We start from the raw sequence: 139808 nt of genomic DNA, 5'->3' as shown, positions 1-139808 counted from the left end.
TGGTAGCATAAGCTCCTTGCCACCCAGGGACGCTTGGGGACTCCCAAGTTTGGAGAAGGTTTCCAGCGGGAGATGGTCCGGTGGTGATGGGGTCGACCTCCTGGTCGGCCCCCCGGGCTCGCGACGACCCTGTCTCCAGCTGGGTGGGAGCTGAGATTTAACAAGAGCGCGGGTGGCCGGTGTCTCACTGGACAGGTAGATCGGTCAGAACGCCCGAGGCGCCCGAGCAGGCGTCGTGTGAACGGAGGCTCTTGGAGGGGAGGCCGCGCCAGTTCTGTCCAGCGGGAGGGCACCGACAAGTCAGGGGACCCCTGGCCTCCCTCCCCCTTCCCACTCGCCGCGGCCTGAAGGTCTCTTAAACAGATAAGGACGTGGAGATCTCTGAGACTACCTGCAGCCCACCCGTCTTGGAGGGGTGGCCGCACCGAGTGGCAAGGACCATGGCACTCAGACAGACCCGGCTCTGCCGCCTGACGGCCAGGAAGCCGGAGGGAAGCCTCCTTGGTAAAGTGGGCCCGGCAGAGGCGCCCCCATGGGGTGACCGCAGATGGCACTAAGTGGCTTGCAGAGTCCCCTGGCGGAGCTGGCCACGTGGGGAGGTTCAGTGGGCCCGGCCCGTGCTGTGAGCAGAGCCCGGCCTGGCCCCCCCTTGCCACCCCTTGTCACCTGCCCTTGTCTCTGTGAGCCCGCTGCGACCCCCAGGACCACGGAGTGCCACAGTCCAGGACACGTTCATCTCCAGCTTGGCAGAGGCTGCAGGAGGCAAGGCCACTGGAGCCCTGAGTGGCGAGGACCGGTGGCCTCCCGGAGCCGCTGTGGCGTCCGTGCCGCCCGGCCTCAAAGCCGTGCAGAGCACAGCTCTGGCCTTCAGGGAAGGAGAGCAAGAGCAGAGGAAGGACACGGTGTCCCCGTCAGGCGGCTCTCGTGAACCGTCATGCAAGTGAGAGATGAATCAGGGACACAGCCGAGCCGCTGATGTCAGTGCCGGCGACCGGGAGCCCAGGGCACAGCCTGGCACCGGGACAGCAGGGACCAGGGGCACGGGGAGCCGTGGCTCACTCAGACTGGGGCCCCACATCTTCCTGGGGGTGGAGGGCATGTCCCCAAGGTCCTTCCCACAGCAAAAGGCCCGGGCTGAGCTCTCTGCATCCGGTCCCCCTTCCCCGGCTTCGGTCGGCCCAGCAGCCGCAATCCTGGGCACTGGCGGAGGCCTCTGGCTGGAAGGGATGAGAGAGTCCCCGGAAGACACAGAGGGACCCCCATGTATCCACCGCAGCCAGACAGCAGCAGCCGTAGGAAGTGTGTCCCCAGGGATCCTAACTTCCCCCTCCGGGGCGCAGACAGAGAGCTGAGGGGCAGCCGCCCAGCAGGCGCGTCCAGGCCCCGCGTTACCCTCCTCCGTGGTGGCATCAGCTCCAGCCTGGGGGCACCACTCGAAGCCCGTGTGGTTCACAAGTTAGCGGCCTGGCCTCGAACCGGTGGGGACGAAACCACAGCCTCTTACTCAGCTCCCGGGCTGTTTCCTCCCACTTGGTGATTGCGCGTCTGCGTTCCCGGGGTCGCAAATCTCTCTGAGAAAAAGATACTCTAAGCGCACACATCAAGGTCCATCTGCGGGAGCGTGAGAAGCGCTTGGCATCCCTCCCCGGGGGTGGTCGGTGCGCGGTCACGTCGTGGGCCACTGGCCACAGACCTCAGAAAAACCAATGTGCGATTGAGAGCGTGGTTTATTTGCCCTGACCGCACCCTCCCCCGTCCGCCCGCCCCCCACTGCCCGCACCACGGCCCCACGTCTGCTCCCCAAACCCCAGGCTGATCGCCTGGGGGAGCATTTGCCTGAGCGGAAACAGCACCCCTAAAAACACGGTCCAGGAGATTAAATCAGAGCCAGAACAGTGCTGCGACTTTGCTGCAGGAGTCCTGCGTGACTTTTTTTTTTAATTATAGCAAAAATACGTATAAAATTTGAGGTACCTGGGCAGCTCATTCGGTTAAGCATCTGACTCTTGATCTCGGCTCAGGCCATGATCTCAGGATTTGTGGGATCGAGCCCCACGTCAGTTCTGCACTGACAGCATAGAGCCTGCTTGGGATTCTCTCTCTCTCTATCTCTCGCTCTCGCTGTTGCTCTCACTCTCTCCAAATAAATAAATAAACAAACGAGAAAATCCATATACAGTTTACGATCTTAACCATTTCTGGATGCGGAGTTCTGTGGCATAAAGCAGATTCACTGTCTGGTCACCACCATCCCCGCCTTCTCCATCCTCTCGAACTGAAACTCTGGCCCCACTAACCGCTGATTCCCCGGCCACTGCCCGGCCCCTGGCGCCCACCGTCTGCTCTCGGTCTCCGCAGAGCTGACTGCCGCGGGCCCCTCGGATGAGCGGAATCAATACTTGTCCTTCTGTGCCCGGCGTATTCCTTGGGGTCTGTCCGCGTGGTGACAAGGGTCAGTTTTCTGACTTGTTAAGGCTGAATACCGTTCCATCGTGCGTGCATTGCCCACATTCTGCTTATCTGTTCTTCCGTCAGGGAGCCTGCCTGACGGTCTGGGAGCCTCATCGTTTCCGTTCTTACTTCCTCAGTCCGCTTGCAGAGCGCATCGTGTTGCGGTGAGCCCATCACCGTGTTTTCTGAAAAGCGCTGCTCTCTCCAAAGCCCTTTGCCGTTTCCTGGCCGTGGTTGTGTTCATCCAAGACGTGGTTGTGTTCATCCAAGACGTGTGTGTGCGGGCTGTGAGGTGTGAGGTGTTGCAGGTGGGCTCAGTAACCTGGTCAGGGAGGGCGGGCGCTTTTCAGATGCAGCGACACGCTGTCCGTTTACCGACAACAGGATGTCACAGCCGAGAGCACGGATTCCGGGACAAGGGTATCTGCCTTTGGATCTGGGAGGACGCAGGCAAGTTCCTTACGTGCCTCAGTGCCTCCCTCCGAGAAGTGGGATGAAAGGAGCATGAACCTCACTGGGCTGTTCTGATGAGATGCAGGGGTGTGTCCGGTGCTGAAGCGAGGCCGACCCTGGTGCGTGCTGCATAAAGTCCTCGCTATTTGGTATTTATTTATTTATATGTATTCACGCTGTGGACGTAGGGCGGTCCAATCCCCGCATCTTGTTAGGAGAGCCTCGCCGAGACCCCCGGCCGCGTGCTGTTTGCGGCCAGCGGGTGGCCCCTGGGCAGCAGGCCGTCAAGCCCAGCGCCCGGCCAAGTCCAGGCGCACTCTGTGAAATGCAGGCCGGCCCAGCTCAGGGGCACCATGCTTCCTGGGGCCGCCCCAGAGCCACCCTCCTGCCTCCCCAGTCTTCTCTCCCAAGAGAGGACCACACTTGCCTTTTATTTCCCTTCCCTCATTTCAGAGGTGGGGCCACGGGGACCGTGCCGGGGTGGGCGGGGTGGCCGCTGGCCGCTCCACACAGGCAGGCGGGGAGATTCAGGCTCCAGCTTCATTTATTTTGCCGGAAGGGTGTGGGCAGTGCCCCTAAGCGCCTCACAGTAATTGTGCTGCTGTAGCGAGGGGGCGCGCAGCGTGTGACCCGCGCTGCCCACGGTGGCCCAGGTGCCCTGTGCCGCCACCGCCGCTTGGCTGCTGGCCCCACCTCCCCCACGGCCCTTGGCCCCCCGTGTGCGGCCTGGGGGAGCTACTCAGCCCCGGGAGAGATGGGGGCTGCTTTGGGGAAACAAAGTCGGAGCCCACCCATGCAATGGCGGGAGTGAGTGGGATCTGGCACACATTCCACTCAGTTTAGCCCGGAACACGGCCTTGAGGAAAAGCTGCCACCCGGTCCTGCAATCAGCACCCCCAAGGGGACGTTTAGGGGGATGGGGATGGTGTCCGGATGGAATCTGGTCATCCAGGGGACCAGTCGCACGCTGGGCTGATTTATGTTGTGAGCAGAAGAGTTAACGGAGTTAACGGAGCCGAGCTGAGCAGAGCCGGGTGATTCAGGCTCTTTATCCTCACAGCTTCTGCCTTCCGGGTATTTAAAAAAAAAAACTTTGATAGTCTTACAAATAACAGAGGGAGCGGCAGTGCGGTTGACATTATCATCTGGAGATCTTCAATAATGTTGAATTTGCATTTGCAAGAGCAGGAACCCTGGAGCTCTGAGCTCCGGAAAGGCTGCCTGTCCAGAGAAGCCTCTGGGCGCTGGGCGTGGCTGGTGAGCGAGCCAGTTCCAAAGAGCTGGGGAGACGGCCCCCAAAATGGTGTCTTCACCCAGGGTTGCCTTATATAAACTCTACACGGAGCAGAGTTGAGGTGGGAGCAGTGCTGAGAGCTTCCTGCAGCCTCTCAGGGCTCTAGAAGCTTCTGAAGGCCAAGACAGACGTCTTACCTCTGCAGGGGGTAACGGAGAGGCCAGGGCTCAGAGCACACCCCAGAAGGGCCAGGAAACAGGACCCCAGGGGCGGCCAAGGGTGTGTGGCCGAGTCCTTGCGACTTTAGACTCCGCCCTCCAGCCGCCAGCACGCGGAGCTGTGGTCCCAGCGGGTATTTGATCCCATTTTGTGTGTGTTGTTTGGAAGGCTGAGCCCTAAGCAGCAGAGGTGGGAGATAGCCTCGGTGCCCCCAGCCCCGCCTCTGGCAAAGCCAGCCCGGAAAATTCCAAGGAGCCGGGGTCCAGAGAGGAGCTTTCCCACAGCTGAGGAGTGACTGGGGGAGGGTGGGACGGCGACTATTTCTGGAAGCAGTGCTGGGTGGTCCGGGGCTGAGCAGGTGAAGGAGGTGGGCGTGAGCCTCGGCGCTGCCTAGACACCTGGGCGGGGAGTATGGAGTCTGCAGAAGGTGTGGGGAGGCGCTGAGAAGTGACAGGTGGGCGGAGAGAGGAGTCAGAACCACACGTGCCACCAGGGTTAGAGCCCTGCTCGGTGTCACCAGTGCTGACGGGTGGCCCTGAATGAGCCTGGAGGGCTGAGTCTGGGCGCCGGCTGCCGCGGGCTCCCGTTCTGAAGCACAGACGTGTCACGGGCCCCCCACACCACTGCGCCCCACCTGTGGCCCGGAGCACCCCGTTTTTTTCAGCTGGCCTGCAGCTCCCTCCCAGGGCTTTCCCTGAAGCCCAGGGCCTCCCCAGGGATGGGGCACCCCGGGTCTCCTGGGTGTTGGTGTGGGAGCAGCCGAGGCTGGAACACGCCTCAGAGCCCCCCCACCCCCGGTCTGGGTTTCTGATTCAGCCTCGGCCCCTGTAGTGAGCCCTCCGTCCGTCCTGAGGGCTCCAGGAGCAGCCAGCCTCAGAAGGCACCCCGGAGCGAGGGCACCCAAGGGGCCCCTCCTAAGTGCCAGACTCTGCTTCTGGAAGAAGGCGTCGGGGGGCTGGCTGCTTTCCCGCAGCTGCTGTGAGCCCCAGGCATCAAACTACGTGGCGAGCCGCGTGCGGGCCTTTGGCTCAGCGGGGCCGTGGAGCCACAGCCCCGGCCGAGGTGCCATCCCGGTGACACGCCAGCCCCAGAGTCCAGCGGCATTGAGCAGAAACCCTGACCTTTGCAGGGACGTGTGGCCGCTACACAGGAGGCGCGGAGGTTTCAGCCTGGCGGGTGGAGGCCGGCCTCTGAAGGACGAGAAGCAGGGCAGGGAGGCCCCTGCCACCCACACTCAGACACGCCTGTTTTCAGGCAGGAAAACCATACTCAATTTTTCTAATGAAATTTCAAGGTAATAAAAAGAGAAGGGAAATGAAGAGGCCCAGGAGGCAGGAAGGAAGGGCCCCTCCCCCGTGCCGATGGGGCTCCTGGGATCCCCCACGCCCTCGACGGCTCACCAGGGTGGCTGTGTCCCCGCTGTCCCCTCCCTCTGCCGCGGCCCAGACGTCCTCAGCTCATGGCTGACGCGGGGTGAGCCGTCCCCACCTTAACCTCCAGTACTTCGGGGAGTATCACAGTTATTTCAAAGGGGATTTAATGTTCTGTTTGGAGGAGTGTCATGAAAAAGAACTTTGAATAAAACACCCACCCCCCCCCCCCCGTTTGTCTGCCTCGTGCGCTGGAAACACAGTGGCCTTGTGAAGTGATCGGCGCAGTGGAGGACGGTCCCCGTGGCGTCACCAACGGGAGGGAGCGGGGTTGGCTGCGGCCGGCCCGGGAAGGTGGGCGGAGGGACGGGAAGACCTGACCCGCTTCTCCAGCCGTCCGTCCCAGGCCGTCTCTGTTCACGGAAGGCTGGATTCCGGGCTCCATGCAAGTTCAGACCATCACGTATCTCGAGGTCGGACGTGGTGGGTGAGCTCCAGGGTCACGTGAAAATACTCGGACAAGGACATCGTGCTGGTGCGTGGATTTCCCTCGAGAGAAGTCACGGTCCCCTGTGTGATTCCCAGGAAGGAGGCTGGAGCAGGAAGACGCATGAGCCTCCTCCCTGAGGGGCTCCCCGCTGCGGGACCCAGGGTTTGCTCCCCGCTCCTGACCGCAGATCCAACACCTGCCATTCGGCCGAGACCGCTGCAGCCACCCGTTGGCCTGCCCCAAGGACACCTTGCAGGACCCACGACCCCAAGACCAGCCTCTCCGCCCACCCGCTTCTGGCATCCTCTTCCCCCCCCCCCCCCCGATTTCGTTCCTGCTGGGAAAGAGGCTGGAAGCGATGATGCTCGCCTTCCAAGGTGCCGGAGCTCGGCGTCTACCCTCGGGAAGGTCCCAGCCTAGGTCTAGTGGCCACAAGGTTTGCCCACGTCTTTTCACGCTGCTCCACCACCCCTCATCCGTCCCCAATGCAGCTGAGGGCTGCAGGCTGGGGCGCCCTCCCCCAGGCATGAAGGAGCCCGGGCCGCAGGGTGGGTCTCGCTGGCCGCCCTCGGCGTCCTGATACAGCAGAGCCTGACGAAGCCCCGGGGCACAAGGTGCAGGTTGGGCAGGAGAGTGGGGGGGGGGGGCAGCGAGGGGACACGTGAGGGTCGGGCACACAAGAGCCACCTCTTATTTGAATGGGGACCCCAGAGGTAAAGCAGATATAAACCAGAGGGACAACCTTCACATATGTCCCCACACAAAACCATCCTTGGAAGGGGGCTGCGTCTCAGCACATCCCCTGCCCGTTCGACTGTCTGCTTTTTGCATTTTCAATCCCCTGTGATCCCTTATTTATCACGGTGGAGCTTGGCCTCAGACACCAGAAGAAGGAAGACAAACCAGAGCAAGACAGAGACCGGAGGGGTGAGTGAATCAGCACTGACAGACGGGCTCAGTGCAGAGGGTCCTCGCACACACAGGCGCGGGGAGGGGGGCCCTGCCATCCGGCCGAGCCCGGGTGGCCCGGATCCCCAGCTGGGAGAGGGTTTAGACGGTCAGGGCGGCTGTGTCCTGCTAATGAATATCGTGAAGCAGGGCAGGAATCCCCCACGGACCCCCCAGGCCCACATCAGCCCCTCTGGGGGACAAGGTGATAGACCTGCTCTCTAGAACCCGCCCCCCCCCGGCCCCTCCTGGAGTCACCCCCAATCAGATACGCAGCCCGTGCCACACGGCCTCCTGGATTCCTCGTCTCTGCAGAGTCCGGCGTAGAGTGGAGGCCAAGGGCACGTCAGCTCCCGGGACTACAGTGGCGCACCCCCACCGTCAGCATGACTGAGACCAGCACGAATTTACTCTCTTGCGGTTCTGGAGGCCAGAGTCCAGCGTCAGCAGCCCTAGAGCACGATCGGGGTGCTGGCAGAGCCTCACACACCCCCGTCCGGAGGCTCTAGGGGGAAGCCATTCTTTGCTGCTTCCCGCTCTGGGGGCCGTCCGCACCCTTCGGCTCGTGGCCACGTCGCACCAGCGTGTTCAGAACTCTTCACATCACTCCTCTGCATAGGTCACCCCTCCCTCTCTCTGCGGCCTTGCGATCTGGGGACTTCATGCATGGCCCAGCCAGATAACCCGGGCCCGTCTCATCCCATGAGCCTCAGTTAACCATGTCTGCCAAGACTCTGCCACTGAAGGTGAAGAAGGATGCACCCAGGGGGACGCGTTTCTGGCCTCGGATTAAGCCACAAGGCTCCCCACATAACGGCTGTTCCCCAGAGCCAGCGGGACCAGCGGTCTGGAGTGTGGACGGGGCACGGGGCTGGGGACGGGGGGGGCGGTCGCCCCTTCCCTGCACGTGCAGCCCGGCTCATCTTGCTCCCTGCTGCCTCCTGTCCCTCAAGGCCAGCCCTCCTTCACAGATGGGTCACATCTGCCTTTATCTGTGCATGCGGTGACGTTGCTGCCTCCCCCTGCCCGCCGACTGACTGCACAGTCCAAGCAGGGTCTTACATCTCTCTCTACTCCCACACCAAATGTTGTTGTTCATTTTGATGGAGTTAACTCATGCCGTGCTGAGCAGATGTGCCTGCAACGCCCGTCACTTAGCAGACGCTTCCTGAGATCCTCCCGTGTGCTGGGGCGGGGAGAAGGCGCATGGGCAGAGATGGGCCTTGGGAGACCCCGGTGGGCCACTAGCCGGGCCTGCCCCCACCCCACCCCCGCCGGCTCCCTCCACCTCTGTCACCTCGCATGCTCATCACCTGGCAGCCCTGGGGTCAGCAGACCGTGGTTTGCACGTGCACAGACACATGTGTAGTTGTGAGATCCTGACCCTCTGATTCCACACCTGTAACACTGGGATGGTACTTGCAGCACCTACAACATACCAGATACCTTCGTACGTATTTTATAGAGGCGACCAGCGTCCGCTCCTCCCCATGTTGCAGCCGGGGACAGTGTGCAATGGAGGGGGTAGAGTTTGCCACGAGCCCCAGGGTGTGTGAGAGGCAGAGCCTGGGGTTGAACCAGAAGGCTGGCTTCACAGCACAGACCTCACGGAAAGGTCTACCCATGGGGTACAACCGTCACACCAGCTCTCGGGCTCAATGCAGCGACTGCCCCCTGGGGGCCTCCTGGCACCTCGAGGCAGGTAGAGCTGGATTATGAGAGGGCCCTGCAGGGGCAGGGAGGGAGGTATTTGGGGACTTCCCCTTGCGTTTGCTCCCAACTAGCTCCCCACAATTCCAGAAGGCTTCGTCGTCAGCAGTGCCCGGCGTCCCTCGTCACCCTGCGGCATCAATTCCTCACCCCTCCCTCGCCGACCGTCGCCCCTCCGCTGGGCACGCCCTTCCTTTCTGTCGCAGCTACCTCGCTGTGTGACTCTGGAAAAGTTCCTGAAATTCTCTGAGCCTTACAATCTACAAAATGGCAAGAATGATACCCTCCTTCAAGGCATGCTTTAAGGGTCAAAGATTATGCGTGTCCTTCGCCAAATAATGCAGGGAAAGAAAAGGAGACCATATCTCTCACACACACACACACACACACACACACTTGTTTTCAATTCGGGATCCAAACCTGGCCCACACATTGTGTTTGTTTGCTGCCTCTCTAAGACTCTTCCCATCCATGTGTTTCCTCCCCTTTACGTTCCGTGCCATTTGGTAATGAACACCTGCTACTCCTGATCCTTAAAGATGCAGACCCAGATCCAGACCCAGATATAGATGTGATCATGTACCTGCAGCTATGACGCCCTGAGGAATGATAAGGGAGACGGCTTATTTCCTTTCCACGTGGAAATCGCACTGTGCTATCTTGAACCGTAAGAAAGGATCCTGTATGTTAGGGATCTGCACTGACACGCGTACAGGTGAAGCCAAGTGAGGTCGATAGTGAGTTTTCGGTCACCCCTCGGCGGGGGCAGAAGTCACACTGCGGACGACTGGGCTGGGCCTGTGCTGGTGGCCGTGGGGGCGGGGGGCCGCAGGGGGGGCTCCGGCCGTGCCCGCACGACCATTTCCATCGCATAGAACTTCTCTTCAGTAGAGGAATGTATGTAAGGAGTCTGGTGCATACTTACAAATGGTCGCTTCTGCGTTATTTTATATTCCCTTCAAACGCAGTGGCCAGAAAAATACCTCCTAACTTAGAAGGGAGATGAGGCCTGATAGAGGGTTTATTTTAGCCATTGCCTGCCTGCCGGCTAACTGTCATCCATTCTGTGACATTATCCTCAAAACACGTTTGTCCCTCAAAAACAAGGGGCAAAACAGAGCGAATAACGTGGTCACATTGATAGGACCATAAAATGTATAATGAGAGGTGGATTGCAGACGGATCGCAGGCATAGACGGAGAGAGAGGGAGAGAGCCACCCTCTCCTCAGCGACACGTGCTTATGTCTTGAGTATTTAAAAACACAAAATGTGGGATTTTGGTCTTGGTCTCTTTTTAGCCTGTTCTCTATATTAAACGCTTGTAGCTCTTGGGCACTAAGAAGCCAGTGGAAATTCACCTTGTAACTCCCCCCGAGATAGAAACGTTGGGAGTGCGGGCATGGTCGTAACCAGCTGTTGCATGGGCCGTGCTGGTCAGTTCTGACTCCTGGGGCTGGCGCATGAGACCCAGGAGTCTGACGGAAATACCCTGGTTTGCTCTGAAGGCAGACAAAGCCTTATAAAAGCTTCTAGAAGCGTATGTAAAGCTTAATAGATTATAGGAACTACAGAAAATGAATCACGGTCTGATGGACAGAAGATCAGGAATTTGAATTGGGTTGTTTTCCTCTGAAAGAGGAACCTAAATCAATATTCGCTCCAAGCACGCCATCCGAAGTACCGGCGGTCGAAAGCAAGGCAAACCGAGCGTACTCGCCATCAGGGGCAAGTGACAGTGGTGGAGAGGTTCAGGCCGTCCCGGGAGCTCTCAGCTCAGGCACAGCACGCGGCCTGGCCGCAGAGCCGGGGTGCGGAGAGGGGGAGGCAAGATTCCATTTGGGACCACACCGGCCGGGTCAGCTGCTTCTCTCTCCGTGGCTTAGAGCCCTCAGCTGTGACGGGGCAGCAAGCTTACAAGGTTCTGATGAGGACACGGGGTCACTTGGCTGATTCTGGCTCAAGAATAGTCTCAGTCCTGTCAGGTCGTGGTGACAGCAGTGGTGGGGACGGTGTGGTGGTGCCGGTGACGACAGAGGTCAAGGTGGAGCTGGTGGTGATGGAGGTGACAGAGGTGATGGCCGAGGTGGAGGTGGAGGTGACGGCCGGGTGATGACGGTGGCTCCGGCATCATCAGTGGTGTAACACAAGCCAGCAGATGCGAATTCCGGCCCCAGCTCGTTAGTTAGCACAGGCGGACGCTTGGGCGCAGCACTGCCCGGTCTAACGGACAGATTCTGTGCTCAGTGCGACGTGAAGGGACGGCCCCCACTTCTGCCCACGGGTCCTCATCTCCCGGAGACTTTCTAACATGTTTAAGAAAGAGCAAAGGAGCCCCAACCAAAGTGAGGGCACATGGATCACTGAGCCCAGCAAAGCTTTCTTATCTCCTACACGGGGATTCTGTTACCTAGTGACTACATATGTGCATCGATACGACCCCACTGTCCATTGCACCTGGGATATAGTTGAATGTGGTTCATGATCAGGACAAGGATGTCAGAGCGATGGAGCCTGCGCGGTGACAGCATTCCCAAGATAACACATCCTTCATGCTGCGCTCTGCTGAACACCCAGGAACGCCGACATGTCGAGGTCAAAGCTCCGTGCCCTTGATGCCTCTTGCTTGTGAAAATGGCCTTTGAGGGGTCAAGGAGGGGCCTCCCCATGCCCATCCCCATCACCAGGGAAGGGTTCCAAAGGGCCCCTCCTGTAATCACAGGGGCCACATATTTAGCACTTCGTGCGTACCAGGCCCTCTATATGTCATGAGGAACCCTCCTGACATTCCATAGACCAGGTATAGTTTTTCCTCATTTTGCAGGAGAGTCAGAGCCTCAGAGCGGTTAAAAGATCTGCCCTGGGTTGAGCTGCTAAGAGGAGAGGCTGGAAGTGGACTCATCCCTCTGCCCTGCATGTGCCCAGAGCAGTGCACAACACCAGCAGCCAGCCAGGGGTAATCCTAGGGGTGTGCGACAGCTGAAATGGCCCACGCTCCAGGCAAACCGGGACCTGCCCGTTCAGACCGAGCCCGCTGAGAGCAGCCACTCACCCAGTGACTGTCCTCGTTGCCAGCCCCACTTACTCTGCCCCGACGGCCCCGAGTGCTGTGCTTTGCACAGTGTTAGCAGCTGAACTAGGTCCCCCCACACACAGAATTTTACATGCAACCCTAGTATGTGACGCTTATATAAACATGAAGTGACATGTGTCAGTACCCGTTTGTTCTACAAGTTCAAGTCTATAGGACCCACTAAAGAATTGACGGGAACAGAGGGGGTCCCTGCCTGAGCACCGCAATTGGAATTGGGAGCTCGGGGTGGCATCTGCCGGCTAACAGCCCAGCGTCGGTCTTCGTCACTTAGGTTTCCTGGCCTCCCAGACGCTCCCTGAGGAGCACGCTGGCCCACACTGCCCTGCAGACGTGAGCAGGGCCCTGTGGCCCCACGACTCGGGGATCAGGACTCCGCCTTAGGACGGCGGTCACGGGTCGCCTCGTGGGTGCCAACCCAGCAGACCTGACCCCAAAGATCATGTGTCACTTCTAAGATCATTGATACTTAGCTTATTACCACTGAGGCTTTGCTTTGTAATGACACGTAAGGGAGTTTAAGGCGATCTACTTAAAGGAAGGAAATCTGAATCGGGGGCTGCCAAGACCCCGTCCTGCACCCCCCGTGCCCAGGGAGGCTCTGGTCAACCGGAACGCGCCCTCCAGAAGTCAGCGGTAGCTTCCCCGCTGAGCCGGTCTCAGCCCACCGCTGGTGTGGACCCTGCAGGGCCCCGGAGCCGGCTCACTGTAGCCTCAGCAAGAGGCCGGGGCCTCTACACCCTTCCCGGGCACCCTGGTCAGCAGGGCCCTGAAGACACATGGGTCTGAGGGGCATTCCGGTGTCTGGAGCTTAGAAATTCTTTAACGGGGAGTCCAGGCCCATCGGGAGCACCGCACCCGGCTGTACCTCCCACACTCGGAGCACCTCCCGGAGCACCTGCGGGGAGCAGGAGCACCTCTCTGCCTCCCCCTTCCGTCCCCGACGTGGGTTTCCTCTGGGTCCTGGTGCCCCATGGGGTCCCTCTGGGCCCCAGTTTTCTTTCTGTTGCTTGGCCCGCGGACCCGTGGCCAGCTCAGAAGCACGGACCCCCACCTCATTCTGTCCCAGGAGGCACCTGGCCTCATTCTCTGCCCTGGATTCCTGCTCTGCTCTCCCCCCAATGCCTTCTCTGTGTGTCCCCCCCCATGTTCCCCGGGTGCCTCTCTCTCACGCTGGTTCCCACACTCTCACTGAGTGCTGTTTAAATTCTGGGTTTTGTCCTCCGGTTAATTTCCTCATCTGCTTGGCGTAACGCCAAAGAATATTCTCTCCAAATAAAAAACAGTAAAGGCTGGGTTTTGTCTCCTAAGAATTCTATGTAAATGCAGTGCCGCACGTGCTCCCGGGAGGGAGTGTTCATAAGCTACTTCTGATATCAACGACCAGCCTCGGCTTCCAGATCTAGATAACTTTTGCTTAGAAGAGCCCTGCATATTCATTGTAAGAATATTTGAGAAACGCAGAGCATATAGAAAGAAAAGAACCATTGTGCCACCAGACATTTCAGGGCCTCTCCGGAGGCTGCGTTCCTGTGTGTGTAGCTCTCTGTTACCTGATTTCTTACCCTGATCATTTCACTCAGCATTACACCAGCTGTACTTTCCAGTGTAGCATTAAGTGGTCTTCAAAAACATGATCTTAATGCCAAAATAATGTTGCATCATGGAGACTTACTAAAATGGAGTCCTCTCATCATTTGTGTGATATTTGTCCTAATTCCATTTCTCTGCAGTAAATAACAGAAGAGGAGCCTCCCTGGCTGAGGCTCTTCCCTTGCAAAGTGGCCGCGGGCAGGTCAGGGGTTTGGCTCGCTGTGAACGCGAGCTCACTGGTGAGAGATGCCCGAATGGTGGCCGGCACTTCATAAATGCTCGTATTATTATGTCTGCCGTTATTATTTCCTTAAGAGCGGTTCCTGGAAACGGCGTTCTGGGGCAGAGGGCACACGTCTGCAGAACCACTTTGCACCAGGGCTGTGTGGGTACATGTTCCGTACGGCGCCTCCTCGCCGCCCCCAGCCACAGTTATCGCACGAAAACGCTTGGTAGAAACGCATGCAATTGTAAGCCACACAGAGAGGGGCGCCCGGGGGGCTCAGTCATTTGAGCGTCTGACTCTTGCTTTCGGCTCAGGTCATGATCTTGCGGTTCGTGGGTTTGAGCCCCACAGTCAGGCTCTGTGCTGACAGTGCTGAATCTGTTTGGGATTCTCTCTCTCCCTCTCTCTCTCTGCCCCTCGCCTGCTCTGTCTCTCTCTCTCTCTCTCTCTCTCTTTCTCAAAATAAATAAATAAACTTAAAAAACCAGAGAGATCTATATAGCCTTTATTTAGCTTCCTTCACGGCAACTTCTTGCAAAATTGTAGTACATTATCACAACCATGTCGTGGATGCTGAGTCCATCCACCACCTTACCCAGATTCCACCTGCTTTACTGTGCTTGTTCGAGTGTGTGTGGGGTTGTATACATTTTTACTACATGCAGACATTCGTACAGCCACCCCCCAGTCACCCCTTTTAAAACCGCACCCCTCACGCCCTCCCCTCCCCTGCCCCCACCCACCCCATCCCCAGCTCCCGGCCAACACTAACCTGTTCTCTGTTTCTAAAATTTTCCTCAGGAATGTCATATAAATGGAATTGCACAGTATGGAACCTTCGGGGATTGGCTTTTATTCACACAGCACAAATCCCTTGAGATTTATCCAGTTGTTGTGTGGATCAGTAATTTAGTTCTCGTTCTTGCTAAGCGGTGCTCCATGGTGTGGACAGACCCCAGCGTGTCTGGCATCCACCCGTCGAAGGGCACGCAGGTTGCTTCCAGTTTTTGGCTGTTCATCACTTTCTCACTACTGTCAATTGTATTATTTCCTTCCATTTTCTTAGAGGCCGATGTGGCTATTTTTAGAAGTCAGTACCCTTATTTTGCTTGAGTAGAGATTTCTGGTATCAGGGTGACATTTATAATTGATGAACATCATCACCAATTACAAGAGTAAATACAAGTATGACGAAGCATTAACACTGAGATTTAAAACGCCCAGGGGGCTGAGATCGACAGCCGAGCGAACAGAGCGAGGAGGGGGCCAGACATGAGTGTCCGGAAGCATCCGATTCTGATTCACCAGAGGAAGGAGCACGGAGCCCATCCCCTGTGTGGAGAAGCAGAGCTCGCCCTTTGCTCGGCGGGAAGGGGGACTTGATGGAAGACGAAAGTGTCTTCTTGTGCTCGGACCCCAGCAACGTGGGGTCTTGGCTCCATACCTCTGGCGGAAGCCTGTAAAATGCCTTGGGGGGCAACACTGTAGGAGAATTATAATGAGGAAAATTTTGAGACTCGCTGCTCCCAAGTTCTAGGCAGCTCTGTGGAAATTGTTGCTAAGGCAATGGAGTAAAAAATTTCACAGGCGACGCAGGCGACGGACACAGTAACAGCAAGACAATGAACGTGATCGCATGTTTTACAACAGCCCACCCCAGACGCACCACATATCTGATAGTTTTTTAATGATTTTGAGAGGCTCCAAAAACGATTTCCGTGACTTTGAAAGGTAACCAACCCCCTCCTGGGTTGCCGGCTTTGCGAAACTGTGCTCCGTGGTGAGGATGGATCTCCTCCGTGGGGACACTGGCCCCCTCGGGAGGGCACCTCTGCCGCCCCCCACCCCGCCCGGTCCCTAGTCCCCCCCCCCCCCCGCCCCGACATCCGCAGATGAGCTTTTCCTCTGTAATCGGGGCAGTTTTCGTCCTTCCCAGGCTCCAAAACTCGACCCAAACCCCAAGTTGCCACTTGGTTATCTTACTTGTCTGGGACCAGGAACATTTCACCACGCAAAGCCACAAGTATCTGCGCGGAACCCCGGTTTCTAGTGGTCGCTGGCTTCGTGCGAGTCCGCACGAGAAGGTGACGAGAACAGCGAAAACCATTCTCGGCAGCTGCAGGGATGCGCCTCCCCAGGCGGGCGCGGGAGACCCGGAAGGGCAGGGCGGGGGACCCGGCAGGTGCTGGGGTGCAGGAGACCCAGAAGGGCCCGGAAGGACCCGGAAGGGCCCGGCGCAGGGCCTGGCGGGCGCTCCCAGGCCCGGAGCACTCGGGCTCTGTTGCTCCTGCCCTTCCTGCCCGAGCGCCTGATGGCCCGAAGAGGGAGTCATTTCCTCGGCAGACGGTGCCAGCCACGGCAGGGCCGAAGCGATGCCCACAAACGGGGCGGGAGCCACGGCAGGTCGTTTCTGTTCGTGACGCGCGTACCGTGAAGACCGCCGTCCGCCTGCTTCTGTGCGTCCTGCCTGCTCCGGAGCCCGCGCGCCCACCCTCCCTCCCTCCCCGGGCAGCGGGCTGGTCCCGTGCGCCGGGACGCGGGGCCCGGCTCGGGGCGGTGCACCCCCCAGCGCCTTGTCCCCCCCTTACCCAAGGGGAAGGCGGAGAACAAACGGAGAGCAGATGGTGGGCATCAGGACCAGCTCCTCAGACACGGCTTTGTCTGTGAATCGCACGTGAGTTTAACTCATGAGGCCTGACACGTCCTTCCGCACTCCCCGGAAGTCAGAACTGGTACCTGGCAAGCGGGGAGTACAGCACCCCCTCCCCCGGGCGTCTAGCACTTCCTGAGCGTCCACGGCCGCCGGACCTGCCCCAGGCTCTGGGCACAGCACGGCAAGCCCCGGACGGTGTGGCGGCCACGGCCACCCCTGGTCAGGGCCCGGGCGGACGCGGAAGCAGGTGCCGGGCCTGCCTTCGCGCGCTCAGATGCGTAACAGGGCCAGGAGCGCCGTGGGGCCCGGACGGGCGCACACCAGCGCCCTCCTTCCCTCGCTGAGCAGGAGCTTCTAAACCCTGCAAGTCACAGCCCAGGCTGCCGCCTCCGCCGCGCACGCCGCTGCTGAACTGAAGACCTGGTCGCCGAGGCCTCTCGCCGGGCCAGTCCCTCCGTACGGCCGAGCTTGATCCCACAGCCCTCAGGTTCACAGCACAGGGTGTGGTGAGGCAGGAGTGGTCGCGGTGAGAGGTCACAGCCCGAAGCGAGACGGGGACACAAAGGAGCCCTGGCAGCTTGCCACTGGCTGAGGATGAGGAAGTCCAAATGCCCAGGCCCTCTGAGTAAGGGGAGGAAACTTCTGGAAAAGGTCCGGGCTGCCCCCGTCTGTGGGCGGACGCCTCCTCGCCTCTGCTGGTCTCGCCGGTGCCTGAGTCCCCCCACCGCCCCCGCCCCCGTGCCTCTGCTGGCGCATGTCCAGTTCCCCAGTCAGCGCACCCGTCAAAATCCTGTTTGTGCTCCAGAGCTCCCAGGGCGGCTCATCACTCCCCGTCGCGATGCCCTTCCACCACCCTCGCCACGCACTTCGCGCTGGATGTGCAGCTTCATCTCTCCGCCGAAAGTCCTGATCGAAAGCTCCTGGGAGCCTGGAGACGACGTTGTCCTGAGCCCGGGTTTGCAGGAGGACCCCACACAGGGCCCTTCAGGAGCCGCGGTTTCAGCGACGCTCAGATCTGCCCCCGCCTCGTGCTGTGGCGGGAAAGTCGACTGCCCGGGGCTGGCGGTGTGGCCGGAGACCCCACCCCCGCCCTGCCCTCCACGGGCGAGCAGCACAGTGTGAGCCTGGAAACCGGGACCTCCGGGCTCCTTCCCGCACGCCGCCTCCACCAGCCTCTGAAAGGGGAGCCCAGGGACAGCGGGGAAAACACAGACCAGGGCCCTCTGTGAACAGAATCCTATTCCGGGAAGAAGCCTCTGGGCCCAGGATCAGACGGGAGTCACACCCTGGCCTTTAGAAACCGCCCATCCTGTGTCTTTAACCCACAGGCCACCTGGACCTGGGCTCGGCGGCCGCAGCCCCACCTTCACTTCTCTAAAGGTGTAGGTCCAGGTGCGTTTCATACCTGGAGACAGAAACAGTTATGTCCGCCCGAGAGGGTCTGGGCTTGCGTGAGGTCGGACGTGAGCAGGTGCGTGAGGGTGGCCGGGGTCTGGGCTGCAGGAAGCCAGGTGGGCCCGGCTCTCCGCCCTGTGTCCCATCACAGCCTCCCTCCGCCCTCCGTGCCCGGGGACCTTCCCCTCGCCCAGCTTCCGGCGGGGGGGGTGGGGGGGGGCTGCGCTTCCTCATTCATCCTGCGGGCGACAGGGCGGGGTCAGCCCGGGGTGGATTGCCCCGGCCCTGTGCTCGCCCCAACTGTCGCCAGCTCCGAATCGCTTAGTGAAAGCCCTCGTGAGGAAAGGTGATTGGGCGCCGGACGGACGGTCACAGGTCGGGCCGTGGGGACTGCGAACGGCCCCCAGGAGCCAGGGCTGCCCGTCTGGGGCCGCGGGAAGTGTGCTGGCGGGCTGGCGGGTGGTGCCCCGTGCTGTGACGGGTGTGGTCCCGGCTGCCTGACAGGAGTGGGTCAAGGCCGGTCCCAGCCTGTCCCTAAGTGCCACCTGGCCCTCCTCCTTGTCCTGACCGACTGTCGCAGGGCCTCAGAGCAGCGGACCGTCCTGCTGTGAGCTTGGGAGTCCCCGTCCTAACCCCCTCGCCTCCGTTTTTGCCTTCCTGGGGTCAAGCGTAGCCCCCTCCCCAAGAGACCGGGAAGCAGAGAACTGGGTTAGACGTGCCCTGGAAATCCCACAGGCTGCAAATTTGAAGTCCTACAAAAGTCAAACTGGGTGCCGAGCAAAATGGAGCGGAAGGCCATCTGGTGCGCTTGGTCACCCGGAGCCCCCGGGGGGCCTGCACCCAGCAGTGCAGGATTCCAGGGACCCCGGGGAGCGTGAGGCCCATGGGCAGCGGAGGCGGCTGGCGTGGGAGCTGGCGTGGGAGCGCAGGCGCGCCTGGTACTGTCAGCACCATCTGCAGAACGGAACCCGAGGCTCCGAGGGGTTATGGTCTTCCCGGTGAGGGGCAGGGGTGCCGAGAGGAGCCGGCGGACAGAAGGAGTCGCTGGTGGGGACAAGCCCTGGAGCCCCCAGTCCTGCCGCTGAAGGAGGCTGGTTCGAACACAGACATGGAAGCACGGGCAGGATCTGAGAGTCTGGTGCCGCCGCCAGCTGTGTGCACAGGCTGCCCGGACACGGTCCCACCGCCGCTGGCCGGCGGGGCCTCGGGGGGCCTCTTCGGCCAGGACCCTGGCATGGGGCTGGGCTCATGGCCCCTGTGCCCGTCCTCGGTTATGCGGCAGCAGGAAGGTTCCAGACACTGAAGCCCCACCGCCGCCCACGGGCCCAGCTGAACAAGATTAGCGTCCAGCAGGCGAGAGGGGTTCCTCGTGTGGTTCTCGCGCCCCGTCCCCATAGCCAGTGCTGCCAGTCGAGCCGCCACAGGCCCTGGGGAGGCCCAGCTGGCTTTCTTACGAGCGAGCCGTGAGAGATGCCTCGAGCCCGATGGAATATGAAATCTGTGTTCTGCCACCTTGCTGCCTCCACATGTCCACCTTTCGTGTTTCCAGCACTTGTTTGGGGCACTGTTTTCTGCTGAATGAAAGAGAAATGATTTGCAGAGTGATTTGGCGCATGAATCAAAAGCCGTGGGGCCTCCCGGCAAGGCTGCCCCAGCGGGGAGGGGTGTCTCCCGGGCCGAACAAGCATCTGCCACAGCCGCGAACACCCGACCTCAGCTGGCGGGCCTCTCTGCCGCCCACGAGGACCTCGTCCCAGCTCCGCCGCCGTCGGGCCCACCCGCCGCCGCTGTGCCCAGCCTCTCACCCGCTCACGGCGTATTCGGGCCACAGCGTGGCTCTCACACACGTGGCCCCGCGTCAAAGACGTCCTGAGCCGAAGGAGGGAACTAGTGAGATGTTACCGTCTGCGCAAAAGAGATCCGAGAACCATACCAGGCTTCCTTCCGGCCCCCTGGCCTGTCGTCAGAAGGCGCCGCAGCGGAGGGTCATTCTGGATCTCGAGCGAAGCTGGCCGCACTCGGCGTGGGGGGAGCTTGCGCGAGGCCGCAGGAGCGTCGCCTCCCCAGGAGGGCCCGCACTTGTGCTTTTTCAAGCTTGTTATTAGCCGTCCCGGGGCTGGGGAGGTGAGCACGACCCTGTCCCGTCCCAGGCCGCAGGCGGGACTCACAGATGCGGTGAAGCCTGTGCGGACGGGCACCGCACGTGCGCCCTGCCCGCAGCCACGTGTTCCCGTCCGCCCACTGTGGGCTGAGCGAGCCCACGAAGGTGTCCGTGTTTCAGCCACAGTCTGAACACTGAGCGAGGCCGTCAGGAGCCCGTTCACGGGTCTGTGTGGAGGCGTGGGGGGCGGGGGGAGTTTCGTCCATTCTCCGGGGCTCCCGGGCGGCCCTTCCCAGCGGAATCCCAGCCTGGCCTCTCGTGGATGCAGAGACCTCGACAGACGTGACAGCTGCCCGTGTTTGCCCATTCCCACAGAAGAGAAACTTGAGGCACAGAGAAGCTTGCTCAGGGTCGTAGAGCTTAGAGGCAGCGCGTCAGCGTCCCCCAGGCACCCCGGTTCCCACGCTGTCCCCCCAACTGCCGCAACAGGAAGGCCCCGCCGCGTGCCGGCTGAGTCAGAGAAGCTGTCCCATCGTAACAGGCCGCGTCGTCCACCTCCTGAGCCGCTGCTGTCCAGCCCCTCCTCAGTGAGGCCTCCGGGCGCCCACGGCGGAAGCTGGCTTTCCCGAAGCTGGAGGGACATTATCTCGGAGATGGCCCTGCCCGTGAACGCCGCAGGCTAGGGCCCCGACTAGCCTTACGGCACATCCCGCAGGGGAGGCCACCTCTATGGAGGTGTCACGTCTGCCCTGACAAACTACACGGGTGCCCCTCCTCCCGGTCTGAGGCAGCCCACCCAGGCCACCCAGGCACCGAGAGGGACCTCGCTGCGGTCGGGGAGGGAGGTGGGGGGGGGCAGGGCTCACAGCAGCCAGGAGACCCCAGCTCCTAACCCCAGGTTCCCAGGGCCCGGCCCAGCCCCTCTGCCCCGGCATTGTCGCACTGGGGCCCGGACACCGGCGTTCTTCTGCTGAGCACACACTTGGAGGAGCAGCTCATCAGCAGGCCCGGGGGAGAAGTGACTCCGTTCCCCTCTGCCCACCCCTGCCCTTCCCTGGGGCCTGGGGGGAGCCACACCCTCGACCTGCACCACGTGGAAGGGAGCCGCACAGAGGCTCAGAAAGAGAACGTCGGAAGCAGTGCCAGGCCGGTGGGTGAATGGCCAGGACGCCCTCACAGCACAGCCAGGAGAGCCGAGGCGTGGACTGTGGCACTCAGGCCTGCGCTGGGGTCCCTGGGGACGCACCGTCGTGACAGTGCCAGCCAGGTGCACATCAGATACAGGCGAGCCTCCTCCCCAGGGGGTGGGGACTCTCGTGCTGCAGCCAGCAGGGGAGAGGGGCATCCAGAAAGCGGGGTGGCACTGATCGGAGGGCCCGGGGAGGGGTGCCACGCCTGGGGTGAAGCAGGAGGGGCCCCCGGCGAGGCCCCAGGTGGGAACCTCCCGCGGCCGGCTGGGACATGGGCACGGGGCAGCCAGAGTCCGCCGCTCAGGAGAGTGACACGCCGTGTCTGAGTCCCAAGGCTGGCAGCTGGGGCGGGGCCAGGAACAGGGACGGCGCGGGGGCCACTGCGGGGCCCCCGGCTGAGCCAGGACGGAGGCCACCGGGTGCAGGGCGGGTCACCAGCGCCGTCACTGTGGGTGCAGCTAGGACGGCGGGGAGGGGGTGCGCTGGCCGGGTCTCGGCGCTCCCGGGCCGGCAGCGCACAGGAAGTGGCCTTGGTCACAGAAAGGCGAGGTGTACGGGGGAGAACGTTCACTGTGTCCCGTAGACAGAGATCCAGGACCCGCGCGCGGATGAGACAGTGGTGCTCTGGGCACCGAAGACGCCCACCGTCCCAGGCCTGCTTCCCGCCCCGCAGGGAGAGGGGAGGGGGCAGCCAGCCAGGGAGAACGTGGAAGGAAAGCGTCCCCTGGGGGGGACATAGGGGCTTCGCTGTGGACTGTCCACGGCCCGTGAGCCACAGAGATCGGCCCCTCCCAGGGAGGCTTCAGAGCAGGTCGGGACCCCTTGGACAGAAGACGCTGATGCAAACCTGTCTGTCTCGGTCCCCGGGGACTGGCCCCCCGGGCGCCATGCCCCTGCTGCTGCTGCGTGGTTTACCGTGGAGATGCCCGTTCGCCGCTTCACTTTGGGCTTTTCCCGTGGCGACGCCCCCTTGGGTTTAGTCCTACAGCCTCAGCCCCCAGAGTCCGGAAGGGCAACCTTTTTATGCAAATGACCCTTAAAATACTGTTTTCCTTAATGGTCTCCAGGAGTCATTGAGACTCGCGTAGACGCTGCGTCCCGAAGCCAGGGGTGTCAGCCTGTGCGTCAGACGTCACCGGTGGTGACCGTGCGGCTGCACCATCACCTGCAGGGGTGCACGGGGGTGGGTGCTTTCCCTGGCGCCTTGCGAGACACAAAAGACTGACGTTTTTGCAACCTGCGCGCACGGGCTGAATGGACACACGCACGTGTAGCCTTCTCGTGCCCACAGTTACGTTTTCTCTTCCTCCAGCAAACCTGCAGGCGGGCAGGGGCAGCGCTGGAGGCAACGGCCGTCGCCGCGGGAACGGGGCCCCGCGCCCGCCGGCCTCACCGCCTTGCTGCTTGTGTCTTGCAGGTGGTCTTCAGCACGTACTGCAGCCCCAGTGACATCATGGACCTGTTCTGCATTGCCACCGGCCTGCCCCGGTGAGTGGCCCCGACGCCCGCGCCACCGGGGCCCCCGAGGGGGAGGGGCCTGGGAAGGGAGGGCGAGGCGGGGGCGCCAGGGCCCGGCGGGCTCCGCTCACACGTGGGAGCCCTGTCAGACCCGTGAGTGGGACCCCGCGGGCCTGGGCCTCGGCCTGTGCACACGGAGGAGACCGCTGGGCCGACTTGGGCAGAAACTGCCGCCTTAAGAGGGTTTTTTTCTTCCTTTTATTTATTTACTTTTGAAGAAAGGACACAGGGGGGCCGTTGTGTTTTGGCTCTGGTCCCCCAGCCCCGAACGCAGGCGAGATTTTCCATCTCGGGGTGGGGTCGGGTGGCCTCAGGGCACCGTGCGGGAAGACAGGGTTCAGAGGGTAGTCGAAAAGGCCCGCGAGCCCCTTCTAGAATCATCAGAATTCCAGAAAAGCTATTTCCCCAGGTCAGCAGGCTGTTCGAGTGCAGTCTCTCTCCTAACTTTTTTTTTTTAATATTTGTGTATATTTTGGGAGAGCCCAAGCAGGGGAAGGGCAGAGAGAGGGGGACAGAGGATCTGAGGAGGCTCCGCTCTGACAGGCTGTCAGCACAGAGCCCAGTGCAGGGCTCGAACTCATGAACCGTGAGGTCACGAGCTGAGCCAAAGTCTGATGCGCAACCGGCTGAGCCCCCCGGGCGCCCTCTGTCCTAACTCTCTGATTGTAAAGAGTGGTCAGGAGTGGCCGTGGCATGGCGTCCCCCTCCAGAGCTGTGGCCCGGGCCGAGGCCCAGGACGGGACGACCGAGCATCTCGCAGGCAGGGGAGGAAGTTACGTGCCTGGACAGCGAATGGCGGTTTGTAGCTGCAAAACTGGCCCGCGGTCCGGGCCTCTTCCACGGAGCGTTGTGCTGAGTGCTGCATACGTGTAGTTGTTGACAACCCTGGATTTGGGAATCACTCCCCCAACCCCGTGCATGCCGTGGAAGGGCAGAGAAGCTTAAATGACATGGTCAAAGGGGGCGCCTGGGTGGCTGAGTCGGTTGAGCGTCGGACTTCGGCTCAGGTCACAATCTCGAGGTTTGTGAGTTCAGGCTCCACATCGGGCTCTGTGCTGACAGCTTGGAGCCTGGAGCTGCTTCGGATTCTGCGTCTCCCTCTCCCTCCGCCCCTTCCCCACTCATGCTCTGTTACTCTCTCAAAAATAAAGATTAAAAAAATTTTTTTACAAACAACATGGTCAAGGCCACAAGGCTTAGAAGAGGCCCTGGGGCAAGAGGTTGGGGGAGGATTCAGCCTACCCACTCGAAACCCCTTCATAGAGAGCGTGCCCCTGCTTAACACTGTTCCCACAGGGAGTGTGGTCCGGGGGCAAACCCAGCTCGCCGTTGGCCGACATAAACGCCCCTCACTGGCTCACTGCCGTCCCCTTCGTCTCCCAACTCCGTAACTTAGACTTCGTCTGATTCCCATTTTAAGTTACTTAAAAATGGGGGCGCCTGGGTGGCTCAGTCGGTTCAGCAGCTGACTCTTGATTTTGGCTCAGGTCACGATCCCACAGTTTGTGCGTTCAAGCCCCGCGTCGGGCTCTGTGCTGACAGTTCGGAGCCTGCTTGGGGTTCTCTCTGTCCCCTCTCTGTCTCTCTCTCTCTCTCAAAATAAATAAAAATACACTTTAACAAAAATTATTTGCAATTACTTAAAAATGGACAAGGTAAACCCCACTTGGAATCCCGGGTGGCTGCGTGTGTGTCTGGGAGCCGGGCCGGCACCGGCACCCTGTTGTTGTCCTTTGGGCTTGGGGACTCTGACGCGATGTGTCTTCCAGGAACACGACCATCTCCCTGCTGACCGCGGACGACGCCATGGTGTCCATCGACCCCACCATGCCTGCCAATTCAGAACGGTAAGTGTAGCCGGCCGGCCTCAGCTGCTCGGGGTTCTTGGGGCCTCTCTCCACACACGGGAGGGGCTGCACGCCTGTCCTTGCAATTTGCTGCTGTAGGAAAATCCGAATTTAAGCCAAAGGCGGGGTAGGGATGAGAGGGGCCGAGGGAGGCTTGTTCCTTTGCAGCCCAGTCCCTTCCCAAGATAATTACGTTCAGCAGTGCTCAGGAGGACTCGCTGTCTACAAGAGTCCTCTGAGGAGCCGTGGATGGGGAAACTGAGGCACGGAAGGCCAGTGAGGAGCAGTGAAGCCAGGCCCTGGGGCCTCCGCTGCGTGTCTGCAGCTGGGCAAGGCCGGCGAGCAGGCCCACTGGGAACGCCCCTCAAGCCCCACCGTCTGCTGCTCCTGCTCCTCACTGAACGTCTGCTCTGAGGGACATTTGTCACTTGGCCATTGGGGCGTCCCCCCGATGACTGAGCCCTGTCGGCCATTCCACACCTGGAGGAGAGAGCCTGCCCCAGGCAGACCCCGCGCATGCCCCAGCAGCTGGAGGGCCCACTGGTGCTTAGTGATGGGGTGCTCCAAGACCCCCACTGGAGGCCCCCAGAGGGACCCCCGCCCCAGGTGTGTGCACACCGGAGCACCCAGAGGTGGGTGCCTGCTCTCATCCTGGGCCAGAAGCCAGCCCATCAGCCATCCACCCCTGGCAGGGTGTCAGGTCCCCCGGGCCAGGCACGGACCCTCCCCGGCCCAGCTAAGCCTGCAGCCAAGAAGCCGCACCAACCCCGTGGGAGGCACAAAGCCCTCGACGGTCTGGCAGCCGCACTGTCTCCCAGGCTCGGCGAGCCGCGCGGGCACAGTCCTCTGCCGCGCACCCAGATGCCTCCGCCAGGCCTCCCCTCCAGCCGTGCCCGTCGGTCTCCCCAAATTCCGTCCGTCGGGAGCTTCTGCCCCCCACCCTTGGGCTCCGAGCGCCAGCCGGGGGCTTCTCGGAAGGAGCAGCACTAACCGGCTCCCCGAAGACTCCAGTGCGAGTCGTTGAAATCACGGCACACACTCGGCCTGACCAGATGGCGCTTTGGGAGCGGAGTCTCGAGCAGCCGGTCACCACTGACATCCGCGAGACAAAACTGGCCTTGTGGGGGGGGACGTCGTCCTCAAGCCGGTGCTCCGTCAGCACCCAGCACAAGCTGGTCTCTGAGCGAAACGGCCTTTCTCCTCAACAGCAATTTGTCCACAGTTTGTTCATATTCTGTGGCTTCCTAGTGTCTGCTTCGTGCTTTATTCTGCGCCAGCAGCTCTCACTGGGGGAGGCTTTGTTCCCCTGGGGACACCGGGTGGTTTCTGGAGACACTGGCTGTCACAGCTGGGACAGTGGGCGGAGAGCATCCCACTGTGCGAAGGGTGGCCCTACTATGTGCAAGATGGTCCTACTATGCACAGGACAGCCCTCACGCAGAGACTCCCTGCCCAAAGTGCCAGAGGAGCTGAGCTTGAGAAGCCCAGGTTTCTGTGCTCTCTGGCTCTTTCCAGAGCTACCTGTTGTCTGCTCACAGGTCACCAGCCTTCCACCCAGCTGCATGGGAGGCCTCCTGTCTTCCCTCCCCTCCCTGCCCACCCCTCAGGTCCTCACTCTCTGTGTCTGGGCTGGAGAACCCAGAATTTGCTGTTCTCTCGGCCCCCCAGTGGTGGTGGCAAATCTGGGCGGGTGCCCCTTTCCAGGTCACGTCCCACCGGCCCCCAGCAAGCTGTCAGGTGATTCCAAAACGCAGCCCTGGGGGAGAACCACGAATACGAAGTGTGCAAATTGTAAGAAACTGTCCTTGACCCCAGGTTGGTGCTCACCAGAAGCCGTGTCCACCAGACACAGGGCTTTTCTCTCTTGGAAAGTGCTGGAATCTTCTTTCTTCCTGGCAAACGGTGGCCAAGTAGGCCGTGCCTGTGGTCAGGCTGTCTCCCGAGCGTCTTCCACTACTGAAGACATTTGCAGCACTCGCCGGCCCTGTCCCCTCATGTCTCCCCGGCCGCAGACTCAGAAGCCATTTCGTGGGCAGGGGCTGCCGCTGGCGGCGCCCATCCCGCTTGGGTCTCCCCGTCCCCATTCCCGCTCCTGTGATTGTCGGCTTTCCAGAGTCTCCCCTCCAGATCCCGAGGGCTTGAGACTGGCCAGCTGGCTACTCACCAGACGTGGGGCCCCAGCAGCCTTCAGGCCTGTGCTTCTGGGCTCGTTCCAAACCAAATAGCATAACCTTCTGATTCTTCCTTCAAAATACGCCTCCCCTTACCGCCTTCTTAGATGGTCTCGCCAGCCTTTGCTGTGGGCTGTCCTGCCTCTCACCTGCGCTTCGCGGTGCACAGGTGCCTGGTCTGTGTCCCCAGGTGCCCCTCAGCCGAGCCCCATGCACCTGCCCGGAGGCTCGGCCTCAAACGCATCTTCGTCCCAGCGCTCCTGGGCACGGCCTGCTAGTTGGCCACAGGACATTGTCCAGACCCCTCCATCGGGAGCATCGGGCCCCAATCCAGCTGGAACACGTCCCCAAGCCCGCCGACCTGCAGTCCCCACGCCAGCCCCTTCCATAACAGCTGGGCTCCCCACCTCCGTGCACCGTCTGAATCCCGGTCCTTGTCGGCCACCCTGTGGCCCGGAGTCCGTGGGGGACTCCCTGACCCTTCCCAGGCCCCGTGGCTATTCTGTCGCATCAGGGAGTGTTCAGACCGGACTTTAGTAACCCAGAACGCACTGACAACAGGCCGAATTGCTTTCCGCTCTTTGGGAGCCGGTAGGAAACAGAACCGATCGCTGAGCAAGCCTGAGTCCTAATGACCAACACGTGGGAACAGACACAGCCCGCTTTGTGCAGCTGCCGCTGGCAGGACCCTGAGCCGTCTGGGCCGAGGGCTCCTTCTTGGACGGAGGAGCATTCTGGATCCCGTGGCGTCCAAACGACAAGGTGTTGCTTCCTGAAGGTTCTACCCCTTCCATTTCTGCCCCCCACTGCTTCAGACCCCCCTCCGAAGAGAGAGACAGACGCTTCAACCGCGCGAGGAAACGTCAGTGGGGCTCAGCAAGGTGCTGAGGCTGATGCCTCCCTGGAGAGCCCAGGGGGGTGACAGACCACCCTGCTCATTGCACTGAGGCCGTGAGGACTGATGCTCGCTGAGCGCCCTCCCGCCCCAGGCCCCGCCCCGGCCCCCTCAGGCCCACCCTCCACACGTAGGGCCACGCTTCAAACCCACGTGGATTCTCACTAACGTGTTACCTGAACGGCCTGAACCCAGACACCATCGTGACAAAGTCTTTGTAGCGAAATGAACCCCAGGTTCCGAAAAACCAACTTCCAGAAGACCTGCTGAAGCAGGGGCTGTTCCTAAGCGAAGCAGGGCACTCCCCTGGGGGCCTGAGGACGTTGACTCACTTTTCTGCGCTCCGTGCCGGGAGGCGGAATCTGTCACGGAGTTGTCTGTCCGTCACCCAGGATAACCACGCCACACAGTTTTTGCTTTTAAACGTCATTAGTGTTTTCGGTTGTTAAGAGTTTTCCGTGCGGCCGCACCTGCTAGGCCACATGTACGTATCCCATGCGATACCGTTACCTGTGTGAATCCCTCCAGGTTTTCTGCATTTTCCAGAACTGAGCTCACCGCCTGTTGCTGCACAGCTTGCTCTCTTTGCCTAGCAGGGTGTGTCGGGCCCTCCTTCGGGTCCACACTTGCACACTCACCTTCCTCACTGGCAACCGAATGACCCTCTGCGGTGCGGCTGATACATCCTCAGTCCCCTGTGGCCATGGCTGGAGAATTTCTAGAGCTTAGCCGTTCCAACGGCGCGGGAATGCCTGTCCCTCCCGTGCGTGTCTGAACGTGGAACGTCAGCTCCGTGAGGACAGGAGCATTTTTGTCTAGTTCACTGCCCTGTCACCTGTACCTGATGTGTGAGCGCTCCGGGAACAATTTGTTGAATGAACGACCTGAACACAGGACATGGGACGATGTCCCAACGGGCTAGTAAGGTTTCACCTGACATGTTCCCAGATTCTTGTGCCGAGTCCAACGATTGCGTGTTGGCGCGTTAGCCGGTCCCGCCAGGACCCCTTCCCCAAGGCCATGACCGTCCCTACTCGCCCAGCGATGCTTCCTTGTGCCCTTGCAGCCTGCCTGCTACAAGGTATTTCAGTTTTGCTGAACCACTGGGTAAAAAACCAAACCAAATCAAAACAAAAACAGCATCTCTCTTGAGGTTCCTCTTTAAAAACCTATTACGAGCTATCGCCTATTCCTGTCCTTTTGAGCTATTTTCTGTTGGCTCAGTCGCCTTTCCCTTCCGCCCTTGCTGTAAGTCCTTGTGGGTCAGGAGCTGATCTTCTGTGTCCACCCCCTTGGGGCCTCGTGATTCCTGGGGGTGCCGCCAGCAAGAGGCCGGTGCGTGTTCACCCAGGCGACTGGCGGCTGTCAGGAGCCGGGACCAGGCCAGGGACAGAGCGAGTTCCCCGCGTGAGTCAGGTGCTGGCGTGGCCTTGTGCGGTCCATGGTACCGATCCTAAAATCTGTTTCATTCACCACATAGGAACATTATAGAGGAAGCTCACCATTTAAATGATATATTAACAAGGAAGCTCAGAACAAGGAAGCTCAGAACAAGGAAGCTCAGAACAGCCAAAGAAACTAATTTCAGGAAAAAAAAAAACCAAAAAACAAAAACCCTAATCCACTGAATTCTGATTTCTCCCAAGTGCTTATCTCCCGTAGCAGGCATGCCGGGAACACTCTGACAGCGTGTCACAGCGAAGTGTCTTCTGTCTTGCAGCACCCCGTACAAAGTGAGACCCGTGGCCATCAAGCAGCTGTCTGGTAAGGCTCTGCTATCATTTTTAAAATTAAGAGAAAAAAAAGAAGGCTCCAGGCTGCCCCTGTGATTGAATATGTATTAGGTAAGCATTTGAATGGAAAACCCTATGCTACTGTAGAATGCGAAGCCCTATCTTGTATTCCCCCTCTGACGACCCCTCGGGGGCCTCCCTCCCAGGCTGTCCCCACGGACTTAGCAGACCCTGGGTGACACTCCACCTTCGTCTTCCTGGGCACAGAGCCTCTCCTGCACGCTCAGACCAAAGTCTGCACGTCAGACTGCGGGGCATCCGCAGTCCCCAGCCCCCGGGATACCCGGTGCGGTCAGTGATGTTATGGTGGTAAAATCCCATTTCTTTTTGGATCTTTTCTCTCTCATATGCATGATTCATGCATCATAAAACGTTCCCGTTTAAGTGTGTATTGTGATGAGCTTTGAAAAATTCATACCCCCTTGTAACTGTTCCCCAAATCAAGACACAGAACCTTTACATCACCCGACAAGGTTCTCTGATGTCCCTTCCCAGTTAACCGCCCCCCACCACGACCCCTGGCCTGTTAGCAGCTGACCTGCTTTTGACACCGTAGATTTACTTTTTCGAGAGCTTTGTATAAAAGGGATTATATAGGACACGTACTCCTTTTTGACTCAGCCTAACGTCTTTGAGACGTGTGTGTGCGGTGGGTGGGCCAGTAGTTCATTCGTTTTTGTTCCTGGGTAATGATTCATGGTAACGGCTGGACGCCAGTGAGATCACCCATCCACACGTCGAAGGACAACGGGTTATTCCCAGTCTGGGGGCTTTTATGATGAGGCTGCCATGAGCATTCAAGCGGATGGCTTTGTGGGGACATATATTGTCATTCCTCTCGGATCGAACGGGACCGCCAGGTCATAGGGTTAAGTACGTATTTGAAGAACTGCCCATCAGGTTTTCCAAAGTAGGGGCACCATCTTGCCTCCCCACCCACCCTGGGTGAGCATTCCCCGGCCTCCGTGCTCGGAATTGCTGGTCCTTTTTACGTTAATCATTCTAATGGGTGTGGAGTGATATTGCATGTGTTGGAGTTCTGTTTCCCTGGTGACTAATGATGGTGAATGTATTTACTAACCGGTCATAAATCTTGTCTCATGAGCTGTTGTTGTCGACTGCTTTCCCTGTTATTGAACAGTGAGTGGTTCTGATTTACTGGAGATGCACACCCTTAGTCAGACGTGCATCATAAATATTTTCTCCCGGCCTAGAACTTGCTCCTTCATTTTCTCATCCATGCCTTTCAATGAGTAGAAGTGTTCAATTCTGATTAAGCCCAGATTATTGATGTTGCTCTTTTACGGTTTGCGCTTTTGGGACTGTATCTGAGAAACCCTAGTCCATCCCCTCTCTGCGAGGTTTTCTCTTTGCGTTCTTTCTTCTGAAGGTTTTATATTTTTAGCTTGTACCTGTAGGTCTGTCTGTGCTCCTTGCAAGGTGACTTGTGTGTATGGCCTGAGACCTACATCGAGATTTATTTTCCTTTTTAAGTATGAAGTTAATTTAATGTTGATTTCTATAAAGTTGATGGCCACAGAATCGAATTTTGAAGACACGCATCCCGTGCTGGCCGGGATGAGGTGATGACGCACTGCTGTGTCTGCGCCTTGTCTCGTCTTTAAAGTGACAGTGTTGGGGCGCCCGGGTGCTGGGGGGTTCAGTCGGTTACGCGTCTGACTTTGGCTCCAATCATGATTTCACGGTTCGTGGGTTCGAGCCCCCAGGTCTGACTCTGTGCCGACAGCTCAGAGCCTGGAGCTGCTTTGGATTCTGTGTCTCCCTCTCTTTGCCCCCACCCTGCTCGCACTCTGTCTCTGTCTCTCTCTCAAAAATAAACATTAAAAATTTTCAAGACTTAAAAATAAAAAAGAAATAATAAATTGCATTATGCTGCTTCGCAAGGGTGTGGGTCTCAGAGCCATGTGCTCACGTCTCCCGGACCCTGTGCTGGTGTCTTGCATTTTACTGCGTCCTTCATGCATTGTAAGCCCCCAAATCCACTGGGACTCATTTTCGGCTTTCAGCAGTTATAGTTCTTCATATGAATCCACATTTTCATTTTTTTGCTGTACTGTTGGTCATCTGGATTTTGTTTTCTCCCACTAAAGAGTGTGAGCTCTGTCCCGGCAGGCAGTTAAGTGACTCACAACCCAGTTTGATGCCTGTGAGAGCGGTCTTCCGGCTTCGCTAGCACGGCTGAGTGGACCGGGATCCGGGGGTGGCTGGGCCCTGCTGCTAAGGTGTGACGCCTCCGGGGTGTCCCTCGAACTCCTGGAGGTGAGGTTGGGGGGTGTCAGGGGCTCAGCACGCGGGGCCTTAAAGGCTCACCAGGAAGCTGTAATTCCCGCAGGCGGAGCAGAGCATGGAGGCAGTGGGGGTGGTGAGGAGTGGTCGGTGTCCTCGGGCCTCCTGGGTGTCAGTACTCCCCTCCCGTTCACGGCAGAGCCACCTCCCCGCGAGGCGATGAGCCACGGTTTAAGTATTTCATCAGCTGACGGCCTCGGGGTGGTTTCCACCGAAGCCTTTTGGCCGTGATGCTGCAGGGACGTGGGTGTGCACACTCTCATGTGATGCACGTTGAGATGAAGTATTCTCACATATATTGGGTCAAACGCCGTCAGCATCCTGCCACCCCAGCCCCCGGCCTCCCCACAGACCTCCCGTGTGCAGGGCTGATGGGAAGCGGGGAGGGCTCGCCGCCCCAGGGGCCGTCCCCCCACTGGGAGAGGGGGCCAAGGGTCAGAAGTGCCTCGGCGCCCTTGCTGGTGCCGGACCATCCTCTGAGACCGCCGTCACAGTTGCCCAGGGGTTCCCGGCAATAGCCAGGCGCTCACTCACCCTCCTCGGGCTCTCCTCCCCCCCCCCCCGCCGCCTCAGTCCTGCACGCTTCCTGGGGGTCCCTGCTGCACCCAGCCCCCCCCACCCCTGTCTGTGGGTCGGCTTCCAGGCACCGACCTGAGCACTGTCCTCCGTCCCTTGTCAGTCGGGTGAAATGGCCTCGGACGGCTTCCGACCACACTGCGCCTCAGTCTCCCTGCAGAACAGGAATTGGAAAACACACCCCAGTGGGGTTCTTGCGAGGACCGATGGCGGAATTCATGCATGGTGCTTAGCCCGGCGCCTGGCACTCGGCCGGTTTTGTCGGTAATGACCGAGGGCTGCGGTCACGCCTCCCTGGCACTGCTGACATTTCCTAGGACAGGAACCGCCCGAAGGTCGAAAAACGCGCACGCCGCTGGCTGCTGTCACTTGCGAGTCTCGTGCGTGCTTGAGGCCTGGGCACAAGTGCGTTGCTCGTGGGACAGTGATGTTCTCCATAGTGTTTCCGTTCTTAGCACAGCTTCCCTCTGAAGAGCGTCCGGTCTCAGCCTCGGTCACCCTGCCGTGCGCCCCTCCCGAGACGGAAAGGACGCCGCGTGGCAGTGAAGACCAGCCCTGCTCCACTCCCACTGTCTTATCCTAAGGGAATTGCGCCACCCGGTCCCAGCGACAAAGGCAGTGGCACCTAGCACGTTGCTGCCAGACATGTGGGCGTCACACAGTCATTCGGGGCCTTGGGGATCTGAGTCCCGCCCCCAGAATTTGGTGACATGGAAATGGCAGTGTCCGAGCATTAGCTCAAGGACCTCGGGGAGGGCGCCTCTAGGACGGCTGTCTGCCTCTGGGCACGTGTGAGGACCTGGCAGAGCCACGTACGCCCGCGTCCCACGAGGCTGAGATGCGCACACCCAAAGGGCACAGTTTGATGAGCTCGATGACAGCACACACGTGTGTCACCACCGCCCCACTGAGATGAAGGACGGTCTGTCACCCTGAAAAGTCCCCCGCGCCTCCTTTCGAGTCAGTGCCCGCTTACCCTAAGAAACCACTGCTCCGACTTCCGTCAGCACAGACCACTGGGTCCTGTTCCAGTGTTTCGCGGGAGCGCAGTCATTCCGTAGATGCCATTCCGTGTCGGGACTCTGTGAGCATCATGTTTCTAAGACGCATGCGTGTCACTCAGTAACCTGCGTGTTGTAGAGTAGTGTTCCTCCGTGAGTTCCCCGCCGCTGGATCACTGCTTCTGCTGCTGAGGGATGTTGGGTAATTCATTGTAAAAATCGTACAAATTGTGGGCATCTCTGTCCGTTGTCTTGGGCAATAACCCATGAGCGATGTCACTGGAATGTACGGTAAACAGATGCTTGACGGTATGAGAAACGGTTTTCCCCAGTGGCTGTGCCTTGTTACACCCCACCAGCCGTGTGTGAGCCGGGTGCCGCACGTACGACCCAACACGACATCTCAGCTTTTAACTTTTTAGACGTCAAAGAGGTATAAAATCATATGTCATCACGGTCTTTTATAAAATTTTTTAATGTTTATTTATTTTTGAAAGAGAGAGAGAGCCAGGAAAGGGCAGAGAGAAAAGGACACAGAATCCAAAACGGGCTCCAGGCTCTGAGCTGTCAGCACAGAGCCCAACATGGGCCTCAAACCACGAACCTCGAGATCATGGCCTGAGCCGGAATCAGATGCTTAACCGACTGAGCCACCCAGGTGCCCCTCATCATGGTCTTAGTTCACATTTCTCAGATGACTTAATGATTATTGAGCGTGTTATTACATGCCTATTGGCTGTTTGAATAGCTTACTTTGTGAAGTGTCTGTTCTCTGTGTTTTGCTCATATTGTAAACAGGCTTGTGTTTTGTTGTTTGTTTTTTTATTACTGTTTTGTAGGAAACTCTATATTCTGGATCTAATTCATCTGTCAGATATGTGTATGGCAAGTATTTTTTCCCACTTCATGACTTGCCTTTTTCATTTTCTTAATGAGGACTTTTGATGAGCAGAAATTTTTAACCTGATACAGTCTAATTGTTAAATTACTTGTAAAAACTTGTTAAAGTTTTTCTTTTATGTATTGTATTTTCCATGTCTTCCCTAAGAAACTTTCTCCTACCCCCAGGTAGAAAAGACAAGATAAATTTTTAGAAGATTTGAGAATGATAACTGTTATATTTTAGTCTATGATTCAATTTAAATTAATTTTGTGTGTGGTGTGAGGTAGGGGTCAACCCATTTTTTTTTCCTATATGTAGAGTAAGTCATCATAGCGGTACTTGTTAAAAAGACTTCCCTTTTGCCATTGAGTCACTTAGACACCTTCCTAGAGAATTATTTGTCTCTGTGTATGGGCCAGTTTGTAGTCTTTCCATTCTGTTTCATCCATCTGTTATCTATCTTGACACCAATAACACACCGTAGGCTCCATTGCTAGGACTTAGAACCAGGAAGTCGTCCACATTTGTGTTTCTTTTACAGTTATTTTGGTTACATGGGTCTTTTTCTTTTCCCTACAGATTTCAGAATTAGGAATCAACATGTCAGTTTCTTTTTTTTGAATGTTTATTTATTTTTGAGACAGAGAGAGAGAGACACAGAGTGCAAGCGAGAGAGGGTCAGAAAGAGAGGGAGACACAGAATCCAAAACAGGCTCCTGGCCTTAAGCGATCAGCATAGAGCCTGATGTGGGGCTCGAACTCATGAACAGTGAGATCAGACCTGAGCCGAAGTCGGACACCCAACTGACTGAGCCGCCCCAGCGCCCCCATGCCAGTTTTTTTTTTTAAGCCATCTGTGATTTTGATTTGGATTGCATCCGATATAGAGATTAATTTGGGAAAACTAACATCTTAACAATACTCAGTCTTCTAACCCATGAACATGCTTCGCCCCTCCACTTAGGCCTTCCTTAACTTGTCTCAACAGAGTGTTTTAGCTTTCGAGATAAAAGTCCTGCGTATCTTTTGTTAAACTTATTCCATGACATTTTCTGTTTTCTAGTGTCATTGTCAAGGGGATCTGAATTTCATTACCCATTTGTTTTCTGCTTGTTTATAAAAATACAGCACGTTTTCATAAGTTGACACATATCTTCTGTCATTGCTTAATTCATTTCTTAGTTCGGGTAGTTATTCTCTGCATTCCTAGGATTTTCCATAAAAACAATCATATCTTCTGATACTAAAGACACTTTTACCTCTCTTTATTTTTTTAATGTTTATTTATTTTTGAGAGAGAGAGAGGAGGACTCTAAGCAGGGGAGGGGCAGAGAGAGAAGGAGAGACTCCAGGCTCTGAACTGTCAGCACAAAGCCTGACGCAGGGCTTGAACCCACGAACCCTGAGATCATGACCTGATTCGAAGTCGGGTGCTTAACTGACTGAGCCCCCAGGCGCCCTTCTGTTTTTTTATCTCTTTCACTTGTCTTGCCCTGCTTGAGACTCTGATACAATTCAGTAAAAACGATAGCAGGCACCCTTACTTTATCCCAGCCTTAGCAGAAATGCATTCGCTCTCACCACCGAGTGTGACATGAGCCACAGGTGTGTTGTAGATGTCCCTTGCGGGGTGGAATGAGTCTTCTTCCCCTCGTTTTCTGTCAAATGTTCTCTGACAAAAATCTTGATAAATTGCATCAGGCATTGTATTTGCATCTGCTGAGATGGGTTGAGGCAATCTTTTTATTCCTGGGCTTCTAATGCTTTTTATCATAAACAGGTATTGGATTGTGTCACATGCTTTTTCTTCATCTACTGGGTGATCATATAGTTTTTCTCCTTTATTCTGTTCAGATAGTGAATTTCGTTGACTGATTTTCAAACACTAAAACAACTTTGCATTTCCATGATAATTGCCTTTGTATTCCTAGAAAAATACTTAGGAATGAGTGTTTTAAAAGGTATGCAGGATCTCTACCCTGATGTAAGATGTGTTATCTTTTATATAATGTTAAATTTGATTTCCTAATAATATTAAGAATCTTTAAGGATTTTTGTGTTAGTGTTCAATTGGGATATTGGTTTGTAACTTTTTTCTTGTAATGGCTTTGTTATGTTTATATATGGTTATCATGCCCTTATAAAACATGTTGAGAGTGGCGCCTGGGTGACTCAGTCAGTTAAGCGTCCAATTTTGGCTCAGATCATGATCTCATGGTTTATGAGTTCCAGCCTCACGTCGGGCTCTGTGCTGACAGCTTGGAGCCTGGATCCTGTGTCTCCCTCTCTCTCTGCCCCTGCCCCGCTTGCACTCTGTCTCTCTTTTTTTTCTCTCTCTCTCTCTCAAAAATAAATAAACATTTTAAAAAATTGCAGAGGGGAGCACCTGGGGGGCTCACTCAGTTAGGCGTCCGACTTCAGCTCAGGTCATGCTCTCACGGTTCATGGGTTCAGGCCCCGTGTCTGGCTCTGTGCTGACAGCTCAGAGCCTGGAGCTGCTTCAGATTCTGTGTCTCCTTCTCTCTCTGTCCCTCCCCAGCTCGTAGTCTGTCTCTATGTCTCTGTCTCTCTCTCTCAAAATAATAAACATTAAAAAAATTTTTTTTAATTTTTTACATAAAAAAACATGTTGAGAGGTTTGCTTTCATCTCTCTGTTTTCTATAAGATTGTATGTAATTTTAGTATTAGTTCTTCTGTTCATTTAAATGTAATGCATTTATTGATACGACTGAGGTTAGGTTCACCATGTTGCTATTTGTCTTTTATTGATCTTGGGCTGCATTTCCTGTTCCTCCCCTTCTGCCTTCACTAGGGTTAATTGGAGTAATTTTGGATTGTATTTTATTCCTTGTATTTCCTCTATAGCTATAGTTTTCAGCATTAGTTTTTGTTGAATTGCTGTAGGTATTACAGGACACATCCTTGGGTTTGTTGTTTTTTGTTTTTGTTTTTTGTAATTATAGACTTTATTGTTTACAGCATTTTTCGATTCGTAGCAAAATTGAGTGAAAGGTACAGAGAGTTCCCACATAGTCCCCCCCCACCCACTCCCGCAGCCCCTCCCACCGCCGACACCCTGCATTAGAGCTAGTACATTACAGTCAAGGAGCCAGTGCTGGCCTGTCATTGTCGGCCAAAGTCCATAGTTTACGTTAGGGTTCGCTCTTGTCATCGTGCGTGCCCCGGTTCTAATGGATGCAGAATGCCGTGTGTCACCATCACAGTGGCCGTCAGAGCAGTGTCTCTGCCTGAAGAATCCTCGTGTTATTACACTTTTTCATTCGTCCCTCCCCCCAGACTCCCAGCAGCCACCAGTCTTCTTGCTGTCTCCGTGGTTCTGCCTTTTCTAGATTGCTCACCGTTGGAATCCTATAGCATGCAGCCTTTCCAGACTGGCTTCTCTCCCTTAGTAATATGCATATAAGGTACGTCTACATCTTTTCGTGGTGCGACGGCTCATTTCCATTTAGTGCTGAATAATCTTTCACCGCATGGATGCTCTCTAGTTTATTTATCCACTTGCCGTCATGGTTGCCTCAGAGTCTTGGCGATTATGAACAGGGTGGCCCTAAATATCTGCGTGAAGGTTTTGTGTGGAAGTAAGTGTGCGACTCCTTTGGGCAAATACCCAGGAGCACGATGGCTGGATCGTTTGCTAAGAGGGCATCTCACCCGGTGAGAAGCCGCCAGTTGCCCTCCGAACTGCCCGCCCTGCGTCCCGCCAGCCGTGAACGAGGGCTCCTGTTGCCACACGTCCTCACCAGCACTTGGTGTCGTCGGCGGTCCAGACGTTCACCGCTCTCATGGGTGTGCGGCGCTCTCGCATTGCTGTGTGAGTTCGCACTTCCCGAACATAGGATGTGGAGCATCTCTTCCTGTGTTTATTTGCCACCCACATGTCTTCTTTTCGTGAAGTGTCTTTTCAGATCTTTTGCCCATTTTTAAATTCTCCTTAACTTTTTAGTCTATTTAGAGTTAATGTCTTACTGCTTCCCATAAAAAGTAAGAACTGTGTGGGGATCCTGGGGGGCTCAGTCAGTTATGTGTCCAACTTCGGCTCAGATCATGATCTTGTGGTCGGTGGGCTCGAGCCCCGTGCTGACAGCTCAGAACCTGGAGCTGCTTCGGATTCTGTGTCTCCCTCTCTCTCTTCCCCCCCGCTCATGCTTTCTCTCTCTCTCTCTCTCTCTCTCTCAAGAATAAAATAACATTAAGAATTGCATACTCCTCCAACTGAGCCTGCCAGTCACCCCTAAAGATAATTTTTTTTTAATATTTTTATTTATTTCTAGGAGAGAGAGAGAGAGACAGTTGAGCAGGGGAGGGTCAGAGAGAGAGGGAGACACAGACTCTGAAACAGGCTCCAGGCTCTGAGCTGGCAGTCAGCACAGAGCCCGACACGGGGCTCGAACCCACGAACCGCGAGATCATGACCTAAGCGAAAGTCGGACGCTTAACCGACTAAGCCACCCAGGCGCCCCAAAGATAATTTATGGTCACCTACATATGTGTTATGTCTGGTGCTTTTATTGATCCCCGTAGATTCCAGCTTCTCACTGGTGCCATAGGCCTTCAGCCTGAAGAATTTCTGTTTTCTTTTAGCATCTCTGGCAGTGAAGAACTGCTAGTGACTGATTCTCTTGGCTTTTGTTTATCCAGACATTTTTATTTTGCCTTCATGTTGAAAGATGGTTTCTCAGGGTATAAATTCTGCATTCGTGGTTTGGTTTTGGTTTTGTATTTTGAAAGAAGTTTAAGGAAGTTGGTTCCTTTTTTTTCTGCTTTCATCGTTTCTGATGAGAAATCAGCTTTTACATGATCATTATTCCCCTGCAAAGAATGTGTCCCTTTTTTCCCCCGTGGCTGCTTTTCAGGTGTTTTACCTTTATCTTTGGATTCCAGCAGTTTGATTAGAATGTACCTGCCTTGGTGTTTTGTTTGTTTATTTGTTTGTCCTACTTGGTATTTATTCAGTATCCATGGTCTGTAAACTCGTGTTGTCTCCAAATTCGTGAAATTTTCACTTTTATTTCTTTAAACGTATTTTACACAGCATCCAATCTCACCTTTCCTTCTGCGATTCTAATTTCACATATGTTAGAAGTCTGCTATTATCCTGCAGGTGGTTGGCTCTGTTATTTTTTAAAGTCTTTTCTTTCTGCTCTTCGGGTCGCATAATTTCTGTTCATCTGTCCTCAGTTTTCCTGACTCTTCTGTTTACTCAAACTGCTATATTCTTGGGATATGCTTTTAAATTCTACAATCTTAATAGGATTCCTAGTTGTAGATAACTGTCTTGAGATCCTCCATCTGTTTATTATTTACTAGTGTCGTTTTCTTACAGTCCTCTAACATACCTATAATTGCTTCATTAAGTGTTCGGTCTGCTAATGTCAGCACCTGAATCATCTAGGGTTTCTATGGGGTAAATTTTTTTCTTGACTCCATAATACATTTTCCTGTTTCCTCACATGTCTCTTTTTTAGTGTAGATTTACATTATGAATAGTACATTGCAGAGACTCTGGATTTTGTTATCTTCCTCTGAAGAGTGTTCATTTTTGTTCTAACTGGCAGCTAAATTATTGAGTGATCACTTTGGCTTTTTGGTTTTTTAAGTTGATTTATCTATTTTGAGAGAGAGGGAGAGGGAGAAGCCTGAGGTGTTTGTCAGAGCCCTCTAAGTTAACTGGACTCAGACTCCAAGCTTTGTCTGCCATGTGGTTGGCAGCACTGATATGTCTGCTAAGCTCTATCGCCCAACTAGGCACATAAATGTGCAATTCAGAGATAGATTAGGGAAGGAACAGGAGAGTTCTTACAGAACTGGCCACGCCAACCACAAACTTCCTTCTTTGAGCTTTATCCCTTTCATTTCCACTTTCTCTCTGATGAACCCGGGCTCTGCCCTCTGAACCCTCAACCCCGTGAGCCTGCAGCTTTCCGCATTCTACCACCCCGCACGGTAAGCTAACTCCACAGAAGAACTTAGGAGCCTTCTTCCTTTCTTCTCTAGCAGCACAGCTGCGGGGATGCACCATAGTTTATCCAACTAGTCCCCCATCGGTGGACATTGATGTTGCTTCCCACCTTTGGTTATTACAAGTAGTAAGTTAGCCATTTTCCATTCCTTTCGCTACAGCCTCTGCAACTGTGTGCGACGCATCCAAGTCCACAGATGGAGCAAAACCTTTAGTTGCCAGTCTTTATAATCTTTAATAGATTTTTGCAAAGTCTTGTCCTTTGTACTATAATCAATGAGTTTATTGGCTCAGAGTCTCTCCTGCAGAATTCTTCCAGAAACTGGGGCGCCAGGGTGGCTTAGTCGGTTAAGCGTCCAACTTTCGCTTAGGTCATGATCTCGCGGTTCGTGGGTTCGAGCCCCGCGTCGGGCTCTGTGCTGACTGCCAGCTCAGAGCCTGGAGCCTGTTTCAGTCTGTGACTCCCTCTCTCTCTGACCCTCCCCTGCTCACGCTGTCTCTCTCTCTCTCCTAGAAATAAATAAAAAAAAAAAGAAAAAAAAAAAGAATTCTTCCAGAAACTAATCCCATTGTGTTGTTTTGATGTGCTCAGGGTATCATCTAGCGAACAGAGTCCCACCAACGTGTACACCCCACTGCTAGTTGCCAAATTCAAATTCCTCCGGAGCCTCCTCACTAGAATGTCGTGCTCACACCCTTCTTCTTCAAAAGCACAGGGAGAGGGTGTTTCTGGGAGAGGAGGAATGTGTGCAGAGTACCTTTTCCCCGTGGGTAGGTGCCCTCCCGCCCCATCTCTGCAGCCCTAAACGGAAGTATGACTGGGGGAAGGGGGGCCACGATGAGTTTGGCCATGTAGAGCCAGGCTTCTCGCTGCATCGCCCGGCCACCTAAGGCACTCAGAGGATTAAATGACCGATGTGTGCAAGCCACTTAGAACAGGGCCCGGACGGTAGTAAGAACTCAGTACGGATCGTTGCGGTTGCTGCAATCTATAAAACAATGAAGTAAAGCTGCACTGCTCCCTGCCCCAGGGGCAGCTCCCCTCACAGGTGAAGCATCTTGCAAAAAAGGAGGAAAGAAGGGGAGAGAGAGAGAAATCGAATCCAGACATCTGGGATCAAATGAAACTCTGCAGAATATGAAGCCCCCTCTCGGAAACCGGAAGGGGAAAAGCTGCACCCTATTCCTGCCCCCAAGGTGCCATGGGTCCTTAACGACCCTGCAGGCGAGATACGTTCCGGAGTCTCACGCGGGGCCATCCGGGTCCTTCTGCCCACCTGCTTTCCGTTACACCTGAAGGCTAATAGGAGGCAAAAGCATGACTCAAGGTCACCACGAGTCGTGGGGAAGCGCCCCTCTGGCCGCTGATAAACGTGAGTGATTACTCTGTAGGACAGACGCTGGCAAGGGCACCTGTCCCTTTAAGAAGCAAGGTGAGCTCACTGTTAATCATGTATCTTGACCGTGCTCCTGGCTTATAAGGGAAGCAGTCGCGTTCTGCATGGCTCGTTTATGACATCCATAAACACTGAATTGCCGACGGCTGTGCCCTGGGCCAGAACGTCCTCTACCGGCTAGAAGGGCTGGGGGTGGGAAACTGGAGCAGAGGTGAGTTCACCCCTCTGCTTCCCTGCACAAGGGTGGTGGCACCCCGAGAAGGAGGGACGGGGCAGAGGGTGCGCAGGGGCGGACAGGGACTCCCCTCTCTGTCACCCAAAGCAGAGCCCTGGAAAAGAGGCACAGAAATGTGCACCAATACCTTCAGGGCCTCAGGGGCGTCTGTGGCGCCCGGTAATGTGCATAATTTTCCCCGGTGCGAAGTGAGATCCCCGTTTGTGAAGGGGTAGCAAGCAGTGTTTGTTTCGTAAGTGCTCCGGAGAATGTGTCCGGTCCGTGTTTCTGGAAGGGTGCTCCGTATCTCACTCTGTTGCTTCCGGGTGAGACTGACAAGGGGAAGTACCGCTCGAGTCACAGCGACGGCTGGAGCTGCTCCGCAGTGTCGTGTGCGACAGCGGCCCCTCACCCGAGAGGGGTTCTAGCGTGAACACCCAAGCAGCCCACACATGCCTGGGGTGGGGGTGGCAGGGGCCGGGGCCGCCGTCCCCACGCCTCCTGCCCTCGACATGTGGGTTTGGGGCGCTGTTTGCGGTCACTGGCGCCGGGGGGCGGGGGTGGGGGTGGGGGAAGGCACGGGTGCAGACAGGCTCGGGTGTGGGGGGTACGAAAGCCCAGCTGTCCCCGTTATTCTGCTCAGGACAAGATGGAGGGACACGCCTGGCTGCTGACGGCATTAGCGCACCACGTAAACCCCCCTTAGAGCAGGAATTCTAGCTGCGCTGTCCTGTCGCTCAGTGAAACCAGATTTCCACGTCGCTCCGTGTGGGGGAGACTTGGGATTTCTCTGAAACAAGCAAACAATTCCCGGAAGGGCTGGGAGGGGCGGAGGCGGGCTCCACGCCGTCCGTCTGCAGCGGCCGAGGCGTCGGCGGGCAGCAGCGGACTCTGCCCTGGCCACTGGCGGGAGCCGCTGGGTAAACACCGTGGGGGCGGGTGCCCGTCCTGCCACCCGGCCCCCGGGCGTCTGCTTGGCTCTGTCCCAGGGGCCGGGTCCTGGGGCCACTCGAGTGCAGATCGGGGCTGACAGCCGGACCCAGCCTCCGCCAACCTCCGAGATCGCCGTGGAACCAAAATAGACTCTGCAGTGGGAGAGAGTCCACCAGCCGCAGCATGTGCCCCCGGCGCCGGTCACCTGGGGAGCCCGCGGACATGCGCCCACAATGCGCTAAGACAGGCAGCCCAGACCTGAAGAGGCGACGGCGAGCCTGCTGAAGCCTGCGTCCTTAGGACTGGTCGATGGGGCAGCCAGATCTTTGGTGTCTACAGGAGCCACGGGTGCGGAGGAGTGAGTCACGGTGAGCCGGGAGCAGCGCCCTTGATGTCCACCAGCGCCCGGGTGCGGGGACCCAGATGCGCTGCCAACACGCTGTCCCTACACCGCGACTCTCAGCCGCCTCTCCCTCGCGGCCATCGCTTGGGGCAGCGGTGGTCCCTCCTGGCCTCCATCCTGGCCTCCGTCCCCTAGGAGCCTCCTTTCCACCCTCCCCATTTTCCAGCCACGCTGCGCCGGCCGCATCCAGCGCTGACCCGCCCAGCCACCCTCCTCACTGCTGGGTGCTCCTAAAGCAATTCAGAAATTCTCAAAGCTGGGGCTCCTGGGGGGCTCAGTCAGTTGAGCATCCAGCTTTTGACTTCGGCTCAGGTCGTGATCTCATGGTTCGTGGGATCGAGCCCTGCATTGGGCTCTGTGCTGTCAACACAGAACCTGCTTGGAAATCTCTCTCTCTCCCTCTCTCTCTGCCCCTCCCCAACTCATATGCACGCTCTCTCTCTCTCAGAATAAGCTTCAAAAGAAAAAGAATTTCTCAAAGCAAAATACCTGAATACACTTTAATTTTTGAAAGTCAGTGTACACCACGCGGCACGTGGGCAAAAAGAGGTGAGTTTGCTGCGTGGTGTCAGATTCTTCTGATTTCTGACCGGGAAGGTTGGAAACAACTGACATTTGCAATTAAAAACTGCTTGTTGCTCACCCGAATCCAGGGGGTTAGGGCTATCGGAGGGGTCAGGGTTGCCAGCTGAGCACAGGCAGGACGCGCCTCCCCCCGGAGCTCAGCCCGTCCCCCAGGGGCTCACAGGGACCGGCACCCAAAGGAGAGAAGCGTGCCCAGGAGAGCTCGAGGCTGGCAGGGGCCCGCAGCGATTGAGGGGCCGCAGCAGCCAAGGCTCAGGCTCACGCAGCAGCGCCTGCCGCCGGCCGTGCGTCCACACCCGAGATCACGATTCATTTTCAGCTCTGAAGTCCACCGGGAGGAAGCAGCGGCCCGCTGCAGGAATTCCAGACAGCCGGGGGCGGGGAGATCCACTTCCTGATCAGGGCTCTGTTTATGGACGTGTGGGTGTAGCTGGCCTTTGTGCATACAGGCATTTTTGCCTCTTTGCCCCTGCGAAGAATGCAGGCCATGCACGTACCTGGAGCACCCAGGAGTGCGGGGACCGGACGCTGTCCTCCCTGGGAGCCCGGCCCTCCCTGAACAGCGGGGGGGGGGTGGGGGCCGAGTTGGCCCCATGTCCACCCCTGGGACTGAACCGGGGACGGGAAGGTACACGATGAGGGGACAAACAGCTTTACCTACGAGCGCTTGGGCTGGAAATTCTTTTTTTTTTTTTTTATGTTTTATTTATTTCTGAGAGAGAGAGAGACAGCGTGAGCAGGGGAGGGTCAGAGAGAGAGGGAGACACAGAATCCGAAGCAAGATCCAGGCTCCGAACTGTCAGCACAGAGCCCGACGCGGGGCTCGAACCCACGAACCGTGAGATCATGATCTGAGCTGAAGTCGGCCGCCCAACCGACTGAGCCCCCCAGGCGCCCCTAAGCTTTTTGCTTGCAAATAATTATAGGATAGTAGACAGTTGTAAGGAAAAGGACAGAGAGAGCCCGCATACCTCTTTCGCATTTTCCCGCGCGGTGACAACTTTGAAGCCATAATAAGATGTCACAGCCGCGCCGTGGATGTCGAGACAGTCCAGATGCACATTTCATCCCCACCGAGGTTCTTCGTCCTCAACCCCTGACAGCCTCTGTGCTCCCCATTTCCGTCATGTTGCCATTTCAAGAGTGTTCTACAGAGCGGTCGTTCACGTGTACAGTCAGCCACCCGTCCCGGTACGTCGCGGTTGTTACACACAGAGCTGCTGGGAACATCGTGAGCATAAACTTTCACTTCTCTGCCCGGGGAGCAATCGCTAAGTTGTATGGTGCGTGCGAGGTTAGCTCCTGCCAGAACCCGCCCAGCCATTTTCCAGAAAGGTCGCACCGTTTTTCCATTCCCTTCGGCAAAGTAGGAGTAATCCGGTTTCTCTACATCGTTACGGGCACTTGGGGTTGTCATTTTTTTTTTTTTTTTTAGCCTTTTTGACAAGTACGCTGTGACATTTCACTGTGGTTTTAATCTGTTTCCAAAGGGATTTATGCCCTTCTGTGCATTCACTTCCATAAAATGCCTGCTAGCATCTCCTGCCCCTTTCAGATTGGGCTGTTCTGCTTTTTACCGCTGAGGGGTTTTGGGGGGAAAGGGCAATCTGCCAGGTTTATTTCACAGAACTTACTGTGGAGTTCTGGCTGCTCTTTTCATGTTGTGTATTCAAGTCTCTGTCAGGTGGGCTGTACGGTGTTTCCTCCCAGACTGTAGCTGGTCTTTGCATTGTTTTATCAGCCCTTCTCACGGCGAGAGTTTTACTTCTTTTTTTTTTTAATTTCTTTTTTAGTGTTTATTTTTGAGACAGAGACAGAGCATGAGCACGAGAGGGTCAGAGAGAGAGGGAGACACAGAATCCAAAGCAGCTCCAGGCCCCGAGCTGTCAGCACAGAGCCCGATGCGGGGCTCGAACTCACAAACTGCGAGATCATGACCTGAGCCGGAGTCAGATGCTTAACCTACTGAGCCCTCCAGGTGCCCCCAAAGAGCTTTACTTCTGACGAAGATCACCTTATCTGTTTTTCCTTTTATGGATCCTGTTTGAAGTGTCAAGTCCAAGAACTCTGCCTCCCTCGAGAACCTGGAGGTTTTCTACATTCTTTCCTAACAGCTTCATGGTTTTGTATTTTACATCCATGGTCCATTTCATGTTACTTTTTATATAAACTGTGAGGTTTAGATCGAGTCTCGTTTTCCTGCCTGTGAATGTTCAACCGCTCCAGCACCATTTGTTAAAAAGACTGCCTTTCCTGCACTGAATTGCTTTGACGTGCTGGTCAGAATCAGCTGGGCATATTTGTGGGCATATTTTCTTTCTTTTTCTTTTTTTTTAATAAATTGAAGGTTTGTATCAAGCAAGTCTGTCAGCACTTTCCAACAGCCTTTGCTAACTGCGTGGATCTGTCACATTTTGGTAATTCTTGGAGTAACTCAAGCTCTTTTGTTATTATATTTGAATGGCTGCAATCTCATGATAAAATTTTAATGGATGAGGAGTTGCTTCTTAGGGACGAGCAAAGAAAGTGGTTTCTTGAGATGATATCTACTCTCGGTGAAGATGTTGTGAACATTGTTGAAATGACAACAAAGGATTTAGAATATGACCAAAAAAGAAATAGTTGAAAAAGTAGCAGCAAGGCTTAAGAGGGTTAAGTACAGTTTTGAAAGAAATTCTGGGGTCCCTGGGTGCCTCAGTCGGTTAAGCATCTGACTTCAGCTCAGATCATGATCTCGCGGTCTATGAGTTCAAGCCCCATGTCGGGCTCTGTGCTGACAGCTCAGAGCCTGGAGCTGCTTCGGATTCTGTGTCTCCCTCTCTCTCTGACCCTCCCCTGCTCATGCTGTCTGTCTGTCTGTCTGTCTGTCTCTCTCTCTCTCTCTCAAGAAATAAATAAACATGAAAAGAAAGAAAGAAAGAAAGAAGTTCTCCTGTGGTCAAAATGCTTTCAAACTGCATTGTGTGCCAAGAGGAACCTTTCATGAAAGGAAGACCCAATGGATACAGCAAACTTGGTTGTTGTCTTCCTTTAAGAAATTGCCATGGGGCGCCTGGGTGGCTCAGTCGGTTAAGCGTCTGACTTCGGCTCAGGTCATGATCTCAGTTCGTGGGTTCAAGCCCTACATTGGGCTCTGTGCTCACAGCTCAGAGCCTGGAGCTGCTTCAGATTCTGTGTCTCCCTCTCTCTCTGACCCTCCCCTGCTCACGCTGTCTCTCTCTCTCTCTCTCTCTCTCTCTCTCAAAAATAAATAAAACATTAAAAAAATTTTTTTTAATCAGTATACTTTATCTTTTTTTTACAATAGTTTTAACTATTCTAATTCCTTTGCATTTTCATATAAAAGTCAGAATAGGGGCGCCTATTCTGGGTGGTTCATTCGGTTAAGCGTTTGCCCCTTGATTTTGGGTCAGGTCATGATCTCACGGTTCCTGGGATCGAGCACATCGGGTTCTGTGCTGACAGAAGGAAACCTGCTTGGGATTCTCTCTCCCTCTCTCTCTGCCCCTCCCCTGCCACATGCACCTTCTCTCCTTCTTTCTCTCTCTCTGTCTTTCTCTCTCCAAATAAATAAACTTTAAAAAAGAATAATCGTGTCTATTTCTACAAAAATCTTGCTGGAGTTTTGATAAGAATTGTGTTAAACCCGTTTATTGGTTTGGGGAAAATTGACATCTTTACTATGTGGAGCCTTCCAAACCATGAACATGGTATGTCTCTTCATTTAGTTAGGTCTTTTTTTTTCTTTATTTTTTCCATCAGTGTTTTGTGGTTTTCACCATACAACTTCTGCATATGTTCTGTTATATGTAGACCTAAATTTTGGAGGGTTTTTTTAGTGTTTATACAATGGCATTGTGATTTTAATTTTGGTATCTACATGGTCATTGCTAGTGTATGTAAATACAATTTTGTACGTTTATCTTGTACCCTGTGACCTTGCTGAACTCATTTATTAGTTCTAAGAGGTTTTTGTAAATGCCCTGGAATTTCTTGTGTACACAATCACAATCACAAATTGTCGTGGGCAAACGGGCACAGTTTTGTTTCTTCCTTTCTGGTCTGCTTTTCTTTTTCCTGCCTTGTTGCACTGGCTAGAACTTCTACCACTACATTTAATGAGAATACTGAGAGGAGACGTCCCTGCTGTGTCCCAGTTTAAGCAAGAAGCAGTCGGGGCGCCTGGGTGGCTTAGTCGGTTGGGCGTCCGACTTTCGCTTAGGTCATGATCTCGCTGTTCGTGGGTTCGAGCCCCGCGTCGGGCTCTGTGCTGACTGCCAGCTCAGAGCCTGGAGCCTGTTTCAGTCTGTGACTCCCTCTCTCTCTGACCCTCCCCTGCTCACGCTGTCTCTCTCTCTCTCCTAGAAATAAATAAAATATATATATATAAAAAAAAAAGAAGCAGTCAGTCTTTCACCATCAAGTGTAATGTGAGCTGTAGGGTTTGGGTAGATGTTCTTTATCAGCTTGAAGATGTTCTCCTCTGTCCCTGCTTTTCTGAGAGTTTTTTTTAATGTTTATTTATTTTTGAGAGACAGAGGGCAAGTGGGAGACGGGCAGAGAGAGAGGGAGACGCAGAATCCAAAGCAGGCTCCAGGCTCTGAGCTGTCAGCACAGAGCCCAGTGAGGGGCTCAAACTTGGGAGCCCTGAGATCATGACCTGAGCCAAAGTCGGATGCTTAACCGACTGAGCCACCCAGGCGCCCCATCTGAGAGTTTATCAAAGGAACCGATGTTAAATATTTTTCCAAATGTTTTTTATGAATTGATAGATCATGTGTTTTTTTTCTTTAGCTGTTAATAAAGTAGATTGCCCTCACTGATTTTCAAATCTCAAATCAGCCTTGCATCCCTGGAATTAATCCCATTTGTTCTTAACGTACAATCCTTTCTATATGTAGTTGAATTCTAATTGCTAATATCGTGTTAAGGATTTTGCATCTATAGTCATGAGGAATATCGGTCTGTCGTTTCCTTTTTGTGGTTGTCTTTTTCTGGATTTGGTAATCAGGTTCATACTGGCTTCATCAATTGAATTGGGAAATGTTCCCTCCTCTTCTATTTTCTGGAAGAAATTGTTTAGATATGTGTTGATTCTTCTTTAAATGTTTGGTAGAATTCTCCAGTGAAACCATCTGCACCTGGAAATTGCTTTGGGGGAGAGTTTTAAAGTTAGAAATTCAATTTCCTTAATAGTTTTAGGCTGTTCCAATTACCTATGTTATACTCGGTGAACACGGTCGTTCATGCTTTTCTGGGAATCGCTCCATTTTCCTCTAAGGTTTCGCATTTGTGTGTGTCGAGTTCTCTGTCGTGTTCCCTTCAGGGTTTGTCGTCGGATCCCCCCTTCTTCCTGATACTGTAAATCTGTGTTTTCTCAGTGTGTTATTTCTGTCGATCTTGACAGAGATTTTGCCACTTGTTGATATTTTTAAATAACCAGCACTCGGCTTCATTGATTTTCTGCCTTGTTTTCCTAGCGTTTTTTTTTTTCATTGAGTTCTGTCCTTTATTAATTCCTTCCTTTTTCTGCTACTGTGGTGGGTTCATTTTGCCCTTCTTTTTCTCGGCTCTTAGATTAGAGTCTTTCCGCTCTTCTGTTGTAAGCATTAGTGCTATAAGTGTCCTTCTCGGCACTGCTATTAGCTATGTCTCACAGCTAAATTTGGATATATGTTGCATTTGCATTTACATTTGCATTCAGTTCAAGGTCTATTTTATTTCCTTCGAGACTTCCTCTTTGACCCTGAATTACATAGGAGTGCAGGGTTAAATTCCAAGTGTTTGAAGATTCTCCTATGATTTCAGTTATTGATTTCTAGCTGGATTCTCTCATGGTCAGAGACCGTGCTCTACATGGTTTCAATTATTTTACGTTTTTGGGGGTTTCTATGTGGCCCAGGATGTGGTCTCTCTTAGTATAAGCTTCCCAGGCATCTGAAAAGAATGTGCGTTCTGCTGTTGTTAAGGGATGTGGTCTATAAATATTGATTCTCTGCTGTACTTCTAAACTTATGTCAAGACCTCAAGATCACTAACTCTTGAAGGTTATAGGATATGCCTTTCTTGCCGAAGATTTCAGAATACGTGATCTAAAAGCCTGCTGAGTTCACCAAGGAGGCCCGTGATGCTCTCTCCCTGGTGGCTCTTGCTGATGGAGGCACCATTCGTCTCCCCCGGTGTAGGAATAGGGCCTCAGACCCACCAGCAGCTCTACAAAGGGACTCTTTCAAAGTGTCCTGGATGATGTTTGCACTCTGACAGTTTCAAGAGATTTAACAAGACTTCCTTTTTGTTCTCCTCATCAAGTCCTAGAATGCTAACGCCACCCAGAAGCTTGATTCATCGCCTTTTCGTTTGGCCAGTAAAGGAATGAGAGGTCTCAAGGGGCTAATTTATATTGGTTGTTTTTTAAATACTTTTCATGAAATTAGCATATGTTCATTATAGAAATATGTTAGATCTAGAGAAACAAGAAGAAAAAAGTTTGTACGTAATCTTACAACCCAAGTACATCTTCCCAAGGTCTTCAAAAACGCAATCACACTGTGTTCCTGGTTTACAACCTCTCTCTCTTTTTTTCCTGTCACCATCGACGTGAACATTTTCCAAAATATTATTTCTGGTAGCAGACCTTAGTTCCACAGGACAGATGTGCCGTCATCTATTTGATGTCCGTTTGATGGGCACTTGGGCTGTTCTGGTTCTCACCAGGTTTGGTAACACCGTGATGAGCATCTTCTGCGTCCGTGCATATGTCCTTTCCTAGAAATGGAGACCCTGGATCGGAACAGGGGATGGGAACGTTTTGTTTTGCTTTTGCTTTTACTTTTGCGCCAAACTCGATAATTGAGATTTTTTTTGTTGTTGTTTGTCTGGACAGGTTTGGTTTGGTTTTTCGTTAGCTTGGGTTTTAGGCATAGAGCCAGCAGAGATTACACGGCCCAGGAGTAAGTCCTGTGTGGTTTCTCGGTGTTTAGGGTGTGGACGAATGGCCGCCTGAGGCCAAGGCGTGCGGTCCCCCTTCCCGGGAGACGGAGTGCTGGAAAGAACGGGCCGTGAGCGGCTGGGCCTTCCTATGAGGCGTCTGGCTCCGCGCCCAGCCAGGAAACAGGAACACTGGCCGGTTATATTGTAAAGCCATCACCCAGCCCTGGTTTACGTGCAGGAACAAACTCGCTCACCCTGCCCGGCTTCCTCTGGCCAGGCCCCGCCATGAGAACGCCGTGCTTTACCTTTGAAATCTGCCTTGAACTTGCTTTGTCCTAGTAATTGCCCCCCATAAAACAGAGCCGGGCACTAAGTGAAAACTTCCCGTATTTAGAGACCGGTCTGGCCTGCGTTTTATGGCCGGTGCTGAGTCTGACAGGGCCAGAGCTCGGTCCCTCTGCCCAGAGGCCACTCACGCGGGTGGGTGGGAGCAGGCCAGGAGGGCAGGGGCCCTCTGAAGGCGGACGGGAAAACCCCAGGCCCCGGGGGCCCCCGCGCGCCCACCATGGGCCAGGGCGTCCCTGCAGTGACCCCGGCAGCTCCCCGCCACGGCGGTGGTGCCACCCGCCCGCGACGTCCCGTTTCAGGCCCCGGTGATCCGCGGACGCCTCCCGTTCTCCATCTGTCTTTCTCTTTCTCTCTGCAGAGAAAGAAGAACTAATCCAGAGCATGCTGACCCAGGTTGTAGAACAGTTCTCAAGGTACAGAAACTTCTAGACACATAGTCTCTGCAGAGGTATGCTTTTCTGCTCGCGGCAACGGTGGGCCCTTGCTCGAGGCCGTGTCGGCCGGCAAGGCGCCGGCCCATCGCTCACCCAGAGGGGCGGCCTTCGGGGGGGAGCCCTTGCGGGACCCCTGTAACTAAGGCAGCGCGGGTGGGGCCCACGAAGCGCTGGCCTTACACCAAACAGCAGGGGAGGTGGGCGCTTTGAGCCTGAGAGCGGACGTTGCTGAGAGTTTTCTCCACTGGCTCTCCTGGGATTCAGCGCTCAATCTACGAGAACTGACACCATTTTTACTTATTTATTTTTACTTTTTTTAAATGTTTATTTTTGAGAGACAGAGACAGTGTGTGAGCGGGTGAGGAGCAGAGAGAGAGGGAGACACAGAATCGGAAGCAGCTCCAGGCTCTGAGCTGTCAACACAGAGCCTGACGTGGGGCTCGAACTCACGAACTGTGAGATCATGACCTGAGCTGAAATCCAGAGTCTGGCGCTTGACCTACTGAGCCCCCCAGGCATCCCAAAATGACACCACTTTTAAAATGGGCTTCAAAATAAGCATTGCCACAGAGATCCTGTGTAGACATGGGGCTTCTTACCCTTCCGAAACATCCTGCCAGTCCCGAAGGACTGCATTCTGTCCCTTGGTTATTTCACGGTGGCTTCCTGCTGCCCCAGGGCCTATGGGTGGTGGTGCGCCCTCAAAGCCTAACTGCCGCTGCGCTGAACGGGCTGGAGCCTGGAGAGGACAGGGCGGGTCCCCTCAATGGCTCTGTGCCCGGCCGGGCAGGGAGCGGGGTGTGGGCTGTCCTGTGAGCAGACGACCCGGTGCTCCATGGACAGCAGGTGCTCACCGCCCTGAGGTCGGCTGAGGGTGGGCCTTCCCGCCCCCAACCCCCTCCCCCAGACACCGTGAGCTCCTTGAAAGCAGCCCCTCGCCCCTGCGCCCCCTACACGTGTCTGCCAGGCCCATCGTGATTTTGAGGATGTTAAGAGTCATGTTCTGGCTTGTTTTCCTTCCTAGAGCATTTAAAGTCAACGAACTGAAAGCCGAAGTCGCGAATCACTTGGCGGTGCTCGAGAAGCGCGTCGAATGTGAGTGAGCTCCCTGCCCCTTTCTCCTTGTCCTTTAACCTCTGCTTCGCTGAACCGCTAGGCCGCCGGTGGTGAGCGGCGAGGGGAAGTGAGGCGGGGCCGGAGGTGAGCGCTGGCGTCCTTGATGGCGGGGCGAGAACAGCATTTTGTGTCGTAACACAGGACGCGGCTCGAGTGCGCGGCTGGGGCCCCCGTACGTGTTCAGCAGCGGCGGGAGGCAGAAAGGGGCAGAATGAAATCTCGAAGCCGCCCCCCCCCCCAGGCCAGCCCCCTTGGGGGAGGAACTTCTGCTGAACAGAGGCATGAACCAGACACGCCGACGCCCCTGACCCCATGACTGGTTCTGGAACATGTGTGTGAGATCATCACCGCCTGCCTCCCGTCACCACCAGGGCAGCAGAAAGCACAGGAGAGTCGGTTCGGGGCTTGACTCAGGGACCAAGCGCCCTGCCCCCATGCCCAGGCCCCGACCAGACCCTACACGCCGGGAGGGCTGGCCCCGTGGCACAAAGTTTAATGCCAGGCCATGCAAACAATCCGGAAGGCTCGAAGCTGGAACGCAGGCTTCCCTCTGTGCTGCTCGGGACGTGTGCTTTATGCACATTCTTCACCCAGACCTTTGGAGCGAACATTGAAATACAGATCTCGTCACCCGTGTCTTTAACGCGCTTTCGTCGGCTCTGCCGCTGAAGCAGGGCCCTGCTGGCCCAGGCCGCCTAGTCCCGCGGCCCGTGAAGGGCACGGAGCAGAGCTGCCTCCCCGGCCTGTGCTCTTACCTCTGCCCAGCGAGGCCCCTGCCCCCACGCCGGTGCCCCTTCCAGAAAGCCGTTCCCAAAGGCTCTCTGTCAGGACGGCCTGTGGCTCGCAGAGGCCCCCCGGGCCTCCCCAGGTCCTGGAGGGGGCGGCCAGGCTTGCAGGGGGCGCCAGCCACGGGTCAGGCAGTTGTGATTAGTCGGGGGCAAACGCGGCTCCCCGTGGGTGGGCACCGACACCCCTCCGGGCTCTAGCTTGGGCTCCCGCGCTGTGCCCCCCTGTTGAAAGTTTGAGGGTGGACAGGTGAGGCGGCAGCGTGGGGGCCCGACGTCCAGCCTCACTCGAGAGCAAAGCCGGGTCTGTGCAGCTCTTTGAAGGGGTCCTGCACCAAACCCCTCCCTCCTGTGGAACAGGGGCAAAGTGGGGCCAGGTGAGCTGTGGAATGTTCCAGAGGCAGCCTGGAAAGGACAGGGGCGGCGGCCGCGGGCGTGCGGGTGCTCTCATGGCCCCCGCCCCCTCCTCGCGTGTTCTGCCTTTAATCCCACGACCTTCCCGTCTCTCCCGTTGATGAATGTACAGCTTCGCGGCCTTGTTACTCACTCTCCATGCCCTTGGCAACCGGGCTCCTCATAACCATACTCGCCATAAATTCTGAATCTCTGGGACTCAAATTAGTGATATTGTACTGTCTCGTCCACAAGACTTAATTTGAACATCACTCCCAGTAAATGGCCCGGAAATCTGATCTACGTGAACCAATGTAATAATAATATAATATACAATATATATATTATGTATTATGTGTAATATAATAATAATCAAACATGACGTACCCACTGAGCACTAACGTGGGGTGTGCCCTTAACTTACTAATAACGGTAAATCAGCGAGTGAGAAAACGGAACAAGCAGTATGATCCCAATTTTGTCTTTTTAAAACTCTGGTTGGACAGATAGATGTTTCGATGCACGGGGCTGGGAGAGAAACACCTGGAAAGATACACATCAGTAGGATATTAAATGAATTGTTCTGGGGGCAGTAGGAACAGATAAATTTTACAACATTCCTTGAGGGGCCCTGTATCCCCCCCCGTTTTCTACAACAACCAGAGGTAACCTTGTGTTAAGAGACATGATGTTTAGAACACGGTGAGTGGCAGGACAGGCACGGCCACCCCGTTTGGACCCCCCACTGCCTGGCTCTTCACTCTGGGGCTCAAAAGTCTGTGCCACGTACAGGGACTCTTCTCCAGAGCTGTTCACTTTCTGGAATTTTCTGCCCTTCACATGTCAACGAGACTGAGCTCCTTCCCACCCACGTGGAATCTGCCCTTTGCTGAGCTCAGCGTCCCAGAGGACCCCAGAGGGCAGAGGCCCGGATGTCGCTGGGCCGTGGCTCCCCTGCGGGTGAGCCTCCTGCGGTGTGGCCCAGGGCCCGGACACAGCGCTCTGGGAGGTCCAGGTGCAAACCAGAAGGGGTGCGCGCTGGTGTGCTTTGCTCAGAGGAGGACCCGCAGCTTCCATCCACTTCTCAGTGGGGTCCTCGGTGCAAGAAAGTGCTAAGAACGCCCCACTCCCAAAGGAGGCTGTGGGCTCTTGGCAAGAGAGTGGACCGTCCCCGAGGTCAGATTCTCTGGGTCTCCCCACCTGGCTGCTCCCACCCACCCAACCCGCTGCACTGACGTCCCCGGGCTTCGGTCCTGTGTCCCTGGGCTTCTGTCCCATGTCCCTGGGCTTCGGTCCTGTGTCCCTGGGCTTCTGTCCTGTGTCCCTGGGCTTCTGTCCCGTGTCCCTGGGCTTCCATCCCGTGTCCCCGGGCTTCTGTCCCTGTCCCCGGGTTTCGGTCCTGTGTCCTCATGGAGAGGCTTCTATGCAACACCCCCTGAGGAACACAAGTCGCCAGAACCAGACTCGAGCATCAGACCCTCTGGCCCCCACCACTCCAGGCAGAAAGAGGCAGTATCTGCAGGTAGCCTTGCGCCTGCGTGGGTCCTGGCCCTGGAAACATCTAGAAAACTGCCCGGGGTGCTCAGGGTTGTGCAGGCTCCCTCCCCACACTTGCTCTAGAGCAGCCCCGAGGCCGTGGGAGGGAATTGTGTGCAGGTTTAGGTGCCCAGACCACGTTTGAGGAAAGGGGGAACAGAGGAGCATATTGCGTCCTGTCTTTTTTGCATAAAAACCGAGGTGTGATTCCAGAGTAACAAAGCTAATCTTTCTGTTGGCTTAAGAACTGATCTCATAGAAACGCCTTTTGGAAGGGAAGCCGCTTGCTTGGTGGCAGCTTTTCGGGGCTACAGGTGCTCCTGCCGGAGCGACCACCTCGGAGGTGAACGCTCGCCCGGAGGCACGAGCTCCAGTTCTTTCCAGTCCCTTCCCTGGTTCCCGGCAGTGTCCCGACCAGTCCCCGACCAGTCCCCCGCGGCGGGGCTGGGGGAACGTGACCCAGCCCGGCTCTGCTAGCCCCAGCCCTGTTTGCGTCCCCGCCCCCGTGTCCACACCCCTTCCCGGTTAACTGCTCCAGCGGGACCTGAGAATTCGGAGGTTTTCTATTACTGTGATTGCATGCTTGCCGGGAAGCCTGCGGTTTTGCCTGCTGAGAGCCTCTGGTTGTTTTAACGCGCTGTGGCCGCATTTCCTCCTTTTCTTCTTAGGATAAGATTTCTTTGTCCCGGGTCCCCAGCCGGTGCTTCGGGGGCTGGGGAGAGAAAGTGGGTGCAGGATTTGGGGGAGGGGCGCCGCGGTCGCCATGGCTGCGCTGCCGCCGAGGGGGGCGGAGGGGACCGCCGCGGGGGTCGGCTTCCTCGAGGTGCAGGGCCAGCCCCGGTCATCAGCCTTGGAAGGTTCTCCACGCGTATCCATGGTAACCCCCGTTTCTCCTCGCCCCAGTGGAAGGCCTGAAGGTGGTGGAGATTGAGAAATGCAAGAGTGACATCAAAAAGATGAGGGAGGAGCTGGCGGCCAGAAGCAGCAGGTAAGCTCAGGCCTGGGAAGGGCTGCCCGGCCTGCGGGGGCTCCCGGCTCCCTTCTGGGCCGGGCCGGGGCGCTGCGGAGGCGGCCGGGCTCCGGCTGGGAAGTGCTGGTCGGTGAGAAGCCTGCTTCCCGCAGAAGAGAGTCTGGCAGATGGAGGCGAGGACGATGACTTCATGTAAAGGAAGAATAATCCGCCCGCAGATCAAAGCCTTAGATTAACTTACCCGCTTGAGAGAAGCTCGAGAAGTTGGCAAGGGCCCAGGGAGAGGAAGAGGCTTCGAGGTTACGGGGGAGGGCGCCCTGGTGCCCGGAGGCCGTGCTCCCGTGTGGGCGTCCCCACGGCACAGAGCAACAGGTCACGGGAGAAGGGGCCACGGGGCCTCTGGCCGTCCTGGACACAGAAGTCACTCTCCCGTGGGGGGCCAAGTGGCGTGGGGAAGAGCACCCCGGGCTTCATGACGCCCCTGAAAGCAGGCTGGTGTACGTACAGCAGGACCCTTGGGAACTATGATCTCAGCAAGTGTTTGGGGGGACGGAAGAGACGATGAGGAGGGAGGGCGGGCGCATGGAGCACTTACTGCGGGATGCTCCCTCAGCCCCGCCTCCCCACCTGCCCACGGCCACCTCCTGGGAGGGTCCTCCCGGGATGGGGCACAGCCGGACCTCGGCGGGGCTCAGTGGGGACAGGGAACCCACGAATAGCCCTGCACGCGCACCAGCTGGTCTTAGGAAGACTCATCCGCCTGAAGATCATTCCCTGATTTTAAAACATCGAGGGCGACCCGCTTAGTGAGGGAGGCTGGCTATGCAGGAGCGTCCTTGAGGGCAGGAGGTGACGGGGAAGCAGATGGTCCCAGGGAGGCCCCGTGAGATGCTCAGGGGCCGGCCGGCCTCAGGGTGGGCTCGGGGAACAGCCCGGTGGGCTCAAAGCCACGTTGGTGCGGTCCTCCAGGGACCGGGCCGTGTCTGCATCACAGCCACGCGACACCTGATTTGGATTTGGGGACGTCCCATCCCATTTGATTTGGGGACGTCAGGGCGAAGACATTGGTGAAACTTCACAGGAAGTTGTGAGTCAGTAATTCATCTTCGACATCCCGTTAGTGAGAGGCTAGAACCCCCCTTGTGACCGGGTCGGGGCCCTGCACTTGGCCTGGCACAGGGAGCTGGGAGGGAGGCTCAGATCCACCTCGGATGCGGCCACGGAGTCGCCCTCAGGCTCAGGATCCACACGGCTCAGCTCAGCCCCGGGGCCGAGTTCATGTCCACCGTGGAGCGAGCCCGGTGGCCCTGTGCCCAGTGGGGCCGGGTGTGCGCAGGCTGCTCCACGGGGGGTGGCGGCCCTGGCACCCCTACCGCTACCAACATCATCTGGCAACTTCCAGGAAAGGGAATTAAAACTGGAGTTTGTGTCCAGTCTGAAAGAAAGGTCTGAGCCAGCTCCTGGCTTCAGCCCCTCATCTGGACTGCGGGTGAGGAACCTCACCGCCCCGAGGGGGTGTCTCTGGGGTGGGAATGGTGCCCTTGAGGCCCCCTCCCGCCTCCGTGGGCATCACCTCACTCACTAGGCCCACTCACGGAGCCCACAGAACACCTGCGGGGCACGGTTCTCGACGCAGCCTCTGGTCCCTTCTCAAATGACTGAATCCTGCCGCCTGCCTTTGCTGCTCCCGTCCCTGCGCGTCCCAGGCGGCCCCCAGCCTCCACCTTCCCCCCACCCTGTGGAAGGGGGCGTGTGCCAGCCTGGAGGGACGCGGTCCTGGCCCTGAAGGTCAGGCTGCAAGGGGAAACTAACTGGGTCCAAGTCCTGCCAGATTCCTGAGGCGGCCATGACAGCACCTCAATCCGGGGGCTTCACCCACTAGAAATGTGTTCTCTCAAATTTTTATGGCAGATGGCAGAGGTGTCAATGAGGCCATGCCCTGCCGAAGGCTCCAAGGAGGATCTATTCCAGGCCCCTGTCGGAAGCTTCTGGAAGTTATGAGTAGTGCTTGGAGCTTCCCGGCTTGTAGACGCACCGTGCAGTCTCTGCCTGGTCTTCACTCGGCCTTCTCCCTGTGTGGCTCCGGGTCCTGATGTCCCTCTTCACGAGGACACCAGTCTTACTAGATTGGGGCCCATCCTACCCCTGAACAGCCGCGTCTTAACCAGTTACACCTGCAGTGACCCTATTTCCCAAGGGAGTCCCGCTCTCAGGTGCTGGGGCGTTGGGACTTCAAATTATTACCTGGGGGGCACGATCCAACCACAGCACAGCACGTGGGGACGAGATACCCGATTTCAGAGCCCCTGGGGAGACCCCACCCAGGAGCCGAGAGGCAAAACGTCACCCACAGGCGCCCATCTGGCCACGTGGGCTGGGCTGAGGCGTGGTGGGTGCCTGGTCCCTTCCTTGCCACCCAGAAGGTCCATTTTTAGAGCTCACAATGCCATGATGCAAAGAGAAGCCTGCCCGGTGCCCTAACTGCTTCTCGAGGTGATATTCTCAGCAGACGCTTTCACAGCATCCCACGTAGGTGAGAGACGGGTAAATGTGACTCTTCAGTCGCCCACGGAGGGGGGGGTCTCCAACATCACTGACACATCCAGAGAAAAAAGAACCCCGGGGGCTTGGGCTCGGGCCCGACCCGCAGCCACGCCGCCCACCCCGGCCCCCGGCCAGGAGCCCGGCAGCCCCTCCGCGCCGCCCGCTGCCGGCCCTTCTTCCCCTTGCTTCACGGAGACGCGAACTCAGCTGGGAAATAAAAGCCGCTCGCCCTCCCCGTCTGTCTCTGTGGTGTCAGAGCTCCCTTGTCATCATCCTGCAGGGCTGTCACAGCATTTTCGCGTCCCCAGGACGAGGCTCCCTGACACACAGCTCCTCCTGGCCTGCAGGGAGAGAAGGGCACCCCGGACTGCTCTTTCCGGTGATAACCACTCGCGGGGTGGTGACCGAGCCCCTCTAGAAGGCAGAGGGGACGCAGGCGGCAGGCAGGGCTGAGCCCAGCCCTGTACCCGCAGGGGTGGCTAATGACCCCCATTCCCTGGCCCGTGGGCACATCCCAGCGGGGCCTCGGCGCCAGGGGCCTCCGTGGACCAGACCGCCTTCCCGCCCTGGGAGTGGCCAGAGCTCCCGGGCCAGCTTCCTGTCTCGGGCAGGGCCGAGCTGAGCAGAGAGGGGAGCGTGCTGCCTCGTCCCCGGGAGGTGGGGGCGCTGCCAGGGCATGGGGCGGCATCCGACGGCTCAAGTGCGCGATCTCCACTTTCATCACAAACAAATGGCCTCGTCCAGATGAGCCACAGGGGAGGGGAGGCCGGGAGCCCCAGGAACTGCAAGCAAAAATAAGCCCCAAATAGAATGAAAAGAAGAGGCAGCTGCTCTGTGGCTGGAGGATGCTGGTTCCCATGGCAACGGGGCAGAGGGAGTGGGCGGGGCCGCCTGGCCCCGTGGGGAGGCCCTGGACACCACACTGGGAGGCTCAAGGACGCTTCTGCCTTGTGGAGGCTGCCCCACCGTCCGGGGCCACACACACGGCCTGCCTACCATGGCGCATGTGCGGATGTTTGTACAGAAGGGGCTGAAAGCAGGGAAGAATGGCAATAATAATAATGCAGTCTCTCTCTTTTTTTTTTAAGTGTATTTAATTTGAGAGAGAGAATGAGCAGGGGAGGGGCAGGGAGGGAGGGAGGGAGGGAGGGAGAGGGAGTCCAAAGCGGGCTCCGCGCTGTCGATGCAGAGCCCGACGCGGGACTCGAACTCACGAGCTGTGAGACCATGACCCGAGCCAAAATCAAGAGTTAGACGCTTAACCGACTGAGCCGCCCGGGCGCCCCGATGCTGTCTCCTTTCTTAAGTGCACAGATCACGCTTGTTGCTGGTCAGAAACGTGTAGGGTGCGGTTGCTTGTTTACGGGCGACAGTGGAAATCACCTGTCAGTTCGTTGCTGACTCTTGCTCAATCTGTGTGAAACCCCCTCCCCACACGGAGTCTGCAGAGCTTTGTAAGCGTCTGGGGAAGGGAGAGAATAGCAGGGCACCTGTTCATCCTGTGGGTGCCTTTTTCAGCAAGAAAACGGATTCATTACTCGGTGTTGGCAAGTAGCACGCCCCCAGGTAAAGGCTCCAGACTGAACGGATGAGGGGCCAACCCCCAGGGAAGATCGCAGCCTGTGAGGCCCCACCTAAAATCTAGATGCTGGGCTGCCCGGATCCTCTGTCTATACGTACCACCTTTTGAAAAGAAGTACTGTGTTGTATTCTTTTTTCACGTACAACACTGTGCGCAATACACAGATCAAATTTTAACCAAGGGGCATCCAGGTGGCTTAGTCGGTTGAGCATCCGACTTCAACTCAGGTCATGATCTCGCGGTTCGTGAGTTCAAGCCCTGCGTTGGGCTCTGTGCTGACAGCTCAGAGCCTGGAGCTGCTTCGGATTCTGTGTCTCCCTCTCTCTCTGACCCTTCCCAGCTCACGCTCTGTCTCTCTCTCTCTCAAAAATAAATAAACGTTAGAAAAAAATTTTTTTAATTTTAACCAACATCACCCAGCTCATCCATTCATCCAGGAGGCCACAGGCGAGCACTCACTGCCATCCCCCAAGTGGGCTCTTTTACCCCCATACCTCGGTGGATTCTTTTCACATTACCTTTCAGTACGTATCGTATACAATGTTTCTCCTTCATTCTCCCCTAAAATCTCCTTCCTTCACATCCTACTCATGATTATCTCAAAGAACACATCATCGTCCGTCTTATTGCTGTGCCATGATGGTTTAATCATTTCCCGTGTTTGTACATTTCGGTGGCTTCTTGTTTGGTGTCATGTTTTTGTAACAACAGATAACGTTGCGATGAATACCTTTGTGCAAAGGGTTGTCTGCTTGCATCTAAGTCTTTTCTGAAAATAAATTCCCCAGTGTAGACACACAGGCTTATCGGACACGAATTTCTCTGCAGCTCTTACTCTATGGTAATAAATTGGTCTCCCAGAAGGTGGGACTTTATTTACAAATACAGTTTGCAGAGTCTGAGGATAGAGAGCGTGTTTGTTCCCAAGAAGGTGGGGAGGGGGCCGCAGGCAGCCCCCGGGGACGGCCAGGTCCGTGCTCGCTCCCCCGACGGGGGCAGGAGGCCTCTCCCTGCAGAGCAGACAGCGCGTGGTGGGTTCTGTCCGTGTGCAGAACGTACCTCAATACTGAGGAACGAAGGAAAACAGGGTCCGAGAGCAAATGCATCTCTTAAAGGGAGGCACGGGGGTGGGGAAACCGGAAGCGTCCTGCAGGTCTGTGCTGGGAGACCGGCTTGGTGACACGGCCCCGTCCGGGAACACTGGGCGAGGATTTGCCTTGTCCCGAAGCCCAGCTCTGTGGGCTTCTCTGTGCCGTGAGCGTGTGCTATGTGAGGTGGGAAAAAAACACAAGTTGCAAAAGAGTAAGTTTGGTACAATTCCATTTGTGTTTAAAAAAAAAAAATACAAGGCCTTATCCCTGTGTGTCCGCGTGTAGGAAACTTCCGGAAGGATACTCCAAAGGTAACTGAAGGCATTTCCAGGGTGGGAGGTTTAGAGGAAAGAAATAGGTAAAGTGAGGGGCAAGGGGCGATGGCTTTTTTTTTTTTTTTTTACACCTTACCTACTTCCTTGTTTGAATCTTTTAGAATAAAAGCATTTTACGTGCGTCATTAAGAGGAAGTGGGAACCTGCCTAAAATGAAGCTGACGTGTTTACTGAGGCCCCAGTGGTGTCAGGAGGTCCAGGCAGGGTCCCCAGGGGGTTAGCATGAGATGTCGCCGTATTTAGGGCCTACTGCCCGGCACAAGGCCACGGGGCCTGTGGGGGTGGGGGTGCTCTGAGGAGGTGCCCCGTGGACGCCCCACCTGAGCTAACCCCGACTTTCCTCCCTCAGGACCAGCTGTCCCTGTAAGTACAGTTCTGTGGACAACAGGAAGCTGGCGCCCCGGCGGGATGTCCCCACTTATCCCAAGGTAAGCGGAGTCCCCGGCTCTGAGGCCGGGCCACCGGGTCCCACGCCCTCAGCCACCCGGCCGTGCCGGCCAGGCCCCCACTCCCTGCACCTGTGCAGACCCGGCTCCCGCCGGCGCTGGGCGGCGGGACACCACAGCTGTCCTTGGTACCGGGCTCTTGTGTTCGCTGTGTGTCTGTGAGGCGGGGCCCGGCCTCCCGTGGCACCCGGGTGCGCCCACCCCCCCACCGCTGTCCGCCCATCGCCACCGAGGCGAATGCGTCTGCACTCACCTGTTACTGCAAGGAGCTTTAAGTTTTTTTAACTTTTTTTTTTTTTTTTTTAATGTGTCCATCACGGACTCACTCATTTTTTTTTAAATGTTTATTTATTTCTAGGAGACAGAGAGAGAGACAGCGTGAGCAGGGGAGGGTCAGAGAGAGAGGGAGTCACAGACTGAAACAGGCTCCAGGCTCTGAGCTGGCAGTCAGCACAGAGCCCGACGCGGGGCTCGAACCCACGAACCGCGAGATCATGACCTGAGCTGAACTCGGACGCTCAACCGACTGAGCCGCCCAGGCGCCCCTGGAGCTTTAATTTTTAACTAAATTACCTCAGATCCGCCTCATGGGGTCTCCCATCCCCGAACAATACGTAGTTACTATGAGAAGTCTCACACTGTCACCTCCAAAGATCTCTCGGTCACGGGAACCCAGCCGTGGTGACGCAGCAGTGCCCTGGGAGTGGAGGGTCCTCACACAGCCGCAGAGAAGGGTCCTGTGGTGTCTCTCACCGTCTCCTCAGGACCTTCAGCTGAGGTGGCAGAATCCTGGCCCGCTGACCGTCCACACGCTCTTGCGCTAAGATTCAGGCCTCGGCGTGCTGGTGCTGACACAGGTGACGGGCCCCGGCATCAGGCAGCTCCCTCCCCCGTCCCTGCCGGGACAGAGCCTTCCGGAGCCACCTCTCGGGTTTCCCCAAACGACATGTGACCTTTTGTCCAAGGTTTTCAGATGGAAGCTAGTGCCTCTTCCCACAGGAAGACGTGACCCCAACCTCTCCGGGTCCTGCCCCAGGAAGTCACGAGGCCCAGCCGATGCCCACACTGAAAGGTGTCTTTCCTCCCTAGCAACTCCCTTCAAAAACCCAAACAAACCAGGGGCGCCCACGGGGCCCAGTCGGTTAAGCCTCCAACTTGGGCTCGGGTCATGATCTCATGGTTTGTGAGTTCAAGCCCCGCGTCGGGCTCTGTGCTGACAGAGCTCAGAGCCTGGAGCTGCTTCAGATTCCGTGTCTCCCTCTCTCTCTGCCCCTCCCCCACTTGTTCTGTGTCTCTCTTCTCCCAAAAACGAATAAACATTTAAAAAAAAAAAAAAGACGTAGGACAGAGTTACATGTAGTCCCGGAGCGCCGTGATGGTCTTGCTCTAAAATCACAGCCTCCATCTCCTACGACAGTGTGACATAAGCTCTGGCGTCCCCTGTCCACGCCCCTCAGCGAGCCGTACCGCTAGCAGGACAGGTTCCCTCAGAAGAGAAACTCCTAATAGCTTCTTAGCCAGTATTTGAAGGTACGCCATTTTCCCTCGACCTCACGTTAGTGTATTTTTCAAGTCGGGTTTATTGAGAGGTAATCTACACGCAGTGAAGTTTCCCTCGCGTGGGTGCAGGGGCCGTGAATTCGGCAAACCCTGGGTAACCTCCGGCGTAACCGAGGGGCGGAACAGCCCTGTCCCCCGACGACTTCCTCGCGGTCCCCCCCTCCTGACCTTCCTGGCGCCCTCGCCCAGCCCCCGGCAGCCGCTGATGGGGTCTCCGCCCTGGAGGTTGGCCCTCCCCGGAATTCTGGTAGAATATGGCCTTGGAGTCCGGACACAGGAGGAGGCGGAGCAGACCCCCCAGCCCGCGGGCGGCCGGCAGCCTTTGTCCCGCCCCGAGGCTGACCGGCCTCCCGTCCTTTCCAGTACCTGCTCTCTCCAGAGACCATCGAAGCCCTGCGGAAGCCCACCTTTGACGTCTGGCTCTGGGAGCCCAACGAGGTGAGTGAGGGGCCCCCGCGCCGGCGTCACGGGCACAAGCTGGCATCTCTTCCTCCTCTGCGCCGCCTCCTCTCTGGTCTTTGCTTTTTAACTGGATTCTCCAGGTTTTATTCCAGATGGACTGTGGGCCGGCCCAGGAGGGCCCCAGAGACAGGACTCAGGAAGGGGGTGTCGGAGCAGAGGCGCGGGCGGGCGGGCGGGCGGGCCGAGGCGCCACCACCTCCCCACCCCCTGGGGCGCTGCCCTCCAGAGGACTGGGACGCAGGACTCGGACTGAGGTCATCTGTGCCGCGAGATAGATCCTTACGTTTTCCCTCTTGCTGAGAAAACCTAAAATGGAGACTTTGTGTTTGGTCTAGTCTCATGGTATCAGTTAGGCCCCTCCCTCGGTGAACCCCGGGGGACACCAGGCCCCCAGGTCTGCGGGCCGACTTCTCCAGCCCTCCGCTGACACAGACGAGCAGACAGGCTGCCCCCAGCAGCTCGCGCGGGCGGCGGGTCCGCTGCTGCAGGAACGGTGGGCTTCGCGCCCCGAGCAGGCCCCTCTGTGTCGCCAGGGCCCGGGCTCTCGTGCCGTCGTCCTTGCCGAGCCCCGGCACAGGAGAGGCCTCCGCCCGCCGCGTGCTGCCCGGGTCCCCCGTAGCCGACACAGAACCAGACGACCCGCGTGCCCCAGATCACCCCGCCCCCGAGGAGCGGGCAGGACCGGAGCGTGGGTTGCGAGGGGCAGAGGCTGGCCTCACCCGCGAGGTCGGTGCGTGACGGGCAGTGCCCGGGCTGGTGGCAGGCGGCGTGGCCAGGAAACAGGAGGGAGGCCTTGGAAGCGTTAGGACCAAAGTGTGACCAGGGCCCCGGGTGGCCAGGGCCCCACCGCCGGCGAGCGGACTCGGCAGGGTGGCTGTGCGTGCAGGCCCCTGCTTCCCGCGCCTGGGCGGGAGCACCGCCAGAGAGCTTCCGGAAAGGCCAGCACTCCCGGAAGTCACTCTGGCTCCGGCCCACCGGGAGCGAGCGCAAATCCGGAGCCCCTGATAGCCAAGCGCCTCCGCGGAGATGGGCGCTCGCTGCCAGTTCTGGCCCGGCCCCCACAGCGCCTCGCCGAGCAGAGGCCACACCGCCCCGTGCGGGGCTTGCAGGATTCCGGCACCCACGACGGGAAGGCCACCGCGTGCCCGGCTGTGTCAGGGCCGGGGGAGAGGGCACGCACCTCCTCCCAGGAGGCCTTCCCCCGGGACCCCTCTGCCCTGGGGTAGGGGCTCCAGGCTTTCACCCAGCAGCCAGGGAGGCCCACAGACAGGCGCCCAGACGCTGATAAACCTGGGGATGCCACGAATGTTGGACTGTGGGTAGTGAAGGCCCCCCAAAACTGCATCTGGGTGCCCCTGAAGCACTTTGTGCCCTGGAATATCAGGCCCTTAGTAGGGGTTCTCCTCTCTCCCTCCCAGTGGGGGTATCGCTGTGCCCAGCACCCCCGGGGCCCAGCCAGGGTCCTCTGATCACAGAGTAGCCGGAGGAAATGGCTTCACCACCTCTGCCCCGCAGCACACCTGCTGGGGACCTTCCCATCGCCACAGAAGAGTGAACACAGCCCCCGCCCCGGCGCGCAGGCATGCAGGCTGTGGGCCCCCTCCCCCCCGCGCGCCCCCACCACCCGCAGCTCCCCGGCCAGGATCCGCCCAGCGTCCGCAGATGCAGACACATCCCTCCTGCTCCTGAGCTGCTGCAGCGTCACAGAAGTGGCACCAGATGGTCTCTCGTGCCGATCACCTCCAACTACTGAATGTGATGTCACCACAATGGCTGTGGCTTGGTGGGATTGCTGGAGCCGCGTGTGGGTGAGGGTGTCAGCCCTGCGGCCCCTGGCCCTGAGCGCTGGCATCAGGACCGAAGTAGCTGGCAGCCTGGGCGCGAGCCCACCCCGCCGCGCGCCGGGGTCCCGGACCCCTACCCCTTCTCTAGTTCCCAAAACCTGGCGCCCTGCACATGATCCCGTCTACATCCGTGCTGTCCCCTCCAGGAAGACGGTGAAGGTCAGCTTCAAGGACATCCCGTCTGTGACATTCCAGGCTCCCACACGTGCCTTCGTGTGGGTGGTTTCCATCCTCTAACTGAATTCTTTGCGATGCCGCAAGTCTATGCCCCACGGTGGTCCTTCCACACCCGTGGTGGGGACACTTTAGTGACAGGGTTGGACGCGCAGTGCACCTGGCCCCCCGGGTTCCGGGCTGTCCGAGGACCGTGTAACCGGGAAGGTGGGTTTGTGTGGCTGGCCCCGGGTTCGCCCCGGCCGCCGTAACGCAAACCACAGGGCAAGAATGTAGTCGCTCACACCCTGGGGACGGCAGTCTGAGGTCCAGGCGAGGGCGGGGCTGGTGTCTCCCACGCCCCCACGCGGTCGCCCCCTGTGCGTGTCTGTGTGCGGGTCTCCTCTCCTCGCAGGGACCCAGGTCCTGGTGGATGAGAGCCACCCCAGTGACCTCGCTTAACCTTGATCACGTCTCTAAAGGCTTGCTTTCCGCACAGTCACGTGGGGCTCAGAGCTTCCATACGTTGACCTGGGGGCCACAGCTCCATCCGTAACGCCTATTCGGGAGAGGGTGGTCATACTATGACCAGAGACCGCGGGGAGCAGGCCGTGCAGGCCTCAGGCGGCAGGTGGGTGGAGGCGGGGCACGGGCGTCACGCCCCGGCCGCCAGGCAGTGCCTGGAGATCCCGTCCCCCGGGGGGGCCCGCGTCCCGGACAGCAGGGCTCACTTCACCAGACTCCCGCTTTGTAAGAGTCGGTCTTTGCTCCCGGCTTCGTGAGCTCCTGAGCCCTGAGCTGTATTTAAATAGATCGCAGGGATGACAGTAAATCCTCCCCGGGACTGGGAACAGATTTTTTCCAACCTGAGATTTCTGTAGAAGATAGCTCAGTGAGGTGGCGTCGGGCCGGGGGGCTCACTCTCCAGACCCTATGATTAACACGTTAAAATGTGCGTGCGGTCCCAGGGCCCCCCACAAGGGGCGAAACGGAGCATGCGTGGCACTCAGGCCATCAAGGCTCAGGCCCCCGTGTCTGCACCCGCACCCGCTCTGGGGTCTGTGTCCAGTGGGTCTGTCTCCAGCTTGGTATGAGACAGTTTCTGTGTGCCGAGGTCCACAGCATCACTGCTGAATGGCTGTCTGGGGGTGCTCCCTCCCACCCGATCGCTGCTGACATGGGCGCCTGGGGGTGCTTCTCTCACCTGATCCCTGTCCCTTCTCGCCTGGAACTCCCTGGACTTCCCACCCGACTGCTCCTTGAAGCCCCCACATGCCTCCTAGGGGTCCTGAGACCCAGTCAACACGGCTTGTCCCTCGGGGCCTCCCGGGAAGGGAGAGTTCATCCTCTGAGCACAGGCCTGGAGGACTCCCGGCTGGCCCTGCACACATCTCCCAGGGCGCCGGAGGGGCAGTGCCGGGCTGGCTCACCTGTGCCTCTGACCACCTTGTGCCCCTGTCCCCCCAGATGCTGAGCTGCTTGGAGCACATGTACCACGACCTGGGCCTGGTCCGGGATTTCTCCATCCACCCCGTCACGCTCCGGAGATGGTTGGTAAGTGCGAGCCCCTCGCGGCCCCTTCCGGCTACTCGGGGACAGACCAGTGAGCACCTTCATGGATGGACGGAGGCGACGCTTCCTGGAGGGTTTTGTGAGAACAGGCGGCCGCTGTCCGTCTGTCTCCTGCCAGAGTACGAGGCGCCCCTAAGCCCCTGCTCTGGGGAGCAAGGACAGAGTAAGAACCAGGGAGAGGCCGGTGAAGCAGTCTGTGCGGGTGTGTGTGCAGGTGTGTGTGTGTGTTATGGGGGGAGGTGCAGGTACGTACACACGTGTGTGCACGTATGTTAGCATGTGGGTGCGCATGTGTGTGCACGTGTGTGAATGCATGTGTGGAGGAGGTACGTGTGCGAGTGTGTGTTTAGCAATAAATTCTTTTTAACAAAATGATGCTCAGAACCAAATAGGAAAAGCTTAAATGTTAAATAGGAAAATATGAAAAGGTGTGATGGTATCTGGGACCCAGAGCCCCTCCCATAACCCCAGCCCTTCCCCCGGCTTCATGTCCCCACGTGGCCCCTCAGAGCCCCTCTGGGGACACCTCAGTCCGCGAGCCCAGGCGGAAGCCTGTTCCCAGCTGCCCTCCGAGGCCGCGGGGTGGCCCATGGACGTCCTCGGGGCCCCCGGGCCACCTCGCCCTTGCCTCCAGCAAGCGCAGGAACACAGCTGGCCTTGGGGTCGGCCGAGGATCGCACAGAGCGCGTCCGAAACACTAGCCTCCCGCTGGCCAAGGAGGAGCAAAGGCGTGGGGGGCAGCCCGGGGCGGACGCTGGCAGCGGTGCGAGCAGCCAGGACCCCTGTCTCCGCAGCTCTGCGTGCGCGACAACTACAGACACAACCCTTTCCACAACTTCCGGCACTGCTTCTGCGTGACCCAGATGATGTACAGCATGATCTGGCTCTGCGGGCTGCAGGTGTGTCTCGGGGCCCCCCTGGGGGGCAGCACCCCGCCCCTTGTCCTCGGGCTAGCCTGCTGCCCCCTGCACCCAGCAGGCGCGCCACCCTCCCCGCGGGCCAGCCGCTGGGGGCGTCACCCCCCCCAGCCCAGTCCAGCCCCCTCCTCACCCCCTTCCGCCCTCTCTCTCCTCCAGGAGAAATTTTCCCAAATGGATATCCTGATCCTAATGACGGCCGCCATCTGCCACGATTTGGATCACCCGGGCTACAACAACACGTGCGTAGGCGATTTCCCCCCGTCCTTCCCTTCTCAGGGGCGCTCTGGTGTCAGAGGTGACCTTTCCCGCCTCCCCCGCAGACCAGTTCTGAGTCGGAGCTGCGGCCAAGGCCTCACCATCCGCCCCCCGCCCCCCCTGCTGCGTAGGACACAGCTCCCGCTTTGGGGCTCTGTCCAGGGCCTCAGGCCGCCCGGGGCGGACCCTTCCAGGCCGCCAACCACCCCCTCCACCCGAGGCAGGAGCAGTGCCCGCACATGACGCCCTGTTCTCTGGAACCCCCCGGCCTGCTTCCAGCAGCACCGAGGCAGAGGCTAGGACTGAGGGACAGGAGTGCAGGCGAGCAGGGGTTGGGGGGCGTCCGGCGCAGGCCGTGGGGGCCAGGAGGACAGGCCGAGCTTGGCGGGGGCAGAGACACAGAGTCCGCCCCACGTAACTGCCGGGTCCGGGCCGCGTGGCCCTAGTTTGCATCCAGGGTGATGCACCTGTTCTTTCTAGCGGATGCGGATGCGCAGCGACATCACATGTGGCCGAGAACTCGCCAGTGGTTTTGGTGGCAGGCCTTCATCAGGACAGGGGTGGGGTCCACGGTGTGGACATCCGTGTCCCTCACAGGAGGCCGGCGCCGCGGGCACCCATTCCCTCATGTCACACTCAGGATGGCATGCAGAGCGCAGGCCAGCAAAGGGGCCCTACCCGCGGCCTCTGACCTCAGAACCCACCTTGGTCCTTCTCCCAAATGTCTGCCTTTTGTACATCCCGACAATGTTCACAAGGTGCCAGAACGGAAGGCCCGGTCCCCTTCAGGGCAGCGCGACTGGGAGGAATTGAGGCGTCCGCCCACTGGGGTTATAAGACCTTGAGGGTGTCTAGTTGAAGGGGCAGCAGAGAGGAGAGTCCAGAGGAGCAAGGCCTGGCGCCCCCAGCTCGCCCGGCTGGCCTGCCAGCCTCTGCGCCACCGCCGTGTCCCAGCGCACATCCCCGAGGCCCCATTTGCCGTCTCCCCCTACGCCAGGTACCAAATCAACGCCCGCACGGAGCTGGCCGTCCGTTACAACGACATCTCGCCCCTGGAGAACCACCACTGCGCCGTGGCCTTTCAGATCCTCGCCCAGCCCGAGTGCAACATCTTCGCCAATGTGCAGCCGGAGGGCTTCAAGCAGATCAGACAGGTGTGCGGGGGCCAGGGCCCTCGGACTGCGGGGGTGGGGGGCGGTGAGAGTAGAACCCCTCCCTCCAGTGGCCAAGGCCCCAGAAGCCCCTGGTCCCACCAGGGGTCCCGGGGAACCCCCCTCACCAAGGCCAGTAGCATTCCAAGCAGAGGAGTGCCCCCAGCATATATACCCGGGACCCCCCCACTGACCTGCATTTCACACCCGCTGTTTCACTGAAGCCGTTAAGATCCATTCTTTCTGCAGCTTGCAGCCCAGGAGAGTGGGGGTTACAGAGGTGAGGTGCGCCACGAGTACGTGCAGCCCCTGGACAGATGCACCTGCTGCACCCAACCTAGCAGACTGTTTCCCTGCCCCCCAGCTGCCTCCCCCTGCGCCACCCCGACCCGGTCAGCCCCACCACCCACTTCACATAAGAGACCCCGGGGAGGCCCCGTCACCCTCCTGTCCTGAGACAGACTCTGCTTCGCTGGAGGCGACGCCCCTCCCACGCGGAGGCCCCCATTGAGCACAGCTCCGTGCACACCCTCTGATGTTGTTGGGGGGGGTGGCGGGGAGATACCAGAATGATCTCTTCCAGGAGTGTATGGGTTGAATGGTAGTCCCGTTCTGCAAAAAAAGAAAAAAAATTACACATTCACTTCCTAATCCCCAGAACCTTTTGTACGTGACTTTATTTGGAAAAGAGCCTTTGCACAGGTGGTTAAGTCAGGATCTCTGCAGGAGACTAGCGGGCATCATCCAGGCAGGCCTCATCCAGTGACAGACGTCCTTGGAAGAAACAGAGGAGACAGATGCACGGAGGAAAGTCGCGTAAAGATGGAGGCAGAGGCTGGAATGACGTGGACCCAAGTCAAGAGGCTACTGGGGCCACAGAAGCAGGAAAAGTTGGGAAGGACGTTTCCCCAGAGCCTTCAGACTTCTGGCCTCTGGACGTGAGACAATGTCCCCTGAGCTTCCCTGTCACCGGGCGGGTGACGCTGTGCGGCGGCCTCAGGACACACGTGCAGGGAGCCACCTTCGCGGCGCCGCCCCACGGATGACAGTCTCCCCCCCCCCCCCCCCCCCCCGGTGCCGGGGCCTCGCTTCAAGGCGCAGCATAAAGACGCGGGACCCGGGCTCTCCCTCCCGCAGACCCGACGGGCTGGCCTGCGTCAGAGCCCGCTATTCTCTGCCAGAGCCGAGGCCGGTGCTGCAGGATGGTCCCCGTCGAGTCATGGATTCGGTACAACTATGTCCCCTGTGTGTGTGCCCTGCCCCCGGGGAGCAGTCACAGCAGCGTCCCCAGGGAGGGCATCGCCCCCCCACGCCGCCCGCCACGGGGACGCACGAGACTCGTCCCCCCTCCAACCCTTGACTAACGTCAGACAGACTTTTCCTGACCGTGAAGTCGTTCAGCCTGATTTTTTATAATACTTCGTCGTCGAGTACTTGTAGGGGTAACTCGTCACGGGAGCGGACCCTTCACGACCCAGAGAAATCTTTACGGAGAAATCGCGTAGTTCAGTCCGCCGGCGGTGCCCTCTCCGCAGACGCCCCGGGCGGACTGGCGCCGGCGCGGTGCTGAGGGGAAGACGGCTCCGGGCGGCACACGGCGTGTCTCGTTAGCATCTCAGGGACGGCCGGACGGTCACCGTTTCGAATCCTGCTGCTTCTCCTAAACCAGGATTTGCTTGACGAGGAAATAAGATATTTATAGTTAGGAAGTCATTGCCTCCTCGTTTACAAATGTGTCAGTAGGCGACACCGTCGGATACAACCTGACTTTGACCCCCCGCCCCCCGCAACGTGCGCACAGAGTCACGTGCAGATGACAGGGGACAAAGGCTCCTGGGAAATCGGTTATTGACCGATTTGTGAAGGAAACAGCGTGGGTCTGGATGCCCGCACGGACAGGAAGCGCCGCCCTCTCGCGGATGAGGGCGGTGATGCTCAGAGCACACGTGGCGCGGGCCCGGGACCCAGGGAAGGCTGCGTGCCGAGCGCCGGGGACTCGCCGGGTCCTCGCTGGCATCACGGCCGGGGCTGACGCTTTGCTCTCGCTTTCCAGGGGATGATCACTCTAATTCTAGCCACCGACATGGCAAGACACGCAGAAATTATGGATTCCTTCAAAGAAAAAATGGAGAATTTTGACTACAGCAACGAGGAGCACATGACCCTCGTGAGTAGCCTGCTGCCCGCGCGCTCCGGGGACTGGTGCGCGCACCCTACGCTCCTGCCCATACTCGACACCGAGGCACCCAAACCCTGACCTCGCCTTGGAGCGAGGGGTCAGGAAAGCGGGCGCGGGAGGCGGGGGCGTTCAGGGCCCGCGGCCCGAGCTGCTGTGCCGGGGGCACGTCCTGCTGAGCCAGTTCACACGCTGAGCGCCGGCCCGGGACGTTGGTGACTCCGGGTGACGCCCGAGGACGGTCACGCGCTGGCTCTGAAGGCGGTCGCCCTCAGGCTCAGGAGCAAACGCTCCGGCCGGGTCCTAACGTGTCCCCTGGGTGCCCAAACCTCACCGGGCTCGGAGGGCCAGGCTCCCGGGAGGACAAAGCCCAGACCCAAATGGCGGCAGGGGACGCACCCCGGGCCCCGCCACCTGATCCCTCCTCTTTCTTCAGCTGAAGATGATTTTGATAAAATGCTGTGACATCTCCAACGAGGTGCGTCCGATGGAGGTGGCAGAGCCCTGGGTGGACTGCCTGTTAGAGGAGTATTTCATGCAGGTGAGAGCGTCCCAAGCCACCAGACCCCCTGAGGGGCCCGTGTTGGAAATGGGGTGGGCGAGCCCGGGGACTGGGGGACGGGAGCGGACCGTCTCTCCAGCCTCCGGAAAGCCTCACGGCAGGTGCACATCCAAGATAAGCGGGTGACACGTGAAAGGCAGGGATAGCCTGGAAAAGTGACGTGACAGATGCCACCCAGGACCGTGAAGGAGCAGCGAGGGGGCGGCCGCATCGGGCAAATGTCCTGAAAGGGAAGAAGCAGAGGCTGGAGGGGCGGCTCCCCGGGGCCCCTGCACTTCAAGGCCTGGGGGGGCCCTCAGACAGGAAACCAGGCCACCCACGCGGGAGATGCCGGGAGGGCCAGTAAGGCACTCGTGACGGCAGCGTGGTGCCCCAGAAGGCGGGGGACTCGCCGGCCGGCGCCTGTCCCTCTGCCCTGGGGTCACGGCGCAGCCCTGCACGCCCAGTGAACGCTCTAGGGGGCATGTAAGCTCCTGCCATCCATCATGGTCACTATCCACGTCCCCACGACAGTGCGGTCTGGTCAGCGACACATGAACCTGCCTTCTGCCCTCTGAGACCAGTGACCCTCGGGGCCCCCCAGATTCCGCGGCTTCTCTAGCATCTCGGTCTCTTGCATCCCCGCAGAGCGATCGTGAGAAGTCGGAAGGCCTCCCCGTGGCCCCTTTCATGGACCGCGACAAAGTGACCAAAGCCACAGCCCAAATTGGGTTCATCAAGTTCGTCCTGATCCCGATGTTCGAAACGGTGACCAAGGTGAGTGGCTGTCACCACGTGCTGGATGGCGCCGCATTGAGGAACACACACGTGTGCACACATTCACACATGCGTGCACACGTTCACACACACACACCAGTGTGCTGTGGCTGCCGCCTCCGGCACGTCCAGAACACCATCTCGCTCCCCCATGGGGTCCCCCCCAGCCCTCCAGCCTCCCCTCCCAGGGCACCTTTGCCTTTGGAAGACCCTTGTGACCTGCCCCACCCCCACGGCACAAGGCTGTCCCCAGGCTGATTTCGGCAAGGAGACTATCTCTCCCTCTCTCCTGAACCTTCCATGGCATGGCTCCCCACTGCCCCCAACACAGGGAAAGCTGCCCTCGCTGCACACAGTCCCCCACCCTGCCTGGCGCCCGGTCCTGCAGGACGGCCCACGGCCCCTGGCCCTCCCCTTTCTCCAGCCTCCACCTCGGAGTGTGTCCCTCAGCAGGCCTCGGCCGCAGCACACCCTCCCTTAAACCCCATTCACCCCTGCTTCCTCGGCCGTCCCGTACACTCCTTCCACGGACTTCTGGGCCTTCGCCATGGCCAGCGGGTGCAGGGGCGCGGCCCTGCCACACGGGGCCGGCCCCCCCACCCCCCGCAGCTGAATGGGGATGTGACTGGGGAGGCACGGAAGGCGTCACGGGGCGAGAGCAGCGTGCCCAGGGCTCCGTGGGGCCAGGGCGGCAGGGTGGCGGGAGCGCGGGCGGACGCCAGGGACCGGGCTCAGCAGGCACCACGGGGTGAAGGGGACTCGCTGCCTGATCCGCCGAGGCGCACAGGACTGACCCCGGGCTTCCCGGACGCTGGCGGCCGCGCGGAATGACCGACCAGACGGGTCTGCTTGTGTCTCCCAGCTCTTCCCCGTGGTCGAGGGGCTCATGCTGCAGCCCCTTTGGGAATCCAGAGATCATTATGAGGAACTGAAGCAGAGAGATGACTCCATGAAGGAGGTAAGGGTGCCGGGTAGGAAACATGGCCCTCCCGGGGGACAGGCCGAGCCCGGCACCCCTGCGGGGACCCTCTGCACCGCAGCTCATTTCCACCCCAAAACCAAACAGCACCCGACAGCCCGCGCCCCTTGGAGGGGCCATGTGGCCCCCAACAGCTGTGCTGTAATCGGGTGCGCCGGGCCGTCTGGGCCTCTCAGACCCGCGCGGAGCAGCGCCCTGGCCCCATGGAGGTCCCTGTCCTCCAGCCCCGGGGCTGACCCTGCTCAGTGAGGGGGTGGCGGAAGGAGGCGCCCCCAGCGCCACAGGAAGGGCGTCCTGGAGCTCGCACACGCGGCGGCCTGGCCCCCTCAGGGTCAGGGACACGGAGTCTGGCCCCAGGCCGCTGTCAGGACAGGACCACAGAGCCGGCGCGGAGGCTCTCTGCAGAGCGCGTGAGGGGCCTGACCCCAGGGTCTCAGCGTGTGCACATCTCTGCTTCGGGGACCCCCGAGCCCTCCACTGCGTCCAGCCGCCCGGGGCGTGCCCCTCTCAGCCGCCCACCACCTCCTCTCCAGCGTCCCGCGCTTTGTCCCGGCCTCGGCCAGCGTCACGCACCCCGCCCGGTGCCATCCCCAGCTCCCTTCAGTCAGGGCTCTGGGTTATGGGCCCCCCCACCCGCTGCTGGGAACCCCCATATCCTGCCCCACTGAGCGCCGAGTGGTTGCTCTATCCCCCGAACTGGTCTGTGTAGGACGCTGGGCGTGTTGTCAGCGCTCAGGAAGTGCCTTCCAAGCCCTCATCTCCAGCCTGGTCTCTACGGGGATCCCTTCACTAGAAGGTCCCGGAGAGGCCCTGAGACCCCAGAGCCAACCGTACAGGAGCGATGTCAGAGCGGGCGTGCCCGGCGGGGCCGCATCGCTAAAGCCCCCTGGCGCTCCTGGCCCCACTGAAGCCATCGCTCTGAAGGTCCCAGGCCCGCCGCCCTGAGGGGCTTTCCCGCCTCCAGAAAGGACAGACCCCGAACGAGAGAGGGTGGACAGGCTCCGTGCTCACCTCCACCGGCGCACTGGGCGCCACCGCCACCACGAGCTCGTTGTCCAAGCCGCGAAGGGGAGGCGCCCAGGGCAGGGCAGGGCGCGCACAGAGCCGGCACGTGGCGTGGGCCTCTGCCTCATCGCTCATCCTTGCATTTCGGTCAGCGGGAAGCACGCTGGCGGACAAGCCGGTCCTCACGGCTCCTGGAAGCTGACTGCCGCCTTCCTTGTACTCTGTCCCGGTCACAGAGGGAGACGGAGAGCATGACAGCCGCGGGCACCGACAGGTCGTCGAGGGAGACAAGCAGAGATGTGAGAGACAGCGAAGAGAATGCTATTCTGAACTGACGTCTCGATGCACGTGGTAACTCAGAGATGGAGACAGGGCAGCGCTGCACACCTGTGCGAGGGGGAGGGGAGAAGGCGGCTGGGCCAGAAAAGCTGAAAGACTGATGGTTTCTTATGTATATTTTTTAAAATTTTTTTTTATTCATTCTTGAGCAAGAGAGAGAGACCTAGAGCATGAGTGGGGGAGGGGCAGAGAGGGAGACACAGAATCCAAAGCAGCTCCAGGCTCTGAGCTGTCAGCACAGAGCCCGATGCGGGGCTTGAACCTATGAACCACAAGATCATGACTTGAGCCAAAGTTGGATGCTTAACTGACTGAGCCACCCAGGCGCCCCTAGACTGATGGGGTTTTTTAAGATTTTTTAAATGTTTTTTATTTATTTTGAGAGTGAGAGCACACGCATAAGTGGGGGAGGGGCAGAGAGAGAGGGAATCCCAAGCAGGCTCCAAGCCATCAGCACAGAACCAGATGCGGGCTTGAACTCACAAACCCTGAGATCATGACCTGAGCCAAAATCAAGAGTCGGACACTTAACCGACTGAGCCACCGAGGCACCCCTAAAAGATGGTTGGTTTTTCAGTAAAGTGAGACTTTTACTCCTTGCATATAATTCTTAGAATTAGGCTCTGAAAAAAGGGGGCCACGCTTGGGTCGATAGCAAAAGACCAATAATTAGCAGATGTTCCACTTATAAAGAAAAGCACATTTATAATTTTTTTTAATGTTTGTTTGTTTTTGAGAGACAGACAGAGGACGAGCAGAGGAGAGGCAGAGAGAGAGGAAGACACAGAATCCGAAGCTGGCTCCGGGCTCTGAGCTGTCAGCACAGAGCCCGACGCGGGGCTTGAACCCACAAACCATGAGATCATGACCTGAGCCGAAGTAGGACGCTTAACCGACTGAGCCCCCCAGGCGCCCCAGGAAAAGCACATTTTAAAAGGTTTCCAAAAATAAAGTATTTCCTTACATGGCCGTGAGCATTTTCGCACGTGCCTGACCCAAGCTATTCGTTTAGCCCGTGTCAAAGGTAACCCAAGCTCATTTTGCCTCCGCGTGGTAAGGTCACGGCACACGCACGTCTAAGGGACCGCTGGAGAGATTCTCAGTACAAAGCATCCCGGGCGCAGGGTGTGGGAGCCTGGGTCTTGTTTTGCGCAGAGGAGCAGTGCCAGGCTCTGGCGTCTGAGAAACCGAGCGCAGCTAAGTACAAGCTGAGTGACCCACACAAGCGTCTCAACCTCTCTGAGCCTCGGAGCCCTCATCTCCAGCCTTGAGATGATAATCCCGTTACCGGTTCATCAGCAGTGCTCAGGAAGCATTGGCTTTGCCTGTTTCAGTCACATCTTATTTTTTAATGGTTCAGAAGAAGGATCAGAATGGTTTTATGTGGCCGAAATGTGTTGAAGCACGTGTCCCGCTCTGAAACATATCTGTGTTTCCTCCCGTGACGCTGTTGCCGCTGCCTGGACATGTTCAACCGCAACAAAAACAAACCAGGGCTCTTCTTCCTCTTCCGAGCAGACGGCGCCTGAAGAAGGCGGACTGTGCGGGCCGCGGTCCCGGACCAGGCTGGCCGAGCCTCGCGCAGCCGTCGTGCGGGGGAGAAAAGTCCTCTCTCAGCACCAGACTCCACGAGGCCATGCTTTCTAAGAACTGCTTAACTGTTTTGTTCACCGATACAAAAAAAAAAAATAGAAAAACAGAATTCATGATGCTGTACAGAATTTTTATTTTTAAACGGTCTTTTAAATAATATATTCTTATACAGAAACTGGTACTGTACTTTTTCTTCGTGGTGTTGTGTATCCCGGGGCTGCTTCTGGGGGTCCCTAGAGCCCCCCGACCTCTCGGGGGGAGACGGGACTGTGCTTTTCTCGCAGGTGCGCCTGCGCAGTGTGATGTGACACTCCCTCCCCTGTAAATTCAGAATTAAATGCCAGGCGGTGCCCGGAGCACAAGGCCGTCTGCGTGTCCCATTTGTGAGCAGCGAGGGGACGTTGGTGGCTGTGGGGGGGGAGGTGCCGGGCCGGAGGCAGCTCGGTCACATGCAGGGGTGAACAGTCCCCGGGCTGGTGCCCGTTTACAGGGAGGAATTTACCACTTCAGTCAGCAGACTGTACACAGCACATCTCGGGGGGGCGGCTGTCCTTTCCTCCTGCCTCTGTTTGAGGGACCAGCATTGGGGACAATCTGGGGGCCCCTGTGCCCATTAAGGGAGACCAACCCTGGCTGGTGGGCGGTCAAGCTCTCCCTCGGCCCCTCGGGAGCGTTTGCACCCCGATGTTCCCCAGGGCCGCCGGCCCCTTCTCTGCACCCGCTCAGGAGAACTGCCCTGCAAGGCCACCCGTGTGATCCGAGCCCGTGGACGCTTCAGCCACTGCTGCTGAGTCTCCTGGGAGCACTCCCTCCCCCTTGGTGAATTCTGGAATATTCTTTTCCACCTCTGAATAATTCGTTTCTGGGCTGTGATGTTTTCCGTCTCTTCTTGAATCCAGTTCTGTATGAACAGGTGCTGCGGTTCTGTATCTCTTCACAGTTTTGGGTTTCATTTCAGTGCGGCTGAAGCCAGTGCACAGGGCAACCCGGCTACACTACACGCAAGCCCAGCAGCACCCCGATGCCTCTGCACTACAGCCCCTGCACCAAAGTCTGTGACCCTCTCCCCCCCGGCTCCCGCCCGGTGCCCTCCACCCGCCCCCCCCAGCAAAGGTCAGATGCTGTGCCAGAAGCCCCTGCAGCCAGGACAGGTGACAAGCTTGTGAACTTGGGGCATGAAGTGAGGGGCGCCAGGTGATCAGTGAGCCGAGGGCAAGGTGGGGCCTGGGCGGCAGGCCTCGCAGAGCGCGGCTGTGCAGAAGGGCCACACAGGGAGCCCAGAGCCCCGTGAGGGAGACCCCCGTGCCATCCAGGAAGAGTGGGAGGTACTGGGGGGCAGCCTGAGGGGCCGTGCAAGCCTAGGTCCGGCTGGCCCTGGAGGTCACTTGTGAGAATAAGGGGGGTGTCCACCTGCGGTCACCACTGAGTGCGCCTCACCTGCCGCCGACTGGGCCCAGCTGGGCACCAGCCGTCCCTGGCTCGGATCCCAGGAGCCCGGCTCCGGATGAGGCCCCAGCAGCCCCGAAGCTGGTTTGGGGGCGACTTGAATGGTTTATAAAGGCAGACGCCCTGCACAAAATGACCTCCCAGGGCCCCGTGCACCTTGGGGACCACCCTGGTGATGTGCATGCTAGGAACTCAGACACCTGCCCACTAATGAGTGAGTCTGCGTTTGCAGTCGCTGCCCGAAGGAATCGTCTAAGAGGAAGACACCATACCGCAATACATGTGTGTGAGTGTGTGTGTGTGTGTGAGTGTGTGTGTGAGTGTGTGTGCGGCGGGGACTAGGATTCTCTCGCAGGTGCGTGCACTCCAGCCAGGGGTGTGTGCAGGCACGCTTATGGGCATGTGCGTGCCCGTGGCTCACCTGGCCCGCTCCCAGCTGGGAGAGGAAGCTGAAAAGCTGGCAAGACGGCACGCTCGTGCCTGGCCCGGACCCCACACCTGATGTGCAAGGAACATGTGTGCTTTGTTACGGGAGAAAGGGACAGGTGTGCGAGAGAGGGACGGGGCAGCGAGCCAGGCCACGGACCCTCCTGCGGACTCCGGCGTTTACCCATGGCAGTGGGAACTCCCGCCTGATTTCTGCTGTTCTCTGTGAGTTATTTTACAGGAAACTCAAAATGTTACGTGTCGGTCAGAACGTAATGGAAGGAGACACGAAGCAGCTGTGGCTGGCGGATGGGCCTGTGTGTCCTCATGCTGCTGGGTGACGCCCAGAGATTCAGCAACTAGTGTGTGTCCCCTGGGGGCCGGTGGGCCCGGAGGAAGCGGCTGTCCACGTACACCCGACTGCCACGGCCACGGAAACGCCCGTTAGCTCCACGGGCCAAGGCTGCCTGCCCACTCGATCCACGCAGCGCAGACCACACTTCACTGGGGCCACAGGGAAATGTCCCTTCTGTTTAGATGGGTCCCGCCCACCGCCCACGCAGGCCCATCCGTCCTGAACAGAAGCCCCGCCCGTCTCCCGGGGAAAGCTGCCCCTCCCTCCTGGGCCGGCCCATGACTGCCGTCTCCACGAACGGCCACCCAGAGGCCACCTGTTCTGTCTGCAGAGTCTGGCTTGAACCCTTCTGGATTTTTCTCCACTCACCAGCCGTGAGAACTGCCCACCTTCTATGGAGTGTCCCGTGGAGGCCACAGCAGAGCACCACAAGCTTGGTGGCTGAAAACCACAAGCACTGATTCTCCCACAGTTCAGGAGGTGTGGGCGGGGCGGGCGCACTGTGGCCCTTTCCTTGCCTCCTCCTGATTCCGGCGCTGCCCATGGTCATCAGCGTCCCTTGGCTTGTGGCTGGGTCACCCCAATCTCTGCCTCGGCTGCCACGTGGCCCTCCTCCCCATGTGCCTCTGTGTCCACATGTCCCTCTGCTATGGGGACATCAGTCACTGGATCAGGGCCCCACCCACCTCAGGGTGACCTCAGCCTAACTTACTATTCTGCAAAGACCCTATTTCCAGAGAAAGTCACATTCACAGGTGCAAGTGGTTATGAAATTTCCCGGGGGGGGGGGCGGGGACACAACTCAACCCCCTGTGCCCTCAGTATTAGCTTTCCCGTCCGTCCCTCTCTGCCCCTCCCGTCGCCGTGCATGCCCAGCCATCAGCACGATGTCCGCTCTCCGCTCTCCATCGACAGCAGGCCCCTCAGGAGCCCGTCTCTCTCTCCGAGGGCCTGGCATCCCTGCCGAGGCCATCGCTCATGCGCACTCTTACCCGCTCAGGGTGGCAACTCAGCTCTTCGCAGATGCCTCCTCTCCGTCAGGCTTCCTCAAACAAGCCAGGATCCGAGGAAGGCAAAGGGCGGACCCCCGTGAGGCGGGAGAACGGCAGACTCAGAGCCCAGTGCAGATGCAGGGAGGGACAGCAGGGCCTCTGTGGGAGGACCAGGGCACCGGGCGCAGGGGACTCGCAGGGGACGGCTGGCAGCAGGGTCGTTAGAAGGAGAGATGGACAGGAAGGTACAGATCCGGGAAGACAAAGTGTTTGCCTGGGCAAACTCAAACCTGCAGTGTCAACCGTCTGGCTACAAATGGGAAGTGTATCAGTCAGCTCTTGCTGCATAACAAACCACTCTGAAATGTAGGGACTCAAAACAACATTGCTTATTATTTCTCATGGCTTTGGGGGTTCCAGGACAGGATTTGAGGTCTGGCCTTGCTCAGCTGAAGCCAGTGGGTCCAAAGGCCACATGTCTGTGGAGTTGTTTGGTGCCAGCTGGGGTCCGGTGCAGCAGGCTGACATGGTTCATTCTCGTGGTGGCAAAGTGACCCCAGTGGCAAGAGCACGTGAGCCCCAGTGCTTGGGCACTTTTCATGCCTTGCCATGCTCACGACTGTTACGTTATGTCCCTCTGGCCACAGCAAGTCACTTGGTCAAGCTCAGGGGTAAGGGGGTGCAGGGATAGACTCCACTTCACAACAGAGGGACACGGGGTTTGCCATCTACCAGAGTGAGGGGCCCTGGTCCAAACCCACGACTGGCAGCCATGCCCCACTCTTAGCCTCTTCTACCCACTCCGTTTCGGGAGTGAAGGCTCACCACAGACCCCGTGAGGGGCAGCCAAAAAGCTACCTTGGCATTCTGGTGCAGCCATCCTTGAACTCCCACTGAAGGGGCTCGACTCAGAGGCTCTTGAACGCTTCCGCGTGGTCCTTGGAGGGCTTCCCAGACGTGCCGTGTGGTCTCCGACCGGCTCCGACCGGCATCAGTTCCGAGCGTGGGAAGTCGGGGACAGCATCACACCCCACTTGCAGGGCCTCATGCCGCAGGCCAAGGCGGCTTTCCCGCCCTTGACCTTGTTCTGTCTCAGCAGATCTGTGCACGGGAATCGCTGCACCAAGCCATCAGAGGCCCCGAGTAAAACCTGAAGAATGTTTACCCATTAACCTCGCCGCAAAAGCATCTAAATAAGGGATTCTAACGAGTGGCGGGTTTTATTCTGAGCCCCCAAGGGCTCACAGAAGGTGTCAGATTTGTCTTTCGAGTGAGGGGAGGGCACAAACACTCCCTTTTCCGACACGGTCAGAGGGGGCCGGGGTTTCCTCTGAGGAAGGTGGGTGCCAGCGGCTCACGAGCGGGAAACCGCTGACGCGCCAGGGCACACCCACAGGGTGTGACAGGCTGCGGCCACAGCGAATGGTTGCGGGCTTCAAGGACATTCCATGTCGTTGGAAAATGTCCATTAGGCAATGCCAGGTTGGGCAATGCCAGCGGATGCAACACGGTTTGTGCGGTCTGATCTTGACTCTGTCGAAGGAAAGCGTTAACAAAGGTTCTATTACAGTAGGTTGTTTCTGGGTGGAAGGAAAACCGAAGCTTTTCCAGCTTATTTTCCTCGTCATTTACAAAGAAAATGTGTCACTTTTTAATCAGAAGGTAGAACCGTGAGCAAAACTATATTTGGATGGGGTGGCTTGGCCAATGGCCTGAGGCTCAGAGGTTTGACCAGGTCACAGCCCAGAGGTTGCAAATGCCGGAGCTCAGGGCCTGGGCACAGCACCTGGTCCTGGCGAAGAAGACACGATTCCCTGCCGCAGATCAGGTGGTAAGACTTTTCTTTATGCTTATCGTCCAAGAGACTCACCCCCGGAACGGCAAAGGCAGCCACATCTTGGGGTCATTCAAAGCCCAGCGAGGGGCACTCAGCGCAGCCCCACCCCGGGGACCCGGGCCCTCTGGAGTCCTAAGGCTCCACACCAGAGCCGAGGACACTGGGAACAAGAAGCCAGGCCCAGGGGTGCCTGGGGGGCTCACTCAGTCCATTAAGCATCTACTTTTCATTTCGGCTCAGGTCGGGAGCCCAGGGTCGTTCAGCTCTGTGCTGACGGCTCAGAGCCTGGAGCTGCTTCGGATTCTGTGTCTCCCTCTCTCTCCGACCCTCCCCTGCTCACGCTGTCTCTCTCTCTCTCAGAAATAAATAAAACATTTAAAAAATTTTTAAATAAATAAACATTTTTTAAAAAGCAGCAGCGGCCGAGGCACACCATGGCCCCCGCACAACGGACTGGCCGTCCCTGGTAGGATGTCACAGACCCCCTCGGGGAAAAGCAAGCTGTGTTAGCTTGATCCGCTGTGAGGGGCCGCTGTCCACCGTCTCAACTCAGTAGATGCTGAATGGATTTGTCTCCAGGAAAACAATGCCTGTTCTCGTTCAGAAATGAAAGGGTATAAGGAGGGAGCGACGGGAGGGGTCAGCGCTACTGCAGAAGGGAAAGGCGGTTCTTTTCTCCCGGTCATTAAGGGTCACTTCAGGGGCAAAAGGAGACAGTTCCGTCCATGGGGCCTCCCGCCTCCCCCGAGCGGCCTGATGCACGAGGGGCTGGAGGGGCCACGCAGCCGCCTGGGGAGGTGGGCGGTGCCGCAAGCCACGAGGTCCCTGCATCTTCGATGCCTGGCAGTGGCATCCTCGCTGACAGAAGCCTGGCCGGTGAGTCACCATGACCACCAGCCGTGCCCACAAGGACAGCAATCACTTCCCGCAGGCTGTGACACGCTGGTCTCTCCCTCCTGGGCCATTTCTCACTGTGACTCTGGGCGCGGCACCGTAGCCTCTAGGGGCATCTGTGGCAGTAGGCCAGGCCTCCACGATCCCCACCACTGGGACCCTCCGTGGCTCTTGAAAATTCCCCACAGGAGGGTCCATGCTGACTTGGGTGCAGGAGACCCTCCTTAGCAAGGCTGGGGACTGAGTGACCAATATGTCCGCAAACTCATCCCTCACACCCGACATCCCCTCAGCTCACAGGCTGCCCCTGCCCTGGGACACCCCCAACCTCACAGGCCGCCCCTGCCCCACACCCCCCTACCCCACTCATAGGCTGCCTCCCCCAAGACACCCCCAGCTCACAAGCTGCCCTTCCCAGGACACCCCAGCCCCCAGCCCACAGTCTGCCCCCCAGGAACCCCCTCCTCCCAGCCCCCACCATCCCCATATCTTGGGAAGCAGCCTTCAAAGTCAACAAGTGAACGGTTTTCTCTGCAGGGACCGTCAGACCCCCATTCCCACGGCCAAGTCTGACTCGGGCTTGAATTGCTGAGAGCACGACTGGGTCAGCAGGTGCCCGAAAGGCAAAAGGGAGTCAGGAGCGCTTGAGAGAGCTCTCCCAGCACGGGGACGGGTGCTCGGGAATCATGCGGAAGTCTACAAGTTCTCTTCTCTTCAACATGCCTCACGTTATAACCAAGAAAATGACCGTTTTTACGTTAAACTTCTAATTTTGAGCTAGCTGTAGACTCCTGTGCAGTCGTAAGAGAACCTGAGAGCGAGCCCACGCGCCCCTTACCCAGATCCCCAGTGATGACACCTCGCGGAACTCCAGCAGGCGGTCACGTCCGGGAAGGTGCTGGTGTCACAGTGCGGGTACCGGGCACTCCATCCCCGGGGGCCCCCCCTCCCAGCACCCCCCTTCTACCAGCCCTGAAATCACCAATCTCTTCTCCATCTCTGTAATTTTGTGGTTTCCTGAATATTCCTGACTTGGCTCTTCTCTGGAGGTTCATCCAGGTGTTGTATCAGGAATGCGTTCCTTTTTCCTGCCGAGTGGTGTTCCGCCGTGTGGACGGATTGCGGTTTATTGAACCGTTTACCGGCTGAAGGACACGGGCTAATTCCAGCTTGGTGCTGTGACGAATAAAGCCGCTGTACACATTCGCCAACGGGCTGCGTGTGGCTGACCTCCCACCTCTCTGGGGCGGGTTCCAGGACGGTGATACTGGGTCACAGGGCGGCTGGACGCGTACTCTTTCAAGAAACTGTCAAGCCACTTTCCAGAACGGTCCTACAATTTTCCGGGCCCAGCAGCAATGCGCGAGCGGTCCAATCCCTCCACGTTTTCGTATGTGGCGCTGCCGCCATTCCATCTTAGCTATTCCGACAGGCGCGTGCCAACACCCAGCAGGGCTTTGATTTGGGTTTCCTCGATGGCTAAGATGCTCGACCTCCGGGAAGATGAGCTCTAGTATCCTCGTTGGCAAAATGCGTGTTCTTGTCTTTCGCCCGCTTTCAAATCTGGGCGTTGTTGGAAGGGATTTTTTTACTCTTTTTACTGCTGGGTTTTGAGAGTGCTTTGTATATTCCGGACACGACCCCTCCGTCAGGCATGTGGTTTGCAAACGTCTAATTTTGACAGTCCGATTCTTGAACGTTCCCTCTTACCAATCTGCCTTTTGGCATCGAGTCCTGGAACTCTCTGCCTAATCCTGGACCCTGAAGATCTTCCATGGGTTTTTTCCTAAAAGTCTTACCGTTTTACATTTTAATCTACAATCCAACTTTTTGCATCCAGTATGAGGCTGAGGTTGAGGTCTGTTTTCGCCTCTGGATGTCCGGGGCTCCGGCGTCCTCTGTGGACAGGGCCGCCCCTGGTCCACCGGCCTGCGTTCACACCACTGTCCACAACCAGCGGGCCGTGTTTGTGTGGGCTTCTGTCTGGGTTCTCCGTCCTGTCCGCGGATCTCTGTGTCTGTCCCTCCGCCAACACCACGCCGTCTTAATTGCTGTAACCATGTAATAACTTGACAGCAGATCGACTGATGCCTGTCATTTTATCTTCGTGTTCAGAAGTGTTCGGCCACTCCGGCTTTTTTACACTTCCGTGTAAATGTCACAATAATTTTATCTGTACTCGTAAAATATTGCTGGGATTCCGAGAGGCATAGCATTAAACACGTTATTTCATTTTGGGAAGAAGTAATCCTTACCATGTAGAGTCTTTCCACGCATGAACATGGCATGTCTTTCCTTTTTTTAGATCTTTGCACACTCCTTCAGCAGTCCTTTGTGGGTTTGAGGATGTAAGTTCTGTTTGGTGAGATCGCATCTGAGTATTTCTTTTTTGTTTTGAGTGATTATGAATGTTACTGTATTTTTAATTTCAGGGTCCATAAAAATACAATTTTTTTTAATATAAGTTACTGTAAGTTGGCTAACGTATAGTGTGTACAGTGTGCTCTTGGTTTTGGGGGTAGATTCCCATAATTCATTGCTTCCATACAGCACCCAGTGCTCATCCCAACGAGTGCCCTCCTCCATGCCCATCACCCATTTCCCCCTCTCCCCCCACATCAACCCTCAGTTTGTTCTCTGCATTTAAGAGTCTCTTATGGTTTGTCTCCCTCCCTCTCTATTTGTAATTATTTTCCCCTTCCCTTCCCTCATGTTCTTCTGTTAAGTTTCTCAAGTTCCACATATGAGTGAAAATATATGATATCTGCCTCTCTCTGACTGACTTACCTCACTTAGCATGATATCCTTCAGTTCCATCCACGTTGCTGCAAATGGCAGGATTTCATTCTTTCTCGTTTCCAACAGACACATGAAAAGATGCTCCACATCACTCAACATCAGGAAAATGCAAATCGAAACCACAGTGAGATACCACCTCACGCCGGTCAGAGCGCTAAATACAATTGGTTTTTAGGGGCACCCGGGGGGCTCAGGCGGTTGAACGTCCGACTCTTGATTTTGGCTCAGGTCATGATCTCTTGGTTCGTGGCTTTGAACCCCGAATCGGGCTCTGTGCTGACAACGTAGAGCCTGCTTGGGATTCTCTCTCCCCCTCTCTCTCTGCCCCTCCCAACCAGTCACTCGCTCTCTCGTGCACACGCGTGAAATAAATACACTTAAAAAAGCTGCTTTTCATGTATTCATCTTGTATCCCGTGACTTTGATTCACTCACGTACTAGTTCTAGAAGGTTCTCCTAGGGTTCTTAGGACTTTCCACGTAGAGAATCAAGTCATCACAACCAGGAACACTTGAGCAGTTTTTGCCTCCTTTCTGAACCGTATGCCTTTTATTTGCTTTCTACTTTTAGAAACATAGCCTTCATTGAACATGGCGCTGGGTCTTTTTCCATAGAAGGTATTAACACATAAGTGCCTACGCATTGAAGTAATCCTGTTTTTCCTGGATCAGTAACATCGCAGGCAGGGACCCTGAGCTGGGATTCCTCTGGCCTTTGTCGGAAGCCCCCAGATGAGTGGGAGGCTGAGTGGGGGGAGGCTGCAGAGCTTCTGTGCTTGTCTCGAGGGGGGAGAAGCCCATCGATGCAGCTGGTGGCCGTGCTCCCGCCTCCCCGTGTGCCTCTCTCCATGCGTGCTTTGTGGGGTGGGGCTTGGACTTGTGCTTCAAGTTCCTTGTGTCCTGGCTTCGCGGAGAGGAAGAAAATAGTTCTGTTTGTACAGAAGCGGTCTGTGTACAAGCATTCGTGACCTGAGGGCTTTACACTGTTAGCTGGCTTTTGTCTGGCCGTTTCACGTCACTAATGCAGAAAAACAGCCGGTTTGGTGTGGGAGGCTGGAGGTGCACACGGCTTCACAGGAGGACTCCCCACCCCGACCCAATGTGCTCGTCTTGGGAAATGGGTCCCCGTAGCTCCCCAGTTTGGAAGCTGGGGGCTGGGGGCAGAGGGGCGGCACTATGGGTGGCGGGGAGTTCATCAGGGGTGGGGCCAGGGACTGGGGGGCTAGCGTGGCCACAGTCCTCTGAGGCAAGGCAGCTGTGGAGGGGCCCGCAGGGCCCTGGGTGCAGGAGGCCCAAGGGCTTGCTGGCCAGGTTCTGGAGGGAGGCCCCTCAGGGGGAGATCACAGCAGAGGGCCCGTGCCCACCGGCCTCTCGGACTTGGCCCGTGAGGGATGGGCACAGCCCCACCTCTGCTCCAGCGGCATCCTAGGGCTTGAGTGGGGGGCAGCGAGCTGGCAGATGCCGGGCTCTGAGGGTGTGCTTGTGAGCGCCAGGCCGTCAGCACTCCCACTGCTGTCCACGGTCATCCGGCCTGAGGACCTGTTAGAGGTAAAACACTCGGGGACCAGGCCAGCTCTGCGGGAGGCTCCCAGGGGACGCCATGCCGTGCCGTCCTTTATTGTGTCCCGGGAGAGGCTGGCACAGTGGCTGCCACGGGGGCCCGTCATGTGCCACTTGGAAGTGAGACTCTCTCTCTCCTTTTCTTGTCTTATTGCATTGTCGGAATGCCCAAAACCACGTGGGGAAACAGGCGTGAGAGGAGACCTCCGTGCCTTGTTCCCAATCTTAGGGACAAAGCCTGCAGTCTCTCAGGGTTAAGTGTAACTCTGTCAACGCTCTTGATCAGCTTCAGGAAGCTCCTCTCCGCTCCCGTTTCTCTGAGAGCTTTTATCAAGAACGGCTGTTCTATTTTGTCAAATGTTGCTTCTGCATCAATGCGTATGACCTTATGGTGTTTTTCTCCTTTAGTCTGTTAAGGGGTGGATTATGTTGATCAGTGTTTGAATATTAAACCAGCTTTGCATCCCTGGAATAAACTCCACTTGGTCATAGTGATTCCTTTTATATATTGCTGAATTATATTTGCTAATACTTTAGGAACTTTTGTAGTATCCTAAGGGATACTGGTCTATAGTTTTCCTTTTTTGTACTGTCTGGCTTTTGTCATAAAGATGATGCAACTTCCTAAAATGAATTGGGAAGAGTTTCCTTCTCTTCCATCTTCTGCTGGAGACTGTGCAGAATTGGTGTTAATTCTCCTATAAAAGCCTGGAAAAAAGATGTTTTCTTCATTGAAAACATTTGGGTCTGGGAATTTCTTTGGGGGGAAATGTTTCAACTACTGATTCAACTTCCTTAATGGTTACAGAGCCATGCGCAGTATATATTTCATCATGGCTGAGTTTGCTGGCTTCTGCTTTTCAAACAATTGATCCACTTCATAGAAGTTGTGAAATCTGCGTGTGTAGAGTTGTTTGAAGTGTCTCCTTATGATCCTTTTGATGTCTGCAGGGTCTCTGGTGACAGCCCCCTCTGTTCCTGGTTTTGGTAATCCGTGTCTCCTCTCGTCTGTCAGTCTTGCTAGAGGTTTATCTATCTTTTTGAAGAACGAGCTTTGCTTCGTTGACCTTCTCTACTGTCTCCGTTTTCAATTTCATTGATGTCATCTCTTTATTGTCTCCTTCCTTCTGCTTGTTTAGGTTTATTTTGCCCTTCTTTTTGAGGGTGGAGCCCATACTATTGATTCAGGATTTTCCCTCTCTTCTAATGTAAGCATTTAGTGCTATAAATTTCTCTCTCGACCTTGCTTTAGTGTGTTATATTTTTGTTTTCATTCAATCCGATGTATCTTTTATTTCCCTTGAGAACTTCCTCTTTGATCCATGGATTATTTGTGCTGATTCCAGTTGTTTGTGGAGACTTTCCTGTTGGCTTTTTGTTACTGATGTCTAGTTCGATTGCTCTGTGGTCAAAAAACACACTTAGTGTGATTTCATCGCTAACATGTTGAGGTGTGTTTTGTGGCTCATGATGCCATCTATCATGGGATACATTCCAAGAACATTTGAGAAGTGTGTGTTCTGTGCTGTTGTTGGGGGAAGTGGTCTATGAATGCCAAGTAGGTCCTCTTGGTTGGTGGTAGCATTGAGTTCTTCTTGTGGTTTTTGTTGTTCTTGGTGGTGGTTTTTTAGAGAGTGTGTGTGAGTTGGGGAGGAGAGGGGCAGAGGTAGAGAGAGAATTCCAAGCAGGCTCCAAACATGGGGCTCGATCCCACAACCCCAGGGTCATAACTGGAGTGAAACCAGGAGTTGGATGCCCAACCAACCGAGCCACCCAGTCGTGCCATCCCTTGTTTTTGGTCCAGCTGCAAACTGGCTGAGCTCTTTGACCAAGAGCCACAGCTACTGCCAGCCCTCTCCGTGTGGCCACCCTCTCTGGACCCTAGAAGTTTCCTCCCTCACCCTTGCAGACCATATCCTTCCCAGACGCCAAGCACCATTCTTGTGAGCCCGAGGCTACTGGGTTCTCTAATGCTGCCCCTCCCTGCATTGTTGCTTTCCTCAGTGACCCAGTTTTCTGTGCCATCTGTCTCCTGCTGTGGCCTCATCACAGGAGACATATTTCAGAGGGCTAGTGCTATTATCCCGGACTCCTACAGCGGAAATTCCCACCAAAAATGAGCTCATGGAGTGAAATAGCTAGGTTTGGGCTGCAATAAAATGCATAACAGAGACTTGCATCTCCACTCAGAATGCCAAAAGCTGCACAGAACATCCCTCCCACGCTAGCAACGGTCAAAGTCAGATGATGAGTCACAAAGGAACAAAGTAAACTGAATTCCAAAAAGGGATGAGCCCTTTCAAGGAGAGAGAAAGGGCACCAACTGATTCATCTTTGGTGGGACACAGAAGACACGGCCACCCCACGAAATGGACAAGAAAGATGCAGGTAAATTTTAAGACCTTCTTAAAGGCTAGTTGGTAAGAGATGGGGTCCTGTCCAGGGAGCCCTCTGGTGACACAGCTGTGCATGGAGTGACCGGCAGCTCCTCGGGCTCCCCACGCTTCCCAGACTCACACCAGCAAAGGCCTTCAGCTGAGGGAAAGGCAGCTAACAGCCACACGCTGGGCCGTGAGCAGAGTGGTCCTGAGAGGCTCCGTGGGGCCGTCCTGCAGAGACAGCTAAAAGCTGAGCGGCCCGGGCCCCCAGGAACCCTGAGAAAGACCCTCCCCCGCAGCCCTGCACCCCGCTGTACCGCTGTACCGCAGCCCACAGCCTGAGGGCTTTGACGGCTGCCCCGAGGTAACCATGGCAACAACAAACCACAGAGGCCGGGCTCCTGACCAGTTGAAGTTCTGCAGGAGAGGACAGGCGCTGCTCTCCGGGCCTGGGGACTTACGGCCACTCGGTCTAGCGATCACTGAGAAGGCAGCACACACGTCTCCAGCCGAGGCTGTGGATTTGTCTCCTTCAAGACTTGGGACTGTCTTCACGGATCTTGAAGCTCCGATGCCAGGACACACACATTTAGGATTTCAATGCTTTCCTGATCGCATGACCCTTCACCTCTATCCCTGGCACAGCCGGGTCATGATTTCACGGTTCCTGAGCTCGAGCCCCACTATGGGCTCTGCTGCCAGCGCGGAGCCCACTTTGGATTCTCCGTACCCCTCCCTCTCTGCTTCTCACCTTCTCGCTCTCTCTCAAAAATGAACATTTTAAAAATATTTAAACATTTAAATATTTAAATGTTTAACATTTAAAAATATTTCTGTAGGGGCGCCTGGGTGGCTTAGTCGGTTAAGCGTCCGACTTTCGCTTAGGTCATGATCTCGCGGTTCGTGGGTTCGAGCCCCGCGTCGGGCTCTGTGCTGACTGCCAGCTCGGAGCCTGGAGCCTGTTTCAGTCTGTGAATCCCTCTCTCTCTGACCCTCCCCTGCTCACGCTCTCTCTCTCTCTCCTAGAAATAAATAAAACATTAAAAAATAATAATAAAAAATAAAAATAAAAATAAAAATATTTCTGTAAAAAAGAAAACAAAGTGGCGCCTGGGCGGCTCAGTCAGTTGAGCGTCCGACTTTGGCTCAGGTCATGATCTCATGGTTCATGGGTTCGAGCCCCGCGTCAGGCTCGCGGCTGTCAGTGCAGAGCCCGCTTCGGACCCTATGTCTCCCTCCCCCCCCCCCATCTGTAATCTCTCAAAAATAAACAAACATTTTTTTATTTAAAAAACAGAAGGACAAAGTGCATGCCTCTCAGGTGAGTCCCTTCACAGGTCATGTAAAATGAGGATCCATCCAGGTGCATCTGCTCACATCTCTCCAGCCCCTCCTCCCTTCAGAGGAGATGCGATTTGTCCGCTGGGTGCAGCGACGCCCCCACAGAAGAGAGGCCTTCTAGGAAAGGCCAAAGGGAGAGTGGATGCCGGCCAGGCAGCCAGCAGCCTCCTTCTCAGATCGGAAAATTCTTCAGGTGGAAAAAAGGGAGGAATAAGCCCATAAGAATACAGTCTTGAATCTACTCTTCAATATGAAATAGTTGTTTATGACAAATATTTTTATAAAGAACTGGCTGATTTGAGCTCTTTGTCGTCAAGATTATGTGCATGAAATGTGCTCCCCAGCGCCTCCCCAACCCCCTCTCCGTGTCCCCGCATCTCCAGGGCGCTGAGGCAGAGACTAAAGAGAGCAGCCTGAATACACGGATATAAACACAAATTGAAAACTGCTCAGCCAAAGCGAATTAGTTCAAAGAAACAATAAATTCAGGGAGCTGGTCACTCGGCAAATTGGCTCTTCAGAGAACTGGCTTTTAGTGACTGGCCAAGCGCAAAGAGTGATTCTGGCAGAAGCCCACTCTGACGGGGGCGGGGGCGCCCATTGAGGACACCTGGCGGGGGGGGGGGGGGTCTTGTGGGCCCGGTAGGCTCTCCACCAAACTCAGGGGAGCTCCCACGGGCGGGAGCACTGTGCCCACTGCGTAATCCTCATGCCCTTTGAAGCATACAGTTTACATCCTCTCGAAAAGAAGCAATGAAACCTAAGCGGAAAGATGGCTGAGTTCCGGAGAGACCATGTTCTGAAGAAAGGCATGGAAATGGGTCCTTCGCACCGTGGAGACTGAACGTGCTTTCAGGACGGGGCACCTTGGCAGTGGGGCAGCAGCCGGAGTCTCACTGGAGAGCCACGCAGGTGGCAGGACGGGCACACGCAGGGGCTGCCCAGGCTCCCCAGCAGCTCTCCGGGGCTTTTCATCCACGCATCCCAAGTCCTCAGGCACTGAGAGCGACTGTAGTGTGCATTTCCTTCCCAGCACAGGGTCATGAACACGCACACAGGGGCGCGCACGCCCACACAGGCACAGGAGCACACACTCACACACAGGTGCACGCACTCGCACATAGGTGCATGCACACTCACACAGGCACAGGTGCACACATGCACACACAGGTGCATGCACGCCCTCAAGGCACAGGTGCACACACACCCACACAGGCACAGGTGCACACACAGGTGCACACGCACACAGGTGCACACACACACACACGGATGCACAAACTCGCACACTGTCACGCCACATGCCTTCCTGTCGGAGAACTTTCCACCTTCTCTGACGCCAGCACTGGCTGAGAAGGGGCTTCCTACTCTGCACCGTGGTGCGGCCGCGTCTGGGCAGCTCACTCACCGCAGATGAAGCGCCACCCCCACCTGACCCAAGGGACCAAGCCTCCCCACAGAAATCTTGCTCTTAATTCCTCCATCAGAAACTCATTTGAGGAAGTTTCCATTACTAAAGGGAAACACGGGAGGAAGGATACTTCCAGTGACGACTTGCAATCTACAGAGAAAAACGAAAGCCCCTCGAATCCCTCCCGGGAGATGGAAATTGAAAACCCCAGGGGAGGGGGAGGCGCTGCCTGACCCTGCTTTGATTGCAGTTAGAAGCAGGAAGAGTTAGAAGGAAGAAAAGGAAATTATTGGATTGGAAACTTTTTAACGGTTGAAAAGAAGTGACGGGTTGATACATCATTGGCAATTTAATGGGAATTGGCCCTCTGATCACGTCTGACTGTGACTGACAGGAAAGGGCTTCTCAGGAGACAGAAACCCAATCATCCCGCTGGGGGTGGGAAGGGCTGGGAAATGTGCTTCTTCACATGCCCTTGAAGTGACTTCCTTGGGAAACTGCTGGCTCCGGGAGGGAAGGGGCCTCGAGGGACGGGAGGGGGCGCTGGAACCGGGAAGGGGCTCCAGGCACGGCCACAGGGCAGCGATTTTCCCTGGACAAACAGGGGCTCTGGGCTCTGCCTCTGAAGCCAAAAAGCCGCTGCAAATTCAGGGCCAAGCCTTTGCTAACCTCCCGGGCTCAGCTGCCAGGCGCTAAGAGGAGCAAAATCACCTCCGGGCGTCATGAGGCCTAAGCGAGAGTTAATCACCGACAGCCAATGATTCGATCAGTTGTAATGAGGCTTCCATAATATCCTAGCTGGAGCTCACAGACCTTCCAGGTGGGGAACACACCAACCTGCCAGAGGAGGTGACACCCCAATACCGCGGGGACCCACCTGCCAGGACATGACACCCCAACACCGCAGGGACCCACCTGCCAGGACGGTGACACCCCAACACCGCGGGGACCCACCTGCTGGAGGATGACCTGAACCAAAGTCGGATGCTTAAACGACTGGGCCACCCAGGTGCCCAAATACATTTTTTAAATACAGCCTCTGCTTTTAAGACTCCCTCTAGGAGCACCTGAGTGGCTCAGTCGGTTAAGCATCTGACTTCAACTCGGGCTATTATCTCATCATCTGTGAGTTCGAGCCCCGCGTCGGGCTCTGTGCCGACAGCTGGAGCCCGGAGCTGCTTCAGATTCTGTGTCTCCCTCTCTCTCTGCCCCTCCCCTGATGGCACGTCTCTCTCTCTCTCTCTCAAAAATAAACAGTAAAAAAAAAAAAAAAAGTAAAAGACTCAATCTAATTGCCGGGCACCTGGGTGGCTTAGTCGTTTGAGCAACCAACTCTTGAATTTTTCGGCTCATGTCATGATCTCAGGGTTCATGAGTTCAAGCCCCACGTCAGGCTCTGTGCTGACAGTGCAAAGCCTGCTTGGGCTCCCCTTGGGATTCTCTGTCTCCCTCATTCTCTCTCCCTCCCTAACTTGCACAGTGTGTGTGTGGGTGTGTGGGTGTGTCTCAAAAATACATAGATTAATAAACAACATTAAAAACAAACTCAATCTAGTAGAGGAAAAGAACACATAGACACACAGCACAGCTTACATTCTTGCAGGAGGCAGAGGGGATGCTAATTCCACCCGTCTCCAGCTGTCGGCCTCAGACTGGCGGAGGGCAGAGCGTGGGCCAGGCCCCGGTGCCCAGGGACCCTCTGGCCACACCCTCCCCCTCCCCACCTCTGCCCACCACCTGCTGGCGGGGGGCTTTCTCTAGGTATCTTTTCCTCATCTTGAGGTTTAAAATCTTCCTACCCCACTTCTCTCTCTACTATTTAAGAGTCATACACTTACTCTATTATTTTTTAGTGGTGCCGTTTACATCTTTAACTGTGCTTGGATCGGGCAAGTCTGAAGTGGCTAGCTCCGGCCTCCTGCGACGTGCAGCGACCTCGGGGTCCTTCACCCCGACTGCCACCCGCCCCTCCGGTTCACGTACTGTGGCCCATGGTGTGGGGCTCCACCCTTGCTGTTTTCACGGCTCACGTGAGACTCTCTCACCTCTGTTCTGATGGCCCACCGTCAGCACGCTCAGGCCCACCCCCACTCTCCACTCCCGTCCAGCCTTCCCCCTGCATCCTGGCCGCCTTGCTCTGGCTTCCACACCTGTCTCCGCGAGGCCCCTGCGGGTGTGCGGGTCCGGAAGAGTCTGCCCGTCATCCTGGCTTACAGACAACGACGTGGACAAGCTTACCGATGCCTGTGTTGCACACTGACCACCCCACGACGTCCCAGCTGCCTGCATTGCTATCGACGGGTCAGCGGCTCGCCCACAACTGCCAGGCAGGACATTCGGCTTCTCTCTCTGCGTGCCCCTAAGGTTTCACTTCTGTCTCCCAGCTGGTGCACGGAAGCAGTGGGCAAAGCTTCAGGCAGAGGTCAGGCAAGAGAAGCAATGTGAGATGAATGTTAAGTATACAATGAACTTGAATTTCACACCTTAGGATGAGCTGCGGCAGAGAAGATGAAGCCAGAAGGTGGTACGGGGAGAGCGAGAGTGTGATGGGCTGCTTCCTCCTGCCCATTGCTCACGTCTGCGGCTTGGTGAGCGACTCGGCCGGGAGGAAGCAGGCCTGAGAACAGCAGGCCTCATCAGATCTCATATGTATTTATTACATTTTTTAAGGTTCATATTTGTTTTTGAGAGAGAGAAAAAGTGCATGAGCAGGGGAGGGGTGCAGAGAGAGGGAGACACAGGATCCGAAGCAGGTTCCATGCTCGGAGCTGTCAGCACAGAGCCCGACGCGGGGCTCGAACCCACGGACTGCAAGATCACAATTTGTGCTGAAGTCGGACGCTTTGCTGACTGAGCCCCCCAGGCGCCCCTCCTAAGTATGTATTAAATAAGCTCTTCCTGCTCTGCCCTCCTTGGTGCAGTGCCTCACAGGCCAAGATAGCTGCGGAGCACCAGCCATCGTGACTACATGCCAGGAAGGAAAAGAGGACCCAACATTTCCTCTCACGTTTGGAAAATGCAGTCCCCTGGCTGGGCAGCAATGGCGTGGCTAAAAGCCAGATGCCATCACCAACAATAAACATGCATTTGACTCCAAGCTGTGCATGCATGTCACTAAACGATGCTATTTTTCTTGACCAACATATTCTTTTCAGATAAATTTCTTTAAAATAAATTCACTTCATCAGGATCTTGCCACCTGAGCCATTCATTCCTTCTCCCCCAGGGAGATGATGCCAGAGAAATAATCAAGTGCGTTCGCCCACTTCCCACACACTCCCACCAGCTTCCCAGACAGGCCGACCCCCACCCCCAACCTCCTCTCAGTTTCCAGGGCTGACTTCAGGAGGCAGAAGGAACATTTCCACGTCCTTGCTGCGTGGAGGGGCTGCGCCTGGCGGGCGAGGCTTGTTGAGGCTGCACCCGGCCACACGTGTCCATCCGTCTCCCCAGCCTGTGGGGACGACACTGTCCTTATCGAGTACAGACCCGGGTTCGGGGTGACTCCTCCTCACTGTCAGCAAGAGGTCGTTATTCCACCGTGATTTCCGTCTACGATAAATGTCCTTTGTCTTAGCAGACTGTGGCAACGAAAGTGAAATGGAAAACCCGCGGTGCGGGGAACAAGGGAGATGGGGAACGGAATCGATCGGAAGGAAGGGGGATGGAAGCGGCCCTGGGCACAGGACGGGAGAAACAGAAAACACAGACAGGAGGGCCAGACCCATACCCGGCTCCAGTCACGAGAGAGTTCTCCGAGGAGATGGCAGCCACGCAGCCACCTGTTATCTGCGAGATGCGCCTAAAACGTGGGAAAGCAGGAGGGGTAAGGGCCTCGGGACAACACGCGAGAAGCCGTTCACAAGGACGGGGATGCGGCAGTCATGGTGCCACATCAAACTGCCTTTGAGGAAAGAGCGTCCTCAGGGCAGACGAACGCCCTGGGCGAGCAGCAAAGGGCGCAGGTCCCCCCGGAAGTGAGCCTCTAACTGCTAAGTAACGTTTTCAGAAAGCGTGTAAAGCCAGGCTGCAAGAAGGGATGAACTTCCTTCACATCCTTCCTCGTTGGACAGGCAGAGCCGTGGGGAGCCCAGCACTGCAAGGCTGCGGGAGGGCAGGGCTCGCTGCACAGGGCGCAGGGGTGCGAAGGCCGCAGAGCCTCACGGGGCCCAGGGGCGGCGCCCAGGGAGAGTGCCCGCTGCCCGCCCGCAGCCCGGACGGCACACGGCCAGGAGCCCAGCAGCGGCCCCGTGCGGAGTCCCAGACCCCGCAAGGGGCGAGGCCGCTTCCTCGCGGGGAAAGGGCGGTGGCGCACCGGGTGTCCCGGCCGGAGCGGGTGAGCCGGCGTCCCCGCGAGGCGTGGTGCCCGGTCCAGGGGACAGGGCAGGGCCAGGGGATGCACCGGGGACGTGGGGGACAGGTTCTTGCGCTTGGAAAGGGGAGCTGCAGATACGGACAAGGAGAAAACCAAAGAGATTCTGTGGCATCGCGCTGGAGGGGCCCGTGGCAGCGCCGGGGCTTCAGTACCTCCAGGGGGTGTAGACGGGAGTCCACATAGAAGCACGTGTACCTGTGCACCTGTGTCCTCGCCACCCCGGAGGGGCTCAGGCCACGACAGCCACGAACACAGCACCCGGACCCTGGTTTCCAAATGCGCGCTCCACGGTCTACAGAACCAGGCTCCCCGGAGAAACACAGACCCCAGGGCTTGGGCATGGGAGGCGCAAGACGAGCCTGAAGCCTGTGTACGGAGAGTGAGACAGAGCTCACGGCGATGGGACGCATCAGAACAAAGAGCCAGGTTGACCGCACTCTCTTTGGCCCACTTACTTTTAAGTGGCTATCCTAACGGGTGTGATGTGGCAGCTTCTGTGGTTTTGAGTGGCACTTCCCTGATGGCCGGTGATGTGCGTCTTCTCATGCGCTTGCGGCCACGTGCATGTCTTCTTCGACTATTCAAGTCCTTTGCCAATTTTTTAACAGCGTTGTCTTCTATTAACAACCCCTTATCAGATACACAATTTGCAAGTATTTTCTTCCATTCTAGGACTTGCCTTTGTACTGCTGATGGTGTCTTTTGATGCCAATTTTTAAAAATTTTCATGAACTCCGATCTGCCTGGTCTTTCTGTTGTTGCCTATGCTTTTGGTGTCATATCCAGGAAATCACTGCCCGATGCAAGGCTGTGAAATCTTACCCCCGTGAGATCCCATCCAAATTTTGCAATCAGTTTTTCTATTGCTGTAAAAAACGTCCTTGGGATTTTGATACTTACTGCACTGACTCTGTAGATGGCTCTGGGCAGTATGGACATCTTAACAATGTTACATGTTCCAATCCATGAGGAGGAAAGTGTTTCCATTTATTCATGTCTTTCCTGTCTTTCAGAAATGTTCAAATATTTTTTTAACATTTTTAATTTTTTTAATAGTTTATTGTCAAGTTGGTTTCCACATATCACCCAGTGCCCATCCCCCCTCCCCCCACCCCCATCAGCCCTCAGTTTGTTCTCAGCATTCAAGAGTCTCGCATGGTTTGCCTCTCTCCCTCTCCCCGACCATTTCCCCCCTTCTTCTCCCCCACGGTCCTCTGTTAAGTTCCTCCTAATCCTCCTATACGTGCAAACATATGGTATTTGTCCTTCTCTGCCTGACTTATTTCGCTCAGCGTAACACCCTCAAGGTCCATCCATGTTGCTACACAGGCCAGATGTCATTCCTTCTCATTGCCATGCAGTACTCCATCGTATAGATAAACCACATCTGCTTGATCCATTCGTCCGTTGATGGACACTTAGGCTCTTTCCATGTTTTGGCTATTGTGGAGAGTGCTGCTATGAGAAATGTTCAAATATTGAAAACGTTCTTCTCAAAACTGTCTCACTGTACAAGTCCCTCCCTTTCTGCATTAACTCTAAGCATTTATTCTTTTTTGATGCTACTGTAAATGGAATTGCTTTTGTAATTTCCTTTTCAGGTTGCTCATTGTTAGTGTATAAAATCCAACTGATTTTTGTGTGTTGATTTTGTGTCCTGCTACTTTGAATTCATTTTTTCTTTTTTAGTTCCAACAGTTCTTTTTTTTTTTTTTTTACTGGAAACTTTAGGTTTCCTACGTATAAGAAGACCTCACATCTGTGAATTGAGATTATTTCTCTTCTTTTCCAATTTTTTTTATTCCAATGCTTTTTATTTCTTTTTCTTGCCTAACTGCTCTAGCTGAAACCTCTAGAACTGGTTGAATAAAAGTGGCTAAAGCAGAGGCCTCCTTGCCTGTTCCTGGTCTTCGAGGAAAAGCTCTCAGTCTCTCCCCCATTGAGTATGATGTTCACTGTGGGCTTTCCATAGATGGTCTTTATTTTGTTGAGGGAGTTCCCTTCTGAACCTGGTTTATTGAGTCTTTTATTAGAAAAGGGTGTTGAATTTTGTCACATACTTTTTCCACACTGATATAATCATGTGGGCCTTCTTCCTTCATCCAAAGGTTTATCACACTGATTAATTTTCATGTTACACCGTCTTGTACCCCAGGAATAAAGCCCACTTGGTCATGGTGTATAATCCCCTTACTATGCTGCTGAATTTGCTTTGTATTTTATACAACATGTTGCCCATGCCCTTTAGGCTCTGTTCACTTTTCTTCCATTGTTTTTCCTTCTGTTCCTCGGACTCAACCGACTGAGCCACCCAGGAGCCCCAAGATCCAGAATTTCTTTTTGGTTTCTCTCTCCCTTGGTATTTCCGTTTTGTCAGCACTTCTATTTTCTTGACTCTCTCTACATCCCCCTTTAGTTTTTTTTAAGCATGTTTAAAACTATTGTCTTGGGGCGTCTGGGTGGCTCAGTCGGTTAAAAGTGCGAGTTTGGCTCAGGTCATGATCTCGCGGTTCGTGGGTTCGAGCCCCACGTCGGGCTCTGTGCTGACAGCTCAGAGCCTGGAGCTGCTTCAGATTCTGTGTCCCCTTCTTTCTCTGCCCCTCCCCTGCTTGTGCTCTCTCTCTCTCTCAAAAATAAATAAACTAAAAAAAAATTTAAATAAATAAATAAAACTATTGTCTTAAAGTCTTTATCTAATGGATCTGCCGCCAAATCTTTTCAGGGATAGTTTTCTGTTGATTTATTTTTTCCCTTTGAACAGGCCACACTTTACTGTTTATTTCTGGTGATTTTTTTTTTTTGAAAACTGGACATTTGAATCTAACAATGCGGCAACTCTGAAAATCAGATTCTCCCCCGCCATCCCCTGCCCCCACTTTCCCCTGGGTTTGCTCTATTGATTTTGTTATAGTTTTATTACTGATTTTTTGGTTTTGCTTTTCTGATTGATGTAGGCCGTCTCTGTACCAAGGATCGACCTGAGGCATAAATTTAAAATCTTCTCAGGTCTTTTCTGAGCCCCCCCTGGACATACACAGGCACTTTCTAATTTTCCTATTTATGCAGCTTTTGAATATCCAAGTCTGTAATTTCTGGCTCCTGAAAGGAGGGAAAAAGTGAAAAACGAAGGGTTTGAGAAAATAAGGACTGAGGGCCCTTGAAACGCGCTGGAGGCTGTTTGGGCTGCAGAGAGGGGCCTGTACAGCAGGGCAGGGGTGAGGGCACCGGCTGCCCTCTTCTCCCTTCTCTGCACCTCTGTGACCAGCAGTGGCAATCCGCAGTAAGAGCACAGAGCCCCAGTATTTGGAGGACAGAGTCCTGCCCCCCCCACGTCCCCCCCCCGCTCCAGGACCAGGTTCACGGCAGCCTGCCACGTGGCTGGGGACAGTTGCCGCCGTGCCAAGAGCGAGAAGTGACCAGAACTCTTAGCCGTCCAAGCCCTTACCTGGAAGTTGACTCCAGGGTCAACTCCAGGGTCCCCAAGGGGGATGTCAGATCATGCCAGGGCAACAGCTGCCCAGGTAGGGAGACAGGTTCCTGGTGCTTCCCACTCCACCACCTTCTGGAACCTTCCCACGTACTCCTCAGAAGTGAACGAGGCTCAGGGAGATAGAGACCAAGAAAACCATGCCTTGTTTCAAGGAGATGACTACCCGGCACACGGGCAGGGCTGGACTCTGGAGGCGGTCAAATCAGTTCAGCCCCGGCTGGGGCACCTGCCGCAGCCGCCCGCCCTCCTCCACCCCTCCACGGGGGCGAGTCACCGAGCCCCGGCTCCCGATCTGCAAACGGGACGAGGATGCTGGTCGTAGAAACCCAGCAAGATGGCCCGCGGCGCTCAGCCGGTCAGCAGCGCTCAGGGAACACTTTCCTTCCCATCTCCATGGAAACAGCCCTCCGAGTCTTCAGAACCACTCTCCCCCAAATCCAAGGTCTCAGAGGGGAAACTGTTTTTAAAATCAGAGGAGTTACGGGGCGCACGGGGGGCTCAGTTGGTTAAGCATCTGACCTGGGCTCAGATCATGATCTCAAAGCTCATGGGTTCGAGCCCTTTGCTGGGCCCTGTGCTGACAGCCTGGAGCCTTGAGCTGCTTAGGATTCTGTGTCTCCCTCCCTCTCTGCCCGTGCCCTGCTCATGCTCTGTCTTTCCTCTCTCTCTCAAACATAAACAAACATTAAAAAATGTTTTTAATAAAATAAATAAAAAGATAAACCCAGAAGAGTTACCCCTCACAGCTGGGCGCTCCATCCTGCCCTGGTCCCCATGATGGGAACCACTGTGACGAAGGACGGACAGACGTGCCCTGTGCCCGTCAGAGGGACACGCAAAATCCACCAACGTGAAGTAAGACTTACGAGCTAATAAACACGGGCTCCAACACATTCACACCTGAAAGTCATTTTCCGGACCCTCCAATCACTGATTGCCTCACTCATCCGTGCTGTGACTGAGCCCTCCCGCTCGGACAGGCACGCACTGCCATCAACACACACGGCGCATCAAGTGTGAACCATCACAGCGGCGCATAGGAACGACGTAAACCCTAAGGCCCGGCGCCGGCGCCGCACCATGGAGGACCCTCACCTGACATCAAACAGAGAAGCGGGCGCAGAAAGGAACAGACAGAGTGATTCTACATGTGCCAAGTTCAAACACAAGCAAAACCAGCACATGGTGTTAGCAAGCAGGGTTTGGCCACCAGGGTGTGGGGGTTCTGGGGAGGGGGCTTCCGCGAGCTGCTGCCGCCCCGTCTCCTGGCTCGGGAGCAGAGGACGCACGCAGTCAGGGCGGCGGGAAGCCCGGCTGCAGCGCTCCCACACAAAGCCACGCGCCGGGACACTCCCCGGCTGTGCACGCTGGCTGGCAGTCTCCCCACCGGGCCGGCAAACGACCTTGTCCAGGTTAGAAGCCGAAAACTTAGAAAATGCTGGTGAGCAGGGCTCGATTGGTAGGAGCCGTCCTGAACTAGAAGCCAAGTGCACTTGGCCCGCGCGCTGGGCCCGAAGCAGCAGGCACGTCCCGTGGGATGCCCACAGAGGTGCCCAGAGCCAGCCTCGCTGCCCACTGCCTCGCTGCGTCCAGCGGAGACATCCTTGGGTGCCGGCCGCCTCTGCGATTAGAGGGGGACAGGCAGACGGTGCACAGGAGGCGGGATGCACCGACGGCTCGGGTGGCTGGTACCAACCGGCACGACCAGCCCAGACGCAGGGCCACCGCGCCCATGGGAGCGTTCCCGCCCATGCCGCCACGTGGTCTACAGAAACTAAACGACATTGCGAGCTCTGGACCACCGGCCTCGCCCACCTGTCCGCAAGCTACCTGCGGTCACCTGGGCCTCCTTCCGCCCAGCCCCCCAGCCTGTGTGCTCTGTAAGAGGTCAGAGGAAGTCACAGGGCGAGGACGGAATGGGGTCCCGATGCTGTGTGTCCGTGGCCCCCCAGCAATTCATTATAACCTAAATTTCACCTCCCTCAGTACGTGCAGATTAAGAGCTGGCTTAAAAGAACTTCAATGATAATTCTTAAAAGCTAGTATTCCGGATCAGCTCGGGACCCTCGGAGCCTGGGGCAGAGTCAGAGCTTGGTAATTATTTCTTCAAGGATTTAATACAGCGTTCTACAGTTTACAATCCTAAAACTAGCCACGTATACAACATACGTTTTTCTCACTTGGTATCTAACAGGCTAACGTTTACTAAGGGCTTATTATGTGCCCAGCACTGCTCTCAGCCAGACGCAGGCGGATACACGTCGATCCTGCCGCACATGATTTTCAGACGGGGCCGCCCGATCCGCACCTCCTTCCTTAGGGGGTGGGCACGCTCATTACCCCGCTGTGCCGAGGGGACAGTAGCAGAGTGAGCTCCACCACGACCCACGATCACAATAAACTACTTGGGCTACGCATTTTGTTACAGTCTGAGTGTCTGCATCCCCCCTAAATTCACATGCCGGGACCTGACCTCTGAGATGATGGCAGTGGGGGGTGGGGCCTTTAGGGGATTAGGTCATGAGAGGTGCCCTTACAAAAGGGAGCCCTCGCCCCTGCCCCCATGTGAGGACCCGGCGAGGAGACGCAGCCTTCCTATGAAGCAGGAAGAGGCCTCCCCAGACAGCACAGCTGCCACCTTCAACTTGGACTTCCAGCCTCCACAAGTGCGAGGCACAAATGTGTGTTGCTCGTGAGCCCAGGCTGGGTTTGTGGGGTTCTGTCAAGCAGCCTGGAACTGACCGACACCTCTCAACATCACTGTATTTTCTCATCTTCCTACTACGGACGTGCATTTCTGATCAAACCCTGCTTCAGAACAGTGGTTTAAAAAGCACAAACAGGGGCACCTGGGTGGCTTAGTCGGTTAAGCGTCCCACTTTTGCTTAGGTCATGATCTCGCGGTTCGTGGGTTCGAGCCCCGCGTCGGGCTCTGTGCTGACTGCCAGCTCAGAGCCTGGAGCCTGTTTCAGTCTGTGACTCCCTCTCTCTCTGACCCTCCCCTGCTCACGCGTCTCTCTCTCCTAGAAATAAATAAAACATTAAAAAAAATTGTTTTTAATAAATAAATAAATAAAAAGCACAAACAGGGGCATCTGGGGGGCTCTGTCGGTTAAGGGTCCGACTTCAGCTCAGGTCATGATCTCACGGTTCGTGGATTCAAGCCCCGCGTTGGACTCTGTGCTGACAGCTCAGAGCCTGGAGCTGCTTCAGATTCTGTGTCTCCCTCTCTCTCTGACCCTCCTCTGTTCATGCTGTCTCTCTCTCTCTCTCTCTCTCTGAAATAAAACATTAAAAAAAAGAAAATTAAAAAAAAATATATATATATACACATACTATAAAATGTACAGGCCCAAAACAGGCACCTTGGCTTGTATCAGGAAAGACATAGAACACAGGGCAGATGGGTTCCCTGACCCACAAGAGCGGCCTCGCCCCCTCGCCCCCCACCCCCTCGCCCCCTGCCCCCCCCTTGCCCCTCACCAGTGCACATGCTACCTCAGATCCCCCTCGCGCGCTGCAAGGCCGGGGTGACAGCTCAGTTGTCACTCACCGTGTACGACTCTTGGGAGCCTGTCTGCACCGACACAAGTCAGAGCCTCTGAGCGCCCCAAGGCTGCCTCTTCCATGCTGGCCCACGTGGGCCCGGACGCTGTGCCGTCCATCCCACCGCCACAGATTCCGGCTCCCAGGGCTCCCACATGCTTAGCAGACGGGGCCACAGGTGCAGATGTGAATGATAATTCACAACTGCCTGGTTGTGTGGGACTCACTGCTGAGAATCTTCTGCAGGAAGTGACCTCCAGCCGCGTCTGCTCCTGGCTCCGCAGCTGATCACTGCGATGCCAGGACTCTCAATGCTGCCCACACCGGTGCCCTCCACGTTGCCAGTCAGGGGCCAGGACGGGGGACAGCAAAGGGGACGGGACAGGGCGTGGAGCGAGAAGGGACGTCCCACTGGAATATGGGGGGTCCGTCTCTTTTCCCACAGGGTGTGACAGCAGCACCTGATCAGAGGCTGGAAAGGACAAAGGTCACTGGCGTGAGAGCAAGTGTCTCAGAGCCCTGGGTGGAGATGGGTGCGGCCACCCCCACGAACACCTGACAAGCACATGGAGTCTGCGCAGGAGATGGGGTAACAGTCCTGGAGACGGCCGTGGGTCAGAGGACAGCCCCCACGCCACCACATTTAGGTGCTGTTCACGAGGCAGGACGGCGTTGGATCCCAGAAGTGCCGGCAGAGGCTGGGCGCAGGCGCACTCGCACACACCAATTCCCAAGTGACGGAAGGACTTGGAAAATTCCGAGGAAGGAACCCCAGGGTGTGGGCCCCTGGTCCAAGTGCGGTTCGGGGGAGGCACCGTCAGGAGCCCAGGAACGCCTCGGGGGGAGGGGAACGCTGTCCGTCCTCATCAGATGGCGTCACGTCTGTCAGCCCACAGCCACAGCGTCTTAGACCTCTCCATCCTCTGCACATAAACTTACCCCATCCCAGAGCACTGCCAACCCCGCGGAGGCAGGCAAGGCCTCTCACCCTCCCAGACCCCCCTCCGCGGGACCCCCCACCCTTACCAATTGCTCCCCCTCTGCCTGTTCAGTCCCACAAACAGACCAAGCACGTCCCACCTTTAAAAAAGTGTTCCCCTCGGGCGCGTGGCTGGCCCAGTGGGTGGTGCGTGCGACTCTTGATCTCAGGGTCGTGAGTTCGAGCTCCATGTTGGATGTGGGGATTACTTCAATAAATAGTCTTAAAAAATAAAGATGTGGTACACGGGGTCTGCGTCACACTGGGGAGGCTGACCTCGGTCACGGGCTGGGGCGGTGTCCGCGGGGTTTTCCCCGTACTCAACGGACACCCTGTCGCTCCTCACACTTCTGCCCTCGGCGCCCATCAGCCGCCGGCAGCCATGCTCACTGTGGCAGCCCGGGGTGGTCTGGGGTCTCTGCGGTCCCTGTGCATTTATCTGGGGCTCTTCCATCGGGAACAGCTGCCCTTTTTGTACCCGGAGTTTCTGCATCTGAGGGCTTTACATGGGCAGGGATTCGCAGATGCTTCCTTGACGCTTGGCTTGCAACCCGATTCTCCCTCAGTGCACCATCTTCGAAGCGCCCCAGCTCCTTCTGGGCGGCTCCTGGGCGCTCTCAACTAGCGCCCGTCTCTTCCCAGCACCCTTCCCTTCTGGCTCGTGCTCTCCCTGCCCCGGTCCCGGGCCAGCCAGCTCTCCAAGGGTCCCTGCTTTCCTATACTGGAAAACGGTGCTTGAAACCCAAGATCTGGGTGCTGGGAGGGGGTGCCCGTGCAAATGGGGTGTCTGTGTGCCCGAGCAAACAGTGAGAGCCCACACGTCTGTACCCTAACCCCGGCACACACACACTTCCATATTTGTGTCTGTCTCTGTGTACGCGAGGCTTACAACCACAGATCACACCGATTCCTGGGTCCAATTCAAGGCCACCCACCCCTCCCGCCCTGCTCCTCCCTACTTGTAACTTCTTGCTCCACCAGTGAGAAATCTGATTAGTCCACTGTGTGCTCACAAGTGTGTTCCCGCCTAGTGTGCACACGGCTTCAGGACTGCTTCCCAGATCCCCGTGCAAAACAAACTGACCTTCAGTTTGGTACAGTATCTCCAGCTGGTCCTCTTTGCCCTTCAATTACAGCATCCAGTCTAAATACCGTTTCACGGGGACTCACGTTGCTTCTTTCCTTCCCCATCGCCTTCAGACTCAGCATCCGCTGGCACGGCAACCCCCCCCCGCCCCCCCCTCCCCCGGCCGCCTTCTCTGGGTGGCTGTGTCCCCGCCNGCCGCCTTCCATGGTTTGCCTTCCTCCCGCTCCTCCATCTCTCCCCTCCCTCCCACCCCTGCTGGTGCCTGCTGCCTCCTTCAGTCTCCCGTCCATGCCCCTATACTTCTTTTGCACAAACCCGTTGACGCTGTCCACCTTCTTCTACCGCCATCCTTCTTACACGTGACACGTAAGGTACCCCGGCGGTCCCTCTGTGGGTTCACGGAGACGCCTGCCCCCGTTAAAGCTGCGCCCGTCCATAGTGGGCACACACCACGGTCCACCTCACCACCGTCCCCAGCACCCCGATGCCAAGTCGTGCTCACACCTCATGGGTGTGTGTTCACACGGCTCCCAGCCCCTGCAGGGAAGACCCCCAGAAGCAGTTTCTCAGGTACTGCGAGTCCTCCCTCCAGAGGCGTGCGGCCCTGCGTCCCCGCCAGCGACATGAGAGAGGGCCCGTGCACACGCACGCATGTTCGTGGTGGGAATCCGGTGACAAACGGTATGTCGTTGCCATTTCCATCTGCAGTTCCCTAGATACGAGGGAGCCTGGGTCTTTCTCCATGTCTGAAAGTCATTACTGTATTGTTTCGGTGAATTATTTCTTCGTGCCCTCTTCCCACTTCACCTGGCTTGGGGTCCTGTCTCTTGCTTCTTCTAACAGCTCTTTAGAAGCCAGGGATATTGTGAAGAGATGGCTTGTGAAGGCAGGTGCAGCAAGTATTCTTCCCACTTTGTCAGTATTTACTTTGTTTCTAGTCTCTTCTGCCATGCCAAAAAAAAATCTTCCTTTGTGCGTCGTCAAATTTCTCAATCCTTTTCTCTTATCGCCTCTGAATTCTGAGTCATCATTAGACTTTCCCTGCGCTGGTTGACAAACTCCATGGTGTGGTTTCGTTTCTTCACTTCCTAACAATTTGGGTCTCATTCTTGCAGGGAGTGAGATCGAATCTAACTTTATCTTTTTCCGAAGGACAACCTAGTTATAAAACAACCCTCCGTACCCAGCGATCTGACACACCACCTGGTCGTACACGTGCGTCCACACACACTAGGGGCTGCCTGCACGCTCTGTCCCCTCCTCCAGGATGTCCACACTCGGGCCCGGGACCCCCGCAGCTGCACACCCCCTGGTGGGCCGTCCACACTCGGGCCCGGGCCCCCCGCAGCTGCACACCCCCGGCCTGGCGTGCTAGTGCAGAGGGCTGGTCCCCCTCACGGTCTCTCTCGTCTCCCTGGCTATTTCTGCAGGTTTCATTTTCCACGTGAACTTCACCACCAACTTGCCAACTCCATAAACAGCTAACGTTTTCATGGGGACGACTTTAAGTCTATACAGTGGGCATATCTGTACGGTGTAGCCATCCTGTCCAAGAGCAGAGAGGCCCCTCCACGTGTCCAAGGCTACTTGTGGATCTTTCATGGCTGTTTTCAGACTCCCATCATAGAGGCCTGCACACTTCCTGATTTTCTCAGCAACCTCTTCCTTGTTGCTGTCGTAAAAGGGATTCTTCTCTGTTGTGTCTTCTGTTTACTGCTCATGTGTATAAAAGGCTATTTTTATGTTAATTTTGTACCTAGCTACTTAATTGAATTGTGAGGAGTCTGACCATTGGTTCTCTGGGGTTTTCCAGATAGATCACCGTCTCCTCTGCAAACACACGCGGTTTTACGTCGTCTTCGCCGGCTGTGAGGCCCGGGCAGCAGCTGCACTAGCTAGTACTGCCAGGGCGCATCTGGGCAGAGTGGGTGGGCGCTCTCACCCCATTCCTCACCTCGGTGGAAAGGTCCCTTCAGCAGGAAGACACCAGCTTTTGGACAAAAGCGTACACATCTCATCGGGCCCCAGACGGACCCTCTGGCAGGCTGCACTACACTGTGAACATACACAGCACCACTGAACTGTACACTTAAACCCGTGGCTAAAGTGCCAGATCACATACGTATTTCACCACGATCTGTTTATAAAGCGTGATTCAATTCCTGTTTTCCAAAGTATTTTTATGGAGTGGAGAACTGGGTTTTTTTTGGATTTTTATGGAAGCAATTTTACAGATGATATTGAATTTTGTTAAAGACTACTATCTATGAAGATATTTATCTTATTCATACACTTTGTAAGTTTTTTTCCTCAGGTACGTTAAAATATGTAGGGATTTCCTAATATCAAACAAACCTATGTTCTTAGAATAAATCCCATTCAGTCATGGCGTATTATTTTTATGTGGTGCTGGCCTCTGGCTGCTAATATTTAGTATGTTTGAATCAATCTCCATCACTGATGTCACGGATACAGTTTTCCTTCAGACTGTCATTCCCTGGCTTACGTATCCTACACACTTGCTTCATAACAAGGATTAAGAAGTTTCCTTCCTCTTCAGCCCTGCACTATTCGATGACACACTAGGACAGTCTGGTCTTTGAAGTTTGATAGAACTCCCTTGCGGCTTTCTGGGCCTGTGGTTTTCTGGGGTAGCTCCTTAATCCCTCCATCGGTATGTATACTTATTTGGAACCTCATGCTGCTCACATTTAGCAGTGGGCACTGACCCACTTTCCAACAAGCGCCTACTTACGTCTGTGGTACTGGCTTTACAGACCTCTGGACAGTTCACTTTGTCAGACTCGAAGGAAGCTTCACACCAGGAATTGGCTGCCGAAATACAGGGACCCTGGGCATGTGGCACCGTGAGGGCCATCAGCCCGCTGAGCCACGGGGACGGGGAACCACGTTGTGCCACAGGGACGGGAGCTCACTGCACCATGGGCACCTCAAGCGGCTGCGCCACGGGGACAGGAGCACGCCACGCCACAGGGATGGGGACCACGTGGCACCAGAGGGAATGGAACTCGCTGCACCACAGGCACCTCAAGCCGCTGTGCCTCGGGGACAGGGACCACGTTGTGCCACGGGGACGGGACCACGCAGCACCAAAGGGACAGGAGCTCACTGCACCACGGGCACCTTGAGCCGCTGAGCCACAGGGACGGGGACCACGCTGCACCATAAACCAGATTCAATCTGGCAAGTTTAACTGGGCACAGCGCCAGCATGCGGGAGACCTGGGGTCAGATTAAGAAAGCTGGAGAACCGAGGCTGACAACCACATGATCTTCAGTCAAGGGCAGGGTCCGCCCTACTGCTTGGCAAACAGCCCACCTGCGCCGAGGCTGACACAGCACCTTGCGCTGGTCCGAGAACCACTCCATCTCCTCTCAGGAGAGCACTCGGCAGGAGCGGGGGCTCCACGCTCCGCGGGCTGCCCGGCCCTGCTCCTGTTCCAGACACCGACCCCCAGACAGCACACATCCGAGATGCGCGGCGCTGGCGCTGCAGGCTCACAGGAGCCCGTCTTCCTCGTCGCCGTCACCCCTGTTCACGCTGACCGACATGAGCCACCGGCAGGACATGGGGCTGCAGGTCCCTGCCCCTCCAGACACGCTGCCCCCCAGACATCTTCCCTCTCCCGGCAAGCCAACAAAAATACAAAAACCAGAGGAGCCATGAAAACAGCTTTATTATTCTAGTTGTTTTGTTTGTCACGAAATTGGAATCTACAAAGCGGAACACCAAATGCAGGGCTTGCAATTTTCTGCTTCGAAAACTGGCAAACCCCACGGAGAATCCTAGAAAGTGCCACGTTGCTTCCGTTTCACAGTAAAAAGCCAGGCTCGGGGGAGGGGGGCGGAACGGGTTTGGACGCGGAGGTCAGCCTTCCTACACGTGTGCCCACTCGGCGGCAGGGGTGCTGGGTCCCTGCATCCCCCCTTCCTACACCGACGATTTCCCAGGCGCACAGAGTGCAGGAAACCCACCCGGAAATCATAAACAAAAAGGTGGGAAAATGTGACTACAAAAAAAATAACCTGTACTGAAGAGCAAACACCACTCAAAATGCCAAAAAGTCAAAGTGGAAGAACCATGCGATTCCTGTACCAGACGAAGGGCTCGAACGGCCGCGGTCAGGCAGTCCCCTGCTCTGCGGGGCGGCGGGTGGGCCAAGGTCATCACGTCTCCCCCACCACAGCGTAACGAACACTGCAGTAAAGGCCCCTGCCTGTAGGCACCCCCCCTCCTGTCCCGGGCACGCCCCTGCTGGTCCTTCAAGGACTTTGCCCAACCCAGCACCCCGCAGCACCCCTTGTGGGGAGGGATCCTGAGCAGCGGACACTCGGCGCTGCCTTCGGAGCAATGTCTGAGGTAAGACAAGGTGCTCGGGAAAGCACTTCAGCTTCTGCGACACAGAAGAACTGGTCTGTAAGCAAGACACCCCGCACCAAAGGCACCACGGACACTGCGGGCTCTCCCACATCTACCCATCTGCGGCGAGTGGGTAAAAACACAGACAGACGCATCAGCGACGCATCTGTAAAGCCCAGACACCAAAACCGTGCTTTTTCAGATTAAGTCGTCGGTGTTTCAGTCACAAACAATACGCTCATCAAAAATGGTTTTGCTCAATATATTTCGAAATTAGTTCCAAATGTTGCTGCTAAACATTTCCAGAAGCTGCAAAAAGCTCATCTTTACCAATCAGTGACGAATCCAGCTGATGCCCCTGGTCTTTGCACCACGGAGAGTTTGTGCAGGAATCACAAATACACGCGCCGCCTGCACCGCCTTCCGGAGAGTTCGGCTCCCGCCGGGGCTCCCAGGGCCTCACACCCCGAGGCAGGTCCAGGCTGCACGTGCGCCCCGGCCAGCTCACAGCACGGCGGCGGGGACCGAGCAGATGGTGGCGGTGGCCACCAGCGAGAGAACAGAGCCGCCCATCGGGTTTGAGGCCCAGCGCAGCAGTGGCCCCGACACCAGACAGAGCGCTACACTGTCTGGAGGGAGACGCAGAATGAGCCGTGCCGACTGCACTGCCATCCGGCGCAAGGGTTTCCCTGGAGGAGAAGCGTCTGGCGCTCCGGGAACAGCAGAGGGTTCACAGCTGCCACGCTCACTACGGGTTCCGATGTCCCCGACACAAAGAAACAGCGCTTCAGGGCGCTGGCACTGCTCACCTGTGTGTCTCTGGCTGAGCGCCACACCACAGGGCTTCCCTTCACCAGAAGGGGGCCCGAGACGTCAGGCAGAAGTGCCTGTTTGACAGCAGAAGGTTCTAGAGCCCAGGATACCCACCAGTTCTCTGGGACAGCCCATGCGAGTGCAGAGCCGGTGCAGATCTGGTGCAGACCTAACTGCCACCAAGCGTGGGTCCGCAAGGATGTCCCCATTTCTTAGGGGGAGCCGCGGGCAGGGAGGGGGCAGCAGAGCCAGCTCTGGCGCATGGGGGCCGCGGGCACGCCGGGCGGCTAGGATGGGCACTTGAGGGGCGCCTCCCCCAGCTTCAGCCTCTTGGCCTGCCCCTGGGGCCCAGGGTCCAGGGCCCGCCGCCGCTTCTGCAGCCGCTCCTCCTTCTTCCTCAGGTAGGCGCTCACGTTGTCGAAGGCGGCCTTGTAGAGCCCGCTGAAGCCAATGTCTGCGCCGGCCGCACCTGCGCAGGAGGAACGGGAACAGAAGCCGGGTGGGCCGGCGGCCGGGGCCCTGCTGCAGGGGTAACTCGCCACCACCCGGAGCTCCCGGGGGACCCACGGCACGTGCTCCGAGCCGCCCCTGCAACGCCTATCTCCCAGCGGCCACACCAGCCAGACCCAGGACTCGCTTCTAACACCACGCCAAAGCCGGGCCGTCGCCGGGAGACGAGGCGCAGGGGCTGTGGTTGCCGCCACACCGCAGCCGCCCCGCAGGGGTCCCCGCCGGCCTCCGCCAGCGGCTGCAGGGGCCAGGACCTGCAGGCAGCCCGTGCGAGCGCCCGAAGCCAGGTCCCGCCCTCGGGGCACCCGTGCTTCTCAGCACCCACGCGAGCAGCCAGGAAAGAAGTGCTGCCGTCTTCACCCACTGAGGATGGGATACCTGTTACGCAGCCACGTAACAGACGCAGACCGATCCGAGTGTCAAAGGTTGAGGAGCCTGAAAGCCACTGACCAGCCCCACTGGGTCCACCTCACCCGGGGCAGAAACCCCACAGGGCCTGTCATTCCACGCTCAGCTGGCCTGCCTTCTGCGTACCCGCCCCCCCCCCCCCCCCCCGGCACCCTCCCCCCACACCTGCACTGTGAGCAGGCTGCTGTATCTGCAGAACTTCAGGAAAACTAAGCCCACCTTGGGCCTGGCCCTCCCGGGGAATCCAGGCCCCCGCAGGGGGATGGCGAGTGTCAGGCGGGGACCAGGCTGGCAGCGTCCCCAACGCGGTCCTGCTACAGACCCACCTGACAGGGCTGGGGGGACGGAGCCCCGGCACTGCCCTCGCCCTTCCACCCTAAAAGGAAGGACGGACGGACACAGAGCCCACAAATCACCATGAGAACGCCTCCCATGGCACTACAGGTCGCCACCAGTATCACCGAAACCGAATTTACATGTGGGCCCCTCGAGTTCCAAGAACTCTGACTCCTCCCTGGGGAAGGCTTCGCCGGGGGCTTCTGCACAATCCCTCCACTCAAATGAGGCACCGGAGTCCCAATGCCTGGCCAGCAGTTGTCCCTCTGACGTGGCTGCTTCAAGTCTCTGCCCCAGAAAAGCACCATGAAGTCTCCAGAAGCTGTCTAACTAAGAGCTTGCCTTCTTCTATCGATAAGAATGAAGCACTGTTGGGGCACCTGGGTGGCTTAGTCGGTTAAGCGTCCGACTTTCGCTTAGGTCATGATCTCGCGGTTCATGGGTTCGAGCCCCGCGTCGGGCTCTGTGCTGACTGCCAGCTCAGAGCCTGGAGCCTGTTTCAGAGTCTGTGACTCCCTCTCTCTCTGACCCCCCTCCCGTGCTCACGCTGTCTCTCTCTCTCTCTCTCTCCTAGAAATAAATAAAAATATTAAAAAAAAAAAAAAAAAAAGAATGGAGCACTGCCTTGTTCCTGTAACATTCTCAGGACTAAGTGAGGCCAGCACTCAACGCTCACCACGAGCCCGTCCCCTGGCCAGGACCCCCGCTCCAACACCCCGGCCACCCTCCTCACGGGCTACAGCACCGCTTGGGGGGTGGGGGGAGGGCGGCTTCTCACCACGGCCTACCCCCATCCCTCGGCCTGGGGCTCCTACCGGGTCCCACGCTGGGCCATGAAGACCCTCGGGAGTCCCAGTGACCGTCCCCACGCCTGACCTCACGGCCAGGAACCGCTCATTCGAGGCCCGTTGAGTTGACACCACCCGGTACTGGCCCCACCCTGGGGACCTGCAAGGCAGCCCTAAAGGCAAAGGGGGGCCTCGCTCCAACTGTGACCCTAGTTCCCACGCAGCTCGCGGTCCGGGGCCGGGCTCACACCGAGCGTTCCCGCCAAGTGCGGGTGAGCTCCTTGGAGCCGTGACCAGCCGCTGCCTTCTGGAGGGTACGCAGATGCATGCCACACCGTGCCCCGCCCAGCACAGCGGCATCCTACGGTGAACCGCGCCCGGTGACCTGCCCTTGGCCGATTCTGGACGTCACCCTTAAAAGCAGGCTGCGCCCACGCTCTCACCTTCCAACATGGCCCAGTTCCCCCGGAGGTGGGCGGACAATTTCTCTACCGCGGCGTCTTCAGGAGCAGCCTGAGAAGACAACAGTGAGAGGCGCACTGAGCCGTCGCATGAACACAGCCCACTGTGCTGGCGCGACAGACATGGCCATCGTCACATCTCGTCGGGATGAAGACCCGGCACCTGAGGCCACCAGCGTGCCCTCCGCACTGGCTCGTTGAGTGTGGCCTTATCTGAGGAGCCCGGCAGACCGACACATTCCAGCTGCGGGCATTCCCTTCGCCACAACTCTGTGGATGAGGCGCCCGAAAGGGCCGGGGCAGCCCCAAAGCCCTGGGTCAGTGAGCACCCGTAAGGGACTGGACAGCCTGCATAGGGCTGGGGCTGCTTCGCCTCGTTCCGCGGGTCCCAGGAGGTTTGGGATGGGCAGGGACAGTCCCCCTTCCCGGACTGGGAGCCCGCTCAGAGGACATGCCAGGTTCACACGTCACCCATCCCACAGCCCACACCTTCTCCACACGTGGTTGCCCCAAGTCCAGGGGCCCACGTGCAAGGTCGTCAAGGACACACACCCAAAGCACATCAACTGTTGGGTCCTCTGCCAAAAGGACGTGCGATGAGGACAATCACAAGGAAAACGTGCCAATGACGGCCAGCACCCTGGGAAACAGCAGTGCAGGTGTCATGACCTGACAGCTGGCGCAGGGCACCCCGCAGGGAACCCACGTCACAAACCCTCCGGCCACGCCCCCCAAGGACACAGCCCCCAGCACCAAGACACTGCCGAGCCGGAAAGGGGCCCCGCCGTCACCCCTGCCACGCCCCCCACGCCCGCTCACCTGCCACTGGCCGCCCACGAGCCTGCAGAGCACCAGGGGCGCTTCCCGGCGGTCTTGCAGCACCCACAGCCCGCGGCCCTCCTCGAAAGCGACGTCCCACACCCGGTGCTGAAAAGCCAGCTGCTGTCTATAAACCAGCTGCCGTGCAGCGGCGTCGAGCTGGAAGATGAAGACCACGGGAATGCTTCCCGCAGACAGACAGAGAGAGAGAGAAGTTGGTTGCAGCCACCACGAGGCCCATGGGGTTTATCACTCAACACGGCCAGCTTAGCACCGCGCCCAGATCAGCCCGAAGAGACAACGCAGCCACAGCCCGCCTCTGGGCTGCAAGCTCAGAGGCTGCAAGCTCGTGCAAGGCTCAGCCCGAAGCACCTAGCCGGGCCCCGCCCAACCCGAGAGCCCTGGGCTCGGGGAGGTGCCGCAAGTCTGAGTCGCTAAGTCCCGGGTCAGCCTGTCCTGCAGCGCTGGGTCACCCCTCGGGCAGGTCAGCGGGTCCTATCCCGCCTGCCCGGCCCTCGGCGGGGCTGACTGGAGTGCGCTCTACAACTGTGTACAACCGTCAGGCGGGATTCCCTCAGGCACGAAAGGCCGGCTGCAGCCCGGAGGCGGCGAACCAAGCAGCAAGTAAAGGAGGGCCCACAGCAGGGCCCCCCCTCCTCCCGCAGGGCCCCTCCCCCCCGCCCACCCCGGAGGCCCACAGCCCGCGCGCGAGCTCACCAGTCACACAGCAGCGCCACGCAGCTGTCCTGGCTCCGGTACGCGATCCTGGAGGCGGCAAACCTCTGCAAGGGAACACGGCAACATAAATGCCCGTCAGCCTGCGGGGGACCGACTCCAGGCTACTCTGCTCAAAGTGAGATCGGGCGCAGCAAGGCTTTGACAGTTACCACTACAGCCAAGGAGGACAAAAAGAGAAAACAGCCCTTGAACTTTCTGGAAAGCAGTGAGAGAAAAGGAAGACCCGACCGGCTCCCCGTTTCACAATTCCAACATGCCATGACCCTCCGGAGAAGCCCCTCCATGGTTCTGGCCCCCCCTCCAGAGCCATCGTGTAGGCTCCAGAGCCAACAGAACTGATTAAAAAACAAGGCCAGAGAGCAACAAAAAAACACACAAAGAATTACTGACAAGACACAACGGTAGCAAGACATCCAGATGCCAGAGAAGGCACGGAGGAAAAGCCGGACTCACCAACCGGGCCTGAGGGGCGGGGCTCCAGGGAGGGAGGTGAGGACACTGAGGGGCAGGGTGCTGTCTGGTGGGAGGGGGATCTGCAGGGAGGGAGGTCAGGAGCCTGAGGGGCGGGGCGCTCCACAGCCCCTGCAGATGGTGAGGTCAGACACCCGCGGGGTCACAGTCCTCTCTCCACCTCACTGTCCCAGAGCATCAGAAGGTGCAATGAGAGCACAAATACGAAGAAGTTACCGGAAAAAATCACCCTCTATTTGCCACAGCCTCCGAGGGGAGACACTGGGGCTGCAGACACCAGAATGGGAGGTGAGCAGGTGGCCAGAGCAGCAGAGTCCGCTGCAGCCACGTGGCTGGAAGGCCACGGCCAGAGGGGTCATTGAGGCTCTGGCCCGTGCTCAGGCCTGGCCGGCCGCTCTGGGCGGGGTAAGGGCAGCAGCTACGGAGCAGTCTCAGAGGGACAGGAGAAAGCAGGCAGCCCGAGGATGAGACAGACGAGCCCCTCGCTCCCAGCGCAGGCCTCCCGCAGGCTGCCCGGGCGCCACGCAGGGGTTCCTGGGGAAGGGCAAGGCTTCCAGTGACCACACGGGCTCCGCAGGCCTGAGCGGCCACGAGAACACACTGCTCCCGCCCTGCAAGGCCCAGCAGGGCCCCGGGAAAGCCGGTGTCCCCAGGTGACCAACCTGGACCTCAGCCGTGCAGGGCACCAGCCTGGATGCGTCATGGGGTCGGGTGCCCACGAGCTCACACCCCCCCACACCCCCCGAAGGGCCACCCGCACACCCTCCCCTGAAAATCTCTTACAATCAAAGGCCCAGGTGACCTGACCGCAGGATGCACTGGCCAGCGTGTCGTCCCAGGGGTATGGGGGTGCTCGTGAGGTTAATCCGGGACAGACAAAGGGAGAGATGAGGAGCAAAGCTCTCTGCTCAAGCGTCACCTCCTTCCCACTTTCAAGCAGGACTGGGGGAGGCCTTTCTGTGAAGTGGGTGTTTGAATGCAAATGAACTGCAATCTACGTTACTTCCGGACACGACCAGGCACCTCGAGGCCACAAGTCCTCCCAGGCAGGGACACGTCTGCGCTGACGGCCAAGATCTGTCTGCAACGCAGAGGCGGTCCCGGCCGCAGGGCCCCGGGACTGGAGGGGCGCACACAGGCTCCAATAAGCCCGAGGCGGAAGTGGGTCGGTACCTTGTCAGCCGGGGGCTCCGCCGGCCCCTGCAGGCTGGTCAGGTGACAGCAGTGCAGCTCCCGGCCGCTCGGGTGCTCCCAGAGCCTCAGCGTGCGGTCCTGCACACAGCCACACAGCAAGGACAGGTCAGCGCGCGCGTGGCGCCCAGGCCCTCCGCTCGCAGTCGCGCCAACCGCTAGGAAAACACACGGCCCCCACGTGGCAAAAGGGGCGAACACAGGACAACCTGTCACATACCGACATCACAGACCACGGCTGCCGTGCTGGAGTTGGAAGCACGCACACACGGGCACACACGCACACCCCACGCACACACACATGGGCACACACGGGCATGGGCACACAACCCCCGCGCACGCATACACAGAGTTCCGATACCCACCTACCCACCAGTCATGGGGATTAAGAGTGTTTGCAGAAAGGCGGACTCCTAACACCACCTTCAGATGCTCCCCTCCAGGACGGAGAGACACAGAACGTGAACACGAGGGGTGGGTCCGGAGGCGAAGCCAGCGCACACAGGGCAGGAGAGCGCACGGGAAAGTGTGGCCTCGTGTTTCTCAATCCCCCCTGTTCTCCGGACACTCGGGGTGGGAGTTAAAAGGGCAGAGAGCCGGGGGCACCTCGAGGGGGCGGTGGGAGCCACTGCCTTTTGTCACTGTGGGTCTCACGGCAGAATCTGACTTTGTAAGTATGTGTTTCTAATAACAACAAAACCAGGGGTGCCGGCCTGGCTCGGTCAGTAGAGCACACACCTCTTGACCTCAGGGTTGTGAGTTTGAGACCCACAATGGGCGCAGAGATTCCTTAAAAAACAAAACTTTAGGGGCCCCTGGGGGGCTCAGTCGGTTAAACGTCCAACTTCGGATCAGGTCATGATCTCACGGTTTGTGGGTTCGAGCCCCACGTCGGGCTCTGTGCTGACAGCTCAGAGCCTGGAGCCTGCTTCAGATTCTGTGTCTCCCTCCCTCTCTCTCTCTCTCTGCTTCTCCCCCAGCTCGTGCTCTGACTCCGTCTCTTTCAAAGATAAACGTTAAAAATTTTTTTAATTTAAAAAATTTAAAAAAATAACACTCTGCGCGGGGTGGGGCGCGCAGCAAGCAGTGCTCTCCCGCATCTTCAAACAGGCTCGTAAGCAACCCGCGGGACCCGGCAGAGCTAGTGCCCAGACCGAAGGTGTTCGCTGTACGTTTCTACGTGCTTGAGGGCTTGTTTCATTACGGAAAAGACCGGCAGGTGCAGGCCCGGCAGAGCTCACAAAACCAGCCACAAAAAGAACTGCGGCCATACCTGCCTCCTTCCCTTTGCTCCCACAGGACCGAGCACAGCCGGGGGGCCAGGAGGGGACAGAGTCAGAAACCAGAACACAATCGTGGGGAAGGCACGAAGGACAGCCGCACAGACGGCGGCCAGGGGTCTGCAGGCGGCGGGGAGCCGGGTTCCTGGCCACAAGCGCTGGCGCGGGAGGGCCAGGAGCCCAGGCACCCATCCCATAAAATGCTAAGGGGCAGGAAAGAGAGGAGGTGGGACAGGACAGGGCTTCTGGAAAGAAAGGAAGAATCAGATGCCATCAGTATCTCAAAACCTTCACTCGAGCAAAAACTCCTCCTCAGAGCAAAGCCTCTGATGGCTGAATGATCTTCAGGTCCCACCTTCCGGACAGAGAAGTTTTCTCTACTAGTCAAACCCCCCACTGAGGCTAGGTGCTCCCCTGAGGGACAGGGTGAGGGACAGGCAAGGTGAAGTGGGGCAGTAAGTCGGGGGAACCCAGGTGCCCCCAGGAATCGGGGACTGTTGTACCTGAGGTTACAGTGCTATTCCAGGTGTGATGACAGCCCTGAGAACCGATTGCTCACACTCCGTTCCAGGGCAAGGTGCACATGCATGCACACGCACACACGCACACACATCCCAGGGCCAGACACACACACACACACACACGCACACACACACAAGAGCAAGACTCGCATGCGCGCACACACGCACACACATATCCCAGGGCAAGACACACACACACACACACAGACACACACACACACACACCAGAGCAAGACACACGCGCGTACGCACACATATCCCAGGGCAAGACAGACACACACACACAGACACACACACCAGAGCAAGACACACACGCGCGTGCGCACACATGCACACATATCCCAGGGCAAGACATACACACACACACAGACGCACACACCAGAGCAAGACACACGTGCGCGCGCACACACGTACACACACATCCCAAGGCAAGCCAGACATGCACGCACGCGCACACACACACCCCCGAATGCAAGCCCGTAGGGAGCCGACCTGGGTCAGCGCCAAAATTCGGGAAACAAGCACCACCTAGTGGACGACAGCCAAGACCAAGAGCACAACAGAGCAAAAGGGGAGCTGGTGGCCGCAGGACCCGGGACCAGCCCCCGGCCCCAGCCCCCAGCCCCACGGCCCCTGCAGGGGTGCCCACGGTGCTCACCACACGCACTCACCCCGGAGGAGGACAGCAGCAGCTCGGGGTGGCCGGGCACCACCAGGATGCGGCTCACGAACCTGCAGTGAGGGAAGCAGAGGGTGAGCCGAGTTCCGGGGCGCTGCTGGAGCATCCGCCCGGCCCACGATCGTCCGTCTTCCCCGCCCCGCCCCTCTCCTCTCTTGCCTGCCCCAAGGCCATCTCCCACCCCCCCACCCCCCCAGCCCCAGCGAAAGCTAAGGAGGGACCACAGGGAGCTGGACAGTGCTGAGCAAGCTGGGGGCGCACAGCGCGTCTTTCTCAGGGCCAACAGCACAGCAGCCTGCAGGCCGGAGCCGCGTGGCTCAGCCCAGCCCAGCCGTGCTCCCCACCCTGTGCTCCCCACCTTGGCCCTGCTCCCCAGTCTGGCCTATTCCCCACAGCCGCGCTGCTGGAAAGGTCCAGGAGCTTCTATGCGGCTGCTCCCGCTGCCCCGCCACAGCCGAGACCTTCCCTGCAGGTTCGTGACGATGGGAGCCGTGGGCCGGCAGGCAGACCCAGACCCACCGTCCTTCAGCCTGCCGTCCCCAGAAGCCCGCCGTGGGGCCCGGCCCGCCCTGCGAGGGAGGCGGCCTTCCCGCCAGCTGTACGGTGGTCCCCAGCACTCCCCCCGCACAGGACAATCCATCACAGATGCCGGGACTCACACCCACGACTCGAGAGGAAGGGGGTGGAAACCAGATTCCACAGACTTTACACCAAAGTCCTAAAAACCTGTTAGTACGCGGGGCGCCCGGCTGGGTCAGCAGGCGGAATGTGCGACTGAATTTCAGGGTTGTGACTTCTCGACCCCGTGCTGGCTGCAAAGAGGACTTAATATTTTTTTCATCTACTTCTACCACTTACACACTCACTGAACTACTACCGAGCACCTGCTGCGTGCCGAGCACCTGCTGCGTGCCAGGCACTGTGCTGAGGGAGGGAGGCAGCAGCAAGCACAGCCCATGGAGGCCGTCCCTCCGGTAGCCGGCGGAGCCGGGCCGGCCACAGCCCAACAGAAGCACGGCACCAGCCATGCCACGTAAATTCGCGAGGGACCCCATTCAGAGTTAGACACAGACGGGAGCCCCTGATGCTACTCTTCAACTTGGTAACACCCAAAACGTTACCACCTCAACACACACTCGAAAAATTAGTAACAAGCTATTTTTCTGTTCTTTTCTCGTACGAAGTCTTCAAAATCAGGTATTTTACGCTAACAGCATACTTTACTTCCGACACCCAGGCTCGTGGTTCCTGTCTGCACAGTGCAGGCTAAGAGCAAAGCAGAGCAGGACAGGATGAGGGAAGAGGGCCTTCCTGAGAAGGCAGGTGGCATCCAGCTGGACACGGAAGAAGAAGAGAGCCCGGAGGACAGCTCTCCCAAGTGGGAAGACCAAACACAGCACATACAAAGGTCCTGGGGCAGGAGTGTGCTAGGTGGGGTCAGGTGGACAGCAGACCCCACTGAGAAACAGCAACAGAGTAAGGGCCCGAGGCCTTGCAAGTGTAACCCTGGACGCTGCATTACTAAAGAGCTGCAGCAAAGCCCAACGAGCTGTCGGGAGCTACAAACCCGGGTACCATCCACCTTCTCAGAGGTCACTCTTTACACCCCGTTCAAAATCAAGGAAATGGGAGAGACCTCAGAATTGAGTTACATCATTCCATTGTCTTCCGTGGCCTCAAATAACGTACTTTATTTTTTTTTTTTTTAATTTTTTTTTAATGTTTTATTTATTTCTAGGAGAGAGACAGCATGAGTAGGGGAGGGTCAGAGAGAGAGGGAGTCACAGACTCTGAAACAGGCTCCAGGCTCCGAGCTGGCAGTCAGCACAGAGCCCGACGCGGGGCTCGAACCCACGAACCGCGAGATCATGACCTAAGCGAAAGTCGGAAGCCTAACCAACTAAGCCACCCAGGCGCCCCATCAAATAACGTACTTTAAAACACCACAGCTGTGCTGACAGCTTGGCGCCTGGAGCTGCTTCAGATTCCGTGTCTCCCTCTCTCTCTCTGCCCCTCCTCCACTCACACTCTGTTGTGCGAGCATGCGCTCTCTCAAGAATAAACCTTTAAAAAAAATTTATTTTTAGGGGCGCCTGGGTGGCTCACTTGGTTAAGCGTCCAACTCCGGCCCAGGTCATGATCTCACAGTTTGTGGGTTCAAGCCCCACGCCAGGCTCTGTGCTGACAGCTCAGAGCCTGGAGCCTGCTTCTGATTCTGGTCTCTCTCTCTCTCTGCCCCTCCCCTGCTCATTGTCTCTCTCTCTCTCAGAAATAAATAAAACATTAAAAAAATTTTTTTTAAATTTTTTTTTTAACAAAAGACTGAAGCAAATGAAACTAAAGGCTCTCCCGAGAGCACACTGTATTTAGCCTTGGCCCCGAGAAGAGCGGCATTCATCAGAGATGCCTCCCTTCCAAAACATCAAAATGCAATTCCAGGAAGAGACCTCACCTGCCATAGAAAAGAGGTCACAAAGGTAACACCACTGCCCAGGTTCAGAGACCAGTAAAATCCTGGACTCCTCAATTTACCAAAGTATGTCCCCCAAACACACACGCCTCAACCACCGCTGGGCACATGTCTGTGCTGAGGAGTGTTCCAGAAACAGGCCCTGGCCTGGAGGCCAGCCTGGGGACCACTGGTGGGCGCTCACGGGCGGGAGGCGGCGGGCCTGGAGGAAAGGCCTCGCACAGCGAGTGCCAGCCTGGCTCCCGTGGGCAGCGTCACCACCAACATCTGCAGTGCCCTCGCGCTGGAGCCTGAGACCCCAGTGCCAACCAGAAAACCAGTCCCCGAAACACAAGGGAAGGGAAGGAGGAGGAGAAGGTTCCGGAGCCCCAGACAGAAGCAAGTGCCGAACGGGGCCTCGCCAGGGAACAGCCCTGGGCAGCACTGCACGCGCGGGGCGGTCCCTCTCCCACAGGCCCGGCCGCAGAGCCGGCGCCCTGCTCCCCGAGCTTCCCGCCGTGGGGCAGGAAGGGGACTCACTCCGTGTGTCCGAGGCAGAAGGACTCGATGCTGTGCGGCGCCGCTGCCCAGCTCACCCGAATCTTCTCGTCCCGGTCGGCGGTGAGGATGTAGCGGTCGTCGGGACTCACGGCCTGCGCCAGGTGGTGAGAAGGGACAGACCTGCAGGTGAGGACCCGCTCGCCGCTCGCCGCTCGCCACCAGGCGTCCTCACGCGCACACCGCCTGCACCAGCCCTCGGCCTCCAGCCCCGGCTCCCCCTCCTCTCCCTCCTCCGTGTGTCCCCGTGGCCACCCAGTCACCAAGTCCCGGTGGTTCTTCCCTCGAGGACCCCTCCCTCGTTGTCCCCCCCCATGGCCTCGGGTCCCACCGAGCCCCACCTGCCACTAGCGGCCCCCAGCCCTCACTGGGCCCCTGGGTGGGGCCGCGCATGGCTGAGGGGCTGGAGGGCACGGAGGCCGGTAAGAACAAGCTCAGGCCTGGAGATCGTGCCTGCTCCTCCCACGCCCCCGCCACCTGGCACGCACCCGGCTGTCCCTCACTTCTGGGCCCACCTGATGCCTCCTCACCGGCCCGTCTGCATCCGCTGTCTGCTTCACCTTCCTAATAAATCCCACTCCTGAAGGCCGCCTGCCCACCAGCCCTCAAGTGTGCAGCGCTACTGCTGAACCGAAACCCCCGCCAGCCGGGCTCGCAGACGCCCTGCTCTGCCCCACCTGACTGCAGCACGTCACCCACGTACCACATCCAACAGCATCGACAGGTGCCCAAGTTCAAGCTTGCCGCTTCCCTGTGGCTCCAACACCGAAAAGGAGTAAACGTCTCCAGACTTGTCTGCCACGAGAAGTTTCTCCTCGGAGGCCGTGAAGGTCAGGGCCGTGCACCTCCTCACCACGGTCCTGGAAGGCCAGAGACGCCCACGGTCGGCTTGCACGGTCAGCACGTGAAGGGCCGACAGGCCTGCAAGCCGTGCGTTCTTCAGACACGCGTCGGCTCCTCGCCCGGCATCTCCCCTCCCAGGTACCAAGGCGGTGCCAAAAACGCACAGCAACGAAGAGACGGAAACAAAGCCAATGTCCTAGAAACATCTCACTGTGAAACGGTATGTCTGCTTTCGTGACGGAGGATCGGGGTGGTGGATATCTAGCCGTCCAGCACGAGGTCCTCTCGGTTTGCTGCGTGTTTGAACATTAAGCCAACAGATGTTGGGGGACCTGCTCCTCGAACCCAACACCCCTACTGCGCGTGCTGAGGAAGGAAATGGTCAGCTGCGCAAAACAGCCAACACGCTCTGGGCAAAACCACGGGCACACACAGCACTAGGCCCCCACCCTGGGGGCGTCCGCAAGGACACCAACTCCACACCCTGCCTGGGGCCCTGCCATGCGGGAACCCCACCCGCGCTGCTCCTGCGTGGGCATAACAGCCTGAAGACGGTGTGCGGCACCTCTCGGCCTCCCCTTCCCGCAGGCGTGGCCCGGCACGCGGCCAGGAAGGTCCAAGCCCCGGGTCAGGCTGCACGAAAGTTCACACACTCATCCATTCAAACCTAATTGGGTCACATCTGGGGGTTGGAAGGTGGTTCAATACTGTGCCAGCCTGAGAAACACTACGGCTCCCGCCGCACGCACGTACGCACACACGCCTCCTCATCTGGGGTCGGGTCGTCCAGCGTCTTGCCTACTCTCGGGGACGGGTCTTTGCAGCTCCCCCGCCCTGCCCCCCGCCCTCCCGGTTCACGTCCTTGCCCCCGCCCGCCACACGGCAAGGACCGCACTTCTGCTTCTCTTAGGTACCACCTGCGCCACTGCTTTGCACACGGACATAACCTACACTCCCGGCCCCGCCCCCCTTTGCCCCAGAGGGGATGCACGTGGACCCCTCGGCTACCGGCTCCCTGCAGCCGCAGCTCCACATGTCAGCCGGAAACGGAAACTCAAAGAAGCCACGTCTCCAACACGAGAACCGAGCGAGGACACAGCTTCTCGGGGGCAGAGGGACCAAGGGACAGAAAATGCAGGGCCGAGGGCCACCAGCAGCAGCCGCGCCTCCTCCTCCGCCTGCCAGGGGAGCTAGGAAGGGTGAGTGAGGACAGAAACGTGGAGAAAACCAGACAAAAGACAAGGAGGCCCCGGGCAAGATGCATCAGCACCCTCCCACCGCTGCGACTCACACGCCGCCTCGGTGCGTCCCAACGGGGGACTGCGCAGCCGCCTCGCAGCCCCTTCCTAGGCGGTGGCCCGGGCCGGTCCTGCAGGACTCACACGGGCACCCCAGCACCTCCCCGCTTCCCACTCGGCCCAGCTCCACAATCCTGTCCCTCAGTCTTCTGCCAGCAGGTGGGGGGCTTCTAGCTTCTCAGGCTAAGTCAGGCTTCGCAAGGACTCCAGGACGCACAGAGCGGATGGAGGGGCTGCGGGGGCAGGTCACGGGACAGGACACGGTGGGTTGGCCACTTTGCCCCACCTGTCCTCGGGGTCTCTCCTTTCCCTCCAGAGAGTCACTGGGTGCACAGCAGGGTGTTCCTGTCCTCACAGCCCCAAGGCCAGCCCGGCCCCACCCCTGGGCCACTATCCTGTTCTGGCAGCTGAGCCCTAGGATGCCCCTGTGGGCTGGGGCCCGCCCAAGCCCCCTCCGGAAAGCCGCGCCAAGCCCTGCAGCGCCCTGAGGATGCCAAGCCCCCCGACAGCACACACCTCCAGCAGCCAGACAGCTTCGAGCACACGATCTCATTTCCCGGAGCGCTGCCTCTGCGCGTACTTGTACTATTTCAATACACATACCTCCCGAAATCGTGGGACGTGTTACATAACATTTCTCACCAAATATTCCGTGTCACCCCGAGTGTCCTCATTTTGGATTCAGAAAACCTGTTCTCAGTTCCAGGCCTCTGTCATCTTGAACAGAAACCTTTAAAACAATCACTGCTGCCCTCGATTTCCATCTGGGCTTTTCCCCAAAACCCTCTGCTGGAGAGCTCCGAGCTGTGAGCGAGTCCTGGTCAAATGCGCGAGTCCAGGACACTCCCAAGACTGATCTGAAGGTCAAGGATGGTATTCTTCTGAGGAAGGGGCCCATCGGTCCATGCCCCCTCCACCCCCACCCTGCGCAATGGCTCCTGGACCAGGCAGCACCACACCTTGTGCTGCATTCAGGGAAAATCCGTAGGAAGAGGCAACGTGAGAAACACAGACCCTGGGACCGCCACGTGACCCAGGCCATGCCCTTCACTCCGTGGCTGATGCAGAAGGGACGGGGTTCCACAGTGTCCTAACTCCCAGCAAGCGCCATCTGCTACGCACGACGCAAGGGGCCCTGCACACCTAACGCACACATTTGCAGCACAGTTATTTGTTGGCATCAACATAAAAACCAAGAGCCAAAAATCAAGTTTTCAAATTTAAAAAAAAGTAAAAAATAAAAAACCCAAGAGCCCAAATATAATTAAAGAGGGAAAGAAAACCAGACACCAGACACTGCCTACTGACATGTTACTGCCCACCCCGCGGGCTCCTAGATTGTCACATGAAGATAATCTGACAAAACAAAATCACAGCACCTTCCCCTCAAACACCCACAAGCCACAGTGCGGAGGGAGCCCCAGCACGAGCGCACACATACACGCGCACGCACACACCCCCCTCTGTACCTGAACACCCACCCCGGGGCTTCACACTCCAGAGACCTCGCCCTGCACTCCCTGACTGCACGACGGCCGCAGGGGCCCACCGGCACTGAAGAGAGAGTTCTAGATTCCTCCTTCCAGACATGCAGTCGCCACAAGCCCTTCGGGAATGGCCGGGGCCACGGGACTTGCCCTTCAGTCAAGGAGCACACAGCGGGCTGGCACCCCGAGTTCAGGGGGCAGGGCTACCCTGAGCAGGGGTGCACACCCCAAGGTAGAGGGCCACCTGGAATTTGCCTTTTCGCTCTTCTCTTAGAAAATAAGATGAAACAGGTCTCTAAAAAGCACAGCTGTCAGGGACACCTGGGGGCTCAGTCGGTCAAGTGTCTGACTTAGGCTCAGGCATGATCTCAGGGTTCATAAGCTCGAGCCCCACATCGGGCTTTCCGCTGTCAGCACAGAGCCTGCTTTGGATCATCCGTCTCCCACTTTCTCTGAGCCTCTCACACGTGCATGTGTGTGCACTTTCTCTCCAAAATAAAATAAATATTTTTTTAAAAATAAAATAAAAAGCGGAGTTGTCCCTAATACAGATATGAGCCAGTTACCAACTGAAATTCCTTAACTTTGGGGGCGCCTGGGGAGGGGGGGCTTCAGTCAGTTAAACAACTGACTTCAGCTTGGGCCATGATCTCATAGTTCAGAAGTTCGAGCCCCGCGTTGGACTCTGCTGACAGCTTGGAGCCTGGAGACTGCTTCGGATCATAAGCTTGGAGCCCCTTCCCCGCTCATGCTCTGTCTCTCTCTCAAAAATAAATATTAAAAAAAAAAAAAATCCCTTAACCTTAGTTGCTGGATAGTTCAACATGTACATAAATTCCCTTGTTTCTCCCTTCCTGTCAGAGGACAGTGAAGCCGAGCAGCCTCGGGGAGGCACAGAGGAGGGGACAGAGGCTGGCTCTGCTCCGGGTGGGGGTTCCGTCCCTGTCACAGACATCAAAAGGACCCCAGGCTTCTCCTGCTGGAGGAAGCAGAGAACCCCCACTGTAGGAGCAGCAATTAAGCATGCCCAGGGCTGTGTCACCATCACCCACCTCCTCTAAGCCCTCGAAGTCACAAAACAAGGAAGCCATCAGAATGCACTGCTCCCTCCCTTTTAGGGAGTGACAGAGCCCTCCAGAGGGACAAATAAGGCCGAAGGACACCCTCCCCCATCGACACCAAGCTCCCACACATTCTTCACATACTCAGGAATCAGGGCACTAACTTTACACCCTGCCAAGTTCATGGGTGGCACGGACGCCTCCCGCTCTCAGGGCGCTGCTGATATTCTTCATCTGTGGCCCCTCGAGGCTGGAGCGCGGGAGGGTAGGACGCCACGGCGGCCAGGGCCACACACTCCGGAGCCAGAGTGACCGGGCTCAAGGCCCGCTCTGCTCTCTGCGCTGATGATGACCGGTTTCCAAACCCTGGACCAGGATGTGGCTGAGAGCAAGCCCCCCTCCCGCCATTACATAGGGCTGTTTTGAGGATTCAATCGGTTAACACGCGTCAGGCACTGAAAACAGCACCTGGCACAGAGCTGACACTATGTGTGAGCTGCTTATTACTAGGTCACTGTCGCTATTGCTACGGGCATGCAAGTAAGCGGTGCGTTCAACATCATAATTATTCAATGTTAGCATTTCATACCTGACACTCAGACATTGCCATGGTTTTGTACGGAAAAGAATCAGACGCTTACTGTCATCAGTTAAAGCAAAATAGCTGCCGGACTTGGAGAAGGTGGCCGCCAGAATCGTGTCACTCCCCTTATCCGCGGGCTGCCCGGCCTCCCTGAGGAACAGAGCACAGGAAGATTAGGGCTTACGTGAGTCAGCGAGGCTGCTTTCCTGCGGGCTAGCCCTGGCCATCGAGGAAACGAACAGAGATAGAAATGGTAGGAGAGTCACATAACCAGAATACAAAGACCTATCAAGAGGACGGGGGAGGTTCAGAACAGCTGCAATTTTTGAGGAATAAACCTACTTACACAGGGAAAAAAAAAAAAAAATCACTCAGCACACACACCAGAATCCAAAGAGCCGAACTGGAAAGACGCTCAGAGATCACGTGACCCACTCCCTCACGGACATGAAGGGACCTAAGACTACTGCCAAGGATTCTACATATTTTTTTAAAAATGAGCCACAAGACCAATTCTACTAAAAAAAAAAAAAGGCCATACAAAATTATCACATTCTGCTTTCCTTCTCTTTCAATGAACTAAAAAGCTAACTTCATACACCTGCCTTCAAGGAATTTAAAATTCCAGTCTATTTTGGGGCACCTGGATGGCTCAGTCGGTTAAGCATCTGACTTTTGACTTCAGCTCAGGTCATGATCTTGAGGTTCGTGAGTCTGAGGTACAGAGCCTCAAATTCACTGAGGGTACAGAGCCTGTGTGGGATTCTCTCTCTCCCTCTCTCAAAATAAATAAAAAAATAAAACATTAAAACTCCATTGTATTTCAAGATGACCATGAAAGAGTTAATTACTGAGAAAAACTAATTATAAATACTTAGAAAAATCCTAATATCCTTAATGCCAAACTTAAAAGTTAGTTCCACATTTCTTTCCTGAGGTGGTACCTGGTTTATCCACACAGCAGGATAAACGGAAATGAAGAATTCAGGGGCGCCTGGGTGGCTCAGTCAGTTGAGCGTCCAACTTCTGCCCAGGTCATGATCTCACAGTTCGTGAGTTCAGGCCCCACGTGGGGCTTGCTGTTCTCAGCACAGAGCCTGCTTTGGATCTTCTGTCCCTCTCTGTCCCTCCTCTGCTTGCACTTTCTCTCTCAAAAATAAATAAAACATTAAAAAAAAAGAGAAGAAAAAGGAAATGAAGACTTCAGTAAGACAACAATTAACCTCTCAGGCTACCCTGTCCCGATAACTCCAGCCATGATCAGGCCTAAAGAGGCTCCCCCATTACCTCACCCTTGACTTTCTTGGGCCTTCTCTGCTGCCGTACTGCAGTCATATGTGAAGAGGATGTCATCATCACTAAGGAAAAACAGATTTTTTAAAAAGCACTTTATTAATAAAAACACAGGCTTTTTCCTGGAACATAAATAATCTCATACTCATTAAATTAAGGGTCCTATCAGGGCGCCTGAGTGGCTCAGCTAGTTAAGCGTCTGACTCTTGATTCCAGTGCAGGTCATAATCTTATGGTTTCTGAGTTTGACCCCCGCAATCAGGCTCTGCACTGACAGTGTGGAGCCTGCTAGGGATTCTCTCTCCCTGCCCCTCCCCTGTTCATGTTCTCTCCCTGGCCCCCTCTCTCAAAATAAACAAACAAAAGAAAAAAAGAAAATCAGTCCAAGACGGTTATGTCAGAAGAAATTATGTTGATGCTTTTGGGGGAGTTTCTTGCATGCAAATTTAAAATTGCCACCTTTTAGGGGCACCTGGGTGGCTCAGTCAGTTAAGCGTCCGACTTCGGCTCGGGTCATGATCTCACGGTTCGTGGGTTTGAGCCCCGCGTTGGGCTCTGTGCTGACAGCTCAGAGCCTGGAGCCTGTTTCGGATTCTGTGTCTCCCTCTCTCTCTGACCCTCCCCTGCTCACACTGTCTCTCTCAGAAAGAAGTAAAACATTTTTAAAAATTTTTTTAAATAAATAAAACTGCCACCTTTTAAAAAAGTCTCAACTACCCAAGAAAGCTCCCATGGTTGCCAAGCACCTGCCAGTATCAGAGTCACCACCCATCTTCCCTCAAGACCCTAAGCTCTATTCAGTTTAGGCCCATGCCCCCCTTCCAGTGCGCGGCATAGACAAGACACAGCCTTTAAAGTGACTGCACTCACTCTTCTTCCACCAAACACTAGCGTAGATCACTTCATGGCACAAACCTTGCCACCAGCACATTCCCTCAAAAGGCATAGACTAAAGCAAGCATAGCAAGGGTAATAAACCCATGTCTCCCAGTACCATGTGTTAGACACCAGGAGTCTCCAAAACAAAATAGTCTGGAATGTACCACAGGCTTATCAGCAAATTCTTTATGAAAACTGAATTTAACACTGAAATGGATTTAGCGGAGAGTACACCGTCTGTTTCTATTCTGAATCCTAACTACCCTAGGAAAGGAACAGGGGCCGCAAATGACCATTAATACCCATGAGGCTCCTGGGGCAAGACTATTTGATCAACACTTATTGCTAAAAAAAATCTCCGGGTGCCGTGTAAGCAGGTGCGTGCAGTCAGGGAAAGCAAAAGCAGGACCGTGTGAAGGGGCGCAGGGGAGGTGCGCGCGGTGGCGGGTAAGGCCGGAGCCCCCGAAGAACAAGAGCGGGGTCTACGGCTGCGGGCCAGGGGGCAGGCGCCCACAAAGAGACGGAGGCGCGAGGAGGGCGCCCGGGACTCCGTCCCAGCGCGTCCCCCGAGAGCAGGGCACCCCTCACGAGGGGGGTAGAGGCCGTCTTCCTCGTCGGGCCCCAGAGCCGGTGTGGCCACGACCCCGAAACCGCGCAAAAGTCAGGGCCCGGCCCGCGTCACCTCACGTGACCCGCCCGGGCAGCGACCTGAAGCGCCCGGCGCCGCTCGGGCCAAGCGCACGGGGCCCCAGGCCGAGGGCGGGTCTTGAGAGGAGGCGCGGGCAGAGGCGGCGGCGAGGGCGCGGCTCGCCCGGGGTCCCCCCCAGTGCGGGCACAGCCCCCGGAGGCGTGAGGGGGTCGGGCCCTCCAGGCCCCACCGCGCGCCGGCAACCCGGGCTCCCCGCTCCAGCCCCAGCCCCTCACCTGCTCGCAGTGGAGGCGGCCAGGAAGCGGCTGCCGCCCCGCACCACCAGCGTCTGCCCGCACAGAGCCAGCCCCGCCGAACCCGCCATGCGCCCGCCCGCCGCGCCACCCCCCACGTGCGCCGCCGAGAGCCACTTCCTGCCGGCGCCGAACAATGACGTCACGCAGGGCGCCGCGGAGGGAACGCCCGGCCCGCCCCCGCGGCGGCGGAGGCCCTGGGCATGCGCAGAAGGTGTTTTCTGCTTCCTTTTCCCCCCCGCCCCACCCCCCTCACCTCTCGGCGGGCCAGGGTCCGTTGCTGGTCGGTTTCGGGCGGTGGGAATGCTCGCTTGCTGAGCCTTGCTCCTTGCCTCCACACTGGGCAGGGCCGGTTCTGGATCTTTCTCCGCTGCCGCTGGGGACTTGGTCCTGCCGGTACCGGCTGGGCTCTTCATAGCCGCTCCTTCCAGAGGTGGGTGCGTGTGAGCTCCCCACCCGCGTCCCGGGTGGCGTCGGCGCGTCCGCGGGGCCGGAGCCTACGCCCCCTCCGAGTCCACCCAGGCCCCCCCCCCATCATTCCTGCTGTCTATACGTGCACACTATTTCAGCATCAATGTGACGTGCTGATATCTTAGTACCTAACGTCTTTAGCATATTATCCCAAAACCCCAACTCAAATTTCGGTTCTGTATAATTTGGCTGGTTTGATGTTGTTAATGTAGCTACTAAAGTTATAACCTCTCTGAAATGTACAAAACAAGGAGAGCATGTTAATCATTTACAGCTTGGATGAAAACGGAGAGCCATTTGGTTTTGTACCATTAAGTTGGTAATTTTCTCCAAGGAGCCTGCTGTGTTGACAGTAACTGTTACAGTAACTGTTACTAGTAACTGTGTCTGTTATCCGTTGTCATAATGATACATAGTAAATACATAACAAGTAACACATAACAAATTTTGTGGCCTAAAACAGTAATCATTTATTTAGCTCACAGTTCTGTGGGCTGGCCATTTGGTCTGGTCTCAGCTGGGTGCTGCTTCTGGTGCTGGCTGGCACCAGTGTTTTCCTGGTCTTTGCCCATGTGCCCGGGGGCTGCCTCCTGGGGGGAAGGGAACGAGCTGGTCTAGGATGGGCTGGGACAGCTCGTCTCTGTGTCATCCCTCAGGCGGCCACTGGGGCTTGTTTACATGGCGGGCACATTCAAGAAAAAGCCCACAGGCCTTGTGGGGTCCACATGGGGGACTGGTGCGCTGTTGCTTCTGACACAACCTATTGGCCAAAGCAACACACAAGGGGGCTCAGTCGGTTAAGCTCAGGTCATGATCTCAGGGTTCGTGGGTTCGAGCCCCGCTTCGGGCTCTGTGCTGACAGCTCGGAGCCTGGAGCTGCTTCAGATTTTTTATCTCCCTCTCTCTCTGCCCCTCCCCTGCTCACGCTGTGTGTGTGTATCTCTCTCAGAAATAAAACATTTAAAAACATTTTTAAAAAAACAACACAAGGGTAAAAAGATCCAAGGGGGGGAATAAACTCCCCCTCTTGGTGATAGCAGTTGCAAAGTCACATTACAAAGGGCCTGGATATGGGGGGCGCCGGGGGGGCACAGTTGGTTAAGTGTCTGACTCTTGATTTCAGCTCAGGTCATGATCTTATAGTTCATGAGTTTGAGCCCTGAGTCGGGCTCTGCTGATGGTGGAAGCCTGCATGAGATATTCTCCCTCTCTCTCTTTCTCTCTCCCCCCCCCAAAAATAAGTAAATAAAAACAAAAAGGGACCTGGATGAGGGAGAGGTGGAGAACTGATGCCATTTTTGCAGTTAAATCTACTACAGTCTACCCTTTGGCCCAATTATTCCCACTCGCCATCAGAAATGCGCTCACCGTCCTGAGATTCCCCGAAGTCTCACGCGCTACCAGCGCCAGGCTCAAAGTGCCAGGTCTAGTGACCTATACTCGGTGGGACGAGGCTCCTCTTGATCCACAGGCCTATAAACTAAACACATCGGTTATCTGCCCCCACACAGCGTACAATGGCCAAAGGGGAAAGGGGAGCCACAGTGAACACTTGCATTTGAAAAGAGGAGGAATGGGTGTGCAGAGCGATCCCTGGGCCACAGCAATTCCTGACTCTGCTGGGACCATGTGTGCAGGCCTACCGGAGTAGGGAGTGGTCTCTGATCAGGCGGAGTCCTGCTTGCTGGGAGCACTTTCCTAGGCTAGATCTCAACATGACTTCTGCCTCTGTCCCCTTGGAGATCGCTCTTGTCCGGCACCCTGTTGATCGCTTTGAAAAATGTGCCCTTTGAGCAGCTCTTACACTCTTACTGCTCTTAGCAAATTGGGGGCCCAGCGGCCTTTTTTGACTGAAACTGTCCAGGTCCCTGAAGCCATCTGGTGGTGCTTTGTTCAATACAATGCCCGTGAAAACATGGGGGTGTCAGCATCGCGGCTGAATAAGATGCCCTTCATTGTGCCCCCCACCCAGCAACAAGTTAGCTTCTGTCGCTGGACAGAGCACCTTTATGGGAACTGTGGGGCCCAGCCCCAAACGCCTAGGAACCCAGAGTCTCGCCCACCCCCGCGTCGCGGTAATAGGCACACGGACCTCAGTCCCAGCCATGAGGCTTGCGCCGTCATGAAGTGGCTCCACCCTCTCTTGGCCATGGTCTGGGATTCCCTGGAAAACACCAGCTTAGACAGTCCCCCACCCCAGCCGCCAAAGGAAGAGCTTTCGTGGGAGTCCAGGTCGATACTGCCAAAGGTACGCATGTCTCCCTAGCCCCTTCCAGAGTAAAGTCAGGAGTACAGGGGGCAGGAAGGGGACCCCAACACTACCATCTGCATTGCAGACTGCCATCAAGAAGCTTGCCCGCCACGCGCCACTAGGGACCCCTTGCCCACAGGTCCCCACTGGCCTGCTGGCACCCAAGTGCTCCGAGCACCTCACCCACACACGCCCCCACTGTGTGGCCAGCTCCCTGTGTGCACTCCCAATGGCAATGACAGTGAGTTTTGGCAATCAGTGAGCACGCACAGATAATGGGCCCGAGAGCCAAGGAGAGACAACCAACTTGAACTTTAGCACCTCCTTTGGGGAACAAAAGGAAGGCTGTCAGCATTCAACCTGGTTCATTCTGGGGTGAAGAGAAGGCATAGAAGTGCGCTAAAGAATCAACCACAAGAGGGCGCCCGGGGGGCTCAGTCTGTTAAGCATCCAACTTCGGCTCAGGTCATGATCTCGCAGTTTGTGAGTTCGAGCCCTGTGTCAGGCTCTGTGCTCACAGCTCAGAGCCTGGATCCTGCTTTAGATTCTGTGTCTCCCTCTCTCTCTGACCCTGCCCTGCTCCTGCTCTGTCTCTCTCGGTCCTTCAAAAATAAACGTTAAAAGTTTTTTAAAATACTCAGCCACAAGAGGGAGCACATCCATGGAAGGTGGAAGATGGCCCCAGGATCCCTAGCAGGGCTGATGGGAAGAATTTCCATCCCAAAGGCAGTTAGTGAAGCTCAGAGGGGTGACTGCCACTTCATTTCTTTTTTTAATGTTTATTTACTTTTGAGAGAGAGAGACACACAGTACCAGCAGGGGAGGGTCAGAGAAAGGGGGAGGCACAGAATCCGAAGCAGCTCCAGGCTCCGAGCTGTCAGCACAGAGCCCTACACGGGGCTTGAATCCTAAGGACTGTGAGGTCATGCCCTGAGCTGAAGTTGAATACTTACCTGACTGAGCCCCCCAGGCGCCCCAACATCGGGCTCCCTGCTACTAGCACAGAGCCCTCTTTGTTTTTTTGGTTTTTTTTAACATTTACTCAGTTTTGAGAGACAGAGAATGAGTGGGGAAGGGGCAGAGAGAGAGGGAGACACAGAATCTGAAACAGGCTCTGAGCCATCAGCACAGAGCCCGCTGTGGGGCTCGAACCCACAAAACATGAGATCATGACCTGAGCTGAAGTCGGATGCTCAACCGACTGAGCCACCCAGGCGCCCTCTTTGGATCCTCTGTCCCCTTCTGCCTCTGCCGCTCCCCTGCTCACGCTCTGTGTCTAAATAATAAACATTAAAAAAAAAAAAAAAAAAGGAAGAATGGCTGAGAACTTCCCATCAGGGTAAAGATTTGGTTTTCCAAGTTCCTGAAGCTCATAGATCACCAGACAAACTCAACTTGAAGGGATCCTTCCCAAGACCTATTGCAATAAAGCTGCCAAAAGTCAAGGACAAAGAGGGAAGTTTGAAAGCAACAAGAGAAAAGAGGCTGGTAATGAACCCACTATCTCCATAAAGCAGCCTGCGGATTTCTCAGCAGGACCCTTCGAGGCCAGGACAGAGCAGCACAGTGTATCCAGAAGGAGAAGCTGCCAGCCTAGAATACTCCCTGGCAGAGTTGTCCTTCCGAAATGAGGCAGAGATTTATGGGGGGAGGGGGGCGGCGGTACTCCTGGGTGGCTCACTGAGTTAAGCGTCAGACTTTGGCTTAGGTCATGATCTCCTGGTTCATGGGTTCAAGCCCTGCATCGGGCTCTCTGCTGTCAGCACAAAGTCCACTTCTGATCCTCTGTCTCCCTCTCTCTCTGCCCCTCCCCCACTTGTGCACATATGTGCTCTCTCTCAAAATAAACACTTTTTAAAAAATAACTGTAGCAGCGCTTGAGTGGCTCAGTCAGTTAAGCATCCAACTTCACCTCAGGTCATGATCTCACGGTTCCTGGGTTCTAGCCCCCCGTGTCGGGCTCTGTGCTGACAGCTCAGAGCCTGGACCCTGCTTTGGATCCTGTGTCTCTCTCTCTGCCCCTCCCCCACTTGCATTCTGTGTGTCTCTCTCTCAAAAATAAATAAGCATTAAAAAAAAAAGGCAAGGACGTGAAAAGGTAGAGTTTCTGAATGCGATCAAGTTCACTTGTAATCTGTAATATTGCTGTTATCTGTAAGGTGGTTTATGTAAGCCTTGTGGTAACCACAAAGCAAAACCTAGGGTGCATTCACGGAAGAGAAAGAGAAGGGAATCGCAGCATGCATTGCGGAAAATCGTCATTTCACTACGGAAGGCAGTGAGGGGAAGAAAGGAGCTAGGGAGCTACAGAACAGCCAGAAAATAGTTAAGTGGACCCCAATAGTAACAGAGGTGAGGAGTTGCCAGAAAGGGGGGAGGGGCAGAAACGGGAGAAGATGGTCAAAGGGCACAAACTTCCACTTAAAGATGAGTAAGTTCTGGTGCCAGGTACAACCTGGTGACCAGAGTTAACAGTACTGTGTTGTATATTTCAAAGTTGCTGAGACAGAGGAGCTTAAAAGTTCTCACCAGCCACACACACATTGTACCTATGTGAGGTGATGAGCGGTTAAGTAACCTTCCCATGGCAATCATTTTACCCTGTTTACATATATCAGATTGTTACACTGTATGCCTTAGATTTACATAACGTATGTTTGTATATATCAGATTGTTACATTATATGCCATAGACTTACACAACGTTCTATGTCAATTATATATATATATATTTTATGTTTTTATTTCTAGGAGAGAGAGAGACAGCGTGAGCAGGGGAGGGTCAGAGAGAGAGGGAGTCACAGACTGAAACAGGCTCCAGGCTCTGAGCTGGCAGCCAGCACAGAGCCCGACGCGGGGCCCAAACCCATGAACTGCGAGATCATGACCTAAGCGAAAGTCGGACGCTTAACCGACTAAGCCACCCAGGCGCCCCATGTCAATTATATTTTAATAAAGCTGGGGGGAAAAGAACTTCCTTAAAAAATTCACTTGTATTTTCCCATTTGGTGTGGTTTTAACACATTTTAGGTTGAATTTTATTTTCCACAAAAAAGATAAGTGGAAACCCTAACCCTAGTACTTGAAATGTGACCTTATTTGGAGATAGTCTTCACAGAGATATTCAAATTCAAATGATGTCATCAGAGTGGGCTCTAATCCAACATGACTTATCCTTTATACAAAGGGGAAATTTAGACACAGAGAGAGGCAGAGAAGAAAGACTTGGTGAAAACACATGCAGAGAAGGCCATCTTAGAGCAATGCAGCCACAAAGCAAGGAATGCCAAGGACTGACAGCCACCAGGAGCTCAGAAAAGGCAGGGAAGGATGGTACCCAGGGGCTCTGAGGGTGTGTGGCCCTGCTGTCACCTTGATTAGGACTCCATCCTCCAGCACTGTGAGACAACACCTTTCTGTTCTCTTAAGCCACCCAGGTTGTACGTGATACTTTGCTATCATGGCCCTAACAAACTAATACAATGTAACATTTTTATTTGGGGAACACCAGCATTCTAAGCTCTTACTCTATGGCAGAGGTCAGCTACTCATCCTTACTTGGTAGTGACACTGGCTTTTAGAAGATAGGAAAGGCTCCAGCACTGGGCCACTTGGTCAGGTGGGAGAGACATGAAGGCAGGAGGTCTTCAAAATTGAGTGCAAGTTTAATCCCACCACCAGATGGTCCATCTAGAAGAATGCAGAGCCGGGTTATATATGCAAGATTCATATACACAGGATCTTGCTGGACAAACCTATTCATCATTTCAGTATACAGGAAGGTAGATAGTATTGATAGATAGATAGATAGATAGATAGATAGATAGATAGATAGATAGATAATAGGTAGGTAGGTAGGTAGATAGATAGAAAGAATTGGAATCTATATCTTTTCCATTAAAAAGTGGGCATCTGGGGCACCTGGGTGGCTCAGTCAGTTAAGCATCCACCTTTGACTTGGGTTATGATCTCGCAGTTTGTGAGTTCCAGCCCTGTATCATGCTCTGTGCTGACAGCTCAGAGTCTGGAGGCTGTTTCAGATTCTGTGTTTCCCTCTCTGCCCCTCCCCTGCTCGCACTCTGTTGTCTGTCTCTCTCAAAAAGAAACATTTAAAAAAGTTCTTTAAGAAGAAAATTTTTAAAAAGGGAATCAAACTACCATATAACTTCTGAGCACCAAATAAAACAAACCGTTTGTGGCTTTTTTTATGCATTAAAATGTCCTAGGAAATATTTCATACATAACAAAAATATGTAAGAAAGAGCAAACACTCCTGTAACCACAGCACACATTAAACAGCAAACATTACAGGGGCGCCTGGGGGCTCAGTCGGTTGAGTGTCAGCCTTTGGCTCAGGTCATGATCTCACGGTTTGTGGGTTCGAGCCCCGCGTCAGGCTCTGTGCTGACAGCTCAGAGCCTGGAGCTGCTTCAGATTCTGTGTTTCCCTCTCTGTTCCTCCCCTGCTCATGCTCTGTCTCTCTCTCAAAAATAAAGATAAAAATTAAAAATTAATTAATTAATTAATTAAAAATCCTGTTTAGCAAAAGGCATTTTATAAACAGTTAAAAAACAGGGACACCTGGGTGGCTCAGTCAGTTAAGCGTCTTTTGGTTTTGGCTCAGGTTGTGATTTCTCTGTACCGTCAGCTCAGAGGCTGCTTGGGATTCTCTCTCTCTTTCTCTCTCTCTCCTCTCCTCTCCTCCCCCACTTGGGCAGGCATGCTCACTCTCTTGCAAACAAATAAATTAAAAATAAAAAATAAGGAGCTCCTGGGTCGCTCAGTTGGTAAAGTGTCCGACTTCGACTCAGGTCATGATCTTGAGATTTGTGGGTTCGAGCCCCTCGTCTGGCTCTGTGCTGACGGCTCAGAGCCTGGAGCTGCTTCGGATTCTGTGTCTCCCTCTCTCTCTGCCCCTCCCCTGCTTGTGCTGTCTCTCTCTCAAAAATAAACAAACATCAAAAAATTAAAAATAAAAAAAGTAAAAGAGCCAAGCCACAAACCGGGAAATCACTGAACTCATAATGAATCAGTACCCAGAACATATCAAGTTTGCTACTCAGTAACAAGGACAAGTCACCCAGAATAGGTTAGTGAGTACCCCTGGAGGGGCAGAGGGACTGGGGTGCGGTCCACACGGAAGGGAGCCTTGGGACTTCCGTTCTACTAGTAACGTTTTCTTTTTATTATTTATTTTTATTTTTTTTTTTATTTCTAGGAGAGAGAGAGAGAGAGACAGCGTGAGCAGGGGAGGGTCAGAGAGAGAGGGAGTCACAGACTGAAACAGGCTCCAGGCTCCGAGCTGGCAGTCAGCACAGAGCCCGACGCGGGGCTCGAACCCACGAACCGCGAGATCATGACCTGAGCGAAAGTCGGACGCTTAACCGACTAAGCCACCCAGGCGCCCCTATTATTATTATTTTTTTTTAAATTTAATGTTTTATTTCTGAGAGAGACAGCATGAGCAGGGGAGGGGCAGGGAGAGAGGGAGACAGAGAATCTGAAACAGGCTCCAGGCTCTGAGCTGTCAGCAGAGAGCCCGATGCGGGGCCCGAACCCACGAACCGCGAGATCATGACCAGAGCCGAAGTCGGACGCTCAACCGACTGAGCCACCCAGGCACCCCAAGGATTTTTAATTTTATTATAAATAGCTTGGAACGTCTGGACCATGGTGTGTGTGTGTGTGTGTGTGTGTGTGTGTTAACCCCAAACTCCAGACACTAGGCCTTAAGACATTTTTCTCCCACCCAGGGAGAGACAGAAGTGCCCAGGCAGAGACACGTTTCCGGTGACCTTCCTTTGCAAGCAGGTGGCCTTGTCCATGTTCACCCGTCACTGAGGGGCGGCTCTGCGAGGGCTTCATCTCACACCTCCCAGCCCACCCTCAGCATCATGGCTTTGAAGTCCTGGCTCCTCTTTTAT

General features: G+C 56.5%; 2 protein-coding genes and 1 long non-coding RNA gene across 13 annotated transcripts; 1 reads left to right on the top strand and 2 right to left on the bottom strand.

Moving 5' to 3' along the window:
• The first annotated feature begins 22543 nt into the window (after positions 1-22543).
• Positions 22544-76652, top strand: PDE9A (phosphodiesterase 9A). 7 transcript variants are annotated; one of them, XM_039245492.1, is made up of 18 exons: positions 22544-22610; positions 24410-24487; positions 29274-29317; positions 51263-51317; positions 52363-52433; positions 56072-56156; positions 62040-62118; positions 64060-64134; positions 67623-67709; positions 68522-68626; positions 68804-68886; positions 69900-70056; positions 72107-72220; positions 72666-72770; positions 73419-73547; positions 74410-74505; positions 75768-75882; positions 76614-76652. In XM_039245492.1, exons 1-17 carry the CDS (start codon positions 22576-22578, stop codon positions 75864-75866), a joined length of 1497 nt encoding a protein of 498 aa, XP_039101423.1. In that variant the 5' UTR covers positions 22544-22575; the 3' UTR covers positions 75867-75882; positions 76614-76652. The 7 variants fall into 7 exon arrangements, with proteins under 7 accessions (XP_039101423.1, XP_039101422.1, XP_039101425.1 ...); XM_039245491.1 differs by having other exon boundaries at positions 76610-76645; XM_039245494.1 differs by lacking the exons at positions 22544-22610; positions 24410-24487; positions 29274-29317 and adding an exon at positions 42611-43006 and having other exon boundaries at positions 76608-76643.
• Positions 76653-104002: 27350 nt separating this feature from the next.
• Positions 104003-106203, bottom strand: LOC120240683. Its single transcript, XR_005530688.1, has 3 exons — positions 105390-106203; positions 104537-105191; positions 104003-104041 (listed from the first exon to the last, which is right to left on the bottom strand). It is a non-coding gene; the product is annotated as an uncharacterized LOC120240683 (long non-coding RNA).
• A 4798-nt stretch (positions 106204-111001) lies between these two features.
• On the bottom strand, positions 111002-132024 carry WDR4 (WD repeat domain 4). Of its 5 annotated transcripts, none has more exons than XM_039245465.1 (11): positions 131420-132024; positions 129337-129407; positions 128108-128199; positions 123481-123637; positions 122760-122872; positions 119763-119823; positions 117273-117371; positions 115608-115672; positions 114891-115074; positions 114054-114123; positions 111002-112037 (listed from the first exon to the last, which is right to left on the bottom strand). In XM_039245465.1, exons 4-11 carry the CDS (start codon positions 123493-123495, stop codon positions 111856-111858), a joined length of 789 nt encoding a protein of 262 aa, XP_039101396.1. In that variant the 5' UTR covers positions 123496-123637; positions 128108-128199; positions 129337-129407; positions 131420-132024; the 3' UTR covers positions 111002-111855. The 5 variants fall into 5 exon arrangements, with proteins under 5 accessions (XP_039101396.1, XP_039101393.1, XP_039101398.1 ...); XM_039245462.1 differs by having other exon boundaries at positions 128056-128199; positions 129342-129407; positions 131420-131685; XM_039245467.1 differs by lacking the exon at positions 131420-132024 and adding an exon at positions 131146-131243 and having other exon boundaries at positions 128056-128199; positions 129342-129407.
• Between the last annotated feature and the right edge of the window lie 7784 nt (positions 132025-139808).

Source organism: Hyaena hyaena, unplaced genomic scaffold (assembly GCF_003009895.1).
Source record: "Hyaena hyaena isolate Hyena2069 unplaced genomic scaffold, ASM300989v1 scaffold_254, whole genome shotgun sequence".
In the NCBI taxonomy this organism is placed as follows: domain Eukaryota; kingdom Metazoa; phylum Chordata; class Mammalia; order Carnivora; family Hyaenidae; genus Hyaena; species Hyaena hyaena.
The sequence above is the reverse complement of the archived record's forward strand: the minus strand, read 5'-3'. Positions and strand labels throughout refer to the sequence as shown.

Coding starts and splice junctions, on each gene's coding strand:
- PDE9A (XM_039245492.1), top strand. CDS start 22,576: ATGGACCTGTTCTGCATTGCCACCGGCCTGCCCCG. Junction 56,157..62,039: donor CTGGCGGCCAGAAGCAGCAG/GTAAGCTCAGGC, acceptor TTCCTCCCTCAG/GACCAGCTGTCCCTGTAAGT. Junction 68,887..69,899: donor CACCCGGGCTACAACAACAC/GTGCGTAGGCGA, acceptor CCCCTACGCCAG/GTACCAAATCAACGCCCGCA.
- WDR4 (XM_039245467.1), bottom strand. CDS start 131,234: ATGGCGGGTTCGGCGGGGCTGGCTCTGTGCGGGCAGACGCTGGTGGTG. Junction 115,673..117,272: donor CGGAGCCCCCGGCTGACAAG/GTACCGACCCAC, acceptor GTTCCCTTGCAG/AGGTTTGCCGCCTCCAGGAT. Junction 114,124..114,890: donor TCGTGGGCGGCCAGTGGCAG/GTGAGCGGGCGT, acceptor TTGTCTTCTCAG/GCTGCTCCTGAAGACGCCGC.